The sequence below is a fragment of the Rosa rugosa genome, chromosome 2, assembly GCF_958449725.1.
Source record: "Rosa rugosa chromosome 2, drRosRugo1.1, whole genome shotgun sequence".
NCBI classification, from domain to species: domain Eukaryota; kingdom Viridiplantae; phylum Streptophyta; class Magnoliopsida; order Rosales; family Rosaceae; genus Rosa; species Rosa rugosa.
This window is the reverse complement of record NC_084821.1, coordinates 35,748,435-35,892,613: the sequence shown is the minus strand read 5'-3', so window position 1 is coordinate 35,892,613 and position 144,179 is coordinate 35,748,435. Positions and strand designations below refer to the sequence as shown.

The following is a 144,179-nucleotide window of genomic DNA, read 5'->3' as shown; positions in this document are numbered from 1 at the left end:
CCATGAGCAGCGCTCAGGAGAAGTCCCTAGTTCCCGCAAGACGAGAACCGCCACCAGCTCGTAAAGTCAATGTTTGGCAGAGAATATCTCACGAAGGAAGAAATAGGGAGCCTTCAATCTTTGACAGGCTGGGGGGCAAAGACAATCGGTCCGCAACTGTGCAGTGGAGGCCTAAGAAAGTTCAAAGTTTGGTGGTCGCTCTCCCAGAGGAAGTGCCAACGGCGAAACAAATTTCAGAGTCGTTGAACCAGGTTCCCATGGTACAGGAGCACGAACAAGCCAAGGCGGTAATCCCCGCAGAGGAATCATTGGTTGCTTTCATGGCTAAACAGTTCAACACCGAAATCTCAGCAGATGAACCCAAGCTCAATCTTGATGATGACATGGACGAGACAGAAATGGTGGATACCTCTTGCAATATGGTTTATGTGCTTCCTGCTAAGTATGCCTTACCAGTCGCTGCGCAGGAATGCGTAGAAGCTGACGCGATTGGAAAACAGCAGTTGCAGATCATTTCAGCCGCAACAACACCGGTGGAAAAAGTAGTGTTCCTTGAGACTAAAGATGCTAACAGCAAGGGTTTCTTCATGAGCTTCACAAGACCTATGCCCGCCTTGGTGCAACACATGCGACCTTTGTATATCACAGTGGAAATTAATGGGACTAAGGTCAGCAAGATAATGGTTGATACCGGCGCGGCTGTGAATGTCATTACTACAAGGACCATGCAGCTTTTAGGAATCAAGAAGGAGAAGATCCAGTCTACCTCTCTCACATTGAAGAACTTCGCGGGCACAGTAACCAAGACGTTAGGTTTACTGTTCCTAAAAATCAACGTGGGTCCCGCGGAAGGCGTTTATGCGTTCTTCGTTACGGATTGTTACGCGGCCTACAGTGCCATCCTGGGAAGAGATTGGATTCATCGGAGCTATTGTGTTCCATCAACACTCCACCAAGAGCTGATCCTGTGGAACAAGGTGACAGATAAGGCTGAGATAATTAAAGCAGACCCTCGCCCTTTCCCTGTTTCCGTGAATTACGTAGATGCTAGGTACTATTTTGAGCCAATTACTCCATTGCAAGTCAGTAACATCGACAATAAGGGCCGCCCCACAGGGGTGACGGCTTCCGAGTTGGCACAGTGGGGGCTCACGCTTGCAAAAAAAGACCTAGCGAGGCCCGGCCATGCTGTGCCCCACGCAATGGATAATTAATGGATTACGACCTTCCAGAGGAAGGGGTAGAGGCCTTCCACTCCTTGTACGACAAGTTATCTTCGTACTTAGTGGAGAAAGAGGCCTATGATCGAGTCGCAACATTAGAAGTGGTTAGCGAAGAAATATCTGGAGCTTTTTCATTAATAAAATCTTAGGGAAAGGAGCTTTTCATCTCAAGGACCTGGATGGAGATGTCCATCATAACCCTATCAATGGCAGATACTTGTTGCTATACACATGGCGAAACTACCACCAAGGAAGAGAAGGATCCTCATTCGCGATCAAAAGCAGTCTCTTTCGCATGGGGGGCACGCTAAAGTTTTGATTGCCTACAACCTGCCCAAGTTTTGCCAGATCCATGGGGGGCAATAAAGTTGGCAAAGGAAGCGTCAGTTCATGACAAAGGCAATTCAATAGTGGCATTCAAGCTTTAGAGCCTATTTAGAGGCCTATATGGAAACAGTCAAGCCAATACAAGTGGCTTTGGAGCAACAACATTATAAGAGGAGTGCTGATTCAAGACCTCTTTAGTCAAGACGAGGACCTTTGACTTCGAGGTCTGGGGGGGCAATGTTTGGACCCAAAATGAACATTTTGGCCTGACAAGGCGTGTCTTGGAGAAATTGAGCCAATGTCAGTGGCTCAAGCTATATATTGTCGACAAGCTCGAAATATATATTTAGAGGCTAAATAAAGCCTACTATGGAAGTATGACAAGTCAACTTTAGCATATTTTCCTACTTCGGCTAGGAAAAAACCGAGCTAGACAAGGAAGGAGGGGTGGCAGACTAACCAAATGAAATCGAAATGTGCTGAAACTTTCCAGATCCATTCTAGACAGCCCAAGGATAATTTCTTATGAAGAGTGCAAGAGCTTTTTTTGAGTGGAAGGCCTTCAAACAATCAGCCCAATTTTCTACAGAAGCAAAACTGGAAAACTCGACCTGTAAGAGGTCCAGCAGCATTTCCGGCCCAACCACATTGAAGAAAGCTCTGAAATTTGGTCAGCATGATCTAGATTCATAGTGGAACATTTTTTATGAAGACATCATGGCCAGAATTTGAATTTCTGATGGAGATATACATGAAGGAATAAAGGAGCCGAAAGTGCTTCCTTATCTCCCAAATTCATCATTCCTATTAGTGCTCCACCTCCATCTCCACCTCCCTTATCTCCCAAATTCATCATTCCTATTAGTGCTCCACCTACACCTCCACCTCCCTTATCTCCAATTAGTGCTCCACTTTCATTTGTTTAATGCCAAAGTAGTTGGCATGGTAGCCTATAAATAGAGGTTACATTGAAACACAATTCACACATTCACATTCAACAACAACATCTCTAAGATGATCTAAGTTCCCTCTCTTTCTCTTTCTCTTACCGGTGATCACACTCCTAGTCCTAGTCTTCTCAGAAGCCGACTTTCAGTGCCACCAAACCCTCTGTCAACGTGCTTCGGTCCTAGTCTCCTCGGGAGCCGACGATAGTGCCGCGACCACAACGGTTACAGAACCAGCCAAGCAAGGGTAACGCCCTAGCAACTCAGCCAAGCTAAAGTCACGCTTTAGCAAGATCTCAATACTTCCCGGTGATTTCGCTCTGCTCAATCTGCAATATTGAGTATCGACTTGTGAACAAGAAGAAACTTCAGCAAAGTCCTCACCACGAGGCACAAAGAATCCCACGACGAGGTTGGTGCTCTCCTCGTCTACAATCGCTTGAAAAGTAGTCAGGTCAAGGGACATCCCCGACGACCGCACCCGAACGGTGCTGGCACGCCCGCGCAGAAAAGAGACTGTTGACCAGCTGCAGCAAAATTGGAGCCAAACAAGGGTATGACCAATCATATAAGTTCCTTTCAATGAACTAGGAATCCTAATTGAAAGATGTGACTTAAGTTGACATTGATAAATCCACTGAATCTTACATCTTCCTCTAATAAAAAGTTGAAATTCAAAGCAAAATAAGGTGCTAAAATATAATAAACCTGGCAGGTTTTATCTCATTTCGGTTTGCTTTTGTTCGCAGTCTCTTGGGTTTATTCTAGTGTGAAGAAGCACACGTTCATTAATCTTAAATCCAAGTTATTCAAGAAAAATGGAGGGTTATTGTTGGAGCAGTATGTTGCTTCTCATGGACCTGCAGCTGCATGCACAAAATTTTCACGGTTGAGGAGCTTAAGATGGCTACGTTACTATTAGAAATTTCCCCATTCCACACTGATAGGAATTAGTCCCCTTTGTCCCAATACACACTAATAACAATGGCTAAAGGCATTTACCACTACGCAGCCACTAACGAGGGATCAGTCCCCTCTATTTCAAGTGCTATTAGGACAATCCACACTGATAAAACATCAATGGCATCCCAAAACCCAATGCAGCAAGATACCTTTTTATTTCCCACTATTACTGAATCCGTGTGTATTCTGAATGCCACCAATATCAGTGGCAAAATTGGGAGTATATATATATATATAAAAAAAAAGGGTATTTGACCCAAAGCACCAAAATTGGCCAAAATTATCCCTTACTCCAGCAACATATTTTTATTCCCACTAACCCAATTTGGTGTATAATGACAAATCTACCCTCATCCTAATTAAACAACTATATCAAATGCCACTCACTCTCATCTCTCTGATCTCTCTCACGATTTGGCTAGATCCACTCTCTCTCTATCTGCGGCAGCCATGGACGACAAGAAATCAACCGGTGATTTGTTCGATGTTGTGGTCAGCGTAGGCTTCACACTCTACCTCTGCCATATCAGATCCCTTGCCTCCGATCTCCCTCACTGTCGGATTGTGGACTTCTCACTCGTCTGCGCCTTAACCACCTTTGCCTTCGCGTCTTTCATGACGGTGTCGTATCTCAACCTCCACGTGCGTCTGTGGCTGCTGCGGTGACTGTTATGGTCTTCCGGATCTTTAAGCCTGGGGGACTTCCATAAGAAGCTTGGGGTTTCTGGATTTAGTTTAAAGAGAGAGCTTTTGGTAAATTGATGTGGTTTAATTGTTGTTAGTGGTATTAATCTGCTTATCTCTCTGTAATCGACCCGAAATGTCCCAGTCATTAAAAGGAGCAGCAGAACAAAACCTTAGCAGAAAAAAAAAAAAAAAAAAAAAAAAACACTATTTAGAGCATCTCCAACAGTAGGAATTATTTTGTAGTTAAATATAGCTAAAATTGTGAAATATAGCTATTGATTTAACAATGTTGCTCCAGCAGTAGTAGCTATTTATAAATAATATACTATATTTTATCCAATCACAAATTGACATGTGGACAAAAGAGGAGAGAGGAATATAACTTTTGCTTTAGCTATGCATGATTCTCTAGCTAAATATAGCTAGTCAATTTAGCTAAAGCTAAATTTAACTTGGCAATAGCTAGTTTGTTGGAGTTGAATTTTGCTTTAAAAATAGTTATATATAGCTAAAATTTGAATTTAACTAGTCTGTTGGAGATGCCCTTAGTACCAGTTAGATTGCACACTAATCTACAATTGCCTTTACTGAAGGATTTCTAAAATCAAAATCAAACTTTACATTAACCAGAGTAAAAAAAATGGAATGACTTGTACTATTATTACTGACTTGAACACTTAGTACCACTACTGAGTCAAATATAGGCCATGAATAGAGACATAACCCTTGTCCAATTTAGCTTTAGTAGCCCTGAAAAGAATGAAATAGGAAAGGGATAAGAAAATAACTGAGCAGTAACCAAGTTAGTGTTCCTACAAAACACAACCTTCAGGAACCCTTGAATGAGGTTGCTTGAGAACTGAATTTCAAATTACAGTCTTCCTTTCCCTCCCTTATTCAGTCTTTTCTAACAAAACTCCAACTATAAGAAAAAGAAGTAAAATTAACCAAAAATATCATCTCTAATTATGTTTAACCATATAACTTAAATGACATGACCAACATGGGAGGGCGATATTCACACGAGCTACAAAAGCATTCTTTGCACTAGCAGACCAATCCAATCAATCAAATGAGGTAATATTTCACTTTGTACCCATTAATAAGCAGGATGAGTAACATACAAACACAACACTAAACTTGATGACCTGCAACCTGAGACCAAATAGAGTCCTCCCAAAAGACCAAACCAGCAGCACGAGTGGTCCAGAAACAATCTAGAAACAATAACTGGTTTGGAAAAACACTACTTAAAAGAAAATAGAAGCAAACATTACAATCCAATTGATGCTGCTTTCTCCTCCAAAATTAAGTAAATCAAAACTTCAATTTACCCTAATCCGAAATCATACAACGTACAACCAGGTTTCTCAAAAACGCATAAATAAATTCAAGATCCGCAACATACAAGCTTAAAGACTGAAGCTTTAAAAACATAGAGACAAGATCAACAAGTTGGTGGAAACAGAAGCTAAAACCTAACTAATTTGCATACCAATGGAAGACGAAGAACCCGTGCAGGACTTGGACAAATTTGCTTTCGACTAATCGTCTTTCCACCGCCATCTCCACCGATCCATAAACGACTAGCTCTAAGCCGATCTCCACCGATCTTATCTGCTTAGAGCTGCTAGTTTATGGATCTGCGGGATAGGCTCTGGATCTATCAGATCGCCTCTCTTTTCTTTTCTTTTTTCTCTTCATTTCTGTAATACGCCTCTCTAAGAGCAACTCCAATAGCTTCCCCATATTTTGATTTTTCTCCACTTTAGGGAAAAAAAAGTCTCTTTTGCTCCAACAGATTCCCTAAAACTTTTCCTATTTTAGGGAAGGGAAATTTTTAAGAACAGTACATGAACTTAAGGCCACTCCGAATTTTGGTGCCCAACTTTTATATAACCCAAAATAAGTACATGAACTTTTAATCCCGACCCAGTTTTCATACATGCCATCACTAACACCGTTAACATCTATGCCACGTGGCATATTAATAAGGCATAGGTGTTAACGGTGTTAGTGACGGCATGTATGAAAACTGGGTCGGGATTAAAAGTTCATGTACTTATTTTGGGTTATATAAACGTTGGGCACCGAAATTCGGAGTGGCCTTAAGTTCATGTACTGTTCTTAAAATTCTCTCTTTAGGGAAAGTGAGGAAAGAGAAAACCAAATTCCCTATATTTACAGCAATCTCTAAAATTTTAAGGAAGAATATGGAGATTTTAGAGATTGTTGTAAAATAGGGAATCTGTTGGAGTTGGAGAAGAAAAAGATGCTAAAGCTTTAACTTTTGCTTCCTTATTATATAGAAATTATAGGGAAGCTGTTGGAGTTGCTCTAACCACCCCGACGCCCTATTTCTTCTAGGGCTGAGTAAGTGAGGAACACAATATCCTTTTTAAGGGAAAAATAAAATTAAAAAACACTAATTTTATTATGATATTAATACTATATCAAATAGGGACCCATGAGTTTATTACTTTATCTTCATATTTCACACTGTTTCAGTGGGTTTGAGGAATTAATTGAATTAAATATACAAAAGAGATATGTATTGTGTTTAATAGCCACGGTAAACAGTGAGACAACAAAATCTCCCATTGATAAATTGCAATGGTGTGATAGTATTCCAAACACCCACTGATCATTTATGGTCGCCAAAAAAACAGTGGCTAAGCAGGTGCTATTGGGGAAATTTCTAGTAGTATACCGAGAGCAATCACACTTTTAGTCAAGTGCTAGGAGCCAACTCAAGTACCTATGGAACAGTTAACAAAATACTTTCACCTGCAGACAATGTGATGGTCTTTGTAAAAGAAAAGGTATTAGTAGAGGAGGGCCAAATCGAGCGTCTTATAAATGATCGAGATTATCATCTTTGCCGAATCAACCACCAAAATGTGATCAAGTTCTTGGGCTGCTGTAAGTTGAAGTATTTGCTTTTAAGGTTTTTGTCCGGGACTTTGAAACCAAAGCCGAAGCTTAATGCAATAAAACTGATCCTAAGAAAATATATAGTAATAAAAGACTGTTAGTCACAAGATATAGGTAATTGTTTTAGAGAAACTGAAATTGAGAGAAATTTGCTGTGTATTCTCATTGATAATAGGGGCCTCTTTATATAGAGGATTACAATGCATAGAATCTCCATCATACAAGGAAAGTAATTGTACATTGAATAGGAATCTAGATCCTTCTAATTTAACCCTATTACCACTAGGTCAAGTAACCTAGAGTTTGGGCCAAACACAGAAAAGAGATTTCCTTAAACACTCCCCCTTGTATTGCCCAAACGCGGTGCTTCTCTCATTGCCTCTTTAAAAACCTTGCCGAGTAACAAAAACCCAGTGGGACAAAAATAACCTCGGTCGAAGGGGAAAAAGAGCACAACACACCCTTCACGTTTCGAGATGAACATGTAGACATCTCCCCCTGATGTCTGCGTCTCCCCCTGATGACTACGATCATGGGAGTTCAGATAATTTCCGCAAACGATGCATGTTTCTCGAAAGTGGAATTTAGGCAATGACTTAGTGAGCAAGCCTGCCACACTGTCCTCAGATTGAACCTAGTTCACTTTGATCTTGAGGAGAGTCTGTTGTTGCTGATTATCCTTGGTGTTGTCGCTTTTGATGTAGCATTGCTTCATTTGTGTAGGCTCATTTGTGGTAGACTTCAAACCACAACTTTTCGAACATGCGTAATTATGGATCCAATCCATATACATTCACGAATCTCTTCATGAAGAGCAATAGTCTATGCATGGTCCGAAGATATAGCGACTATGGTCTATTCTGTAGACCTCCAAGATATCGCAGTCTTTACCCATGGTGAACACTTAACCAGTTTAGGAATGACCTTTGTGTGGGTCAGAGAGATACCCAGCATCAGCAAAACCTTCCAAAACGCTAACTTCGTTTTGGGATGGGGAGAGGGGACGCTGGCCAGTGTTGGCGGCGTTCCTGGTGAGTGATGGGTCCGAATCCATCAGCTCTCTGTAGGGATAAAGCATGCCCATATCAATCGTACCTCTCAAGTCCGAAAGATATCTTTTACACCAATCCAATGGCATCGCGTTGGCGCACAGCTATACCTTAGCTAACAAGTTCACAACATATGAGATGTCCGGTCTTGTGCATTGGGATAAGTACAATAATGCGCCTATTGTACTAAGTAAGGCACTTCTGCCTCTAGCACATCTTCGTCATCATCCTTTCGACGAAGAGGATCCTTTTCAGGATCAAGACTACGGACGATCATGGGGGTGCTTGAAGGCTTGACCTTATCAAAATGCCTAAGCATCTATCGACACGATGCTCAAGTTCCAAACCGAGACATAATCTTGTTTTCCCAAAATCTTTCATCTCAAACTCGGATTTCAAATGTTCAGCGGTTTCCCTTAACTCTTTAAGGGCTTCCAATGAAGATCATGTCCAACATGAACCGCGATAGAATCCGAAACTTGTTATAGAAACGCGTGGGCATATCCCTTCCCAATAAAGTAGTCACTTTAGTGAGCGTTTCAATCTTATTGTAAACGCGCTCCGTGGTCTAGAGCCTCTTGATTTGGGTAAATGAAGTTCACCATGAACCTTCATGTATATTCCGTATCTAGATCCCCATAGAGATACGTAGTGACCACATTTGTAAGCTGCATGTTCAGTTATTCGGAAACTACCAAACTGACAAGGTAGTGGAGTGCAATGACATCCATTACGAGAGAATATGTCTCATCGTAGTCGATTCCAGGGCGTTTTGTGAGAAGCCTTGCGCCATAAGGCGAGATTGCCATCTCTTTTTCTCATCACGCTTTCTAACGAAGACCCGTTAATCAATAGGTTTTATGTTAGGAGGTGTTGGCATCACTGGCTCAAAATCTTCCTATTCGTTAGAGAATCCAACTTAACCTGGATCAGATCTTTCCATTTAGGCCAAATCTCTCTACGTTGGCATTCATTCATCAACGGAGCGTGGTTTGATATCATCTGACTCAACAAACTCATGCGCAACGAAATGCGCAACTACATCATCAATTATGATGGAGTTTCTATCCCACGTCGATCTCATGTACACTAGTGTAATTTTCATAGAGCTCTATATTCTCAGAAATAGGTTCTGACGTTGAAGCGTCCCCCAACGATAACCATAACCCGGAAGATACTCATGAGACGGATTTTGAGTGTCGATGATCAAAGGATTGGAATGTGCCAAAGTATCCTTCGAACCCACGGGCCTCCCAAGCATCCTAGCTGGGGCCATGACCTATAACGTTAGAGTGCCACTCTCTTTGGCGTTGGCGTCATGCCTACCGCCGTGTAGGGTGGCGCTACGTCCTCTCGTAGGGACGTACTTCCTTGCAGGCATATTTGCAGCAGATGTGTGATCTCGTCACTTTAGTAGGGATCGAGATGAGACATAGTGGGGACAGGCCACGACAATTCTTGTCGTTCCTGCTGAACATCTATGTTCTTATCTTCCCCTAACGACGGGAAGACTGTCTCATCAAAGTGACATCCGCAAATTTAGCGGTAAGGAGATCGCCATGCAAGGGCATTAAGTGGCGGACGATTGTTGGAGTCTCAAATCCAACTGAGTTGCTCATTCGTCTGTAAGGACCTATCATAGTACGCTGTGGCGACGCAATTGGCACATAAATAGCACACTCAAATATGTGTAAGTACGATACTTGTACCCAGTCACTAGCTGTAACGCAGAGGTAGATTGAGTGGCGGTGGGTCGTAGACGAATTAGCATAGCTGCATGTGATATTGTATCATCCCAAGCAAATATAAGGAGGTTGGTGCGCATTACCAACGTCCGGACTACTATTGTAGTCGTTTCCGCGAGACCATTTGGGAGTGTTCATGAGAATATGATGTCCCCCTAATGACGGGAAGATTGTCTCATCAAAGTGACAATCTGCAAGACATGCGGTAAAGAGATCGCCTAGCAAGGGCATTAAGTGGCGGACGATTGTTGGAATCTCAAATCCAACGTAAGTGCCCATTCGTCTATAAGGACCCGTCATAGAGCGCTGTCTCAAATCCAACGTAGTTGCCCATTCATCTGTAAGGACCCATCATAGAGCGTTGTGGCAGCGCAATTGGCACATAAATGGCACAGTCAAATATGCGTAAGTACGATACTTGTATCCAGTCACTAGCTGTAACGCAGAGGTAGATTGAGTGCGGTGGGTGGTAGACGAAGTAGCATAACTGCATGCGATATTGCATCACCCCAAGCTGATATAAAGAGATGGGTGAGCATTAACAATGTCCGGACTACCATCATAGTCGTTTCTGCGAGACCATTTAGGTGTGTTCATGGGAATATGATGTCCAACATCAGTCCCATTGCAATAACCATCGAAAGTCTTCGATGTAAACTCACTAGCATAGTCAAATCCAATTGACTGAATAGGATGATTCGGGGAGTGAGCCCGTTGTCATATGATGTGTGCTAGGAGTGTTTCATAAGCAGCATTACAAGTGGACAATGGCACAACACGTGACCAGCGTGTTTGCATGTCAACCAACATCATGAGATATTTAAACGTCCACAAGTTGGTTGAATCAGTCCAGAGAATCCCTACAGATTCTATGTAAGAACATAATGAGTATTTTCATATCCTTTGCATAGGGCGGTCTCAGTCCTAGTTTCCCTAAGGAACTGGCTTTGTAAAACGAGCGAGAGGCTTTAGAAGTAACCAATGAAGATTTTGGTTGGGCCTGAGCGTCTGAAACGCTATTTGAAGCAAAGTTGGTGATTGCATCATCACCTGAGGCTCCATCACCATGATGGACGCCATCCATGGCGTCATGGATAGGGACTATGCCAGCCCTAGGCTGGTGGTGGACGGAGGCGGTGCCCTAGGCAGCAGCGTCGGTCACACTTAATCCAGAAATCAACTTTTGATTCATGCTTTATTTCGCTCGATAGAAAAGATGTCCATGTGAAGTCTGTTGTAGACGGATCATCATATCATGACTAGGATGATCTATCGTGTCGTGACAAAGCCAATATGTGTCTAAATCCAAGAGACCTTCTCTCATAACTTTATTGGATTTAATAGCTCGAATAGTGACATAAAGTCCACCAAAGAGACACATAAACTTCTCTAAGATGCGCCTTTGTTCGCAATCATTAGAGGCATTGCAAAGGAACACATTTTCGTTCTCTACATGCGTTTTCGCATGGAATCCATTGGCAATTCATAGGTGCGATTTGCCCTAGGAGCGTAGAGAGTTTTTGCTACAGTAATCAAGGTGCCATTTGGCAGGGGGAACTTGGGCTATTCCATGTCCTTGATTTAATGATGACCCAGCCATCGTAGTCACAAAAGTAATATGCTCAGAATCAAAATTGAGTCATCATGAGAAGAACTCGAAATTTTATTCATAAGCCAACAGAGTTACATCATTGTCTCTTTGACCAAAGAAAATCTAATCCAAAATGCTAGCTAATGCAAAACAATGGTAGTCGTCTAACTTCTTTCGGTAATTCCAAAATAAATGTGACCAGGTGAGTAGAGAGATGTCGGTGGAGCAAGGCTCGCTTAAGTACCACTAATCTCAGAACCTTCCTAGACATCACACTTATTTTGGGTAAGCCTACTTTGAAGAAAGACTTAAACCATTGGCATTTACTACGAAGTATATGGCAATTGCCTATTACATCTCTTGGAAAAATAAAGACTTAAACAGAATTGGCGATCTATTGATCCCAGCCAGATTTGTAGTCTTCAACCCTTCACTCTAGATCATCTTCTTGATCTTCTTGTTCCATATAGTGAGCTTCTCTTGCTTCACAATATGCTTTGTAGGCGGTGACGATTTCTTCACGAGCTCTACAAATGTGTGCCCAATGATCAGACACTCCACATCGAGAACATACATCTCTTTGCTCAAACTCCATTGATTGAGGCACTTTGAAAGAGTCATTTAGATGGCTCTTAGTGTCGGTGGCTCCACCAACATGGCCAGAAGCGTTGCCTCCCTCTCTCTTTCCACGTTGACCTCTTCAGTTCTGTGTTCGCCTATATTGGCGGTTACCTTCCCAAGTAGAGCGATTATATGGACCAGAACGTCCAGAAGTATCCCTAAGGTTAGGGTTTCGCTCTTGGCGCCTTCTCTTAGGGGTGCGACTATAATTGGATTTTGGAATATGCTCTATTTTCACGGATCTCGAATTATAGTTCTTCACAAGGATGTTGTCATACTTTTCAACGACATTCATTGCTCCAATGAGCTCATGAAACCTTGTGATCCGTCCTACAGTAACTTCGATTCGATAGTTCTTAGCAACCATCAACGCAGAGACGGGGAAGGTAGAGAGAGTCTTCTCAATCAACATCGCATCTGTGATCTCTTTACCACAGAATTCCATTAAGGATTTAATGCGAAGTGCTTCCGAGTTATAGTCAAGAACTGACTTGAAATCACAGAAGCGAAGGCTATGCCATCTCACTTCTAGGTCAGGAAGCAAGGAGTCACGGACGTTGCCAAATCTTTCTTCGAGTGAGACCCACAGCCTTCTGGGGTCTTCTTCATTCATACACTCGTACTGGAGCGAATCATCCATATGACGAGTCATTATGATGATGGCTTTGGCCTTATTTGCCTCTAAGGCTGCTCTATTTGCTTCCAAAGCTTGAGCTTGCTCAACAGTTAGCACGTCCTGGCTAGGCTCGAGAATCATATCCAGGATTCCATCAGCCTTGAGATGCTGGCAGACATCACGAACCCACCTGTGATATCCAGAGTCAGTTGTTCCTAATGGAGCAAAGTCCAATTTGTTCAGGTTACTCATCCTGAAAGAGAACAAGAAATTAGGGTTAGTTTCGGAGCGAAATAGGCTACCACGAAAACATATAAAATTTCTGAGCGTAATCGCTTCCAAGAAATTAGGAATTTCCGAGAGTAGTCGCTTCCAAGAAATTCGATTCCAAGAGATATTGGATTAGATCGAAACAATGACGTAAGTTGTCGATCATAAATTCTCTACAAACTCTAAGTTTGGAGATCTCAACAAGCTCTAAGCTTGGAGTGAGCACGAACCCCCACAGTTCGGCTTAATTTGGTCTCCCCTATGATGAAGAAATGGGGGTAGAAGAAGGGAGGTTGCAAGTCCCCGAAAAGGAAGAGAAATTGAATTAAAAAACTCTAAAAAACGGGAACGTTTAGTAAAAAATACCTTGAAATAGGTCGCCGGAAAATTTTGACTCGAAAAAGTTGTCGGAAAAAGTCACCAGAAAATGGCCCGAAAAGTCGCCGGAAAGTGGCCCGAAAAGTCGCCGGAAGTTGGCCGGAAAAAGTCGTCGGCGGTCGTTGACCGAAGGGTTGACCGGGTAGCTGACGTGGCAGTGCGGCACTGACGTGGCGGAACGGAGCTGACGTGGCAGTGCAGGGATGACGTGGATGCTGACGTCAGCAGGCCTCTGGGCTTAGGTCAGTGGGCCGCGGCTTGGGCTCGCCTTGGGCTTGGCTAGGGCTGCCTCCTTCCTCTTCTTTTTTTTTCTTTCTCTTTTCTGCCGGTTTTCTGCAGAAGATTCAGTCGGCCGGTTCACTCACTTTTAGGCCGTTTTTTGTGCTTTTTCTTCAGGTTCCAGAATCTTCAGGTTGAGAGAGTTCTGCGGACGAAATTTGGTTAAAATTAGATGTCCAGAAGATGGTGAACCGGTGGAATATTTGCTGCGGGTTGTATCGAGCTTCCGGTGGCCGGTTCGGTAGGTTCCAGCCGGTTCTTGGGGTGGCGCCGCCGGTTCTCGACTCCTGGGATCGAGTGCTTCAAGGTGTGAGGTGGAGGCAGAAAAGGCTTCAAGGTTTTGTATTCGGATTCAAGGTTTTTAGCTTCTTGAATCAGGGTTTGGCTATTTGTTTCAGGGTTAGGGCTTCGTGCTGATAACGTGTTTTAGAGAAACTGAAATTGAGAGGAATTTGCTGTGTATTCTCATTGATAATAGGGGTCTCTTTATATAGAGGATTACAATGCATAGAATCTCAATCATACAAGGAAAGTAATCGTATATTGAATAGGAATCTAGATCATTCTAATTTAACCCTATTACTACTAGGTCAAGTAACCTAGAGTTTGGGCCAAACACAGAAAAGAGATTTCCTTAAACAGTAATGAATAAATATAAATAATTATCATAGGTAAAATCCAATAAGCATAAACTAACTCTGTCAATATGTTCAAACATATTCTCTTCCTTCAAATATTGATAAATGAGATTTTATGGTCCTCTTAACTGATAGAGCGTTTAAGAGTTCAGCCGACTATGTCCGTGGCATCGACACTCAAAGATTTATTTGTGGCGGTTTCCTCCAAACAAGTTTTCCGTATTCATTAAGTATTTTGAATCATAATGATTATATTGGGTAATATATATCCTGATATGTTGTTTAATCTGGTACTGATGGTCAAGTATTGTAAAACCTTCAGATAATTTCATATTATATTATAATTTCATATTAATTTCATATTATATGTTTCATATAATATATTATATATATATATATATATATATATATATATATATATATATATATATATATATACAGTCCTTTTCTGCTAAGGAGGTCTGTTCCTTAGCTAAGGAACGGATTTCCATATTTTGACCACTTTTCGATCACATATTCACATCTTAACTTTTCAGTTTTTAAGTCCTAATGTATAGATTACTTTTGCAAATTTTCAACCAAATTGATATCGTTAACAGTGGCGAAACTTGAAACTTGTCTTTGAGGGGGCCAAAAAAAAAAATGTAATATTTTTGTACAATAAAATTTTACTATAAAATCAAAGATAACGGAAATGAAAGTTGTACAATAAAATTTCACTTCTTTTTCTCATTTTTGAAGCCACGTATTAAGGTATATAGTAATATCTTCCTTTTACTATGCACCTCATTTAAATTTTTATACCATTTTATAAGATATATCAAGGCAATTTAAGGAATTTATTACAATTTTCCTTTCTAAATAGATATTTAGTGCTAATCTTCAATTTGAGGGGTTTGAGACTGACATTTATTGTGTAAATACTTGTCATTTATGAGAAATATATAAATCAACCAATAACATTGCAACATTTTTCAAAATATATTTTTTGGGGGGTATCTCTTTGTCCATTTAATTAGGGTTAATTATATATAAGTGCATCTTTGAATGTTTTTTTAGCTATAAGGCCACCAACTAATTTTTTCCCTCATAAGGCCACTAGATTAAAAATAGTGTTATATTTTGGATATAAAAACCAACATATTTACATAAATGCCACTAGAGTAAAAAATCAACAACCATTCTCTCTCCTCTCCGGCTGGTCTCCGGTCAACTTCCGGCGCCAAAAGCTACTGTAACTAACACCATAGTTGTAAAAAGCCCCTACCATAATTGTAAAAATCTATTACAATAGTTGTATAAAGCTACTGTCAATATTGTAATGCTACTGTCATTTTTCATATGGCTTCCGTTGAAGTTTCTTGTTGTCAAACTCTACCACACTACACTAACCATAAGCATTATTTTGCCACCTACAGCACCAAGCTTCATTTCAACATTTCTTGGTTGGCCGAATGATCTCTTGGTCAATGGAGGCTTGACTACTCAAATTCACATGATTTTCGGAATCAACCACCGCCAATGCATATGGGAAGAATTCTGCGAGAACCAAAAATACAACAAAATAAGCAATCTTTATCAATTAGAAAATAAAAAACAAGCAATCTAAAAGCTACTGATATAGAAACATAAAGCTACTATAACACATATAAAAACTACTAGACTAGTAATAAAAAGCTACGAACATATATACTGATGGCAACAAAACCAACTGATTATCCATATTGATAGTGTAACACAAATCTCAAACAAGAAGGGCTAGAGATACAAAATCTCGACAAAAGAAAATTGAGTTTCTCTACAAAATCTTGATTTTCAATTTGATAAAAGCTACTGGAATCAGCGTTCAAAGATACTAACATAAGCATAGATAGCTACTATCATTGTGTTGGAAAGTCATTTTAACAGTTATAGAAAACTACTGACATAGAGAATGTGGCACGCAGCTTGTTCACAAAATCTTGAATCTTAGTTGCACTCAGTATCATGTGTTCCTGTCAATTAAATCAAGAGCCATTGACAATTCAAATTGTTTGTGTAATGCAATCTTCTAAATTGTTAATAATCATTTCAAAATGCACAATATGTGAATCGAATCAGAGATGAAGAGTGATACTCACAGCGGGAAAACAACCAGGTCAGGAATGTTAACTGCTTTGTAAAAGATGTTTTGTGGTCTGCCATGGTTATACCTTTCCTCATAATCCATCGTCATGTTATCCTATTCAATCAAACACTATCCCAATTATCACTAAAACCCATACAACTAAAACAGGTAAATTATAGAATAGAATAGAATGCCAAAGTGGATAAGTCCAATACCTTACGAACACTCTTCAATTCAATAATAAGTTCCTGTGGGAGCCATTGACTAGCGAGCACTACCTTCTCTTGTAATATAATAATCACAATCAAAAATTGTTCATGCTATGCAAATCAAGAAATTCATAAACATAACCAGAAGAACATCAATTTGAACACTCAAATCATCGATATATACATATACACAAATTGATGCTAGCAAAGTTATAATCGGATTGCTTACCTTCAAATCAGCTCCTGCACAAAATCAAACAATTTTAAAACTCAACTTTCCAATTCATGCTCCAATTTCAAATTACAGAATAGAAAAAAGCATATAGGAATCCATTTCTGAAGTACCTTCACCAGAAGATTTTGAGCGACAGAGGTAGGAGACCTGGAAAATCGGAAGATATTGGTAGCAAATCGGAAGGTACCTAGTTGGTTCAGATCCACCGCGTTCTTGATCTCGATGATGTCCCTGGCCTCGAGCCTCTTGGCGAATTAGAGTGGAGCAGCACCATCACGCCAGCACCACGAAGATCCGTGATCGATGAAAGTGGTAGATAGAGAGCACCGCGCCGGTCGTCTCCGGAATTGGAGGTGCAAACCAAGATGTGATATGTGATTGAGGAGAGAGAGGGACCGAGAGAGCGTGGAGGTGCAGACCAAGATGTGATCTGTGATCGAGGAGAGAGAGCGTCGTGCTGGTGGTCGCCGGAATCGGAGGCAGAGATCGAGGAGAGAGAGAGAGAGACTGTGATCGAGGGGGGAGAGAGTGAGATGGATTTGTGGATGGTGCGCCGGAGGAGAGAGAGAGATCGAGAATAATTGGAACTGAAAATTAAATGGTAGACAGGTGAGGGTAAAATAGGTATAGCATAAAAAGTAGCTGATGGTTTTGGGCCCCAAAGTGGCTTTATGTGTACAAAACAATTTAGGTGGCCTTATGACTAATATAAGTCTCAAAGTAACACTTCTTTGTAATTTTCTAATTTAATTAAGACATGTTACTTAAAACTCCCACATGCTTTAACTGGGGGTGGATTCAGTTGAAACCCGACCCCAAAATCTATCAACCGTCTACCGACCGACCTAGGTCAGTTTCCAAATTCTGAAATCGGAACCCTACCGCCACCGTCAGTTACCGATAGATCGGTATACCGAGATATCGGCATGAATCGGTACTGATTTTGAGGCTTTCGGTGAAATCGATTAACATACAAATGTGATGAGTATAGTGAATACCCAGTACTGGCTTCTGGCTTAGAAACAAATTAAGCTGTAATCATGACATTAATTTGTGAAAGAACAACCATTTCAATCCCATTTTAATATTTGCACGAATAGAATGCCAGAAGAATCCCATCACCTTCCATGCTAGTTAGATGAGAAAGATATTAAAATCATAAGGAATTATATAGAAAGTACAAGGAATAGGTCTTCTCTACCTGCATATGATTAGAGATTATACAGATGCAGATGTGATGATAGAATTTCTGCAAATCTGATGATGGAGATGAGGGAGACAAACTAAAGAAAAATGGAAGGAGAGGAATGAAAAAGAAGATCAAATGAGGAGGATGAATGTGGATGGGTACTACAACGTACTCCTTATTGTCGTTTTTCGACACTGCTGTGGAAGAAGGTTTCATTAGTCCAAATGCGCGTCACATAATTGTTTCTGCCCCTACAGCAGCCAAAGAGACAAGAGTTGATGAAGAAAATGGAGGTAACTAGAAAGCTTCTTCCATATATATTTTTCCATGCTACTGGAACTCGTTTTTAGACTCAGACGCTCCAAATGAGTGTATCATAAATGTGTAATACTCAGTTTGAGTGTTAGAAGCTAAATAAATTTGGTGTTGGAACTGATAGTAAATTTTTTTGGTCTTGGATATTTTTCGATTTAGGAAGATGTCCCGCGCCATGAGAGAGTTGCTTCAAGGAAATGGAGCAGTTGGGCTACTCCCCAATGTGTGATATTTCAAGGTGAACAAACCCATGGGCACAAAAGAGATGTTCATGGCCTTCATTGGTGAAAGGAACTAATTTTAGATAATGAAATGAACCTTCTTGAAATGGGATTTCAATTACTGCATTACCCTTTCGATCTGTTACTGTAAGTTGAAAAGAAAAAAATTGATCCTCAGCAAATTAAGTAGCTTGTTTATTTACTCTCTTCATCAAATGAACTTGGTTAGTACGTAGTTTATTTTATTTTTCATTTTAATTTCAAAATTGAATTTTATTGTAAAATTGAAAGTTCATTTCATTATCATCCCTTATCTTGGGTCTTGCCAATGACTGAAAGTTCGGTTCATGGTTTTTGATGGCTAGCTCCATAGCTAAGAACAGAGATTAGCCCCATTTAACTAGCTATGTAGGCAAAGCAATAACCATCCCAAATTTGCATCAAGTTTATAAAGGTAGTAGGAAACATGACTTCAATTAATAATGAACGTTTGTGGTGTTGTGTAGTAGCCACATTCAAATAAGATTAGAGAGCCAGGTGAAATTCCAAGTGTCATGTCCATTTGGGCTCGCCATGTACTAAGAAACCAGCCAAAAAACCCAGCAGCAACAATTCTTCAAGTTGAAAAGCTTTTTGTCTCATAACGATCGATCCTGATGCAGAAGAAACCAATAAGGAAAAAGAGCAGTACATAGCAACTAGGTGAACCGAAGCTATGTACTAGAAAATTTTCGAGTAATAATGCCAACATGAAAACGTCATAGCAACTATTAAAATCAAAAGAAGCTGCAATGTACACACCAAAATTACTTTTCCTGTATCCTTGGCAAAACAGCAACATAGAATTGATCCTTGAGAATAAAATAGAAAAGCTCAATATATGCAACATAGAACTGATTCTGTACTCTCAAATTATTTTCCATGTAGTAAAAACAGAGGATCAGTGATAAACACGACATTGATCCCTTATTACATCAATTAAGTACTATCTTTTCGATGACCAGACTTGACAGTTTCAAGTCTACCTCACAGTTTCAAATATTCGAGTCCACACACCCCATCGATCAACCCTTTAATGTAGTGGCCCCGCATGTAATCTGTCACAGTTGTTCCAACGTATATTGGGGGATTTTCTTCTGATGTCAACTCCTTGATCGGCTCATAGAGCCTCCCTGCAGAATTTTCTAGTGGAACATGCCTGAAAAAACAACCCACCGAAACTCTTGGACCTTCCTTCTTGGCAAGTACTCTATGAATTCCGCTTCTGTATTTATTGTTTGAGATTAGTGCACCAACACGTATAGCCATTGTTAAAAGAAATTGCAGAACAGCTCTTCGCAATTGAAAAGGCAATACAATAAACAATGAATATGTACGGGAAATTCTACAGTACCTGATGTATGTTATTTGACATTGTGGTAAATAGAGTTATTTTTTGGGTAATATTAGTTCTATTAGAGGTAATTACTCCACATACGATATTTTTACCTCTAATAGAACTAATATTACCCAAAAAATAACTCTATTTACCACAATGTCAAATCTATAAATGAGTGTATCACATACATCAGGTACTGTAGAATTTCCCGTACATATTCGGATCCGGCTCCTCTAAAGTTAGATTGTGTGAATTTATGTGAATTTCTTAAAATCACATTCATCTGTTTAATCTAATGGTAAATAAATGGCCATGTCAACTAATACACAACGTTCAGAAGGTTTGAAACAAAAAAAAAACCTAATTTGCATAAGTTGACTTGGCCACTGTTTTACCGTTGGATTAGACGGATGAATGTGATTTTAAGAAATTCACATAAATTCACACAATCTAACTTTAGAGGAGCCGAATCCGATGAACAAATTGTTGTCGATGTGGTAATTTGGTTCAATTATATGTAAATGTGTAAAACAAATGTGATAACTTTGTTGTCAATGTTGTAAATTTGGTTCAAGTAAATTGTAATTTTGGTTCAATTAGATATAAATGAGTGTATGATAAACATCTAAGTACTATAGACAACCCCGAATATGTACAATACAATATTGCTTGCCTACAACTAATCTCCAATATTCACCACGATAGCGCCGGGCATAGGAAGGACATCAATCCACTGGTTTTGATACAAAAGCTGGAGTGCGTTGACATTGTCTTGAAGTAGCATGCTAAGAAAAGCAACATCTGTGTGTTTGCCACCGCCAATAGTCAATTGAGGCTCAGGGCATGATGGATACTAATGACCAGCAATAAGATGTCCCTTTGCACAGTCCAAGCCTATAAGGTGGTCAGGTTTCAGCCCAAGTCCCTCTGATAGCAACTCAAACAAGGTGACACCTAATTTGTGACCATATTTAGAGTACTCCATGGTTTTGTCTCTGCAAAATTTTAACTTTTCACAAATCATTATCTTATATGAAATAATAATCATTATAATGTAGAAAAAAAGGGTCAAATGATAATCATTATTTTATGATAGAAGTAAATTAACGGTAGAAAACTCATAGGATTTCATGTTTGTACGTATTGTAACCATGTATATAAAAATCCCACATGAGCCGTAGAGGGAGAGACTAAATTCCTGATGGCTTATATAAAAATCCCAACACAGTACCAAATTCTATTTGGTACATATACCTGCAAACCTCAGGCAAATCCTGAGGATTCACAGGCTCAGAACTCATGTCACAAATGAAAGAGTCCCTCCATTGTAGAGAACTTGATATACCCAAATTATAGCTACCAACAAACCTGGCCTTCCTCTTGGGGTCCGTACTATAATACTCAGCTTTCACTTCCTTGGGGAGCTCATGAAACCCACGTATGGCCTGCAGCATCTCCTCTAATACTTTCTTAGGTATCCCATGGTTCACCACCTGGAACAACCCCACACTCTCAGCAGCCCGCCGGACTCCATCAATCACCTCTGCATGCCTGCTCATGCCAATGGCGGCGTTAGCGAGGTCCACCACTGGAATAAGTAGAAAAAAAGAATTCGATATGTTTGGAATGCTTCAATATTATTCCTCTCCAAAATAGGAGGTTTATAAAGAGATACAAGAGTAATCCTAATAGGAAAAAATCTCCTACAACTATACAGAATACGTAATCTACATGTACAAGGAAAGTAAATATTTACAGAATATTCTACACTCCCCCTCAAGTTGGTGCATAGATGTCGATCATGCCCAACTTGTCAATTGAGTTGTCAAACACTTTCCTTGACACTCCTTTTGTAAGAACATCTGCTAACTGATCTTCTGTATACATGAAAGGGAAACGGATAATCTTCCTATCCAGGTTTTCCTTAATGAAATGTCTATCTACTTCCACATGCTTAGTCTGATCATGTTATACAGGATTACGAGCAATTTCGATAGCAGATGTGCTATCACAATGCAAGTTCATAGGCTTCTTGAGTTTAAAACTCAAATTTTTCAACACATTACGAATCCACAACATCTCACAAACTCCATGTGCCATACCTCGAAACTCAGCTTCAGCACTTGACCTAGCAACAACCTTCTGTTTCTTGCTGCGCTAAGTCACGAGGTTTCCTCCAACAAATGTAAAATACCCAGATATGGATCGTCTGTCCGTCTTATCACCAGCCGAATCTGCATCCGTGTACCCCACAACTTCCAACTCATCATTTTTTTCAAACAACAAACCTCTTCCAGGTGCCATCTTAAGGTATCTCAGAATGCGATAGACTGCATTCATATGCTCTTCACTGGGACAATGCATAAACTGACTAACCACACTCACAGCATAAGCAATATCAGGTCTAGTATGAGAAAGATAAATAAGCCTCCCTACTAGGCGTTGGTACCTTCCTTTATCCGTTGGAAATTGATCCGGATAGATGGCTAGGTTGTGGTTCATCTCGATCGGTGTCTCAATAGGGTTGCAATCAAGCATCCCGGTCTCAGCTAACAAGTCAAGTACATACTTACGTTGGGACAAAGAAATCCCCTTCTTAGACCTTGCAACTTCAATTCCAAGAAAGTACTTCAACTGCCCAAGGTCCTTCATCTCACTTAGAAAGATACTTCTGTAGGGCCACCATCTCTTTTAGATCATCCCCTGTGACAATCATATTATCAACATATACTATCAGTGCGGTAATCTTACCCTGATTAATCTTGATGAACAAGGTATGATCCGAGTTTCTTTGTCTATATCCGAACACCCTCATAGACTTGGAGAACCTTCCAAACCAAGCTCTTGGAGACTGCTTCAAACCATACAGAGACTTCTTCAACTTATAAACCTTGCCAGTATCGCAAGGCATATTTTTGACTCCTGGCGGCATGTCCATATACACTTCTTCCTCCAAGTTTCCATTGAGGAAAGCATTCTTCACATCAAACTGATGTAGAGGCCAATCTTTAGTTGCTGCAAGTGAAATCAAGATTCGAACAGTATTGATCTTTGCTACGGTGGCAAACGTCTCTTCATAATCAATTCCATAACGCTAGGTGTATCCTTTGGCAACTAATCTTGCTTTGTACCTGTCAATGCTCCCATCAGCTTTAAGTTTCACAGTAAACACCCATTGACATCCAATAGTCTTCTTTCCAGTAGGCATAGTCACAATATCCCAAGTCGAGTTTTTCTGCAAAGCCTCTAGTTCTTCATTCATCGCTTGAGTCCACTTAGGATCCGCCAAAGCAGCCTATACACTACTAGGAATAGATACAGTGGATAATTGATCAACAACAAGTGCATGTGACCCAGACAACCTATTGTTAGACATGTAATTAGCTATAGGATACTTAGCTTTGGTTTTGATGTCCGGTTCATATTGTTTCTTAGGAATACCCTTGGTAACCCTTTGTGATTTCCTAGGCCCAATATTATCTACCCCAGATGATTCATTCGAAATTAAAGGTACCTGAGGAGGGAAATTCGCAGCGGATTCTTCAGTTGACGATGTAGAGATGGGAAAAAACTCTGACAGATTAGAACTTTGAATTATATTCTCTTCATTGGGTGTATCACAATTGGGCTGGTCAATGAGTAATTCGTCTTTGCCAAAAAAAAAAAAAAATGAGTAATTCGTCAGCTTGTGACATTTCATACATTCTAGGAAGCATTGAAACGTCGTTGTCACTTTCCTGGTGCTTGCATTGGTCATGACGTAGGCTGCATGTGTTATGGTAAGTCTCGTAAGCTGAGGACCCCATTGGTCCACCACCAATTGAATCAATGTTCCAGATTCGTCCTTTTCTCTTTCTTTCTTCCTTTGCCCTTTTTCTCTTTCTTCTCCTTTTTCCTTGTTTCCAACGTCAGACACTCTTTGTTCTCTTTCTTTTTCTTCTCCTTTTTCTCTTTCTTCTCCTTTTTCCTTGTCTCCAACGTCAGACCCTCCTTTTTCTCTTCCTTCTCCTTTTTCTCTTTCTTTCTTGTTTCCAACGTTAGACTCTCCTTTTTCTTTTCCTTTCTCTTTTTGGTTGTCTACTGATGCTGGAGAATTCCCAACTCCAAATCTCTCTTCCAAGGCTTCTAATTCTTCAAAATCAAATAAATCCCGAGGATTTCCTTCACAACCTCTCTCCCCCTGAAGGGGAGACTCTGAAACTCCCCCTAAATAATAGGGCTTAAATTCACGAAAAGCAACATCAAGAGAGATATGTATGGTGCCAGTAAGAGGATCATAACACCGATAACCCTTCTAAAATTCAGCATAACCACCAAATATACACTTACGGGCACGAGGATCAAGCTTGTTGCGTTAAGGCTTGGGAATATGAACATAGGCTACGCATCCAAACACACGAGGTTCCAAGTTAGGCAACGACGGAAGTGAAAGAAGTTTCTGAAGCTGCTGCTCAGGGTTTTGAAATTCAATCACCCAAGAAGGAGTGTGATTAATGAGGTAGGCAGTGGACTTCACAGCTTCCCCCCAATATTCACGAGGTACATGCATGCCAACCAAGGAGGCACGGACAACTTCAAGCAATTGCCGATTCTTTCTTTCTGCCAACCCATTCTGCAGAGGAGTGTATGAATTTGAAGTTTGATGTTGAATTCCATGAGATTGCATAAACTCTTGCATAGGGCCATTAACATATTCTCCGCCATTGTCAGATTGAAAAACTCGAATAGCCTGTTGGTACTGTGTAGACACCATTTTGTGAAAAACTTTGAACATGGAACACACATCACTCTTGTTCTTTAACAAAGACACCCAAGTCATACGAGTACAATCATCAATAAAAGTAACATAATATCGGGCTCTAGAAAGAGATGGGATTTTGGCAGGACCCCAGACATCAGAATGAATCTTCATAAATGGAATGAGACTTTTATTAAGACTAGGTGAATACGAAATTCTATGACTCTTAGCCAGTTCACATACATCACAACGAAAATCTGAATCACTAACAACCAAAAACAAATGAGGTTGTAGTTTTTAAAGATAACTGAAAGATAGATGACCCAAACAACGATGCCACAGCTACACTGTTTCCTTAGCATTCTCTACTCCATTGACCTGATTCACTTGTCCTAACAACTGTTGCTCTCCACTTTCTGTCAGATCCAAGTAGTAGAGTTTCCCCTTTCTAACACCATAACCAAGAATCCGCCGAGTCAGAATGTCCTGAAACACACAGAAAGAGGGATAAAAGGTCACAACACATGTTAGTGCTAGAATAATTTGGCCAACAGATAGGAGATTATATGCCAATGAATGAACAACCAACACAGAATCAAGGGTTAATGTGTCAGATAGGGTAACAGAGCCTTCTCCGGTAACCGGAGTTGGAGTACCGTCAGCAGTAGAAACAATATTTTGAGAGGAAGGTTTCATACTTTTTAAGAGACTAGGATCATTAGTCATATGGTCAGATGCACCTGTATCAATTATCCAAGAACTATTCATAGATACCTTACCCTTCATACCTGACTGTGCTACATTAGCGGAGGCACTAGATGGTTGCTTTTCCTCTGTAGTAGCCACAACAACTTTTCCAAGGTTCTTTCATGGTTTCTTGGTGAAATCCCACCAATCAGGATAGCTAATCACTTCATAGCACCTTTGCTTGCTATGACCCAAATCTCCACAAACTAGACACTTTGTATTTGCATATGGATTTTCTTTACCCGGAGGGCGGCGCTGTGTTGAGAAACCTGAGGAAGGGCCCTGTTTGCTTTGGACAGCCATGGAAGAGGACTCAGAGGCGTATCCCATTGCCTGCCTCTCAGAATGCACCTTTCAGAAATAGGCATAACTTTGCTCCAAGTTGAATTTTGGGTCTTTGCTCAGAATCTCACCACGGACTTGATCATACTTTGAATCGAGTCCACTAAGGAACATGTGAACTCGCATTCGTGACATGGCAGTGGTCTCTTGAACAACGGCAGCCACTGTGTTATTTTGGGAGGCCATACGCTGATCAATCTCCTGAAACATTCCCACCAACTCATTGTAGTAGGTAGGAAGAGTCCGACCGTTCTGTTTCGCTCCATAGCACTTCTTGTTTAATTCAAAAATTCTGGTTTTATCAAAATCATCATAAAAAGTCTTCTCAACAGTTTCCCAAACATCTTTGGCTGTTGGGAGTCGGATATATACCGATTCATGAGTGATGGCTCCATGGAATCAATGAGCCAACTCTTCACTTTTTCATTGTCTGTGGCCCAAACCTCAAATTCAGGAGAGTTCTCATCTGGTGCAGCTCTGGCTCCAGTGAGGTAGCCGACCTTTCCTCGTGCTCCAATCCTCATCTTCATAAGAGGTGCCCATATGGTATAATTGGATTCATTCAAAGCAACGCCGGTTGGAAACGCCGAGTTATCTTGAGCGGTGGTATGATAATGGTTGATGATTGGAGGCATATTGTGGAGTGCAAGGGTGGCTGGGTTGTCCATTGAGCATAAAGCAAAAAACAAGGCAGCAGGTCTTGTCAGCTAGGTCTTGTCGGCTAGACTTAATAAACAATTGCAGAAGGTCTTGTCAGCTTGTAGGCTAGACTTTTGTAAGCTAGTCTAAATCAAACAGCAGGCTAGGCTTGATTAACAAAGATGGTTGAATAGGCTTAATTAACCAAGATGGTTGACTAGGCTTAATTAACAAAGGTGTGCGGCAGTTTCAATGCAATGATGATGACTTCCAAGAATTCAACACGGTGATGATGACTTCCGAGAATTATTTTGAACTTCAGTGCTTTGTGATGTTTTTCGGTATTCGGGTTTCGAGTTTCAAAAAAAGAATACAGTGCAAGTTCAAAGGATTGAACCTGCTCTGATACCAAGTAGAAAATAAGAATTCGATATGTTTGGAATACTTCAATATTATTCCTCTCCAAAATAGGAGGTTTATAAAGAGATACAAGAGTAATCCTAATAGGAAAAAATCTCCTACAACTATATAGAATACGTAATCTACATGTACAAGGAAAGTAAATATTTACAGAATATTCTAGAGAATACTGAATTCGGTTTGGGTTACTTGGTAGTGATCTATTGGCTGGTGGACAAAAAATTGTGGGATTTTCGTGATTCCTGCATCGACGATCCCTTTCACACCAGCTTTGGATTCGTGAAAGGCCTACAACTCTTTGAAAAGAAGCTCTTGGTTGCTTGAATTCCCGGCCAACATTTTGTAGTATCTGTGTCTGTACTCAAATTTGGGTAAGCTATACTCTAGAGGGGATAAGAGTGAAATGATGGCCAAAGCCAGCGTGCAATTATATTGCATCATGCACTATTGATCAAGTGCCCAAAAAGGAATGAGAAGTAAGCCAACAGTGCCAATTGCTAGCTCTTAATTTGATCTATAAATGATTAATTTGTTCTTATGTGTATTGTGTTTGTGTTACTTAATTAACCATGCATTATGATATACCGATACAAGGTATGTATAAGTGCGCCCCAAAAAGGAATGACAAGTGAGCCACCAGCTAACTCTATATTCTATAAATGGTTTGATTTTCTGCGTATATGCATTGTGTTTATGAAAATTAGTTTCATGTGAGGGTAAGAAGTGAGCCACCACCCCACGTACTCTGTATTTGCTTTAGTCTGAAAATTAATTCCATATAAGGATCAGAAGTGAGCCACCACCGCACGTACTCTAGCTATATTCGCTCTAGTCTCTGCTTATATGCGTTGCGGTATGAAAATGTGGAAAAGCCATCCAACTCGTGCAGCAATACCATCTATGACTGTTAAAGTGTGGGCGGAAGGAGACTCCAAATTACTTATTGATTGTCTAAAGTGTGGATAACATTTATAATTATAAATATATCATTTTTGCCTACTCATAGTTGGTTGCGTGATCAAAGCAAGCTACTTGCTCGCTTTCTACTTCTTGTTCGACAGGGATCACCACTTCGGTGTCAAATGACATGCAGAAGGGGGACTCGCCGTTGGCTTTAGTGGGTGTTGTCCTGATAGCCCACAAGACTTTAGGTAATTACTCTGCCCAAAGGCCTTTGGCGTCGTCCAGTCTCTTTTTCAAGTTCTGCTTGATTATCTTGTTGACTGCTTCGACTTGGCCGTTTGTTTGGGGATGGGCAGGTGAGGCGTATCAGATATTGGTGCCGTACTGGCCCACGAATTCTCTCAGTGTATCGTTATCAAACTGCATGCCGTTGTCGGTGATGATCGTTTCAAGGATTCCGAACAGGCAGAAGATGTTTTTCCATAGGAAATTGATGACCTTGGGGACTGTGATGGTGGCGAGGGCCTCAGCCTCTACCCATTTTGTGTTATAGTCCACAACGATGATGACAAATTTCAACTGTCCCGGGGCTGTGGGAAACTTACCGATGAAGTCCAGTCCTCACTGGCAGTATGCCCAAGGGGCGATGACGAATGAGAGTGGCACCGACGGTGCGATAGGAGAGTTGGCGAATTTGTGGCATTTGAGGAAAGCGTTGGTGATGCGCTTTGCATCTTCTTCGATTGTGGGCCAGTAATATCCTGTACGAAGTGCTTTGAATGCCAAGTTTCTGGCTCCTGCATGGTTACCACAGATTCCGCTGTGTAGCGATAGAAGTACTCGCAGTCCTTCCTCAAGAGAGATGCATTTTAGGAAAGGGAATGACCTGCATTTCCTGTACAATTTGCCTTTGCGGATTGTGTATAGTGTCGCCCTCTTGCGGAGCCTGGTGGCGACAGCCTTGTGAGTTGGCTCAACACCTTTCGAGAGATAGTCAATGAATGGGTCCATCCATGAAGGTAGTCTTTGGTTCTCTGTAGTGAATATTTCTGAGAAGGGTCTATCGATACTTGGCTTGTCCAAGACTTCCATCTTGAGGTTTCCGATATTTGTGCTGGGTGGCTATGTTGCCAGTCTAGCGAAAGCATCTGCTTTGGTGTTCTATGCTCGTGGGATCAGGGCGATCATGTGGGAGGTGAGGCACTGCTTGAGTAGAGCTTAGGTGAGGGATTGGTAATGAGATAAATGGGGTTCCTTGGCCTAGAAATGGCCATCGACCTGATTTACAACGAGTTGAGAGTCGCTGAAGATTTTCAGGTCTTTCACTTCGAGTTCTTTTGCCAATTTGATGCCGGCTATCAGTGCTTTATACTCGGCTATGTTGTTTGAAGCTTTGAACATGCACTTTAGTGCGTATTCATATGTGTGTCCCTCTGGGCCAGTCAGTACAACTTCTGCTCCGCTGCCAATTACACCCAACTTGCTCGAACAACCCAACTTGCTCGATCATGTCCAACATGTTTTACTTAAGCCCCAAGTTCGCAAACGCTTCATACTATGTCACCGGGACTACTCCCACAAAACTACTTTGGACACCCATTACACTTGCCACTATCTATTGTGCGTATTAATGACCATAAGATCCACATATACAACTATCAATATTTTACATGTTCATACACATTAATGGAATATTGAATTCTTCTACCATTTGTTGCTCACTACAAATCGAATTGTTTTCGCATTCCATTAATACGAGCGGTAACCAATACAACAAGCATTCTACATATGCGCGTTTTTTGGTCTCATTGTGCAGGATTAAACGAGTCCCTTCTTGCTTACGGAGTTCGGGGACTTGTAGGGGCTCCGTGCCGCCCGGTTACTTATGCTTGGTAACTTCATGTTTATAACTCCCCAACCAAGAAGCTCCTCTTACTTGGGGACTTCGGGGACTTGTACATACCTCCAACAATATGGAGTATTTACTACATCACCAAGCATAAGTAACACCCACTTAGGGACACCCACGAGACATGGCAAGGCCCAACCGCGACATCCATCTTGTAGCCCTATGTTCAAGCTACGCAACGGTATCCAGAAGTCGCAAATCTGTCGCCGGGAAGCCACCTTTCCGGCCTTGCAAAGTTGCCCTCACAAACTAGGCTTTCTACACTAGAATAGTTATCTTTGCTTGTCCCACATCGAAAACCATGTAAAGGAAGAGCACTCCTTCACCTATAAAAGGAATGCCTCCTCCCACTTAAACACCATTCCATTACAACAAACTTTGTAATCTTGTTAGGCCGCAAGGCTCGACACACACTAGTACAACATTCAAGTGGACGTAGTTTCCCGCTAAGGCGGGAGGTGAACCACTATACTTCGCTTGTGTCACTCTCTCTCTCTCTAAAAGCTAACTAGAGACCCCTCGGTCACTAACGTTAACAATTTTCAAGCCCACACAATCCATGTCCTAACAAATCAACCGCTGAGGCAGGTAATGCAAAACCCCGAACACTCTGGACGCCTCAGCAAGTGGGCCATCGAGCTCAGCGAGTTCGACATTGACTACAAACCAAGAACCGCCATGAAGGGGCAGGCGGTGGCAGACTTCATTGCTGAGCTCACCGAGCGATAGGCGGAGCCCGGTACAGAAATGGTAACCGCTGAGGAGCCAGCCCCCCAACTGTCAGACTGGAACCTGCACGTGGACGGCTCCGCTTGTGCAAAGGCCAGCGGTGCCGGAGTCATCCTGATAGGGCCCGGGGGACTGAACGTGGAATACGCGTTAAAATTCAACTTCAAAGCCTCCAACAACATGGCGGAATATGAAGCGCTCATCGCCGGCCTACTCCTTGCCATTGACTCAGGGGCTGACAGCGTCAACATATTCAGCGACTCCCAGTTAGTCGTCAACCAAGTCAACGACAGTTTCCAGGCCAAAGACCAACAGTTGGCGGCATACTTGGGCTACGTCAAGACTCTCCTCAAAAAATTCAAATTCCACACCATCACACAGATCCCCAAGGAAAGGAACGCTAAGGCTGATTCGCTGGCAAGACTAGCAACCGCGCAACCACACCAAAGTCCAGCGGACACAAGGGTGGAGTGCCTTGACAAGCCAAGCATCACAAAAACCCTAGCGGAGATCTTCAACATTGAAGTCAGTCCCAACTGGATGGACGAGATAATCGAATACAAACACAATGGGACATTGCCAGAGGACAAGGTCGAAGCACGACAGCTCAAGGGGAGAGCAACCCCCTACAACATCAAGAATGGCAAGCTTTATCGCCAGGGGTTCACCCACCCCAACCTCCGGTGTCTAACCCCAGAGGAGGAAAGGGTCGTTCTGGCAATGATACACGGCGGGGAGTGTGGCAACCACTCGGGCCCCAGATCTTTGGCCAATCGCACAATGCGACAAGGCTACTTCTGGCCTACACTCGGCGACGACGCTAGGAGGATATCAAGATCCTGCCACAAATGTCAACAATTTGCTGATCTCCCACATGCCCCAGTGGAACCACTGTCGATCATCATTGGCCCATGGATTCACTCCACGTGGGGCCTAGACTTGATGGGAAAATTCCAAACTGCCAAGGGCCAGTTCAAATATATCATCGTCGCCATCGATTACAATAGCAAGTGGATAGAGGCAGAGCCACTGACGGCAATAACTACCACCAAGGTAACTCACTTCCTCTGGAAGAACATCTATTGCCGCTATGGTGTCCCCCACACAATCATCACAGACAAAGACACACAGTTCAACAACAAGGAACTCATATCTTTCACCGCTAACCTGGGCACCAAGATGAGTTTTGCATATGTCGCTCACCCCCAAACCAACTGCCAGGTCGAAGCAGCAAACAAGATAATCAAGAAGCTACTGAAAGAGAAACTCGACGACGCCAAGGGTTTATGGGCGGAGAAACTTCCGGAAGTTCTGTGGGCCATCAGGACTACCCCAACTTCCGCCACTGGTGAAACGCCATTTTGCATGATGTTTGGAACTGAGGTCGTCCTACCTATTGAGGTAACGCAACCTACCGCTAGGGTCGAAGGCTATTGCCCAGAAACCAACAGCGAGGGCGTCAATCTTGACAGGGACCTCTTAGAAGAGAGACGACACAAGGCCCGTCTGCACAATTTGCAAAACAAACAGCGGGTGTCGCGTTTCTACAACGCCAGGGTCAAAGCTAGGAACCTCCAATTGGGGGACTGGGTAATGAAGGAAGTCATTCCACCGCCACCGGCACTCCGCCCAACTTGGGAAGGTCCATACAAACTTGTGGAAGTCGCTAGCCCCGGCACCTTCTACCTAATGGACAATGATGGTGTCACAATGACCCACCCTTGGAATACCGAACACCTTCGGTATTACTACAAATAGTCATACCGCTACCCAAGAGCATCTTGACTTAGCTAAATTTTTGTTCAATATTTAGCTAAGGGAAGCTACCCAACGGGTACAACCCCGCTTTTGTAACACGCTGATCTGTTAGCTATCAATGAAACGAGGAATTATTCAAACCATTGTCGCCCACTTCCAGCACAAGAATTAACTGGCAACGCCAACAACATTCGGCGGACCACGTCCGCTACATCGTGCACCTGGGAACAATTTTAATTCCTTTAATGTTTCATTGATTAACAGAAGCACAAGTCAAAACTCTGGCGGTATAGCAACATGCAAACAACACAACATCAAACACTTAGAAAATGCAAACACAAAAGACAAGCTACATATATGGAGGATCGGGACTCCCCGCCCAAAAAATACTGTCAAATATACAAGTCTCAGCGTCACAAAGCAAAAACAAGAAAGGAAACAAAAATCTTCAGCGGCACCACATCAGGCCATGACACTTCATCATTGTCGGGTAGCATCAGCGGCAGCCTCACAGTCAGGCGGCTGTTGTTGCTCGGATTGACGGTTCATCTGGTCAGACCCACGAGCAGTAGGACTCAGCGTGATGATGGTACCATCCGCTCGAGTGTGGGAAGCCAGAAAGTTAGCACGGGAAACCTCAGACTGAGTGAGAGGTGGCGTCTGCTAAGAGTCGTCCACCGGACGCATACCGCTATCTCCTCTACCCGAGCGGGCACCCTCAGCCTGAGTAGGAACCACACCCTTCGCAGGCGGTGCATTCTGACCTGGCGGCCCGGCAGACTGGGACGCCTTGACCCAGTCGATGACGCCCTTTTGGTTCAGCAGTTCCACATTGGCAAGTGCACTGGCCTTTGCCGCCTCAGTCAGTGCCTTCTTATATTCCGCCGACTGCTTAAACACCTCCACAGCGGCAGTCGCTGCACGTTGCCCTTCAGCTCCAAGGTGAGCAACTTCGCCCTCCATCCTCTTCATCTCAGTGGCTTTGGCGGCAGACTCCCGCTGAAGGATCTCAACCTTTTTATCCTTAGCCGCTACCCGGTCCTTCAGCAAGACTATATCTTGCTCTAGCTTGGAGACGTGATCATTTTGCTCCAGGTCCCGCTCAACGGCGACGGCCAGCTTGCCACAGGCATCCGCAGCATCGCAGTCTGCCTTGGTCAGGCGCCGCTCCACATCCGCCAACCTGTCCTTGGCCTCCCCCAGCTCCCTCTGAAGACCCTTGGTCTCCTCCCTGAGCTGCCACTCAACTCGGGGCTGTTTCGACGCCGCCAGTAACATCTCATGCAGCCCAACCGAGAGATGTCCAAAGGCCGAGCTGAAGGGCGACTGATCAATGGCGGTCGAACGCACAATCCCTTCCAGGCCGCCAAACCCGAGCCGCTCACGGAGATGGTAAAGAAATTCCCGCTCATGGTCGGTCAAGAACTCTGCATACGCGGCAAACGAGTCCAGGTCGCTCGCTTGCGCATCCCCATCGGCAACCACGGGCACCGCGAGCGGAGCCTGTTTTGCCCTCTTCTGCTGGCGAACCCCGATAGTCTCCGCCTCGTCCTCCTCCTCCCCATCGGAGTCATTTTGGCGACGCCTCCTTTGAAGCACCGCCCGTGTGGATCCCGCCACACCAACCCTTGATCCCTTCTGCGGCGCCAGCTCTGCAACGGTGACCGTTTCCGCCGGCTGAGCCACTTTCTCCTTTTGCGGCCCACGCCGGTTAGCGGGCACTCTCTCTCTGTGCTGTACAGTTGCAGCAAGGGTCTTACTCCCGCCGTCAGCCCTGGTCAGCGCCATTTCCGGCCTGAACGACGGGCAGACCATCGGCACCAAGGTGAGAGTGGTGCGGCATCGGCAGCAACACAGGTACCTCAGACTGGCTTAGCACCAGCGTCGCCGGATCAACGACGGTCTTTTAGGCCGCCAGCCCAGTGGCGTATATGGTCTCCAGGAAATTGTTGACCTCGGCGCGATCCATGGAGTTCTTAAACGCCTCACGGCTCGATTTGTTGCCCGGCGGAGAGTCTGCGAAACAACAACGACTTAGCTCAAAAAAAAAAAAAAGTAACTAAAACACGTCAGCGGAAGACACTTACCGAGGGCTCGTGTCAACTGTTGATCAGCCAACAGTTCCCACTCCGTCAATAGACGAAAGTCTAGTAGGTTGCGGTTCTGCCAACAGCCTCGAATTCTGGCCACGCGGCACTCTTCCTCACGCGTTAGATTATAACGCAGACCCGCTACTGATACGCTCAAAGCAAGCGCATAATTTAACCCTGAAAACATCGTTAGTAGTATAAGCAAATAGGGATCGTTCTATTCCGGGGATTGAGGGTACACCTGTCATTGTCAAACAATTAAACAATTAAAATTAAAACAAAGTATAATATTCACACATATACATCACTATTTACGAATTCAAAGGGGAGTTTTTTTGGTTTTGGTTTTCGAAAAATAAACTAAGTTAAGAAAACAAATAAAACATAAGTAAACGAATGGAATGAGAAAACAAAGATCAAAACCGAAAATCATGATTAAAATCGATTCAAACTCTAACATTGTTCATCAAAGTCATGCAAGAGGAGTTGATCATGTGAAACGTTAAAAGCAAACAATTTCCCATATTTTACTTTTCAATGCTAATTAATCTAAGTGAAAGCACAAAGACTAATCCTATCAAACATGCATTCAAGCCCTAGAAAGCTAGTCAATCATAACATGTTCAACGCAATAAGCATCTAGAAAGGCTATCAACTCAAGTGTGCAACTTAGTATGAAAAAGTCCACCTAATTGCAATTCTCTTTGATTAAATCCGATTTTTGCACAAAACCTTTACTACTTTTCGATTTAAGAACACAAAACCAAAAAGTTGATTCATGTTCTTAAATTTGTAGCACCAATCATATAAAAACCCTAAAAGTTTCGAACCATTTAAGATTAAAATACAAAAGATATCTATCATGCAAATTTAATCAAACACTCACACAAAAGCAACAATGAATCGCAATATATGAATCTGAAAATTCTCAATTAATCATAAAAATTCCAGAAATAATACTTTGTTCAAACATATATGTCAACTAGTTCATAACCAACGAAATTCAAAGCAAAGGTTACAAAGGAGAATTGGATTACACCGTGGATGAAGATGAGATGGATGATTCACGTTGTGGATTCTTGAAACTCGAAAGCAAGCTTCAAGGATGGCTATGGATGGAAGTGCTCACGGCTTCTCTTCTTCTTCTTTGGCCTTGCTTGAACTCATGGAGATGACTAAACTTGAAACTAGAGGATGGAAAGGAAAATGGAAAGGAAATGGAGAGACAAAGAAGATGGATTAATGGATGAAGGAATGTGTTTAGAGTGAGAGGAGAAGGTGTTTATATAGGGAAGAAAAAGAAGAGTGAAATGATAAATGGAAGAAAAATAATGAAAGTGGTTTGTAAAATATGGAAAAGATGGAGTAATGATGAAATGAAAGCAAGGCATGAATGTGCAGAAGTATGGAAGTGATGATGATCTTTTGGAGCAGAAAAATATATCCAAGGAAAAAGAGAAAAGCATCTAGCTTTCTTCATGTGGGTAGGAAACATGAACATGTGAATATTGAGCTGTTTTTAGGTCAATTTCTGCCCCTTTATTCCTTCAATTATTTCTCCAACAGGAATTCAGTTTTGGCTCTTGACTTCTTCATATGAAATGATCTACCATGAGTGTAGATCATTTTGGTAGAATTTCAGAATTTATTTTCATGTCTTTGGGCCAGAATCTCTGCTGGACTCCTTACGGGTCCAGTTTTTCAGTTTTGCTTCTGCAGGAAATTGGGCTGACTGTTTGAAGGCCTTCCACTCAATTCTAGCTCTGGCACTCTTCATAAGAAATGATCCTTAGGATGTCTAGAATGGATCTGGAAATTTTCAGCTCATTTGGAGTTCATTTGGTCAGGCGCCCGCTCCTTCTTCCTTGCTTGGCTTGGTTTCTCCTAGCCGGAGTAGGAAAATGTGTAAAATTGACCTTTTAGTACATTTCCATTTTTCTCCATCATTTATAGGTAATTATGGACCTAATTCTCATTTCATCATCATCTACTCCAATGTACCTAAGAAAATAGAAATTGAGTTAAAAATCGATTCGTTAAGGAATTAACTAAGCAAAATGTGAGGAATTAACTATTAAAATACCACTTTAAAATGCTCCTATCAGCTACACAAAAAAAAAAAAAAAGGGTCATTACAACAGAAGGAATTAGTGCAATCAAAACCAACACTGAGCAGCGGAGGCCAGCGACAACCTCGGATAGGTTGGAATTCCAACTTAATCCTCGCTGTCGGCTCCCCCTCATTCTGTCCCGCTTGATATTCCCATCTGGCGGTGGCAACGCAGAAGGTCCCCCGCCAAGGTGACATTGAATCCCTCAAATTCTCGACCAATTTGGGAGCCCCCTGACGACGAGTCAAACTCACCTGCCCACTGCAGCCTTGGCGCCTCACATATATTAATTCATAGAAGTGAAGCACCTCAGCCACGGTGGGACCCTCACAGCCAGACAACCGCCACAGCGAGTTAAGCGCCATCAGCAATCGCCACATGTTAGGGCAAACTTGCCTAAAGGCGAGGCCAAATTCACAAACCAAGATCTAGAGGTTTGGCAGTAGCGGCAATGTCACTCCCTGGCGGAAGATCTCCTCGTGCACAGCGGCATGCCTCGCTGGCAGGAACGACGCACTCTCATCCTTCAGCGGCGGTCGCAGCTTCGCTACGCCTGGCAGGCGGAACACCCGCTTCATACGGTTGACAGCGGCCATCGTCATCGGCCCGCCCGGCTCGTCAACCATTATCCCATCATCGAGAACCCAGGCTGACTCAACTTCTTCCCCGCCAGTTTCTCTCACCCCATCAACGGAGCCACTAGCGGCGCTATTGCTCGCCAGCCGTTCCTCCAGCCTTTTACGAGCAGCGACATCTTCTCTTGCCCGAAAACTCTCAGGGCGACCAACACGACCCATGGCAACCTCCCAGGGTATGGTCTGTAGTGGCACAATGTCTAGCGGTTCGGACGGTGAGGTTCTTGCAGGGGCAGACGGACGCAACGAGTCAATAAACACCCTATCCGCCGTGTTGAGCGACTAGTCAGACCCGGAATCCTCACCGCTCAAGATATCTACGACGCTAGCCATCCCAAAACCCTAAAACCCAAATCAGTCAGTTCGCACAAGATCTAGGCTACCCCTTCATCACTTGCATCCAAGAACAATAGCCCAGAAAAAGCCAAAACAAAAGCAAGTAACACCTAGATACTCAACCCAGATTCGACCATCTAGCAAATCCCTAAACCCCAACCCCCTATCAAACACCAAGGCCCATCCTCCAAAGCTCCCTCTACACCCTCAACACACACCAGAGCAGAACAAGCAGCACCCCAAAATCGAAAACCCAGAAACTGACAGAAACAAAAAAAAAAACAAAAAACACAGAAATCCAATGGAACAGAGATGCGATTCGGGATACCAACCTCAAAAGGCGAAAGCTTTGGTGCGATCGAAGGCGTTCGTCCTCACTTCAGGAGATCTTCACACTTTGCAGATCGGCAACTTTGCAGAATCATAACAATCTCCTTCTCGGAATGCAGGGCGAGACTGGAAGACGACGATACTAGGTAAAAGGTACAAAGTATCAAACTTCCAGTCTTCCCTCTCTTTTATGTCAACATCAAACTAATATAGACCGTCCGCTGAAAAACAACATCATACCACAACCGTACACGTGCCCCACAAACGCACTTACTCTCCGGATTAAGAAACGGAGTCTCCGCTAGGTGCAACACCGCTAGCGGAACTTCTCTATTTCCATCTTGCAAGCGAGATAGTCTCCGCTAAGCGCAACACCCCTAGCGGAACTTCTCTCTTTCCATCTTGCAAGCGAGATAGTCTCCGCTAAGCGCAACACCGCTAGCGGAACTTCTCTCCTTCCATCTTGCAAGCGAGATAGTCTCCGCTAAGCGCAACACCGCTAGCGGAACTTCTCTATGTCCATCTTGCAAGCGAGATAGTCTCCGCTAAGCGCAACACCGCTAGCGGAACTTCTCTCTCTCCATCTTACAAGCGAGATAGTCTCCGCTAAGCGCAACACCGCTATCGGAACTTCTCTCTTTCCATCTTACAAGCGAGATAGTCTTCGCTAAGCGCAGCACCGCTAGCGGAACTTCTCTCTTTCCATCTTGCAAGCGAGATAGTCTCCGCTAAGCGCAACTCGGCTAGCGGAACTTCTCCCTCGTCACCGCTGACCGCAACAACATTCGCCAGGCTACCGCCAGGCAGGCCCTCGCAACACTGCAGGCCACTTATCTTCAGCGGAGGAAATTCCGCCAACGGCGATTCCTGAGGCCACGCCTCACTGTGACAACGACCGCAACGCGGCGTTGTAGTCAAAACATGGTCCTCCGGGACAGGCAGGGGGATACGTCAACACAGTCCTCGACGGCCCTGATCAGGCATGTTGACCCCCGCCACTTGGGTATCAAAGATTGGGTTCGCTACCCAACACCCTCTGCTCAGCGCAGCTCCCCTCAACAAACAATACACCGGCCAAACAGAGGTCTATCTTAGCAGGGGAGTGGGGGACTCCCTAGGGGGCCTAGAAGGGGCCCACCCGAAAGAGTTTAAAGCGTTTTTACAGTAAGTCCATGGTTGACAACGCACTGGCAGAAGCAACGCTTCGAACCGCTAGGCAACTCCCCAACCAAGATTGCCCTCCTTGACTGGGGACTTGGGGGACTTGTACTTACATAGCCATTTGCAAGCATAATTAGCTATAATGAGCCACGCTCATGCTACCGCCAGCGGTACCAACTCCCGCCAAGGGAGTGATCTACGGGAACACAGCCAGGCAGGCTACCGCCCGAGCCCCGGCTTACCCCCAGATCACCGCCGACGCGCTGTGCCAAGACGTACAACATCAGAAGCTCCAAAGCTGGGGACTGAAGCACATCAGTCCCACATAGAAAACATGAAGAAGATCAGCTCCTTCTTCACCTATAAAAGGTTCTCTCTTCTCTCCTCATTAATTACGCATTTAATATTTACCTACTGTTACTTTGTCAACATAAATACATTGACTAACTTAGGCATCGGAGAAGTGAAGACCGCCCAACGCGGTCTCCCTCTAACGCCCTTTGTATTTTGCTTGACAGGTAGCGGAAGCTCTGATAACATCACAAGTACCGGTCCGCCCATCGGACCAGCGTTAACAAAGGTTTAGCTACCGCTGAACTTTAAACATTAACACATACTTCCTTGACGAACCCGATATCTTGGAGCTTTTTGACCTCTGCTTGGATGTCTTTGTATTTTTCTTCTGTGAAAGCCCTTCTTTTCTCTCTGATAGGTGGAGCGTCTGGTGAGATGGTGATTGAGTTTGTGGGTGAGTAGATATGGTGAGATGACAGGCATGTTGGTGTATGACCACACGAATACTTCCTGTCTAGACTTAAGGAATGCGGTTAGCTCTGCTTGGAAGCTTGGGTCCGTTTTGGAACCTATTTTGACCTTTCTTTCTGGCAATGTGTCGGATATGGAGACCGATATCAAGTTTTCCAAGGCATCTGGCCTTAGGAGCTTGAGCTTCCTTTTATCTTCCTTCTTCTTGCTGTGTGAGTCGTTGTCCTCTTGGGTCTCGGGGCCCTCCCTTGGGTCATCGGGCTTGTCGAATGGGGAAGGAAGGTCCGTGGCCAGGAGTACCTCATGTCTGCCACGCCCTCTCGGGACGGTCAGGGAGTTGCACTGTCTCGCTATCTCTTGGTCAGCTCTGATTATGAGGGTACCCCCGGGAGTGGGTGTCTTCATCATCAGCATGTGTCCTGCTAGAAAGCATTGGAGTCCCCAGATAGCTTCTCGCCCGAGAATGACGTTGTAGGATGAGGGGTAGTCGACAACGATGAAGTGCGTTGTCATTGTGGCGATAGTGTTGCCTCCGCCGAGTGTTATGCTCAAGTTGTCCGACCCCATGCAAGGGTTGTGTGATTTCCCCTGCAAAGCTGATCAAGGGCTCGTGATCCTGGGTGAATTCTTTTTCTCTCGATTCAGGTCTTCGTAGTAACTGCTGAACATGACGCTAACCGCGACGCCACTGTCGACCAGGACCCTGTGGCATCGATAGTGGTCGATAACCATAGTGATCAAGAAGGGGTCATTGTGGTGCTTTCTTATGGTGTCTTTCTGGAGATTGAAAGCAATCTAGTCCCAATCCACTTGTGGAGTGTGGCATCCATGACTGAGTCCCAGTATTTCTTGCCCCCGGGGGCATTGGCGCTTTGGTAGGTGAAGAGTCTCGGCGCTAGGGGCGCCATCATGTATGGTTAATATCTGTCCATAGACCTCGATGTCATTGGCTCCCGTTGCGGGAGTGCGATACTGTAGAAGCTTACCTTTTTGGATGAGGTGTTTGATGGCATTCTTTAGCTCCCAACAAATGTTGGTGGGATGGCCGGCTTCCTCATGGTTGATGCAGTACTTACCGTTGTCTCGCGGCTTCTCTTGTCCGGGTCTACACTTTGGTGGGCGTGGGATGATATCTTTGTGGTTGTTCCAGATGTCCTCATAAGAGGTGGTGAGTGTGGTATATATCTCGTATCTGGGTGCATCATACTTTGGAGTTGTCTTGTATCGGTTGCTGCTATATGGTGCGTCGCGGTATCAGCTGCTTGACGAAGTGTGCTTGGCTTTCTCGGGGCTTTTGCTATATTGCTTGTCTCTCTTATCTCTATAAGCGGGCCTCTCCCTTGGTGCTCTTTCATTTTGTTGAGTGGTTTGTCCCTGTTGGCATCCCTGCACCTACTGTCGGTGCTCCCATTGGGGTTATTAAGTTGGGGTACATTAACAGGATTTGTATTGGCACTCGTGTCGCGACCGAAAGTATCGTACTTGGCCTGAGCAAAGGTGGTGGCAGCATCGAGTAAGTCATCATATGTTGCGAGAGGGTTGGTGTTAATTTGAAGCCAGAAGTATCCTGGTTGGAGAGCTTGCTTGAATGCTAATGCCGCTAGGGCAGGGTCGAGAGAGCGACATTGCGTATCCTGCTTCTGCAACCTTCGAACAAGGTCTCTCAAGCACTCATTGGGCCTCTGTTTGAGTCGGAATAGGTGGGGCGTTTTGCGATAACTACTGTCGCATAAGATGAACCGCCGGAGGAACTTGTCCCCGAGTTCCTGGAAGCTATCAATGGAGTTGGTGGGCAAGTTGAGGAACCAAGGTAAGGCCTCGTCCGTTAAAGTTTCCTCAAATGCATGGCAGGCCATTGCGTTAGTGTATCGCGTCCCATGTAGCAAGGACTGGAATACCTCTTGGTGATGGTATGGGTCTCGCGTGCCATTGTATTTCTAGATTTTGAAAGGCTTTGCTTCCTGTGGGCGTTTTTCGGTCTGTATTCGAGGTGTGAATGGTCCCATTTTTCCTTGGAATCCTGCCGTTATCAGCTGCCAGCCAGATCTGCTCTCTGCATTCTCGATTCGTGCATGTAGGGCAGTGATAGTCTCACTCATTTGGATTATCAGTCGTGTGTTGGGATCAGGTGGGGGCACAGTGGCGGTAGCCATAGTTGTGTTGGTGCCTGATGTGCCTACCATGTCGAGTACGGGTTGAGATGGTAGTGCTGTACCTAGCTGGTTGGGGAAGAAGGGTGAGTTTAGGTATACTATCTGTGGCCCTGTGCCCATGCTCCCTGGTATAGGACCCGCGAGACTTCCAGAAGTTTCTGATGATGGTGGGATGAAGGTGCCAGCTAGGCCAGTATTCGAATCTGTGGTTAGGACGGCCCCAGTATATTGACGCAGTCGATGGTAGGTATCGGGATCTCCTGTTGGCGGGTCCTATCGAGTGCTTCATTATTCGGGACTCTTAGTTGGAGTGCATCGTGAAGAATGCGATTCTGATTGGCCATGTTTTCCATGTCCCTACAGGCTACCACAACCGTCGTGCGCTTAGTCTCTGCATGTGCGCATGATTCCATGAGGTAGCGCATTGCGATCTCAAGTGCGGTGGTGGCGTCGGTCGTCATGACCGAGGGTGTTTCGTTGTTTGGGCTGAGGAATTCGAGCGTGCGCTGAACCTTGCGGGCCGCTCCTTCGTGGGACTGATCGTCGTCGTAGGTATCGGGGGTGCTGGTAGCAATTGGTAGAGTGCGCTGTCTTGCCAGCAAGGATCCGAGGGGACTCCTTCTAGTGCCAAATGTTTAAGTTGTATGAGGGATGTCTAGTCCAGCCGAATCACAAGATGTCTTGTTCTGCCACTAATGCTATCAGTCTCGTTTATCTGTAAAACAAACAAAGGTCAGAGGGAAGACCGGGTGTGCTGGCCTTCGACGCTCCGATGCCTAAGTTAGTATCATTATAAGATAAATATAATGGAAAGCGATAGTAAACAGTTACCTTTTTTGGGTGTTAGAGATGATCCTTATGTAATGAGTTTGGAGGAGCATGGTTTAAAATTTCTTGCCAAGGAGAAGATGCGGGTTCGATTCCCGCTATCCGCCCAGGATAATGGGTGGTCAGAGCCCAATGCTCCTCCCACTACTTGGGAGCTTACGGTTTCATGTTCTATTTCACTCCCCGATGGGGATTCTTTTCACCCTTCTCTCACATTAAGTGTGGGACGATTTGGCTCCCGATACCGCCCCTGAGGGGTATCGGGATCCCTGGCTGGGAGTTCCCTTGTTGCCCTTTGATAGCTAGATGAGCCTTGTGCTTCCGGTACTTGTGCCTAAGAGGTATATATATATACCAACATGTCCAACCTGAACCTTTCATGTTCATAAGATAAATCACGATTGTGATGGCCTTAATGATTTTCAATTTGGTTGAAAATTTAAAAAAATGATTTATTCATGAAGATCTAAACTTATAACGTTAGATTTATCAAAATGTGATTGAAAAGTGAGTCTCACAATTATTAATTAAAAAATCCTCATGAATATCTTATTTTAAAAGTTTTCATTAGAGCCTTTTCGTATTAATCGATATATAGATATATATGGATAATGATGGAGAACGTCTTCCATGCTCCAAGCATGAGATGCTCGGACTTTTAGGCCCACTCACGTGAGTTTCACGTGTCTTCAGTTAAAATTGAAAAAGAAATGGGAAAGGCTCAGCCTGTTCCCGGTTTCACTCTCCGAGAAAGAATGAGGAGAAATTAATCTGGGAGCTGAGAGGAACTGTGGATATCCATTCCCTTAATCGAAGGTGCCGGAATGCTTGCGACGAAAATATGTGTGTGCGAACAAGAGCGCCAAGGGCCCAAGGCTCCCAGTTAGTTCGTCCCTTCAACCAACCTGTAGGTATACTGCTCCCCTTCAATACGATTCTACTTTACACAAACACCATCATACCTGCCATTTCCAAACTAAGCAGAAACACTTCAGTTTAATTCTTGTTTTGTCCAAAAAACAAACTCGGCTACTCTTTGATAATGCCTAGGTTTGTACCCCACTGCCCAAGTCGTGGAATTAACTTGACCAAGCACCGATTAGTGTTCTAGGACGAGGATCATCATCGGATATGAACCCAGAAAAGCCGTCGGCGACAACAGCCTCGTCGGCATCCGAAACCAACCAAAACCCGATTGATCCAAACTTGATCCAATTCGAAAAATAATTATAGCACGACGTAGACTACGACAAGAGGAGTATTTTCCATATGCAGTTCAATACGTCGCCAGAGCCGCGGAAAAAAGCCCAAGAATCACCGGAGAACCTGAAGTTTTCCGGCTTCGATTCTTCTTCCTCATCTGACCTATGGATGATCCAATACCACCAGGAGGTCGACGATGAAGAAAGGAGTCCAATGGCACCGGTTCTCTGCTGTTTCGTCGCCGGATAAAGACGTTCCAGCGGGGTCGTCTTCTCGGGTCGTCGGATCGCCAAAACGGATCACGTCTTCTGAGATTTTCGGAAGAGTTCTGGATCGTGTGATCTGTGATCTGATCAGGCCTTTATATAGTTCTCATTTAAATGATTTTTGACGGCTCTGATGATGCAGTGGTTAATTCAAAAGCCCAGATTGCACTGCAGTAATTATTTTTATTTAAAACAAAATTTCTATAATTCCTAAATTTCGGAAATTCATAATAAATAGCTAGGTGATCCAAATAATTTTCTGAAAATTCTCACGAACTTTTCGTGTCACGTACTTAATTATAGGACCTTAAATTGAGGATTCCACCCTGTGAAAAGTTTCAAAAAATATTCCCAAGCATCTTATTAATTTATGAGATCGGAACATAATTTCTGAATGATCTGAACTTAGCTTGATAAATTCTTCTGGAAAAATTGTAGGCTAATTTAGAACTGACAATGTTAGTGATGTGGCCAAGGCACAATGTAGGTGTGGGTTGTTCATAGTTCGAACTTCCTCGTTCCCATTTTTGTTTTTTTGTTAATTAATTAATTAATTTTTTGTTCCATTTTTTTTATTTTGTTACTTCAAATTTTGTTGGTTGCCCAAAAAAAAATTTGGTTACTGTTTAAACATAACATGACATAAAAATAAATAGAAAAAATTGAAAATGAATTGTTAATTAATTTTTTTAACGGATGTTGACATGTTCATTATTTTTGTTCTAACCAACAAGGTGGAAGAAATTGAATTTGTTAAAATCGACCGTTGGATGTTATCATGACAAGAACAAATGGTAATGGTCAAAATTTCAGCTATTTTTCATCGTCATTTGTGTCTCGATCTACTAGGTCAACCATAAACCCTAAATACCATATAAAACTAATATGTTCATAACCGCTCGTTCCCAACTTCTTTTTTTGACCTGTCAGCTCTCACACTCTCGTGTGTATGAACTATATCAAAAAATGTAAAAATTTCGGGAAGTTTATCTTATCATGATGCAGCTCCCCTTAGGGAAGTATAAGCATATAAAGGGTTGACCGCTTTGTTTGATATAGAAATAACGGCGGATTAGATTAATTTTTTTACAGAGTACCTATTAATACGCTACAAATAGATGGGTAATGTCAAATTTATCAGTTTTCAATTTCGATTTTTTGGATCACACAAAATCCTTATATGTCTGCTAATATGGTCCAACTTGTTTATTAGTTGCATCTAAAATATACCTACCATGAGCAACAATGTGTATGAAATAGACTTTATTAAAATCAACCATTGGATGTTATCATGATAAGAATAAATGATTGTAGTCAAAATTTCAGCTATTTTTGTCGTTGTTTGGGTCTTGATCTAGTAGGTCAACACTAAACCTTAAATACAACATAAAACTAATATGCTCATAACCGCTCACTCGTAACTTATTTTTTTGATTTGTCAACTCTCACGCTCTCGTGGGTAGGAGTTGTATCAACTAATGCAAAAATTTAGAGAATTTTATCTCTTCAAGTGTCGGCTCCCCTTAGGGAAATAGAAGCTTTTAAAGGGTTGACCGATTTATTTCATGCTGAAATGACGACCGATCGGGTCAATGTTTTTACACAATACCTATCAATATGCTATAAATAGATGAGTAATGTCAAATTTATCAATTTTCAATTTTTATTTTTTGGATCACACAAAATTCTTATGTCTACTAATGTGGTACAACTAGTTTATTAGTTGTAATGAAAAGTATACCTTCCATGAGCAACAATGTGTATGAAATAGACTTTATCAAAATCGACAGTTGGATGTTATCATGAAAAGTAGAAATGGTGATGTTCAAAATTTCAGCTATTTTCGTCATCGTTTAGGTCTCAATCTAGTAGGTCAACACTAAACCTCAAATACCACATAAAACTAATATGCTCATAACCGCTCACTCGTAACTTATTTTTTTGATCTGTCAGCTCTCATGCTCTCGTGGGTAGGAGTTGTATCAACTAATGTAAAAATTTAGAGAATTTTATCTCTTCAAGGGTTGGCTCCCCTTAGAGAACTAGAAGCTTTTAAAGGGTTGACCGGTTTATTTCATGTTGAAATGACGACCGATTGGGTTAATTTTTTTACACAATACCTATCAATATGCTATAAATAGATGAGTAATGTCAAATTTATCAATTTTCAATTTTTATTTTTTGGATAGCACAAAATTCTTATATGTCTACTAATGTGGTATAACTAGCTTATTAGTTGTAATGAAAAGTGTACCTTTCATGAGCAACAATGTGTATGAAATAGACTTTATCAAAATCGACCGTTGGATGTTATCATGATAAGAAGAAATTGTGATGTTCAAAATTTCAGCTATTTTCGTCGTCGTTTGGGTCTCGATCTAGTAGGTAAACACTAAACCTTAAATACCACATAAAACTAATATGCTCATAACCGCTCACTCTTAACTTATTTTTTTGATCTGTTAGCTCTCACACTCTCGTGGGTAGGAGTTGTATCAACTAATGTAAAAATTTAGAGAATTTTATCTCTTCAAGGGTCGGCTCCTCTTAGGGAAGTAGAAGTTTTTAAAGGGTTGACCGGTTTATTTCATGTTGAAATGACGATCGATCGGGTTAATTTTTTTACACAATACCTATCAATATGCTATAAATAGATGAGTAATGTCAAATTTATCAATTTTCAATTTTTATTTTTTGGATCACACAAAATTCTTATATGTCTACTAATGTGGTGCAACTAGCTTATTAGTTATAATGAGAAGTATACCTTTCATGAGCAACAATGTGTATGAAATAGACTTTATCAAAATCGACCGTTGGATGTTATCATGATAATAATAAACAGTTGTGGTCAAAATTTCAGCTATTTTCGTCGTCGTGTAGCTCTCGATCTAGTAGGTCAACCCTAAACCCTAAATACCAAATAAAACTAATTTGCTCATAACTGCTCATTCGCAACTTATTTTTTTGATCTGTCAGCTCTCATACTCTCATGGGTATGAGGTATATCAAATAATGTAAAAATTTTGAAAAATTTATCTCCTTGCGGTTTAGCTCCCCTTAGGGAAGTATAGGTGTATATAAGGTTGACCGATTTATTTGATACGGAAATGACGACGGATCGAGTTAATTTTTTTACACAATACCTATTAATACGCTATAAATAGATGGGTAATGTCAAATTTATCGATTTTCAATTTCGATTATTTGGACTGCACAAAATCCATATATGTCTACTAATGTAGTCTTACTAGTTTATTAGTTAGTGTCAAAAAGTATACATTTTATGTGCAACAACACAGAGGAAATAGACTTTATCAAAATTGACCGTTGGATGTTATCACGATAATAATAAATGGTTGTGGTCAAAATTTCAGCTATTTTCGTCGTCATTTAGATCTCGATCTACTAGGTCAACTCTAAATCCTAAAAGCCACATAAAACTAATATGCTCATAACCGCTCATTCGCAACTTATTTTTTCGATATGTCAGCTCTTATACTCTCATGGGTATGAGGTATATCAAATAATGTAAAAATTTTGAAAAGTTTATATCCTTGCGGGTTAGCTCCTCTTAGGGAAGTATAGGTGTATATAAGGTTGACCGCTTTATTTGATATCGACATGACGGCGGATTTGGTTAATTTTTTTATACAATACCTATTAATATGCTATAAATAGATGAGTAGTGTCAAATTTATTGATTTCCAATTTTGATTATTTGGACTGCACAAAATCCTTATATGTCTACTAATGTAATCTAACTAATTTATTAGTTGTATCGAAAAGTAGACCTTCTATAAGCAACAATGTAGAGGAAATAGACTTTTTCAAAATCGACCGTTGGATGTTATCATGATAATAATAAATAGTCGTGGTCAAAATTTCAGCTATTTTAGTTGTCGTTTGGGTCTCAATCTACTAGGTTAACTCTAATTCCTAAAAGCTGCATAAAACTAATATGCTCATATAAAAATTTTGTGTGATCAAAAAATTATTGAAAATTGATATGACATTAGTAAATACATGAATAGTGTCAAATCTATCGATTACTTATTAAAATTAAAATACTTACTTATTTTAATCAAAATATATCTCCACCATTAAAATTAAAATGAGTATTTATTTTTTCTTATTATAAAAAGTAAAACTTTTAGTATAATTTAATTAATCTGTTTATTATAATTTTTTACACCGTTATAAAAAAAAAAAAAAAAAAAACCAAGTAAGTGCAGTCCACGTGATTCGAACCTTCGCAGCCAACACAACAGCTACGTTGCTTCACCACTATGCCAACCAATCTTACATCAATGCTTCTCTTCCATTGATATATAACTAATCAGATTCTTCTTCCACCTTCCTTTTCTGGGTTCTTCACATCTTCAAATCAAATCTCTGTAACTTGTAGATGCGGCTGGCCTCGTCTGGCCATGATTGAAAAGTGAGGCAAAACGCAGTAGTAAGAATCAAATAAACGGTTCCTCCTGTCGGACTCCCTTATTCATCGATAAAGAGAAATGGAGATAACCCCAAGCAATTCTGACTCTGGCGGAAGCCTCGAAGTTTACACCGTTTTGGATTCAATCAAAATTCACAACCAACAACTTGGTGAGTTCTAGAGTTCCTCTCGTTGTGGTTTACTTATTCGAAACTATGCAGCTAGTTAAAAAAGGAGGACTCATGCTGGTAGTTCAATTATTGTATGCATACCCATGGCTTGGCTTAGTTGAAATCTCTGAATTCACAATCAAATTACATTTTCTTGTCCCATACAGAAAGACCAAGGCAACTTGCAGCGGGGTTTAAATCCCATGACCCGAATTCAACCGATTCACCATACGTGCAGATTCAAATGCACCCAATTCAGTAAGAGAAAAGAAACTCACGCAAGAGGAATGCCATGCCTTCAGAATGTGATCATTTTGACTACATCAAACCCTCTCTCCCCCTCCTTTCTGAAACTGATCATCTTGGACTGGACAAAATCATCTATCTCTGCTATCCATCGAACAGATTACAGATCTGGGATTCTCGAAGATAAACTTTGTCGTCTGGTGTGAATGTCAGAAATCGAATAGGAGAGCAGGTCATCCGGTTAACAATTTAAGCCGTTAGATTTTAGACTTGATATCCAACGTTCCAAAATAAGCTGACGTGCCCAAGTATGGCAAGCTCGGAGCATGGAAGAATTTTCGATAATGATGTATCTACATAATCATGTATTTAGATATAAATATATAAAAACAATAGATAACTGTTCAAAAAGAAAAAAAATAAAAAAATAAAGGTAGATATTTTCATCACCGGACCCCGTATCAAAACTCACGTCCCTGGCAATGCCCGAAGGAACATCAAATGGGAAAAGAGGAGACATGGGGGTCTCCACGTGATGACCACCCCTCTTTCCAACTGTCCTCCTACTGTGTCTGCAAAGCGCAAACAAACAAAACCTCGACACGCAAAACTAGACAGAGCAAACAAAGCAAAGCACAAAACCCAAAACCCCAACCCAAAACAAGGAGATTCTGATTTGACCGAACTTCCAAGTCTCACTTAACCCGAAATTCCCCTTTCATTTCCTCCCAAGTGTCTCAAACTCAAACGGCATATACACAAAAGCAACCCACGAAATATCCAGAGGAACAGAGAGAGAAGATTCAACAGAGGAAACAGATGAGTGGGATTTCCAAGGAGGCTCAGCTTTCCATCGCTGCCTCTTCGATGTTTCCGGGGTTTAGGTTCTCACCGACCGACGAGGAATTGATTTCGTACTACCTTAAGAACAAGTTGGAGTACCCTGACAAGAGCGTGGAGGTCATTTCCGAAGTCGATATCTGCAACTTCGAGCCCTGGGACCTACCGGGTTTGTTTGTTAGATTTTAGTTCGTTTTGTTTTGACTCTCAGTTTTTGCTTTCAAGTTTTTGATTTGTTGATATGTTTGGGAATTGGGTTTTGTTTCTGTAGTCACTGTATGGATTTTTTTTTTTCTTCTTCTTTGCTCTGAGTGATGGATTTTGTTTTTTTAGTCGTATGGTGATGGATTTTGTTTGAACAATCATTTGGTTTGTTGAAATTGGAAATACATTTGTTTTTTTGTCTCTGTGTTGAGAGTTGATGCTGACAGCTTTGAGTTGAGTAAATGGCTATTTATAGGGAGTATGAAGGAGATTTTTAGTCTATTTGGAAGCCGATAAAGTCGAAAACTTTAGGAATATGAGCTGATGAGGAGAGAGCCAAATAGGGTCCTTGTAGTTGTATGGTTTCAGTGAAGGAGGTGATAGGAAGCATAATATTCATTTTGGACTGCCTAGTATAGTTAAGAAACCAATGAAATTGTTGAAATTCATGAATTAGTTAAGAAACTAATGAAATCTTTTGATTTAGGAAAATTCTATTTTGGAATCCCTTGGTTAGGATAATAATTTTTTGTGGATGAAGAAGGTTTGAAATATATGAATTATTTTTTGGTTCAAGTTATGCAACTCAAATTCAAAAACCAATGAAGGTCTATGTACTTGCAAGATGATTGTCATTCCTCCACCCAGTTTCCTCTAAAACAAACAGTCTCCACAGAATTGCACCTTAGCCCACAATTTGCCACCTATAGTATCTCAAAATGATCAGAGGTTCTCATTAGAGTAACTTGATATATTTATGTTTAGATCTATGAAATTTCAACCTCTAGGAGCAGTCTCTATGGTTTATACTTGTTAATGAAAATTTACAGTGCATTTATGTATCTGGTATACAAATGGTTCCCTCCTCTCTCTCTCTTCCGCCGAAGAGCTTTGACATTTCTTTTGTACATGAGAGATATTTCCTTTGGATCCAAAAGAAACATCATTATTATAATTATGGAGTGGCACAGTGGGTCCGTTTGTTTGTGAACAGACAATGCCTTATGGTGCAACTCCCTTTATTTTGTTGTGAGTTTTTGTGCGTGTATATATGTTTAAATTTTATCTGATGCGATTCCTATACTAGTCCAAGTCTCTTTGTAAAGAAATAATGTTATTGTTTGGCATGGGGTCTGATTGATACTGGTGTATTTGTAGCTAAATCTGTCATTCAATCGGAGAATGAGTGGTTCTTCTTTTCTCCGCGGGGTAGAAAGTACCCAAATGGTTCACAGAGCAGGAGGGCAACTGAATTTGGTTATTGGAAAGCCACAGGCAAAGAACGTAATGTAAAGTCAAGTTCTAATGTTGTCGGTACCAAGAGGACACTTGTGTTCCACATCGGACGTGCACCAAAAGGTGAAAGAACAGAATGGATTATGCATGAATACTGTATGCTGAATGATAAATCCCAGGTGATTAGCCCAAAATAAAATCTGTTAGTCATTTAGTTTTAACTATCAATGGATCTATATTTTTCTAGCAAATGGCAAATATAATAATACCATTTGCTACTGGGTTGGTGTTTGGTAACAGATAGTGACATGCTTGATGACTCTGCTTGCTGCATGTGTCCTATATTGAAAATAATTTCTTATTGCATCTGCACATTCATTAGTTTATTTGCAGGATGTTTCCTGGTTCTGGTCATTTATTCCTTAAGTATCTGCCTGCCTGATTTTGCAGGATTCTATGGTTGTTTGCCGCCTTAGGAAGAACAGTGAGTTCCATCTGAATGACACCACAAACCGAGGTTCCTCAAGTCAAAGTCCTTTATCAACTGTGCAGAATAGTGAAAATGCTATCTTCGAAGTTGGTATTGATCAAGGGGAGAAGGCAACTGAATGCCACTCAAAGAAATCTACTAGCAGTTATGATTCTCATTCTATTGAGCAAATTGATTCTGCATCTGACTCCTATCCGAAGCTGACACCAGAGGTAACACAGATGGAATCATCTCAGCACCAAAAGGTAGGATTGTTTCTGTCTCGGCATGTTGTTCTTTCTTTTTATTATAGTTTTTAAAATCTTATTTGATGACAACTTACAAAGTCTAGTCTGATTCTATATAACAATGTACATTACACATATAGTGACTATCTATGTAATATTTGGTTGATGTACTTTGTATTACATTAGTAAGCATAATGGAGCATGTCTCTATAGATGAATTAGTAAGTGAAGACCTTGGTAGTGTGAGGTGGCTACGTCGTGTCACACTATTCGCCCGGCCAGTAGGCGGGCGGCGTGTCCCTCCAACCTAAAATATACTTATATTGGTTTATAAGATTATTTGGTGCTAAATTATGAAAGAATGTTTCAAGTAAGAATCATGATGTCTTGTAGAATTGATTCATTAAATTATGTGGAGATATAGATAAAAGAAGAAATTAATTACTAAAATTAAAAGTAATTTTATTATATCTCACTTGTCCTGTCATTTCCCCTTGTTATTGAATCCATGTTATTTGCAATTTTGCAGGGTTCTTATGATGATGACTTCTTCGCTGAGATACTTAAAGATGATATAATCAATCTAGACGAATCTTCAGTCTCCGTTGCTGCTGACATCCCACCAGTGGTTGCAAATAATTCAGAAGCCCAACAACATTCGATGCAAGCTGTTGTGTCTCAAGCCATTCCTTTCCAAGGTACTGCAAATCGAAGAATCCGATTAAGAAGGCCAAAGTTAAAGTCTCGTGCGCAAGCATTAATAGAACGTACCAACTCAGAGCAGTCACCAAAAGGTTTAGCAAATAATCACGTGTTGATATATGTAATTTTGGTTTTTTTGGTATTGCTCGTTCTGTTTCTGTCAAATTTTTGTTTTTCTAATATTACTGGGTCTGTTTCTTTTTATGTTGGGAGGTTTCTGGCTAGTGAAAAACATCATAAATGACTGGATTAAGTCTGTATGTTTTTCGACACAATCGTTGTATAAAGTTTCGTCCACTAAATGTAAGTATTAGACTTCTAGTACTTGACCTGCTATAGACTATGTTGGTGTTTTAGAGGAACCATAAGATTATAAAGGAATACTACCTATGTATTGCCCATGGCACTGGCACTTGGGGTTCGAATATAATTCTATGTTTTGGACCCTGATTTGGAAGAAGAGAATTTTCAGTCTTACCTCAGTGAAAAGCTTGAGGTTAATTTTACTTATGAAAAGTTGGTTGGGGTTAATTTTACAGATAATTTAATTGTGTGTGTTTCTCTTCATCTGGTCGTACACACTCACCATCAGTCTATCTTGTACATCGTCTGGAAATATGAAACACGCATATCCAGTTCTATTTAAGCACGAAAGTGCCGCAAACTCCAAAATCCTACAATGAAATTTAGTGCAGCAGAAGTATAGAACCACTGGCCCTTTCTGAAAATGTCGATGCTTTGTCTGGATTGCAAAGGTGGTGGTAAAGTTTTGTTACAAAGCATTTTGTCGGAGCTTCCCAAATCTGCCTTTTTTGACCTATGCTCACTAAATTTGGGGCCGATCCCTCCTCAGTTGTCGTAAACTCGTCCCTCCAACTCCATTGGAAAGTAGACATGCAGGGATTTTCAACAATATAAAGCACGTTCCATAATTCCAACCGAGTCAAAGGATATGGCCTTCCAAATTCAATAGACCTGCAAGGCAAGATTCCAGATTGACCTCTGGCTACTCAAATAGCAACATCTCAAGTTACAGGTGCCCAATGAAGTTGATTTCAGTTGGAAATCAAACTAGACACTTCCATCTTTGCATCCATGTAAACTTATCTCCCAAAAATGTGCTGCTCCAAAAGCAGCTGATCTTCAAGAAGCAGAGCACTTCCCCTGTTTTCTGTCCAATTTGACCTTCCTCCAGTCCTGCGAACATATCTCACTCATTTGGAAAGATTTTTACACTCTGCCAAGTCCTTTGAATTTTGAAAGCTAGACATCTCGTGTTTTTGAAGAATGGCTTCCACATTACTTCCTTCAAAAAATGATCCTTAGATGTGAAGTTAGCTTTCTCTTTTTCCTCAACTTTCTCCAAGTTTCACACTGCTCATTCTCCTTCCGTGGTAGAAACTAAAAAACCACTTGGCCAAATAACCGTGTTTGCTATTAAAAATAAGCTTTGGGGTGCAGTTGCTATTTCTAATCAATCATTTAAGTTTATTTGAGGAATGGAGTTGTTGGGATTTTGCTACTAATGTAGATATATTATTGCTGGTACTAGTTGGGTGCCCTTTTCAAGAACTCTTCAAATGGGCTTACTGATGGTGGAGTGATATATTGATGTTTCATGGAGGTGGTACAAAATCAGAGATATTAAAGTGTCTGGACTGTGGAGCTTTTTGAGCGGTTATGTTTTTACGTTGGAGCTCAATTGATGAAAAACTATTGGAGATGGATGCTCAGGGTAAAACCTGTTTTGTTTAGTGAAATATGCAGTGATAAAGGAAGCGAAGACTTTATTTTCACTTCTTCTCCGCAGTTATATGTACATATTGCCTCTAGAAAATATATTCAAGCAATGCATATTTTTGTTAGGATCGCACTTTTGTTTCCATCATGACAAGTTAGGATAGAGGAAGAAACACAATGGTTTTTCCAATGTACTTATATCTGTTGTAAATATCTCAATTGCTTATTGTTATGCAATTTTCTTCTCAACATAAAAATAAAATAAAACAAAATTAAAAAACGCATGTCATGCATTGAATTTTTCCGTTCCCAACCATTTTGCCCTTCCATCTTGTTATCTAAGCAAACCAACTTATTTGAATCTCAAATCAGATCTATCATGCCAACTAAAGAACCAAATGAGCTCGCTCTGATTCTTTAACTTCTTTTCAAGGCTGAGCTTATCGATTTGATGAGTTTGGAGATTGTTATTTGTCACTGACATTGTTTGATGAGCTCGCTCTTTGCAACCTCTCGCTTGCAATCCTCTTCACTCATCTACTTTCATCGTTGTTTTTCCTCAAATCTCTGAGCTTAATTTCATTTATGTAACTAACCTCATCATTTCAATTTTTCCATCGTTGCTAGTAACAATTCCAAGTTCCACATTACTTGTCAATCATGAACAACAGTCAGAGGGTAGACTGGGGTTGCCGGCATACGACTCTCCGATGCTTAAGTTAGATACATGTAAGAATTGACAAAGTAGGAGTAGGAAGAGAGTAGTCGCTTACGTTGAATGAGAGGAGACTCATGTATATATAGGGTTCGGTTTGGGCTTGTCACCCTTTCTTTTTCCTTGTGGGCCTAAATGTGGCTTATCAAAGTTGAAAATGTGAGGTTAGTATATGTGTTAGGCTTTGGGACTACCTCATAAAGTTAGAACCCGAGCTTCTTCCGGTGACCAGTTGGCCGTGTTCTTCCGATGTTTGTGCTCACCATGCACATGATATAAACAAGTCTCTCAATTCACCGGTCAAGAACTCTCTTGGGTGGGGAGTTTGTCTAAGTAGAAACATCGGGAGTACAAGGTAGATGGCCATTGAGAGGCTCTCTACCGGGATGACCAGTCCCCTAAGTCCTCAAGTAAGGGAGGTCTGGATCGGGTCCCACTAGGCAGGGCATCATGTGTGCTGCTTATGAAGTTGTTGTTCTAGGTGAGTTAGAGTGATTGATGTAGGGAGGTGAAGGTGTCGCCCAGAGGTGAGGAAGGCAGCGAGACCTGGAAGTTGAACCCAAAGCGTGATGAGGTGATGGCTGTCAGGGAAGTGTCAGTGACGAGATCAACCCGGCGGGTCCAGGTAATGTTGGAACTCCATAATTCAGCCAAGAGTGTCTACCCAGAGTGATCTCCTACTCTGATTAGAAACTGGGACGAAGAAGATGATGAACCAAGGTCAGTGGTATCAAGCGAGATTGACTGAAGGTGCTGTGTACGAGTTGCTCTTGGCATCGCCAAGCAATGCGATGGTTGGGGTTGACCCACTGGAGGTCCTTAAACATGATGGTGGCAATGGTGAGCCACAGAGGTGATCAGAATTTGTCAAACAAGGAGAAACAAAAACTAGGATCCAATTTCTCTCTCCTCGAGCTCTCTCTCATACACGAACCCAGAACTTTGATGCTTGCAAAATGGGATTAATCAGAGAGAAGGGGGAGCTCTTGACGGCATTTGTGCCAGAGATGGATGCACGAAGTGGAAGAAAGTCAAGTGCCCAGATGAGATTTGGGTGTCCAAATCGATCAATTTTGGGTACCCTTGTTGTCGGCGCGTGAGCGTTGCTACCAGCCGTCGCCAAACAATGTGAAGGTCAGGCTGGACTCGTCTGAGGCTGCCAGGCCGGTGAGCACAATGGTGGTGGAGGTGAGTCGCAATGGTGCCAAGAGACCAGTGATGGAGGAGAGAGAGAAACCCAGATCTACTTTCCCTTTCCTCGAGCTTTTTGTAAACTCAAACCCAGAATATGAAACTAGATTGGTTTTGATGTTGGGTTGAGATAGGTGTGAAGGGAATGAATTCCAGACCATTGAAATGAAGTTATTGCAGTAGCAACGAAGAGATGAAGTTGTTGCTGAGCTCGGAGAGAAATTTCTAGCGAGCTGTGAGGGTGTTTGCTACTGAGGGCCTCTCTTCAAGCGCCAAAAGTTTCTGCGGAATTCGAAGGGAAATTGAGAATCATGGGAGGAGGCTACCATCTTCAAGCTCCATTACCTTTCAATCATTAACAAAGGTCAGAGGGTAGACCGAGGTTGCCGGCCTACCCGTTGCTTAATTTAGATATTTGTAAGAATGTTGACAAAGTAGGAATAGGGATAGAGTAGTTGCTTACCTTGAATGAGAGGAGAGTCATGTATATATAGTGTTAGGTTTGGGCTTGTCACCCTTTCTTTTCGTATTTGGGCCTAAATGCGGCCTATCAAAATTGGGAATGTGAGGGTAGTATATGTGTTGGACTTTGGGCCTACCTCGTAAAGTTAGTACCCAAGCTTCTTCCGGTGGCCAATTGGCCGCCATGTTCTTATGGTGTTCACCATGCACATGGTATAAACACTTAAAAAAAAAAAAAACAAAAAAAACAACAACAACAACATTGGCAGTAGTTTTTTTATATTATTAGCAGTAGCTTTATACAACCTTGACAATAGTTTTTTTTTTTTTTTTTTTACAATATTGGTAATAACTTGCTATTTTGCTATTGAATTATGCGATAATTTTGATACTGTTATGTAGTTTTTAGATTTTGAACTTATTTACTATATTTTTGAGAATTATACTGGATATTGTAATGTTCCTTGATTTGTAGTAGCATTTTGATCTTAGCTTTATCATTAACATTTCTAAAATTCTAATTGATTGATTTTCAAGATATGATACATTGTCTTACGGTGCACTGATTGTTCTTTGTAACTATGGTTATTCACTCACAATATAACATCGATATAACTACCATTTAACAATATTAATTTAGATTTTATCATTCTCAATACTTTTTTTTTCTTTGAAGTAAAATGAGGTCATCCCTTTATTGAAATTAAAAGATTACAATGGTTCGATGCAAAAATGCATCAATAACAAGAAAATAAACAATACGAAAGGAAAATATGCAAAATATTGCATCTGAAATACAAGGAAATATGAAAAAGGCAAGAGCAACAACATCGAAACGCATAGCTGAGTTTACACTACGGATTGCAGTCGTGTAGTGAATTGAGTAGTCGGTGTTTTGACTACCCATGCAAATCCAACACACAAACTGACAAAAGTCAATTCGGCGGAGAACCGAGGGAAATCTTCCACCTAAAGATCGAAGCCGGCCAAGGTTGTCAGAACATGGCCATGGTGGCAGATGATATTTCATCAACAGATAGCAAAGACTTAGGTCCCGAATCCAATACCAATAATGCACAGGAGCCCCAAACCATTCTAACAAATGACAATAAACAACCCAACAAAAGTAGTGGGTTGCAGTCCAAGCCCAAATCCCACTTAGATCCCAGATCCGGATCTATTTGTAAATCCCACCTGGATCCCAGATCTGGATCCCTTCTGATGCTGACAACAGACGAACTGAGGCTGACGGCCACAACACCGTGGAAACGGACCACTAGACCGGCAATAACAACACCAGGAATTCTCAAACCGCCATCACCACCACCGAGAGGATCCATACCAATATCAATACCCAAATCCCTCAATCCCTAACAATCTCCACCATGAGCCGCCCTCCAATCAAACCCAACGACCGGAGTAGTGTACGCGCATCACTGTCCCGCCGTCGGAATCCACATGTCTTTTGTCGATAACCAAAGAAAAGCACCACTGAAGGAAGACGCCGATGCCCAATCCCGGGACGAGATCTCCTTCGACAAACTTCCTTGAATTGGTAAACGACCGCCGCCGCTAAGCACACTACCACCACCACTTTGGAGAGTGACGAGAATAAGAAGGAACAAGTCAGAACCCGTGAATGACTCCATGAGTTGGAGCATGTACATGGATGGCGAAACTTAAAGGGACGCCGTTTCCCAAACCCTAGCAAAGCTAGGTCACATTAAGTTATATGTTATATGGATTAAATACTGTTTACTCCCTATACTTATAGGGTTTCATCGTTTCAGTCCCTGACCTTCGAATTTCACCTAAAAAGTCCCTGAACTCTTAATTTCCTCCCAATTGGTCCCTGCCGTCAAAATTTTCTGTTAAAGTTGCGGAAAATGTCTATTATGCCCTCACTTACTTTTTTTTTTTTTAATTTATTTTTCTCTGTTATATTTCTTTTTTTCATTTCACCTCTTGAAGGTCTGTGGATTGGAACCATCTTGATGAGGAGATGAACAGAAGGAGGTGAAAGAGCCGGAAGAAAAAGAGGTAAAAAAAAAAAAAGAGGAAGAGAAATATATATATTTTTAAAGTAAATGAGGGTATAATAGACTTTTTAGAGGAAGATAACGGAGTTTTTGACGGATGCTTGACGGTAGGGACCAATTGGGAGGAAATTGGGAGTTCAGGGACTTTTTAGGTGAAATTCAAATGTCAAGGACTAAAACGATGAAACCCTATAAGTATAGGGAGTAAGCAGTATTTAATCCATGTTATATCATTCTAATCAATATAACATGGACAATAACCTGGATAATAAAATTCTTGTTCAAGTAAATCCACAATATGTGTCTAATCCAAACTCTAGGTTACTTGACCTAGTTGTAATAAGGTTTTGAATTAGAGATATTCTCGGAGATATTCATAGATATCCGATTAATTGTACGATCATCTTTCCTTGTACAACTCTGATTTTATGTCTTGTAATCCTCTATATAAAGAGGCCCCTATTATCAATGAAAGCACGATTCAATTCTCTCCCAATTCAGTTTTCCTTAAACACGTTATCAGCACGACGTCCTAACCCTAAAACCTAATAGCCAAAACCCTAAATCCGAATAGAAAACCTTGAAAACCTTTCGGTCCCCGCCGTACACCTTGAAGACCTCCACCCCAAGAGTCCAGAACCGGCCGGAAAACCATCGAACCGGCCACAAGAATAAATAAGAGCTTCCCTGCCCGGTTCACACCTTTCTAGTCCACCTCTTACTGTCATCCTTAACCAACGACTGCGTTTCAACCCCAGAATCCAGGAACCGGAAAAACTTTCCCCAGAACTGGCCTAAAAATACGTGAACCGGCCACCTGACTGCTCTGCAACTTGAACCGGTAGAGAGAAGAAGAGAAAAAAAAAAAGGGAAGAGCCAAGCCGCAACCGCAGCCTAAGTCACTGACGTCATCTCAGCCACGTCAGCTACACTGCGTCATCACGCCATGTCAGCGTCAGCAAGCCACGTCAGCAGATTTGTGCCACGTCAGCAACTCCGGCGACAGGTCACTGCCGGCGACTTTTCCGGTCAGTTTTCTGGCGACTTTTCCTACCATTTTCCTGCCAAATTTTCCGGCGACCTATTTCGAGGTATTTTTTACTAAAAGTTCCCGTTTTTGAGTTTTTATTCAATTTCTTTTCTTTTTCTCGGGGACTTGCAAACTCCCTTCTTCTACCTCACTTTCTTCATCATAGGGTAGACCTAATTAAGCCGAACTGTGAGGGTTTGTGCTCACTCCACGCTTGGAGCTTGTAGAGTCCTCCAAACTTAGAGTTTGTTGAGAAGAAACAATCGACCACAAACATCATTGTTTCGATCTAATCCAACCCCTCTTGGAATCTAATTTCTTGGAAGCGACTACGCTCAGAAATTTTATATGTTTTTGTGGTAGCTTTTCCACTCCGAAACTAACCCTTTTTCTTGTTCTCTTTCAGGATGAGTAACCTGAACAAATTGGACTTTGCTCCATTGGGAACAACTGGCTCTGGATATCACAGGTGGGTTCGTGATGTCCGGCAGCATCTCAAGGCCGATGGAATCCTGGATACGATTCTCAAGCCTAGCCAGGACGTGTTAACTGTTGAGCTCAAGCTTTGGAAGCAAATAGAGCAGCCTTAGAGGCAAATAAGGTGAAAGACATCATCCTAATGACTCGTCATATGGAGGATTCGCTCCAGTATTAGTGTATGAATGAAGAAGACCCCAGAAGGCTGTGGGTCTCACTCGAAGAAAGATTTGGTAACGTCCGTGAGTCCATGCTTCCTGACCTAGAAGTGAGATGACATAACCTCCGCTTCTGTGATTTTAAGTAAGCTCTTGACTACCACTCGGAGGCACTTCGCATTAAATCCTTAATGTAATTCTGTGGTTAAGAGATCACAGATGCGATGTTGATTGAGAAGACTCTCTCTACCTTCCCCGTCTCTGCATTGATGGTTGCTAAGAACTATTGAATCGATGTTACTGCAGGACGGATCACAAGGTTTTATGAGCTCATTGGAGCTATGAATGTCGCTGAAAAGCATGACAACATCCTTGTGAAGAACTATAATTCGAGATCCGTGGAAACAGAGCATATTCTGAAATCCAATTATAGTTGCGCCCCTACGAGAGGGCGCCAAGAGTGAAACCCTAATCTTAGGGATACTTCTGGACGTCTTGGTCCATATAATCGCTCTATTTGGGAAGGTAACCGCCAAAACAGGCGAACAGGGAACCGAAGAGGTCAACGTAGAAAGAGAGAGGGAGGCAACGCCTCTGGCCATGTTGGTGGTGCCACCAACACTAAGAGCCATCTAAATGACTCTTTTAAAGCGCCTCAATCAATGGAGTCTTAGCAAAAAGATGAATGTTCTCGATGTGGAGTATCCAATCATTGGGCACACCTTTGTAGAGCTCGTGAAGAAATAGTCACCGCCTACAAAGCATATTGTGAAGCAAAAGAAGCTCACTATGTGGAACAAGAAGATCAAGAAGCTGATCTAGAGTGAAGGGTTGAAGACTACAAATCTGGCTGGGATCAATAGATCGCCAATTCTGTTTAAGTCTTTATTTTTCCAAGAGATGTAATAGGCAATTGCCATATAATTTGTAGTAAATGTCATTGGTTTAGTTTATCTTCACATAGGCTCATCCAAAATGAGTATGATGTCTAGGAAGGTTTTGAGATAAGTGGTACTTAGGCGAGCTTTGCTCCACCGACATCTCGCTACTCACCTGGTCATATTTATTTTGGAGTTACCGAAAGAAGTCAAACTGTTACGTCTCGTATCTCAATTTACCGGTTTACTAGTCATTTGGACGGTAAACGGCAAATACATTCACTTTTTACTTTGTATCGATACTTTTAGTGGCCCTAAATGTTGACTTTTTTTTTTGGATCAAAATTTGAGAAAATATTCTTCTGGAAAGTTGTAGAGGATGTTAAACCGAGTCCGTGCATATGTGGTACATAAAAATCGGAGGTTTTATGCTAAAGTTATGGATGAAATTTGCAAAGTTACTGTTCATGGTAAATTTCTATATAAATGGAAAGTTATTGTGGTAGGTTTCCATTTCCGGAAACCTACCCACTCGGTAACTCTCTCTCTCTGTCTCTCCCCGGTTTCATTTTCTTGGTTTTTCCGGCATATCTTCCGATTCCGGCCACCTGACGGCGTGCCACCGGTCATTCTAGGACCACCTCTTCCTCCCGCACACGCCTATAGTGGTGATTCACTGCGATTTGGCTGGAAAACTGCATATCGAAGCCAAATCTGATCACTGTAGCAGTTGGCTTCAACCGCCGATTTCTCCCGATTCCGGCCACCATCTTCGACGATTCCAGACATTCTGGAAAGCCCATCCTCCACTGGTGAATCCCTCCAAGTTTCATGACTCAATTTGAAGTGTGGAAGGAGAATCGACGATTTGAAGGAGTTACTGTGCAAATTTACAGATTTCCGATCAAGCTCCAATTTTCGGCAATTCAAGGTATTTCTGGGCTTTGTTGTAGTTGAGAAAGATGTTTGAAATGTTAAGATGATGTTGTTGCTGGAATTTGGTGACCCGGTTTGGAGGTGGCAGGCGGCACGTGGGCTCCACGTGCCGCCACTGTGGGTGGCGCGTGGAGGCGTGTAGGGCAGGTTTTTGGCTTCGGTTTTTAGCTAGTTAAATCCTATATTTGATGTAGAGCTTATATATGTGAATTTAGAAGATTAGAGAAGTTTTTAATCAATTATGAATTTTTGAAAATTTAGAATTTCGGTTATCGATTTACGAGAATCCGACCGTCTGATTTCTCTCGAATCTGCCCTAGAACTTGTAAATTAATGAAATGGTGTTAGTGGTAAAGTTTAGGTTGAATCGGAGAAGGAAATGGAGATGTTGACTTAAGAGGATTGATTTTAGAATCGTATTTAATTGCTGAATTGTTATTCACGGAATATAATTGTGTACAGGGCGCTATACCGAGTTACTGCTCGATGAAGAAACCTGTATGAGTGGTCGCCTAAATAGTACTGTGAGTGGAATTTTTTTTTAAATAATGATGCATGCAATTATTTTCCCGAAATGATGATTGATTTATTTATTTATTTATCATTTTATTTATCAAGCATAATATTTTGCTTTGGATTATAATTTTGGAATTGTTTTCCATATGAATTTCGGATATGAAATTGTTATGCTCTGATTTGGATTTATGAATTGTTTCGGTAATATGAATTGATTTTCGGAGATTAATTATGATTTATCTCGATTTTGATTTGGGAAATGGATTTGTGATACTATTTTTGGACGTTGAGCTTTCGATGTTTATCTCCGATAGAAGATTATTATTTGAAATTATGATTTATATGATTTTCGATGAATTATTTTCCAAAGTGATTTACGGAATTTAACATTATATTTTTATTTGTCGATTTTGAGATTCTGAGATATTATCGGAGATGAGATTTTCACTGGAATTATAGTTATTGATTATCTCTTGCCTATTTTGTTATGAATTTGGGAATATTTTGGCGTGCGGGGCCACGTTATTGGAATATACTTATTTTTTCTCGTGAGAAATTGGGGAAACTTTATGGATTTATGGATTTACTGGTTTTCGATTATTTTCTTCACCATATTGGGGTCGTTCTATAGTGTCTCCTCCTCACTTACTTTGTGTTTGTGAGTGGCAGTCGAGGTGATTTATTCTCCTCCTCACATGAGTGGTAGTTGAGGTTATTAGTTCTCCTCCTCACACAATCTATGTGTGAGTGGCAGTCGAGGGTAGAGCCTAAGGGGCTCCTTTACCCGTATGGTGATATTTCTTCCCCATATCCTATTATTACTTGACTAGCGGGGCTAGTCCGATTTCTCTTAACCAGCGGGGCTGGTACGTTTTCATGAGTTTTTGAGTTTAAAGAAATACGTTTTATAAACGTTGCATGCATTGAGGTTTTATAAATTTAAATAAGTGGGAAAGTATTCAAGTTTGCTTCATTTAAATTATCTTGATTTTTTTTTTGTCCACTCACACTAACGTGTTTTTCAATACTTTTCCCCTGGGCCCTTCAGTTTCAAATGCCCAGTTTGCAGGCTAGATTAGTTGAGGTCGGGTGTACATGGAGTTGAGGCATAGTTGTCACTGCTTCCGCATTGTTGGATTTATTGATCCTTTACCCTCTTTACTTTTTTATTCTATTACACCTTTTGTTTTAGAATTGCTCTGATAACCGTGGAATTAATGTTATTAAGTTGAGATTTGTGTAGTGTGAATTGGAAAATGTCGTGATTTGGGGAGCAGGGTGGCTCTAGGAGTATAAGGAAGGATGGTTTAGAAGCGTAAATGTCTTTCTACAGGTTTTGGGTAGTCCATTTTTAGGGGAAGTTCTGCCAAGTTTTTGGTAGAATTTCTTCTAAGGTGGGCCCCGCAGGGCCACTTCGGATTTCAGGGTGAAATCCGGGGCGGGTCCTGTCACAAACGACTACCTTTGTTTTGCATTAGCTAGCATTTGGATTAGATTCTCTTAATGGTTAAGAGACAATGATGTACTCTGTTGGCTTATGAATAAAATTTCGAGTTCTTTTCATCATGACTCCATTTTGATTCTAAGCATATTTCTTTGTGACTACGATGGCTGGGCCATCAGTATTAATTCAAGGACATGGAATAGCCCAAGTTCCCCTTGCCAAATGGCACCTTGATTACTGTCACAGAAACTCTCTACGCTCCTAGGGCAAATCGCACCTATGAATAGTCAACGGATTCCATTCGAAAACGTATGTAGAGAACGGAAATGAGTTCATTTGCAATGCCTTTAATTAACGATTGCGAACAAAGGCGCATCTTAGAGAAGTTTATGTGTCTCTCTAGTGGACTCTATGTCAATGTGTCTCTCTAGTGAACTCTATGTCACTATTCAAGCTATTAAATCCAATAAAGTTATGCGAGAAGATCTCTTGGATTTGGACACATATTGGCTTTGTCACGACATGATAGGTCATCCTGGTCATGATATGATGATCCGTCTACTAAAGACTTCACACAGACATCCATTCTCTTGAGCGAAACGAAGCATGAATCAAAAATTGATTCCTTGACTAAGTGTGACCGCCGCCGCTGCCCTTGGCACTGCCGCCATCCACCACCAGCCTAGGGCTGGCACAATCCTTATCCATGAAGCCATGGATGGTATCCATCATGGTGATGGCACCCTAGGTGATGCTGAAATCACCAACTTTGCTTCAAATAGCGTTTCAGACGCTCAGGCCCAACCTCAATCCTCATTGGTTGCTTCTAAAGCCTCTCGCTCGTTTACAAAGCCTGTTCCTTAGGGAAATTAGGACTGAGACCATCCTATGCAAAGGATATGAAAATACTCATTCTATTCTTACATAAAGTCCGTGGGGATTCTGTGGACTAATTCAACCAACTTGCAGACGTTTAAATATCTCATAATGTTGGTTGACACGCAAACACGCGGGTCACGTGTTATGCCATTGTCCACCTGTAAATGCTGCTTATGCTACACTCCTAGCACATATCATATGACAACGGGCTCACTCCCCGGATCATCATATTCAGTCAATTGGATTTGACATTGCTAGAGAGTTTACATCGAAGTCTTTCAATGGTTATTGCACTGGGACTGATGTTGGACATCATATTCCCATGTAAATACCTAAATGGTCTCGCAGAAACGACTATGATGGTAGTCCGGACATTAGTAATGCGCACCAATCTCCTTATATCCGCTTGGGGTGATGCAATATCGCATGCAGCTATGTTAATTCGTCTACGACCCACAGCCACTCAATCTACCTCTGCGTTACAGCTAGTAACTGGGTACAAGTATCGTACTTACGCATATTTGAGTGTGTCATTTATGTGTCAATTGCGCCGCCCTAGCGCTCTATGATGGGTCCTTACAAACGAATGGGCAACTACGTTGGATTTGAGACTCCAACAATCATCTTCCACATAATGCCCTTGCAAGGCGATCTCCTTACCGCTAGATTTGCGGGTTGTCACTTTGATGAGACAGTCTTCCCGTCGTTAGGGGGAGATAAGAACACGGATGTTCAGCAAGAATTACAGGAATTGTCGTGGCCTGTCCCCACTATGTCTCATCTTGATCCCTGTTAAAGTGACGAGATCACACATCTGCTGCAAATATGCCTGTAAGGAAGGACGTCCCTACGAGAGGACGTAGCGCCACCCTACATGGAGGTAGGCATGGCCCCAACGCCAAAGAGAGTAGCACTCTGGCGTTATAGGCCATGGCCCCAGCTAGGATGCGTGGGAGGCCAGTGGGTTTGAATGATACTTTGGCACAACTCAATCCTTGGATCATTGAAACTCAAAATTCGTCTCATGAGAATCTTCCAGATTATGGTTACCATTGGGGGACGCCTCAACGTCAGAACCTATTCCTGAGAATATAGATCTCTATGAAAATTACACTAGTGTACATGAGACGTGGGATAGAAACTCCATCATAATTGATGATGTAATCGCACATGAGGTTGTTGAGTCCGATGATATCAAACTACGCTCCGTTGATGAATGAATGCCAACGTAGAGAAATTTGGCCTAAATGGAAAGATGCGATCCAGGTTAAGTTGGATTCTCTAACGAAGAGGAAGGTTTTTGAGCTAGTGATGCCAATACCTCCTAACATAAAACTTGTTGACTAATGGGTCTTCGTTAGAAAGCGTGATGAGAAAAAGATATGGCAATCTCGTCTTATGGCGCAAGGCTTCTCACAAAACGCCCTAGAATCGACTACGATGAGATATATTCTCTCGTAATGGATGTCATTGCACTCCACTACCCTGTCAGTTTGGTAGTTTCCGAATAACTGATCATACAGCTTACAAATGTGGTCACTATGTATCTCTATGGGGATCTAGATATGGAATATACATGAAGGTTCATGGTGAACTTCATTTACCCAAGTCAAGTGGCTCTAGACCACGGAGCGCGTTCACAATAAGGTTGAAACGCTCACTAAAGTGACTACTTGATTGGGAAGGGATATGCCCGCGCGTTTCTATAACAATTTTCAAATTCTATCGCGTTTCATGTTGGACATGATCTTCATTGGAAGCCCTTAAAGAGTTAAGGAAAACCGTTGAACACTTGAAATCCGATTTTGAGATGAAGGATTTTGGGAGAACACGATTATGTCTCAGTTTGGAACTTGAGCATCGTGTTGATAGATGCTTAGGCATTTTGACAAGGTCAAGCCTTCAAGCACCCCCATGATCGTCCGTAGTCTTGATCCTAAAAATGATCCTCTTCGTCCGAAGGATGATGACGAAAATGTGCTAGAGGCAAAAGTGCCCTACTTAAGTACAATAGGCTCATTATTGTACTTAGCTCAATGCACAAGACCGGACATCTCATTTGCAGTGAACTTGTTAGCTAAGGTATAGCTCTGCGCCAACGTGACGCCATTGGATTGGTGTAAAAGATATCTTTCGGTACTTGAGATGTACGATTGATATGGGCTTGTTCTATCCCTACAGAGAGACGATGGATTCGGACCCATCACACACCTGGAACGTCGCTAACACTGGCCTGCGTCCTCTATCCCCATCCCAAAACAACATGTGTTTTGGAAGGTTTTGCTGATGTTAGGTATCTCTCTGACCCACACAAAGGTCATTCCCAAACTGGTTAAGTGTTCACCATGGGTAAAGACTGTGATATCTTGGAGGTCTACATAACAGACCCTAGTCACTATATCTTTGAACCATGCAAAGATTGTTGCTCTTCATGATGTAGTTCGTGAATGTATATGGATTGGATCCATAATTATGCATGTTCGAACAATTGTGATTTGAAGTCTACCACAGATGAGCCTATGAGCATTTAGAATAATGCTGCTTTTTTTGAACAAATGAAGCAAGGTTACATCAAAAGTGACAACACTAAGGATAATCAGCAACAACAGACTCTCCTCAAGATCAAAGTGAACTAGGTTCGATCTGAGGACAGTATGGCAGACTTACTCACTAAGTCATTTCCTAAATTCCACTTTCGAGAAACATGTTGGTAGCATCATTTGTGGAAGTTATCCGAACTCCCATGACCGTAGTCATCTGGGGGAGATGCCGACATCAGGGGGAGATGTCTACATGTATGGTCTCGAAACATGAAGGGTGTGTTGTGCTCTTTTTCCCCTTCAACAGAGGTTATTTTTGTCCCACAGGGTTTTTGTTACTCGGCAAGGTTTTTAATGAGGCAACGAGAGGAGCACCACGTTTGGACGACACAAGGGGGAGTGTTCAAGTAAATCCAGAATATGTGTCTAGCCCAAACTCTAGGTTACTTGACCTAGTTGTAATAGAGTTTTGAATTAGAGATATTCTCAGAGATATTCATAGATATCCGATTAATTGTACGATTATCTTTCCTTGTACAACTCTGATTCTATGTTTTGTAATCCTCTATATAAAGAGGCCCCTTATTATCAATGAAAGCACGACTCAATTCTCTCCTAATTTCAGTTTTCCCCCTTAAACAATTCTCAATACAACAATGAAAATAGACAGTAATTTCCATCTCATAGCTGAAAACAAAACAAAACATACATTTTTATGTCATTTGCAAATAGGTCCAATAAGCAACAATTTGAAATATGTCAACAACAATAAAGGCTACTAGCAATACTCAAGAAAGCTATTATCAACACTTCAAAAAAGCAACTGGAAATACTCAGAAGAAATAAAACAAGATTAATTTTCAACTAAAACCTCTTCCTTATCCTTGTTCTTTTCTTTTCGCTTTATGCAATTTTGTGTCTTCTATTGGGCCATACATGAACTCCTTGTCTTGGATACCTTTCTTTTAGTTTGTTTGATCCGATCGACCATTAAAGTTCTTTTTATTGCTGGATCCTTCCCTTTATTCTTCTCTACAACTGGTTGATGTTTACTTTATTAATTTCATCAACAAAAATGAATTGTACCCTTTTATTTCTCGTTGATGGTTTGGTATATATTCTTCTTTTTCTTTGCAATGTCTAACATCTTCTTCTTGAGTAGCAACAATACGCTATGAATCTGTTCTCATTACTGTTTTCTTCATTCGAGTTCACTTTATAATATGTTCTTCTTCCTCGATCGTCTTCAATGGCATCTTCCTTTTGCCCCTTTTTTTATGCATACTAATTTTTTTCCATCTCTTCACCATTATTGTCAATGACCAATAAAACTACTACTATCAGAGTGCCATATTAGATCATCTTTAGCATACTCTCTATTTTCGCTCCTTAATTAATTTGGAGAACATGTTTAGCTTTTTATCTATTTTAGCAGCTGCATCAGACTCCTAAATGGCTCTCAATTATAACTTTTAGCTATCTCACTCCTAAATATAGAGAGTGAGATGAGTCTCTCTATAATTTAAAATATTCATTTTGTGTTATTTTATGTAATTTATAAATACATTTAAAATATTTAATTTTCATTTAAAAATCAATAAAAATTCAAAACTAGCTAAAATATAATAGAGAGAACTGATGCAGACGTATTTTAAAAGTGACTAGTCAAAATAACTTTATAGCTACTTTAGCTAAAATTTAACTAAAATATAGCTAGGATTGTTAAAGATACTCTAAAGCAACTGTCAGATAACCATAAAACTATTGAGTCATAATTATAAAAAGCTCTTGCTAAACACCCAAGTTGATAAGCATTATATGAGCTCCAATGAACACACAAATCACGAGATATACTACTCCCAAATTAAACAAAAATTATTGTCATGGAAAACAAAAGCTAATGCCAAGCAAGAAATCTATTGCAAAAAATGCTTCCCAAACTAAGTTGTACATTTTGCTGAACACAAAATCTACCGTTAAAAATCATGAGGATTCTTCTAATTTCCAAATAAGCATAAAGCAATAACAAACATTCTAAACGCTCTACCAAACCCAAAAGCAACTACCACGCAAAGAATATACCATCAATGACCAACAAGATAATCAAATAGCTATTGAGGCAAAACTATGAAGCTCTTTGTAAACTGGCAAGGTGGTAAGCATTCAGAGAGAGAGAGAGAGAGATTACAAAATGACCTAAAAAAGGGAGAAAATTAGATATAAATTCAATTTTCTAAAGAGGTATTGGAAAAAAATCCATACATATCTCTTATCAATCTACACTCAATCCATATAAGCAAACCTTCCTTGTAGAGTGTTGATGTATAATTAATATTTTTTCATGTTGTCCTATATGCCTGATCAAGGGTAGTGAAAAGTAATATGAAATTTTAGCATCTACTCATTGAACAAGTAACCAATAAATGACATAGGTATGTGGTATTTAAAACTATATACCTTTTGATAAGGTATTGAAAAAAACTCATAGCATAAAACAACTTACCTCATAGCCAGGATATTAAATAACATACCTCTAGAACAGGTAACTAATAAATGACATAGGTATGAGGGATCTAAAACTTTATACCTTTTGACAAGGTACTGAAAAAAAACTCATGGCATAAAACAACCTATCTCATAGGCATGAACGTCGCTAAATGTCATACATTTAGAATAGGTAACCAATGAAACTCATAGCATAAAAAAATAAAAAATATAAGCAGTAGACATTAAAGTTTTCAAACTTGAAAGTCATACCAACTACATATATATATATTTTTTAATCGTCACCTGAAAGTCAAGTGTTTTGCCAAACTCCTCAAGTTAGCATGGGTATAATAGACACGGTATAAACGTATAGTCGAACAAACCTCTATGGTAGGTATATGCAACTAACAAACCATTATACGAACTAAATTCTTAATAACATTTCATCGATTACATTAAGTGCACTACAAAAACAAAAAAGTAAAAAACATAAAATAGGTAACCAATGAAACCCATAGCATAAAAAATAAAAAACCAGTAGGTATTAAAGTTTTAGAACTTGAAAGTCATACCTACTACATTTACTATATACTAAATGTCCTATACTGTTAATAAGTACTGTTCATTTACTATATACTAAATCTCCTATACTGTTCATAAGCACTATTCATTTCACTGTTCATACCAGCAGTGGAATGACGGTTTTGCCCTTGAGGTTTACCTCAATTATCTATATATCTCCTCTATTAATAAAGGTCTGTTTACTGTAGCTTTTGATACTTTTTTTTTATATTTTTTTTAAAGTTCCCAGATTGCCATGCTAGAACAATTACAAAATCATCGCATGAGGGTTAAAGCTGTAAAATACCAAAAAAATGTAAACTTCCTAAATTGCCCATGATAGAAAAATGAAAAACCATCAAGGAGGGTTAATACTGTAAAATAACAATGACAAATACCAACAAAACTTTGAACTTCTTAAATTGCCAATGATAGAGATATCAAAAATAAGAGAAATTTTAAATACACACCCCAAACTACTTAATACACATCCCTATTATTTAGATTTCAAATATGATTTTATAGATAAATTTAAATGACCAAAATAGACATCTATGTATTAGAAGAAAAATAATAATAATCATATCTTCCTTCTATACATGGCATCCTCATTTAAAACAAGAATAAAGTTAGAAACCATCTAATTTAAATTTTTCTTAAATAAATTGTAATTAAATGGGGTGAGAAACTATATAATTTAGAATTTCGAAATCAATGGCATTAAATGTTTTTAAAACATATCACTTTACTCCCACTTTTCAGTTCAATTTTTTTTTTAAAAAAAAATTATGATTAGTCAGTTTATTATCTTTTTTTTTTTTTTTGAATCAAAGTAATCATCTTCATTCATCTCAAGCCAGAATGGCACGGATACATACCTTCCCTTGCCAACTCAAGGGCAAGTTTAGGACGTGGTATGCTAGCACCACTCATTAGACAACCAGTGCTCACTTATTTAAAGCGAGCCTAAATACTATGTAAATAGCATAGTAATTAGGCAAAGTACAGAAAATAAAGAAACTGAAATTTTCTCCTTTCCCATAAACAGTTGGGCTCAGAGGTTTGGAAGACTCTAGTACCGCATGCATCGGACATAAACAGTGTTGTTTGATCAAACCACCAGGATCCCAAATACGAAACCCAAGAGAATTAGGATCCCCTATTCTGGTCCACAAAAGGACCCTAATCCAAGGAATAGTTTCAAAAATTTGGGACACCCAAAATTCCCAAACTGAATTGGGTTTCAGAGTTGATTTGGGCCATCCATCTGATCTGGGCCACCAAAGTGATATGGGTCGCCCGATTGATTTGGGCACCCAAGCTAGATTAGGCCAGCAATTGGTGGGTCTCCCAATTGATCTGGGCACCCCTTGTTCTGCACCAAACCCCTTCATGGCTCCTGCCACCGCCGTCCCTTGTACACTGTCATCAACTACACCTGCCACAGCCTGCGCACCGACACAAACGCCCATCAGGACTCTCACCTTCCTCCACTGAGTATGGTAAGTACATCCTGGCCTGGAGCGAAGTTGCCTGGTAGCCATACAGCGTGCCTCCACCCTTGCAGACCGGACCACCACCGCACCTGCAGATCGGATCGCTGCCACCTCTTCCGGGTTGACCCCAAATCCAAACATCGCATGCATTGCAATCCATGGATGTCGATCGCTATAGGTTTTAAGCCTTGCTCTTCGTGGTCGGATCCGACCAAAAACAGTAGATGTTGCTGCTAACGCATCCCGCGCCATCTCCACCAAGGCCGCCTCCCTAATTCCAGTCCGCCCTCTCCGCCAATACTGAGAAGCCAGAAGTTCATTTTTGATCACTTGAGTCCGACAGAGGGGTTGACTTAATTGGGAATTCATCGAAGCAAATCCGAATTGGAGGGCGGTTGATAGGCCATAGAGTGTGGAGAGAAAACCTCCACTTAGAGGACGGGCCGACATCGGCCGCCATGGGAGAGAAACCAAGCCGAGGCGGCTAGGGTTTTTCATATTTAGAAGAGAGGCCGGTAGAATATTAATGATTACTGATACCAGGGAAACTACGTCAGTTTATTATCTATTATAATACATCACAAGTATAAAACTTTGTATTAGACATCACAAGTCTTATTGGGGGAGGTTGGGTTGGAGGCTGTGAAAATTAGTTAGCTTCAGTGTTTGTATTAGTACTGGGTGAAGAAGAAGAAGAAGAAGAAGAAGGGGGAGAGAGAGTCTTAGAGAGACGAGACGTGGAGGAAGAGAAGAATAAGGGACAGAAAAAAGAAAAGAAAAAAGATAAGCTAAAAATTGTAAGCCATTCGATTCATTATAGCCACGTGTCAAAATCTAATGAAAAGCTTAGGTAAGTTAGGAGGGTAAGGTGCTTAGGAGAGAAAACACTAGAAAAAACACTTTGCACGCACAACGTGCATACAAGAAGGCTATATGTCAAAAGTACTTCAAGAAAAGCCGGATAACCCCAAGATTCACAAAAAGCTGGGACAATCATTGCATTCCCTATTTTCTGTAACCAGTCTGAATGTATGTATTGCCGATGAGACAATAATAATTTATAACCAATGTAAAAAAATATATTTGCAAGTTTGTATTACTTTATAATTTTTCATCAAAAATAATCTCGCTACAATGCGTTCTACAACTAGATGTAACTATATTAATTAACTATAAATCCCGCAGCATCGCGTGGGGCTGCTTTCTAGTACTTTCTATTAATCGTCATAATTTACCCAACTCCTCAAGTTAGCATAGGTATAATAGGTATGGTATAGACGTATAGTCGAACAAACCTTTATGGTAGGTATGCAACTAATAAAAGCTATTGTTCAAACTAAATTCTTAGTAACATTTCATAGAATACATTGAGTACACCACACAAAAAAAGTAAACAACATAAACATAAACACTATTCTCCACAATCTTAACCACATAAACTATTACCATCAATAATAAGACTAAATAACTTAACTATGCGATAGAAGGTTTGTGAACCCAAAATGCAAAAGTCTGTCTTCATATTTAGTTCATTTAAAGGAACAATCAACCCATTTGAATTTAAAAAAATAGACCAAATTGCAGATTCTAGCAATATTGATAACAATATTAAAGTTAGGATTACAAAACCTACAATTAAAATAATAATGCAAAGAGATTTAATCATAAAATACATAACATTATTTTTTTTGGCAACATGTAGATTAACGTATGTTAATAAATTTTCCTTCAGTGGCAAATTCTGTAATTTTAAGGGGAAAAAGGTTGTATTATTTATCTTACATGAAATTTTTTGAGTGTAAATTGAAAAGAAATAATGGATAGGTTTTACCTAATTTACCTAACATTGCTTTTAAAAATCGGGCTTATAATGAATTGCCCCAAAGAATGGCATTATGGTGTAAAGTGATGCATGTCTATATAGTATATCAGAGTTCAAGGAGGCCTCCGAATTTCTTGGAGTGACCTCGGTTTACGAAACCTAAGTTTCGTGTTGCTGGCAGTGGTGAAGCTTGGCTCCCCAGACCAGGCAAGGTTCCGGCGCGCTCTCGGGCGCGACGATGGTGTGGTGACGGTGCGGAGATTGGTCTGGATCGTGTCTGGTTCGGCGGTGGCAGATTGGTTCCGATTTTGTTCCAATCGAGGTTCTCTAGGTTGGTGTGGATCGGGATCTGAGCATTCAATCGTGGCGGTTTCCGGTGTAGGGCTCGGCGGTTTCTGGGCATAGCACAGCGGCAGATCCTGAGCGTGTGTTGCTTGGACGGGTCGGGTCCGGCAAGAACAGCTTCCAGTGGGTCTGATTGCCGGCTTGGAGCAGAGAGGCAACGGACCCAGGACGGGGATGTAGTGTTGGAGAGGTCGGCCGTCAGAAAACTTGGCGACGGCAGTGACGGGGCAGAAGCTGAGACGGGCTGCTGCTCACCTTACTCAGATTTGGGCCTAGGCTTAAATTTGAGTTGTTGGGCTCTATGTTATGGGCCAGTAGGGAGGGTGCCTTGCCACCCTTATTTGTCACTTAGTGATGAATGTCCTAGCCTGAGATGTGGACCTTCTTGGGCTTTCAGGGCGAATTATGGTCCAGGACCAATCGTTTAGGATCAAGACTGCTATGGGAGTTGGTAATTATCTGAGATAAGATTGGTGTTCATTTTCAAGCGGCTTATGGATAAGGAATTGCTTCTATTTGTTTGCTAGGAAGTGGCTTTCTGTTGGTACCGCAATTGCGCGCCTGGCTAATGGGGATGCTAGTCAATAATGTTGCCCTAGAAGACACAGAGTTGTTCTTTGTTTATGGGTTCACTTATAAAGCGGACTCAAAATTGACTTGTAATGAGTTTACATTGCTTAGGTAGGAGCGTGGTTGTTACCCCGCCATTTTTCTGTCTTGAAGTGTATGTTAGACTCTGGCTTTTTGGCTGGTCATCTAATGATATGAACCTTTACTTCAAAAAAAAAAAAAAAACACGGCATTATGTGTTCATATTTTAAGTTCTCATTTGGTTTTAGTCTGTATCCTCTAATTTTATTATGTTTCCCAATATACAATGGTGTTCACCTTATCAATAATTAAATAAGAAAATAATGTAAAACTAACTTTAAATTTACATCTTAGAATGATTGAACATTTCTCAAAAAAAAAAAAAAAATTGATTGAACATAATTTGTTCAGTCAATTACTAACTGTTTGTGTGGTTTTGTTAATACCATTGAGATTTTTGTTAAAACAGAAAGAGCCTGTCTTTCTCGCGATGACATGTCAATGCTGACTTTTCTCTCTTATTTTAATGCTCTTTATTGATAATAAAATGCCAGAGTTGAATAAATAGCGTACCAATTGTATGGTTGCATTTGCGCTCAAACTTTGCGCTCAAACAAAAACAAAAGCATAAAACAAGAAAAACAGAAAGCTTTCGTCTCCGACCCAACAACTTCAGAGCCTTCAACTCCAGAGGCCGATCAGTTGTGTTGCACTGTAAGTCATCTCTTTTTGTTTCCATCATGGATTTGCTCATCTTCTCTACTACTCTCAACTTGTGGGATTCCCGAAAAAAGGTCAAATCATAGCTTGGCCTGATTCAATTGTTTGTATTGGATTGGATTGTATAGGTTGAGACAGAGCCGAATTGAAATCTTTTGCTTTGAACATGAATAATAAGATAGACGGAATGATTAGATTTTAGAGTTTGTGGGAGGTTGTTATGGTGTGTGGTTTAACTGTGAATTTGGTTTGTTTGGTGGCTAAGAAATTAAGGAACATGGAAAACGTTGTAAATTCCTTCTCTTTATTCTAGTAGATGATGTCTGTCAGTAGAAGGTGCTTTATATTTCAATGAGGTTCCATTGAGATAAGTTTTGACAATAAGATAAAGCACAAGGAAGAAAGTATTCTCTAGAAGCAAAATTCCTAAAGATGACAAACAGAAATTATATTCAATCTACAGGACCTAGAAAAGTTTTCATTACAGTTCAATTTATGTCGAGAGATTGGGATATAAAATTATATTCTCAAGTTTGATCCTTTTGTTTTGTATTTTATTCTTTTCCAAGGTTAGAAGCCTAAACAGCATAAGGTTTGGGATATAAAATATGTGCTAAATCAGTCTCCTCACAAAATGAAGATTCTTGTGAAGAGATATGTTGAATGTCAAGCCTGGTTTCTGATGCTTATTCTTCTTGGTTTTTATTGTGAATGGGTTTTGTATGCATATGAATGATGCCAGGAGCCGTACTACTTGTAGCTTTTGATTCTCATTGTCTCTTCACAGATTTAATTGAAGCAACAACTTGTGCCTGACCTTGAGCAAGTTTAGGTCTCTCTCAACAGCCGAATCAGATCTCAAAGATGGAGGAGGCTATTGATAGAGAAGGTAATAAATCTCTTTCTTATTCTACTTATTCTTTTATCTTCAGAACATTTTTGTTACCTCAGGAATTTATGTGTCTTTTGTGTAAATTCTTTCTTGAGTTCAGGAGGAATGCATATTTAATAGTTTTGTTTTGTTTTCTTGTGTTCCTTTTATATATGCACTATTATCTAAGCTATATACTATTACCATGCTAGGTTTATACTTCAAATGAAAGTTATATGTCTTATTCGCAGTTAGTTGTCACTGTAAAATTTGCAATTTGGCACTATCTTAGTGAACTGCAAGCATGTAATTTTTTTTTTTCCTGAATTGGCCCCACCCTCGAGCAAAATAGAAACCTACAATGTATTTGACCTTTGCTATCATGTAACCACTGAGCCATGTGTGGTTCTTTCCCAAATCTATTACTTTGTCGGTAGACAAAGCAGGACAACTTAGTTTCTGTAGTATCAAGTATCAACTTAGTTTCTCAGCTTATAACATCTTTGAGAATAGGATTATGATTGCAGTGACAAGTGAAACATATATCTGGTTGACTCCGAAGAAGATGAGAGTCTATTAAAGTAGGGGAATTCAGGCCTTTCCCCTTGATGATAAGTTTATAAGGCCTTTCTTGGGAAGTTCATGTGGAGAATTTAAGACCTTGCTTAAAAGATCTTGGAAAAAAATTATTAATTGAAAGAAATTATAACACATGGTTTGGGAAGTTGTTGTGGACATATCCTTTGGAAGCAGATTCCTTGTGGATAGAGTGATAAGGAGTAAGTGGAGTTGATGTTAATGGTTGGGATGCTAGACCCTGATGAGGGTTTCAAGTTGAAGTAGGTGGAAAGAAATTTAACATAAAATCTCTGTTTTGGAGCTCTTCAAGTTGGTGGGGGTGATGGGTACAATGTGAGATTTTGGGAGGACAAGTGTCGGTGACAGAACCTCTGAATACGTGTTTCGCAGTTATACTCCAGCAAGTACATTGACAAGATTTCAAGGTTTATAGATTGTACAGTGTTTTCTTATAGCTAGAACTTCAGATTTAGAAGGACTCTTAATGATTTGGAGATGGAGAGTTTCCATCTCTGTCATTAAAGCTAGAAGGTGAACCCTGGTTCCTTCTAGGGGGATGATAGGGGATATGAGTTCTCATTTATTCTGTTAAATGTTAATCAGATTTGGAATGCAAAGGTTCCTTCTAAGGTTTAGATGCTCACTTGTTCAATATTCAGAAATGAAGACCATGCCTTTACCGTTGTCCTCACAAGGCAAGGGGATAGAGTGTTACAGATCTGGTCTAGGTTTTTCAAGTGTGCCGATGTTAGTTGGGTCATTCAAAGAGTGTTATGTTGTTAAGCATAAGTTTAAGGGTTTATAAAGATGAAAGAAAGCCAAAACCCTTTCTGGTTGAAGAAATGTTGGCAGTAAGTCATTGTAGAATTCTGGTGAAATTTTAAGATGAAGATATTTGGGGATGGGGGTGGAACAGCTCTGGATCAATTTAGTTTTTGGTCAGCTTTGTGGGCATCAGTCATTGTAGAATTCAAAAATTATTGCTTATCAACTTTATTGTTAGATTGGAAAGCTGCAGTAAGTTGATAAAGAATTGTTACCTTGAAAGTCTTTTTTTTATTAATAATAGTAATGTTCTTGTGCTGTGAAAGTGTACTTCCTCTCCTCTAGTTCATTGTAGTGTTGTTTTTAGTGATAAAACTTCAATTTCTTTTCAAAAAAAAAAAAAAAGAATAAAAGAAAAAAAGAAAAAAGAAGAAGAAGAAAACAAGACTGAAAGTTGTGTGATGAAGATATTTGGGGATGGGGGTGGAACAGCTCTGGATCAATTTAGTTTTTGGTCAGCTTTGTGAGCATCAGTCATTGTAGAATTCAAAAATTATTGCTTATCAACTTTATTGTTAGATTGGAAAGCTGCAGTAAGTTGATAAAGAATTGTTACCTTGAAAGTCTTTTTTTATAAATAATAGTAATGTTCTTGTGCTGTGAAAGTGTACTTCCTCTCCTCTAGTTCATTGTAGTGTTGTTTTTAGTGATAAAACTTCAATTTCTTGTCAAAAAAAAAAAAAAAGAATAAAAGAAAAAAGAAGAAGAGGAAAACAAGACTGAAAGTTGCGTTCCTATAATGATTTCAACATTTCTCTTATTGAGTTGGTTGGTTGATGTTGTTAAGTGTGAACTATAGCTTCGTCTGAAAAGATGATGTGTAGAAGCGCATACATCATTTGGACATAAAGCTTTTCTAGTCCATGGATTGTCTAACACCATATTGCAGATGTAGTTGCAGCAGGTTTTGGGTTGAAACTCCCCATCCCCATTCTCCATTTATTTGTTGATTTGTAAGGTACATGGTAGTGTTGTATATGTTTACATTTGTCTGCCATATGCAGGATGAGGCTGCATGTGAGGGAAATTATTGATTTGATATACATTGTTTGTGTATTCCGTAATAACTTAAGGTTTTGGTGTTCAATGATCTTACAAGACGTAAGGGTAACTGTGAAATATTTTTTGCTATGAAGCGGGATTTTCAACTGTAGAAAATTAATTTATGTGGAAGGCAGTAGGGATCGAATTCTTAGAGTCGTATCTACTTTGGTTTGAGTCAACCTGTAGGAGTACCTATGCAGTGTCCGAGTGTGTAATCACATTTGTTCCATAAACAAAGTCCCCGAAGTGTATTGCAATGTTCCTATGGTTAATTTGGACACTGTTAATGTTAAGAGAATTGTAGTCGAGAATGATGCAAACATGTAGATGCTTATACAAGAACACCATTTGAAGGATCCAGAGGAAAAAAAAGAGAGGCAATATTTACTGGAAAGGCTAAATATCTTGCACTGTTTTTTTTCTTCTCTATTTCTTTGGTTGTTCACATATATACATGTATTCTCTTTTTCTGCAGCTTTCAAGTCATGAGCTGCTTAGCCAAAAGAGGTTGCAGGAATGGAAACCCAGAAGCAGTTTCAAATCAACCTCGGTAATCTCATGCCCTTTGACCCTCATCATCAATTCCCCTCCACTACATCCTCCAGGAAAGACTTGCTGCCTAATACTTGTTTCTGATTACATTTGACATTCTGTTAATTGTCATGATTAAACACCAACTGAATTTCAAAATCCTCCAAAGAATAAAGAGTTCTGGGAAGTTCAGGCCCGAGTGTTGTTCCCCAACAAAGAGAAAGAAGAGCATAGAAGTAATGGCACCCCAAGTGAGGTTGCAAGGTGTTGATGATAAATTGCAGAAGCTTCTGGATACTAACATGGATGAAGCTCCAGCCAGAAGGAGAGTTCGTGAAGCTTTTAAGGACATTCAGCTTAATATTGATCATATATTATTCAAGACACCAACTGATGGACTGAAAATAAAAGAGTCATACGAAGTGAACTCCAGGGGATTGGAGATCTTCTCCAAGAGTTGGCTTCCAGAGACATCTCAGCCCAAAGCAATACTGTGTTACTGTCATGGTTACGGAGATACTTGCACATTTTTCTTTGAAGGAATTGCAAGGAAGTTGGCTTCATATGGATATGGAGTTTTTGCAATGGACTACCCTGGTTTTGGTCTTTCGGAAGGTCTTCATTGCTATATTCCTAGCTTTGAAAGGCTCGTAGATGATGTCATTGAGCATTTCTCTAAAGTCAAAGAGCAACCTGAGTTCAATGCTCTCCCAAGCTTTCTCTTCGGGCAGTCCATGGGCGGAGCTGTAGCTCTTAAGATTCACCTAAAACAACCTAGTGGATGGAATGGTGCTATCCTAGTTGCACCTATGTGCAGAATTGCAGATGACATTTCCCCGCCGTGGCTACTAGCACAAGTCCTAATTGGTGTTGCTAAATTCCTTCCAAAGCAGAAGTTGGTTCCACAAAAGAATCTGGCTGAGGCAGCCTTTAAAGACTTGAAGAAACGGGAAATGACGGCCTATAATGTTGTTGCTTACAAGGATAAGCCACGCCTGCAGACTGCTGTAGAAATGCTCCGGACAACTCAAGAGATAGAAAGTCGATTAGAAGAAGTCTCTCTTCCATTATTAATCCTTCATGGAGAAGCTGATATTGTGACCGATCCATCTGTGAGTAAGGCGCTTTATGAGAAAGCAAGCAGTTCCGACAAGAAGCTAATCCTTTACGAGGATGCATATCATTCCCTTCTGGAAGGTGAGCCGGATGAAATGATAGTTCAGGTTTTCAATGACATCATATCATGGCTCAACGAACACATCACAAAATTTACAGCCAGATAATCTTACTATTCACGCAATTAATTTTCTTTTTCATTATTACATTATTTTTTTCTAATGAAAGAAATAGAGCATTGATTGTATCTATCTTGTCTTGAACAAATTTTGCACTGAATAGCTGGATTATTGTGTTACTTCAGAGTTCAGACCCCCAATTGGCAATCTAATAAGATATATGTTGCTTTTGATTTATATTCGATTGAGCAAATAGATTATGTATCAGATTCCTATAAAATAAAAATAAAAAATATAAAACTGACAACAAAGGTTACACAAAGATTCTGGATCTTTTTTGTCCCGCATATGCTTCTGTTTTTCTATTTTCTTTTTTCTGCAATCTCATCTGTTGAAAAGCCTCATTTGAAGTGCTTGCTTTTTATTTGACCAAAAGAATGTACTTGATTTTGAGTAACCTAGATATGTGCTTGAAGTGTCAAATGTGCATGATCTTTATTGTGATAACAAAGCAGCTGATGATATTGCTCATAATCTAGTTTAGCGTATGCTTATCAAAAAAAAAATCTAGTTTAGCGTATGGAGGTAGACAAACATTTCGGTAGGAAAAGTACTTGATGTGAAGATACTGCAATGCTACACTTGCCAAAGCCATTTTTAATTAGATTTTCCATACTCGCTAGGTAAGTTGAACATTTGAGATTTGTATGCTCTAACTTGATGGAAAAATTAAGTAATTTGAATTCTTCAAACAATAGTATTCCTCTTTAGGATTAAATTCTGCATACTACGTATACTTTGTACTTTCAAGGGTTTATCAGTTCAGTTCATGCACCTCTAATTTAATCAGAAAAGTCCTGACACTCTCTAATTTCATCAAATCGATCAATTCCGTCAATTTTCTCTGTTAAAGTACTGACGTGGAGCCTCTTCACAAGGGAAATTTCCAAAATACCCATACAAGTATAAACACAAACTCTCCTTCTTCTCATTCCTTCCCTCGTTCAATTCTCAACTAGCTGCCCAAGATCGATCCGATTCATTCAGTCCATGCACATAATAATGGATCCGAACCCATCCAGCTTCCCCATCCTCTCTTATGTCATGGACCGCCTTTCCACCGTAGGATCCAAGTTCGCCATCGACGACGTCTCCGACCTCGAGTCCATTCATATCGACGATGGCCAGGGAAAATTCCCAACATCAGAATCAAGTTTTTTCTTTCTTTCTATTTTCTAGCTTTTGGGTTTCTGTTCAGTGAGAACTCGAGGAGAGAGAAACTAGATCTGGGTTTCTCTCTCTCCTCCGCCAGTGGGTATCCAGGCATAACCCCGCATCACCTCCACCACCATCGTGCTCAGCGGCCTCCGACGATCCACGTGTAGCCTCTTCGTCGTCGGGCGGTGGTCGAAAGTAACCCACGCGTCGTGCCGTAAGCACCCATAAATCTTCTCTGGGCACCCACGACCCCTGCTTTCTTCTCCGATACATGACCCATCTCAGCAACTTTCTACTATTCAATTAGGATCCTGGTCATAAATGAAGTCCTTTGGGTTGGTTAGTGGGCCAGCATCGCCTATCAGTAACTATATATATCTGAATTGCGTTCCCTACCGATCAATCAATTCGAACCAGAAGCAATGGCGAATGACAAGTCGGTCATGGCATTCATCAGAGCCGCTCACCCATCTTTCCGCAACGAAAATGACAAGGTTTTGAGTATTTGGGGGTTTTGTAGAGGAAGTGGGTATTGAGAAATGGAACGAGCTGGAGAACGAGTACGCGTTCGTGCATTTGAACCCAGAAAAGGGTTCGAAGAAGGTTCTGGTGAAGTGTCTTGTGATTGATGGAACATTGAGCGTAGATGCTCTGGCTGAGGGGGCTTCTCAGAACGTTCACTGTGAATTCAAGTAGGTTTTTGCTCTGATTCTGTGTTTGTTTGAGGGCAGTAATTACTCATCACAGTTTAACTGTTTAAGAACTTGGATATCACTCTCTGTTAGTGAGAGTGATATGGAAGTTGGTGGCTTGGGTGAGACCCTGATCATGATAAACCCTCGTTTTCACTCTCATAGTCTATGGGTATTTTGGGATTTTTCCCTGTGAGAAGGGTCCCACAAAACTACTCAGCTGGCCACGTCAGCACCTTAACAGAGAAAATTGACGGAATAGTGACGAAATGGATTGATTTGATGAAATTGGAGAGTGCGAGGACTTTTCTGATTAAATTAGAAGTGTAGGGACTGATCTAATGAACCCTTAAAAGTACAGGGTAGTAAGCAGAATTTAATCCTCCTCTTTATTACTCTACAAACATTCAAAACTTTCATATGGTGTGGATTTTCAAAGTTTTCCTTTCGTAATTATCATAGACCATCGCAAGCCCAGTCAACCTAATAATCCGCCTAAGCCGATCCCTTCACAACAAAAAATTGTTAATCCTCTTATTCTTTTACCTGCTACTTCACTAGGTCACCATTTCTTTTGTCCGGATCTAGAAAAAGGTTGTATGAAATAATAAAAGGATTTTGACCATTTACCCTAATTCTAGGGACTTTTTTTCCCCCTTACACCACCAACTTATTTTTTTTCTCACTTACCATAAAGACTCTAATAAGGTCTTCCCTAACACCCAATTAAGTTTTTTTTTTGTTTATTTGTTAGACTACTTTCCCCTCACTTCTTTGTTACATAGAGAGAGAGAAACCATAGGAGACTTCATCGAAGGTCGTTGGAGACTACTTTGTTAGACTACTTTCCCCTCACTTCTTTGCCGGATTCAGATCACCGATCGTCAGACTTCTTTAAAAACCTAACTGGAGGTCGTTGGAAATCTCATAGGTCACCGGAGAGGTTTACTGCCTTACCAATAAACCTTTATTGCCCCCAATAGATCTTTATTGGGGGGGGGGGGCAATAAAAGTTTATGAAACCTCGCCAAAGGTCCCCAAAGAGGGTTGGAGATCTCATAGGGGGCCGGAGAGGTTTATTGCTGTGATGACTTGGATTTTCGTTATTTAATTCTTGCAATTAATAATGGAGCAGTTGTATGAATTATTGTTTGTATGCGTTATTCGTATGTTGTTTGTGAAATGGAATTATTTTCGGATGAATAATTATTTGGAAACACATCGTTTTAGGGAGCCCAAAGGTTGACTTTTTATACATTGTGTTTCTCCAAAAAAACAAAAACTACCTTCACGAAAGTCGTAGAGCGTGTCGATATGAGTTCGTGGACATGTGGCACGCGTAAATTGGAGTTTGTACCAGAAAGTTATGGTCAGCGGAAGTTTCTTCTAATTTTGGAAATTACTATAAATAGAATTTTTGAAATTGGAAATTCATAATTTGACATTTTCGGAAACTTGCCAAAAATAGAAACCCAAAATGCTTTGTTCTCTCTCCTCGAAACCCCAGGATCCGACAGTTCTCCGTCTGACCCAACTCGAATTTTCCAGCTGATTCCGGTGTTCTCCGGCCATGGCACCGACCCAGATCGACTCCTCTCCTCCGTCCGGTCCTCCATACAGTGGCCTCTAGTGCCGAGTTGCACCGAGCACGGCAGTTCAAAGCGGTGAAGCTAGGCGGCGACGGACCTAGCGAGTTCTTCCGATTCCCGCGACGGCTGGACTTGAAACCGGTCGTGTTTTGCTCTTGGAAGCGTCCTCTTTTGATCCTTGGAGGTTTGGTTGATCGATTTTCAGTGTGGAGCTGCAACTATCGGTGAACAGTGATTTTTGGCTTGCGGCGGTGATCTGGGCCGATTTGGCTTGAACTCCAGGTATTAAAGTTGCTCCACTTGGTATTCTCTACATTCTGGATGATAGGAGCATAATTATGCGACGTTTATAACATTAATCTCTATACTTTGTTAGTTTAGTGTATTTTCTAGTTATTTACTTTGTTTATTTTTTTTTCTTTGTTTATTTGTTTTATAGGTATCTTGGAGGAAAGAAGAAGAAAAGAAGCAAAAGAGGGATTGAAAGGCCACATCATCAAATCTGCCTGTGCAGATCAGTCCACTTCGACAGATCACTGAGACCAGCTCACAACGATCCAGAGGATGATCTTTATATTGATGGAAAGCCTCGGATGTCTAGTGTCCAGATATTTTTACGGCTCGTCAATATCATTTTTTTTAGAAGAAGTTATGGCCGATTTAGTACAAGAATGTCAGGCTGCGAGTGAATCTGGGATTGGACGGGAATTTATATGTTTCGAGGCCCAAATCACACCGAGAAGCCCGAGGACAAGTTTGTGCTTCATATTCCAACTTAATATGGACAAATGGCATGATGTGAATGGTTGGAATAAGTCATCAAGTTCAAGAGCCAATAGGAAAAGTCCACCTAAGCACGTGAACCCTAATTCTTTTAGGTTTTGGATTTCCTACACAACAAGAAAGATGAAGGCAATCTCTAAGCATATAAAAGGGGATCCATAGGCAGCAGCTCTTTCTCTCTCTCTTCCTCCCCTTCTTTAGTTGGTTTTGTTTCTTCTATGTTTAACTAGTTTTTTATTAGTTAGGGGGCTGCTTGAAGCCCCTAGACATGAACTACAAGATGATTTGACTTTTGATTTTATTTTCTTTTAATTCAAGATGAGACTTTAGTTTACTACTTTTCCATTGATGAATGCTTGCTTGTATGCTTTGAGTGCATGCTTAGTATGCATGTTAGGATTCTACCGCTTTGATTGTTTGATGCCTGTGTCAATAGTTGGACTCCTCAAACCTTCTAGAGAAGCAATTGTTAGTTTTCACTATCAAGTAAACTAAGTGCTAGGTTTAGCAAGGCGCTAAGTTTATTGCAATGCCTAGTGATGTCTCAAACTCTTTGAGACCTTAATGATCTCTGCATGTTTAATCTAATAAGTGTACCTTTAGGTTGCATTGCTTGGGAATAGTCTAAGTGTAGAGCACTTCCTGCCTAGCGTATGAAGTAAGAAAGGGTAATAGGTTGTGTTCAAGCGTACCGAGCCAACCTGAGCATCTTCATCTAGATTAATTGAATTAAGATTGAACAAATTATCTTGTGTATGATTGTCGGGGGTGGATGCACCTTCCCTAGCTAGCTTTATTCTCATTGATTTCAAAACCCATCTCCAAATCTGTTTTTGTTACTTTCTGTCCTCTATATTTTCGTAATTATTTTATATAGTAAAAGATATCCAAAAATTACCAAGTTTTTTGTGCTGGAAGCACTGTGTGTCTAGTATGTCACTGTAAATTTTCGTATTTTTCTGACTAGTTTAGATAAGGTTTTTAATTAGATTTCTGACTGTTGTTCGCTAGGAACAGTGGTCACGTCTGTGACATTATTTTGAGTAGTTAGAACCTTAGTCTTCTGTGGGAAAGAACCTTGTTTACCCTTGCTACAATTGACAATCTTAAGTGTGAATAAGGAAAATCAATAGCTTATAAATTTACCTATCATTGGACGGCTGGATCGTGTTGGTTTTGAGTTTCGCACGGCGGCGTGTTCGGCCATGTCTGGAGCAGTTTCTTACTTCATTATCATCTACTCGTCCATACGAGCATTTTGATATATGATATGTAACTTTTGGAGATCGTTTGATAATGTTAGGGTTTTTCGTAAGTTTGAATTGTTCGGTTTTCAATCAGTGTGGATTCGACAGTTGGATCGACTTGTAGTTTTGACATATCATTTCTAGAAGTGTTCCGGAGACTTTGGGTGGTCTCGGATTAAGTTTTTCCTCGATTGGTGTTACTATTTTGGGTTTTAGTTTAAATGAGGGATTCGAACTTTAATCGCTTTGTGATTTGTGTACTGAATTGAGACCGTACTTTCCTTAGGTACTTAACAGAGTGCGTTCTGTAAGTTATCTAGTTGTATAAATACACAGCTGGAATTTCGAGGTGAGTAATCTCACAATGCTAATTTACGAACGGAGTTACCTTATCGTTTTGGGAGTTATTTATTTAATTGCAAACAATAGTTGATATTAGTGGCATTCCTGAGTGAATGACTACGTGTGTGTATATATATACGTGAAATATATATGTATTGTTGGATTTGTTGTGATGCAAACAATATTTGTGAGTGGGTTCATATTATTGTTTTTGGGTGTGACATTTCGGGGAATCTTTTATTTGATTTGGGTAACATTTTGGGTCCAGTGCGACTCGATTAATGTTCAAATCAAGGAGAAGTTGGAGTCACAAATCATCAAGGAGAAGTTGGAGTCACAAATCATTAACATGCCACATGTACTTACTGAAGATCAACTTGCAGATATCTTGACCAAAGCTGTTTCTGGAAAAATGTTCCACAACTCACTAGACAAATTAGGTATGCAAGACATCTACTCCCTAACTTGAGGGGAAGTGTTAAATGAGCTGCAGCACACCAACCTCGACAAAGTGCAGCCTTAAAGCAGCTTTATATTTGTCTTGACAAAGTTTTCCATACTACATTAATGCTATGACAAAGAAGTATATGTACACTTCTCAACTGTAATATTAGAAGGATAGTTATGGTAGCTACTCTATAAGAGAAGAATTGTAAATTAGTAAGAGTGTTCTTGAATATACATAAATACATTACCAGATTTGACATAGTATCAGAGCAGTTTTGCTCTTGAGACTGATACCCATACCCATATCCATATTCCGCCTACCAGAAATACCAAGAGAAGAACCCTGTTTCTTTTTCTTACCTAGTACCCAGAAACTCAGAAAGTAAATCCATAACAGTACCTAAACAATATCATACGCATTGGGTTAGCAACACGACTATTGTACAACCATTGATGCAGTGTATCGAATAATGAAAAAAAAAATCGACCGTGTTTGTTAACAACACAGAAAAAAAAGGTGCACCATGGATAAGAACTCAAAGTTACATGTGTTTTTCAAAGAAACCTATGTTACGTGAGCTGCAACACACCAATCTTGACAAAGGGCAGCCCTATAGCAGCTCTATATCCACCGATCTTGACAAAGTTGTCCATACCACATTGATGATGTGATGCCCTGGAAATTCGTATTTATTTTCCGAAGGTTTTCCGGAATTTAATTAGTGGTTATTGGACGATTTCGTGGCTCGTGGACGGAGCAGAAGTGTTTCGGACGAATTATTAGTCGAATAATATGACTTTAGGGGGGGCACAAAGGTTGACTTTTTATACGTTGGGTTTCTCCGAAAACTTCCTTCACGAAAGTTGTAGAGCGCGTCGATACGAGTTTGTGGATATGTGGATCAGGGAAATCGGAGTTCGTATGAGAAAGTTATGAGCGATTGAAATTTGGGGAAATTTCTATAAATATAAGAAAATCCGAGATTTTTTTCATAAATCCCAAAACTTCCGAAATTTCCATTTTCTTCCCCAGAATTCTCTCTGTTCTCTCTCCTCCGGCAACCCGACCCGAGGCGAAACCCGGCATCCCGACCCGACTGGATCTTTCATCTTCGGCCACTTCCGGCGACGGGACAAGTCAAGGAACACTCAGACTTGCCTCGCCGACTTCCCTGTGGTGGTGGGTTGATCGGTGCCTCACTGGAAGTAGTAGTTCGGAGCGCCCAAAGTTTATGCTTTCGAGATCCTACTGGTTTTCCGATCTCCGGCGACTTCCCGGCCTATCTCTTCACGGTTCTGGGATTGCCTCTTCCTGCTGATCATCCCCATATAGGCCTTGCATCACGTTTAGGGTGTAGGGCGCTAGATCAAGGTTTGACTTTTTCTATGGTCCTGATTCGATCTGGAATCTGATCAGACGCACGAGATTAATCCAACTTCCAAGCTTGATCTAGGGTGATCTAGACCGAATCTCACTTTGCTCCAGGTATGAAAGTGGCTCACCTCTTCATTTTGAACATGTTTATAGTTGGTGACTTTGGCATCGGAGGTGGTTGATCTGGCGTTGACCGCCGTGGTTGACCACAATCTGAACCACCGCTTGTGGCGGCGCGTGATGGCGCGTCTGGCCTTATTTTTTTGTTCTGTTTTCAGTTTATGCATCTACGCATCGCTACGGTCGTTTTGATATATTATAAGGTTATTTTGGAGAAAGTTGATGCATGTTAGGGTTTTAGGGTTTTCAATTCGTTTCTGTTTTCGATCGGTGAGGATTTGGCCGTCCGATCGACTTGTAGTTTTGATTTGTTGACCGTAGAGCTGTTCCGATGACTTTGTGTGGTCACGGATGAGGATCCAACCGTTGGATCGTCGTTTAAGTGTGTTTATTGAATCAATTGCTAAGTTAGGATCGTACTTTATCTCGGCTGTAAGAGAAGACGCAGCGGGATTTAGAGGTGAGTAAATCTCACGTGGTTCATTTACGAACGGATTTATTTATTACTCGTAATTACTTGTTTAATTGTTAAATCATTTTCGAAACAATTTATTTGTTTTAAAATATATGAACTTGATCGACAACGGTTCATAGGTAGGTGAAAACAATGTTTTGATATAAAATGATTTTCGAGTAGTTAATTTATAAAACTATAGTTGGTATTAGTGGTCATTCCTGCGTGAATGACTACGTATATATATATTTACGTGGAATATATATATGGATGGAGTGGCTTTGTGATATGTATATGTTTGATGGTTATATTGTTGAAATAGTGAATTGAAAATGTGTTGTGACATTGGTGAAGAAATGATTGAGAGTTGATTGGATTGTCATTTCAAGTATTTACTCTTCGTGGCAATACATTATATCATGGAATGGTTGATTATATTGTGTTGAAAGAGTAATCGAGTATTGGTGTAACATTTTGAGTCGTGTGGGATTTTTAAATGTTTTCGGATCTACAGATCTGGTGTCACAGTGGTGACTATTTTCGGATCTACGGATTTGGTGTCACAGTGGTGATTGAGGCAATTATATCGGGAACCACGCCTTTCGCCGGGTTAGTGGTTACGATCAGTTAGAGCTCTAGTCTGTCTGCCTTGTACTGCATGGGAGTGACGCGTTGGGTCACTTGAGGCCCATGAGTACACGTGTTTTTAAAAGAGAGTTCGGGTGGGTTCTTTCTTTTATTGTCCAAGAGGGACTTGATTTTCATATTATGGGTGAGTTGTGTTAATATGAGTTATATGCAGGGATTACCGCTTTTTGTATTGTTTGTTTTAATGTAAATTCCTGAACTAAACTCTATGCAGGGATTTATATGATTTCTATTGTTTGTTTTTAATGTGATCTCCTGAACTAAGTTTCCATGCAGGGATTACTATGAATTCTTTTGTTTGTTTTCATGTGATCTCCTGAACTAAGTTTCTATGCAGGGATTATTGATTTTGCTTAATTCTTATTGTGGGTACAGTTGTGGGTTGTGATCTGTAGTGATTGATAAATGAGTTGGGGTGGTATGATTTTGGCAACCGCGTTATGTTGAGGGAAATGAGTATGATTTCCTGATTGTGTCGTTGAGGCAAAGAAATAGTGATCTAATAGATTGTGGGGACGTAAAATGAATTGAGAGACAGAGCATGTGGGTTTTTAGTTGGGTTGAAATTGTTGAGCATGTTATTGATTAATTTGAACTTGAAGTTTTGTTGTGATAATTGCATATTGTTTTGTTAAGCTAAGATGGTGAAAGTATGTATTTTGTGGAATTAAATATTGTTGCTTTAATTATCTCACGAGCTGAGAAATTATAAGCATGAGTGACGTGAGTCACTTTATTTGAGTTTACTCATACGGGCTGAAAAGCTTACCGGGTTTGTTGTTTACATTCCCGATGCACTATTCTATGGTGTAGGGGTTATTGTGCAAGTTAGAATATCGGGTGATCGTTATCGAAGCTGAGGTGGACTTTCCGTCACGTGGGTGTAGAAGGGCGCTCACACTTGTAGTCTTCTGCTGTGTAGTGAGTTGATGAGAGTGGTTAGAGGTTGAATTGATATTCAGTTTAATTTGTAAACTATCTGTAATGTAATATGTGACTCTAAAGAACGAGTCGGTATTGACATTGTGAGGTCAGTTGTTTGTTGCTTAGTTTATTTGAAGATTTTTCTATGTTTGTTTTCTTGTGTTTGTTCTCGCGTTTCGGATTTGAATTTTCTTTATTCAAAATTCGGGGCGTGACAAATGCTTTGACAAAGATGTATATGTACACTTCCCAGCTGTAATATTGGTAGGATAGTTATGGTAGCGACCCTATAAGAGCAGAATTGTAAATCATTAAGAGTGTGCTTGAATATACTGAAATACATTACTAGAGTTGATAACCTAGCATATGGCATGTCCCCATGTGTCATTAATTTGAAACAATTGTTATATTAATAAATGACGGTCATGTGTACACTCGATCAAATTGTTATAGCAGAGAGCTTCCAAAAAATTGAGTACTAAACCATGATGAGTTTCCCGTTACTCTCGGCTGCTGCAAGAAGGTATACACTGTCCATATATACTAGTAGAATCCAACTAGCATAAACTATAATGGTGCCATTCAGATTAAATTTAACTATTTGTGGATTGATACGTAGGCTTGAAGGTAAGGTAGCAGTGATCACCGGTGAAGCCAGTGGCATCGGAGAATCCACCGCCAGACTCTTCTCCAGACACGGCGCTAAAGTCGTGATCGCTGACGTGCAAGATGACTTGGGCCAATCCGTTTGCAGAGACCTAAACCCTTCAACCACCACCTTCATCCATTGTGACGTGACGAATGAAAAAGACTTCGAAAACGCTGTGAACAGGGCCATCACCAAGTATGGAAAGCTAGACATTATGTTCAACAACGCTGGAATCAGCGACGTGGTCAACCCAAACATCCTCGACAACAACGAGGCCGATTTCGAGCAGGTCCTCGGAGTGAACTTGGTCGGTGTCTTCTTGGGGATCAAGCACGCGGCTCGGGCAATGATGGGAGCTCGAAAAGGGACTATTATCAACCTGGCTAGCGTTTGCTCGATCATAGGGGGTGGCGCGTCGCATGCGTACATGAGTTCGAAGCATGGAGTCGAGGGGCTCACGAAGAACACAGCGTTGGAGCTCGGAAAGTACGGAATACGTGTGAATTGTGTGTCGCCGTATTTGGTGGAGACGTCGCTGACTAAGAAATTCTTTAAGTTCGATGATGAAGGAGTGGGTGGTGCTTACTCCAACCTCAACGGGGCAGTGCCGAAGGCGGAAGATGTGGCAGAGGCTGTTCTATACTTGGGGAGTGATGAGTCCAAGTATGTTAGTGGGCATAATTTGATAGTAGATGGAGGCTACACTATTACCAACTCAAGGTTCTGTATGTTTGAGCAATCTTAATTCAACGTGAATGTTCCTAGTCCAAGTTCATGGGACAATTAAAGAATGGACATACAAGCTTGGATATGATGCTTAAAGTATGACTGAATCTCAAATAAAAGATTAATAATAAAGAGTATTAAAAATAATAACAAAGTGTACAAATCGAGCTCGAAAATTCACAGCTGCTCATCAGAAGGATCTCAAGGTTCTTGTGAAGTACTTTAGAGAGTCAACACTATTGTAGCACAAAGTACAATAAGGAGTATTAATTGATTTGGCTTGTATTTGGTGTAGATAAGTACAAAGTTAAATAATACTATCTAACACCGTTTTTCTTCTTGTTCAAACTCGCTAACTGATGTTATGCTGAGTACTGTGTTCTGGAATTTCTAAATAATACTTGCTTCCTCTCTTCGTTACTCTCGCTCACACAAAAATAGTCCTCGCCTCACTCATCGCTCCCTTCTTCCTTCCTCATCATTTCTTTCAGCACTCATGGCTCTCGAAAGGGATCGTAGGAAAATTTACTGAATCTAGCAGATTTATGAATTGGTTGACTTGATGCATATACTCTCGCAAGCGTACGAATCGTGTCAAGTAAGGGAAGTATTAAAACCTTGATTATCGTACCTCGGGGATTAGGTGTTGGACCTACCGAGGTAATTGGCGCTAGAATAACTTAAAAGCATACAATGAAAAATAAAAATAAAATAAAATAATATTCACAAGGCACAAAGCCTCGGCAATGCTCGGCTTAGCTCACACTAAGCTTAATCAAAGCCACTAACTTGTAGCTCAAATGAGTTATGCACAATTGAAGGTAGAATTTTGTTCGGGAGTTTTGAATTGGGAATTAACTAAATTAAATGCAAACTAAAATAAAAGCAACCAACTAATTATCAAGCAAGAAATTAAATTGGGATTTCAAATTAATGGGAACATAGGAGTGTCGAGTGATTCACACTAACTATCTTGCAAATATCGATGCCAATTTCACAAAGGGTAAAATCCTCAAATGGTACCCGAATTATCACCAAATGCACTTTTTAGTACCTATAAACTTTTAGAGAGTCTAGTGGTACCTACACTATTCCTCCGTTAGCCCCTATGGTACCTCCGTCCATTATTCCGTTAAAAATGCCTACGTGGCAGCCATGTGAGACTCATGTGAGTAAAATAACAAGGGTAAAATAGTATTTTCATTCATATATAGAATTATAGTATTATAATATATTGAAGGTCTATAATTAAAAAGTAATTTGACACATAAAAAATAAAAATAATACCCAATCCGTTCTTCCCTATTCTCGGGTTACTTGGGGTAATTAATTTAAGTATTTTGTTTGTGTTTAGTTATTTTTTATAAAAATTAATATATATTCATTTGGTCAACTAATGAGATAATTTTTTCTCAAACAATTAATAGGATTAACCAATGGAAGTAGTAAGTAAATGGTAAATGTAGATATTCACTAATTAAATTCAATTCTAGCTCTTTTTTTTTTTAAAACCAAGTTTAATTTAGTTTTATAAAAAAATTGTAAAAAAATAGGGTTTTTACAATTTTATCCCTACTTTAACGGAATAATTTACGGAAGTACTAAAAGGGTTAACGGAGAGATACTACAGGTACTACTAGACTTTCTGAAAATTTGTAGGTACCAAAAAGTGCATTTCGTAATTGTTTGGGTACCATTTGAGGATTTTACCCTTTCACAAATGCATGCATTTCCTATATGTGTTAAGTCCCGTATCTAGTACCGGTCAAGGCTACTAAACCAATTATCCTTTCGGTGTATTGATTATGCCGGTTAGAGCCACAATCAACTCTCTAACTTGGGCATTACGCCGGTCAAGGCCGCAATATCTAAAATTAGAGGCCTAGAGAGCAAGATAATAGAGACCCATGCAAGATTAGCTACAATTAAGCTAACTAATGGTTACCACATTTAAATCCTAGATGCCATAGACTAATTAGTTGTCAATTTATCAATCTAATCATCACAATTGCCCACAACATAATTTCAAAGGGTGACAAAGCCTAGAAACATGCTTCTAAGGACCAATAAATTCGGATTCAAAGCATACACAAAGGAAATTGCATTTATATCAATTAAAGCATCAACATTTATACAAGATGAGTTAGAGCTAGCTTCACAACCCTAACTCCCAAAATTGAACTACTCACTACCCCTTATCAAATACATCATCAAATACATAAGAAATTAAAAGAAATAATAGAGGAGAGAGGGAACACAAGCTACGCTCATAATTTGCTATAGGCAAATATGAACCCAACTTGAAATTAAGCTCCCACTCTTTACCAAAGTCAAAAATCCATTTGTGGTAATGAAGCCTTGATGATGTGAAGTGGAAGCCCCTTAATTGCTCCTCCAAATTTTGTGAGAAAATGATAAGAGATTTAAAAAATGGAGGAGAGGGAGTGGGGATGTGGGTTTAGGTGTGTTGCGGCTACTGCAGGTTTAAGGTTTAGGTATGAGAGTATGTTTAATTGTATCTCTGCCACGTGTCATCTTCTGAGTGGCTCAACTTAATTAAACAAATAATTGTTTAATTACTGCATGTCTCTGCACGTGATGATGCTTTGATGATTAAAGCTCTATTAATTAATTAATTATTATCTAATGATTTATTAATGAAAATAATAATTAATTAACATAAATTCTTCTTTTCTTCATTTCTTCATTTCTTCATTATTTGCTCCGATTTCTGACTTGATGCATAAACTCTCGCAAGCGTACGAATTGTGTCAAGTAAGGGAAGTATTTGGACCTTAATTTATCTTACCTCGGGGATTAGGTGTTGGACCTAACCGAGATAATTGGCTCTTGGACAACCCGAATGCATACAATAAAAATATAAAATAAAATTAAAAAACTATAAACAATCAAGGCACCAAGTCTTGGCAATGCTCGGCTTAGCTCACACCAAGCCTATTCAAAGCCACTACCTTGTAGCCTCAAGACGAATATATACAAATGAGTCGATGGATTTAATGATTGAGAGTTGATTTGAACTTAACAAAAAGTAATGAAATGTAAAGCGATTAATATAAATGCAAAGAAATTAATAAAGTTCTAAACAATATGAATGAGAATGTCAGGTACTAGGGAGGTTCCTTCACCCAAATCATATGTGTCGGAAGCTAATCTAATATAGATGCAAATTTCCTACTTCGGCGGTAGTCGTATCCAAGGCAGTTCAAGGCTCAAGGACCGAAATTCCCTTTCATTGTATTCCTACTCCGGTTCAAGGGTCGTAGGAACTCACTTGACATGTATTAGAACCGGTTCAAGGTCACTAAGTCACATCAAGAGGCCTAGAGATCGAAGAATTAGACCACTAAGCGACTCGCCCGCGCAATCACGCAACGGGTGTAAATCACCATGCTTATAACCCCTCGAATATGAAATTGAAGGTTTCTAGCTTAGGACTTAGAGGAGGTCAAACCCCTAACTCCGTCCTAGACATGCTCAAAATACACACCCTAGAGTTGACTAGGCTCCTAGACATGCATTTTAACCGACAAAAATCGATATAAGCATCCATCATATGAAAATTGCATCATTACATTAAAATAAGCATCTTTTACACAAGATTTGGACTAGGGTACACAACCCTAGCCCCCCCCCCCTCAATAAAACTACTCACTACCCATCATTAAACTATCATCAATATACATAATTTAAAGAGAAAAAAGTGAAGAGAAGTAGGGAGTAACAAGAACAAACCACAAATTGCTATAGAGCAATTATGGCTAGCCTTGATTTATAGCTCCCCACTTTTACCCAAATGTAATTGTGATAAAACTATTGATGCTTGGGCTTCCCCCTTTGAATTCTTGAGAAATTGATGAAGTTGGTGGTGGAGTAGTGAAAACTAATGAAAAGAAAAGAAGAAATAATAGCGGGTGTGGTGGTGTGGTTTTCGGTGAAGAGAAGAAAAGATGAGAAAAATTGAAGGTGTGCGGCTACAGTAGGTTAGAGCGGATGCAAGGGTGTGGACGTGAGGTATATATATCTATCTGTGTGTGTGGCTGGGATCATATTTGTGGCAGGGAGAGACGGGAAAAATGATTAGAAGTGGTTGAGGTGGCAGCATGTGAGTGGCCAAAGAGAGAAAATAAATTAAATGAACTAAATGAGAATTGAAAGAGGATCACGTCGCGTGCAGCCGTGCAGGTGGAGCAGCCCTTCTTTTGCATGATTAATTAGTCAATTAATCAACTAATTAAGCAGTCAATTAATCAACTAATTAAGCTGCACTTCTTCCTTTCTAATTTTTCTTCTTTCATTTTTTTTTCTTTTCTATCTCATCTTTTCAACAACCACAGCATATTTTCGCAAAGCACTAATATGGGTAGTGAGATTTCACATCTTCATCGAAGTTGACGATAGTTGATCAATGTTGATTTTTCGTCTTTTTGTTGGAAACTCCATTTTGCTCCAATTTTGAGGACATTTTATCTCGTTTCCACACCTCCGCTTATTACTTACAAAATAAATAAAAATGAATTAATTATATTATAATTGGCTCAAGGATTAGCTTATTTATAGTGTTTTAAATACAATTATATGCATATAAATGCGTGTAATCAATTTCACGCCAAATTATTTTGATATCCGTGACTCCGCTTATTTTCGATATCCGTGGTTCAGTTTTGTTACCAGTGAGTAATTGTGTTAACCAATTTGTTCTTGTATTTGCAGACTGATGCCATATTTTTAACAGCTTTCTTGTTCTGATGCAGTGGCTTAGGATGTGTCAAGTATAAGTACATATTATGATTATTTAAGGGGAAAATCTCACAAATAGTACCTGACCTATTGGCCACTAATAACTTTCGTACCTCAAGTTCAAACAATATCAGATTGGTACCTGAACTTCTAACCCCGACCCAATATCAGTACCTGGGAACAGTAAAATCGTTAACGGGGTTAATTTTTGAAGGGTAAATCTGTCATTTCACTGTTCATCATCTTCAAAACTCTCCCCTCTCTCTGCAATACCAGATTTCTTCTTCTTCTTCTTCATACCTCATCACCACTATCAACCAACCTTTCACTTCTTCAATAGCCACCGTCCCATCCACCACCAACTCCTCTCACCTTTCCTTTGGTCAATTTGGGTTTGTGTGTGTGAGGTATGAAGAAGATAATGAAAAATCTGGGTTTGCAGAGAGAGAGGGGAGAGTTTTGGAGATGATGAACAGTGAAATGACAGATTTACCCTTCAAAAATTAACTCTGTTAACGCTTGAAGTTAAGGTACTGTTTGTGAGTTTTTCCCTTATTTAAGTGGTAGATTGTCTGTCTTTACTTTTAAAGTTTGCATTTGGAAAATTGGATCTATTTTCTGCTCCACCGCTGTAGTATAGTTGTCTGGTTATGATTGTATGGCATCTATCATACAACATCATCATCTATAATTATTTCCTGGGCTAACCTGTAGTCATTGCTTGAGAGAAGGTTGCATTAGATTCTCTATTTTCTTCTGGATAATACTCATGCGTTAAGATCGGGAGAGTATTATGTGAAACAAACAAGAAGAAAAGGAAAAGAATAATGAAGATCTTAGGGTTGGAATAATACTACAATAGCATATACATTTATTATATATGGTGTTTGTTTTGTCATTGTCTCATCTCATTTAGGAAGATACAGTGTGTTCAGATGTTATCTGAGACGGTGAGACTAATTAAGTTGGATATTACAATGTGTAATCTAAAGAAATTCTGTTAATATAGCTTTTTTTTTTCTCTCTCTTGGGAAGTTCGTTTAAGCTTGTGAGCGGTTTGAAAAACTGTGATTCTTGAATCTGCATACAAATATTAATATATATGATTATCAATGTAGGCTTTGTGCTCAACTTTGAAGGATGATGGGGCGACCGTCGTCTCTTGAGGATGTGACAAGCAAGCTAAGATGTGGTCCTTGGCTACTAACCAATTAAATAATGAATGTTGCTCTGCATGATGCCCCCATTAGAGACATGGCTGGGATGCCCGAGTTGAACCTCTTAGTCACTAGGAGCTTGGACAAGACTGTAAAGTAAGTAATACATATAAATGTTTTGAAAATGTTATGAGCTTGAACCTATATGGCTGTCTTTCTAAAATGTTATGAGCTTGAACATTTTGGTCATTTAAAGCAGAAATATGGAGCTATTTGTTGTTTGCTAATGGCTTTCACAGCATTCTTTGTAGATGCAGTTGTATTCACGGTTGTATTGGCCATCATGTCTTTGCTTTCTAGTTTTCTTTGGCCTCATTGTAGTTGGAGGTGCCAACATGATTGAGAAGGCATGGCATGGTGATCTGGTCTTTCACAAGCATGTCTTGATCCCTTTAAGTCTCTGTGTTTTCGCTTTTATCCGCTAGCCTAGCTTGTAGTAGGTAAATCAGGGTTATTTTGCCTATTTTGTGAACTGTCACGGATAATGATTTTGGACAGAATACCTCAATATTCAAATTACTCTTGTCAAATGTGGATTGCATTTCATAGCCGCAGCTACATATTTTGTTGACATCATCCTCATCTAAAGAACATGATGTCTGTACATAAAGTTTAAATTAGTTATAACTATAAAAACTGATGTCCATTAAGAGAAATACATAAGTTTCAAAATGAAAATTGATGTCTCATTAATCACAGGAGATCGAATTACTATGTTGGAACCGATGTGCCACAAACTAGTGCACATCGTGTTTTAGATGGAGATTGATGTCTGGTATAAGTATTGTCATTGATGAAGACCAGAAAACCGATGTGTGAGTCAGTATCAGTCATTGTTTCTTAAATGAATAACGATGTTAAAATGCATAGTTGTGTTGTAGGATCTATATTTCTTTAAGCATTAAAGACAATAAAATGAGGGTTTAACAATATTTAAACATACAAGTTTGTTATCATTTAAACGTATTTACATCAATTTATAATGAGGAACCGATGTCTAAAACGATACTAGATATTGGCTAAAAACCGATGTCTGGATTTTCCGGACCTTCCTCATCACCCACTAAGACATCGGTCAGGATTCTTTTTCTCATCGGTTTTTGGCCGATGTCTGAGGGCATTTTTCTAGTAGTGACGTCATTGCTACTTTTTCTCCCTTATATTACCTGTGCACAGCGTCACCTCTGTTTTTTTTTTTTTTTTGAATCAATGAAAGAGCTTTATTAATAGAACTCAACTAAGTTGATTACAATCATGTAGAAGCACATCTCGAATATCTTCGGGTGCTTCTTCTAACCAAACAAAACCTTGCTCTGCCTCAAAACCTAAAGCAGCTAAGCGGTGAGCCACCGCATTACATGATCTAGGAGTGTGTTGAATTTTCACACCTTGCAGCCTTCTCCAACTTTGTTTTATATCATCAATTAAACCTCCATTGGCTAGTAACTCATATTGAGGGCTGGAAATTAAACTTCATTAATTGCTTCTAAGCATTCACTTTCAATTACAACATTATGTAATTGTAATGAGAAAAGAAGATCCATACCTTCTCTAATGGCCAACAGCTCACATTGCTTTGGTGAGGCCGCATGCTCAATGGGACGCATGAAAGCAGCTTTGAATTGTCCTACTGCATCTCGTATTACCCCACCAACTCCACCATGATTTGGTATAAAAGCTGCATCCACATTTAGCTTGAGTCTCCCTTCTTCTGCTGGTTTCCATTTTTGCCTTACAAGCTGTTTTGCTCTTCGTTCAATCCCTCTGGCCTGTTGAAACTCCTCCAGCCATGTGAAACTACCAAGTAGCAGATCTTGAGCAGGTTGAACTTGACCATTCCATAAAGCATTGTTTCGGTTTTTTCATAATGCCCAATTGAGCATTAGTAACCTTGCAAACACTTCCAGTTTAAGTTCTATTGCTCTTTCTAGCATCCACTCTTTGAAGTTGATTCTAGGAAGAAAGGTATGCTGCAGATTAAAGGGTGCTTGAGATAAGAGTTGCTTTGCATTAGGACACTTACATAATACATGTGAAACATCCTCAATGTGGTGATGACATAGTAAACAAATCATATCTCCAGTATAACCCTTAGTTAGCAAACGTTCTCTGGTCGATAAGAGGTTATTGCATGCCCTCCAATTGCAGATAAGAACCTTGCCTGGCACCTTGGCTTTCCATAGTCACTTCCACAGTTCTTTATAAGGATCACCATTCGAAGTGGAAGAAAGAAAATTCTACAGGACTTGTTCTCTAGCAATCCAATAGGCTGATTTCACAGAGTAGAATCCCTTCTTTTCCAAGCTCCAAATGAGTTTATCATGACATTCACGTCTACTAATAGGAATGCATAAAACTTTTTCAGCAATATATGGAGGAAAGAGAGACATTACCAAAGTTTGATTCCATTCTCGAGTGTCACCATCAATTAGCTCTTCTACCATGTTCAAAGTAGTATTGGCCAGTTTCTGTAATTGATATTGAGGGACAATTGGGATCCAACGATCACTCCATATATTTACCTGAGCTCCATTGCCTATCTTCCATTTTACACCTTCTCTCAAAACAGGTCTTCCAGTGAGAATACTTCTCCAAGAGAAAGATCGAAGGAGAATCTCCCAACTCCGCATCCCAGAAAGAGTTATATGGAAAGTACCGAGCCTTATAGACTTTAGCAATGAGTGATTGAGGATTTGAGCGATTAATCTCCAACCTTGCTTTGCAAGCATGGCTAGGTTGTAGGCGTAGAGATTCTTGAAGCCCATACCTCCTTCCTGTTTAGTCAAACACATTCTTTCTCAGCTCCTCCAGTGTATCTTCCTTTTATCATCTGTATCTCCCCAAAAAAATGAAGCACATAGTTTATGAATATCATCACAGAGACTTTTCGGTAACAAATAGCAATTCATGGCATACAATGGCATAGTTTATGCCACTACTTTGATTAAAATCTCCTTTCCTGCACAACTGAGAATTTTTGCCTTCCAGCTAATCAATTTCTTAGTTAGCTTTTCTTTGATGTACTCAAAAATTGCTGTTTTTGATCTTCCAACACGCAGTGGCAAACCTAGGTACCTGTCATGCTCATCTTCTCGTTTTACAGCCAACCTGTTTTGATGTGCCATCTCCACATTCCGGCTAAAGACAACACTGCTTTTCTACTAATTAACTTTCTGCCCAGACACTTTCTCATAGAAATCAAGGAGCTGCTTATACCTTACACATTCCGTTTCAGTAGTTGTTCCAAACAAGAAACTATCATCTGCAAAAAATAAGTGATGTAGAGTTGGAGCTTGAGGGCACATTTTGAGGCCTACAATATTGTTGTTTTGAACTGCTTGGTGATCAATGCAGACAACCCTTCAGTACATAAGATGAAAAGGTAAGGTGATAACGGGTCACCTTGCCTAATCCCCCTTGTAGGTACAATCTTTTCTGTAGGTTCTCCCTGTATAAGAAGAGAATAAGTGACTGAGTTTATGCAATTCATAATCGCGCTTACCCAATTAGAATGAAAACCCAATTTGATGAGCATTGCTTGGATAAATTGCCACTCCAGACGGTCATAGGCCTTGCTTATGTCCAACTTAAGGGAAAAGAAACCTATTTCTTGACTTCTAATTAAGTTTATGCATGAAGTGAGCCATTTCTGTAGCCACCAGAGTGTTATCTGAAATTAGCCGCCCTGGTACATATGCACTCTGCAAATGGCGAGATTATTTCAGGCAGATACTGCTTTAGTATGTTAGCTACTACTTTTGAAGTTATTCTGCAAATGACATTGCAGAGGGCTATAGGTCGAAAGTGAGCAGCTATCTTTGGAGACTTGATTTTTGGTATCAAGCATATATGGGTGAAGTTGACCTCCTTAGAAAGTTCCCCTTTTTCCAAAAAGTTCTTCACTACCAAACAGACATCCATACTAAAAATAGACCAATATTTTTGGAAAAAGAATAGTGACATACCATCTGGACCAGGGCTTTTCGACGGATGCATCTGAAAAAGAGCCGCTTTAATTTCCTCATCATCACTATAGGGTTTGAGCAGATTGGCATTTATCTCCTCAGTTACTTTTGTGGGTGTTGCATCAATAACAGTTCTGATGGCCTCACTGTTACAGCCCTCAGAAGTGAAAACATCCTGAAAATACAACATCAATAGTCTATGAATCTCTGCCGGTTTAGTTTGCCACTGCCCTTGCTCATCATTCAAACCTCTGATAGTATTTCTGCTCCTCCAATTGCTAGCTTTTCTATGAAAATAGGCTGAATTACGGTCTCCCTCCTTGAGCCAAGTTGCTCTTGATCTCTGCCTCCAATAATATTTCTCTTGTTGAGAAAGAAGTTGGCTGTACCTGACATGTAACCCCCTTTGTTCTTCATACTGCTCCGAGGAAAAAGGGAGCTTCATGAGATTGTTCAACTTTTCTTGGACCACACACATTTCAGTTTTTTGTTTGTCAAAATCAATTTGGTGTCATTGTAACAATTTTTGCCCTGTGGCCTTAATCTTGAAACTCAATTGCCGTAACACATTCCCTGTAGTAGGTTGCGCCCAGCCTTTTTGGATAATCTCCTTGCATTCTGAATTACCATGCCACATCTCTTCAAAACAAAACATTTTTGGAACTTTCCGATGCTGCAACTTCTCTGCACTAATTTCGATCAAAATAGGGCAATGATCGGAGTCACTGGGTTTGAGCGTGATAACTCTACTGTAGGAAAACTTACTTCTCCATTACGTGGTCTGGAAACTTCTTTCCAGCCTCTCTTTGGTGAATTTGTTGCTCCATGTAAATCTGCTGCCTATAAACCCCATGTCAATCAATCCACATGCTACCATAGTACTACGAAACTCACTCATTGGAGCAGACGCTCTTGGAACTCCCCCTGACTTATCTGCTTGAGACATAATCTCGTTGAAATCCCCAGCCATTAGCCAAGGGAGATAGCATGGTTCTGCTGCTAGGGAGCAGATAAGATCCCATGTTTTGCTTCTATCAGCCCGGGCAGCCCAGCCATATATGCCCGTAAATCTCCATTTTTCCATGCTATCAGATGTACCAATAATGGCATCAATGTGGTGTGCAGATGACGTTCTAATATCTGCATGTGTCGTGATTCCAGAGTAGAGCGACACCTTGTGATTCTCTCTGCTGTGGGAAACATATGTTGTCCTTGAATCCCAATTTCTTGGTGATGGAGTCAATCAAGGGTTTCGTGGATAGGGTTTCTGATAGGAAGATCAAACTGGGTTTACGCGCTCGGACGAGATCGATCAAAGCACGTTGTGTGTCAAGGTTAACCAAACCTCGACAGTTCCAAACTAGTATGCTACCCTATAGCATGATGGATGGGTGCTTCACGGAAGGAGCTTGACGGCGGCGCACAGAGACGTCGCTTTTTGCGGTCCAAATAACTATAGTAGAAATTGTCTGGTATCTCTTCTATGAAAGAATAAAAAAATAAAAATAAAAAAATGAACACCACAGTAAACCTGGATATGGATCTGGAAGTTCATCCCTCCCTAACCATTTGCAATTATGCTAAGAACTTTACATCCCAACTGCCAATACTTGAACAACAAAGTGAAGACGACTTGGTAAATTGGAAGATTTAAACATCCAAGTGATATAATTTGACCAGTGAGGTCATTCAATCTTGATTTTCTTCTTCTATAGTCAAGTTGATTTTGGTGCTTGGTTGTTGTTTTCTTAGATTTGGGGTTTGATTATTCCATTGGAATTGTCTAAATGATCAAAACCCAGTCCTCTAGGAAAACTTTTCCTACCTTCTTTTGGATGTTTACATCAATTCTATTCCTTCTTGTATGAATATCAGTTCTTCCCGATATAACAATAGACATGTAGGAATATAATTTTCTTCACTCGATCTAAAATGACAAAGTTCTTGTATTGATCCATTTAGATATCATATATTCATGGATAGTGCCCTGGATTTAAAGTTTAGACTCTGTGGTGCATGTTCATCATTTTTTTGTTCTTCATGAAAGAGATGATAGAGGTGTAGAGATAATAGAGTTTATGGGTGGTTTAACAGAGAAAAAGCAGCAATGACGTGGTCCAATTAGAATTGCCCGTCACATTTGCCAGGTGGAATGACGGGAGCATAGAAAAATTTCTCCTAGTCTTGGTCACTAAGTAAACTCCTTGACCAATGAGAAGGCGCCATGTCACCAAATAATTCACTTTCATCCAAACTTCCAAAATTCCTTAAAAATAGCTCGGGAATCCAAAAAATTCACCGAAAAATGTTGTGAACTCATGGCGACCTCTACTTTCTATTTCCAAGCTCAAAACTAAAATTTGACCAACTTCAAAATTCAGGATCTCACACATTAGTAACCTCTCAAATCATTTGTTAACTCAACAAAAAAACCTACTTAATACAATTCTTTTCTAAAAAAAGAAAGCAAATTGTCAACTCAATGACATTTCAAATCAATTGAAATCTCAATAACAACGTACATCACTCAAATCACTTTTTTTTTAAAAGGGGCTCAAATCACATTTCTTTTCTCTTAAAATAAGCATTTGTCACTTTAATGACGTTTCAAATTATTTGACATCCCAACCAACGATATCATGCTACATTAATGCTTTTACAAAGATTTATATGTACACTTCTCAACTGTAATATTGGTAGGATAGTTATGGTATCATCTCTATAAGAGTAGAACTGTAAATCATTAAGTGTGCTTGAATATATAGAAATACATTACCATATTTGACAACCTAGCAGAAGGCATGTCCCCACGTGTCCTTAATTTGAAACAATTGTTATATAAATCAGTGAGGGTCATGTGTACACTTGATCTAATTGTTATAGTAGAGTGTGCTTCCAAAAAACTGAGTACTAAACCATGGTGAGTTTTCCATTACTCTCGGCTGCTGCAAGAAGGTATACACTATCCATATATACTTCTAAAATCTAGCTAGTACAGACTATAATGGTGTGATTCAGATTAAATTTAACTGTTTGTGGATTGATACATAGGCTTGAAGGTAAGGTAGCAGTGATCACTGGCGGAGCCAGTGGCATCGGAGAATCCACCGCTAGACTCTTCTCTAGACACGGCGCTAAAGTTATGATCGCTGACGTGCAAGACGACTTGGGCCAATCCATTTGCAGAGACCTGAACCCTTCCTCCACCACCTTCATCCATTGCAATGTGATGAACGAAAAAGACGTCGAAAATGTAGTGAACACGGCCACCGCCAAGTATGGAAAACTAGACATTATGTTCAACAATGCCGGCATCAGCGACGTGGCCAAGCTAAACATCCTCGACAACAACAAGGATGATTTTGAGAAGGTCCTCAGAGTGAACGTGGTAGGTGTCTTCCTAGGGATCAAGCACGCGGCTCGAGTGATGATGGGAGCTCGAAAGGGGGCTATTATCAACATGGCTAGCGTTTGCTCGATTATAGGGGGCGGTGCATCGCATGCCTACACGAGTTCGAAGCATGGAGTTGAGGGGCTCACGAAGAACACAGCGGTAGAGCTCGGACAATACGGAATACGTGTGAATTGTGTATCGCCATATTTGGTGGAGACACCGTTGACCAAGGACTTCTTTAAGCATGACAATGAGGGAGTCGGTGGTGTTTACTCCAACCTCAAAGGGCCGGTGCTGAAGGCGGAAGATGTGGCGGAGGCTGTTCTTTACTTAGGGAGTGATGAGTCCAAGTATGTTAGTGGGCATAATTTGGTAGTAGATGGAGGCTACACTATTGTGAACGGCAGGTTCTGCATGTTTAAGCAATCTTAATTCAGCGGAAATATTCTTAGTCCAAGTTCATGGGACAATTAAAGAATGATATACATGCCTGTATATGATGCTTAAAGTATGACTAAATCTCAAATAGAAGATTAATAATAATGAGGATAAAAAATAATAACAAAGTGAACAAATCAAGCTTGAAAATTCACAACTGCTCATCAGAAGGATCTCAAGGTTCGTATGAAGTACTTTAGAGAGTTAACACTATTGTAGCACAAAGTACAATAAGGAGTATTAACTGATTTGGCTTGTGTTTGGTGTAGATAAGTATAAATGTGCTCAAACTGACGGAGTTTTCGGCAGTACAAATGTGCTTAAACAATCTCTTATGTGAGATAGCAACTGTTGTTAGCACCGCAGAACCTCAAACATTTGAAGCACTAGTCTCAAAAGTTAGCAATGTCAAAAGACAAGTCACTCGTAAAAAGTTTATGACACAGAGGGCATCCTTTAAAGACCATAGAGTTGACAACACAGATGAGTTGCTAGCAACCTTTGTCAAAACTGACACCAAGTCAAACAGAAGTAAAGGAAAAGAAGGGTCTAGAAAGCTCACTCTCAAAGAAAGAGAAGAAGTCAAGTACCCTTTCGATGATGCCGATGTCAAACGAATTTTCAGTGAGCTCATCAACGCGCAAGCTATTGAGCTTCCTGAACCAAAACGACAAAGTGATCCGGGTGGCGAGTTTGTGGTTGGCAGCAGAGATGGCAAGACTGACGCTGCAGACGGCAAGGTTTCTGGCGGTGGAGGTGTCGCTGGCTTCAGATCTATTGCTGCTGGCGGCTCGGGTCCATGGTGGCTAGGGTTTGTACTGGGTCATGGGCTTTTGGTTGGCTATTGGGCTAGGGAGCTCGATAGTTAGTTTTCTTTAATTTCTTTTTATTTTCTTTTCATTGTATTGTTAATAATGAAACGGAGCTCGGTAGGGGAGGTTTAGGGTCCATATGAGGCATTCTTTTGAGTACTGCTCTTCTCTCTCTCCCTACCGTTAGAGCGTGCTGTGTTTGTCAGTACAGAGTTATGTTTAGGTTCTCATTTTAACGGGGCTACACACGTGGCGGGTTCCTTTGTAACTTTGTTGGCCGAAGTAATGAAAGTGTTCACGTTTCTCCTAAAAAAAAACGACGAAGTGAAGTCAACAAAACAGATGACGCCAAATTTTGCCAGTACGAATGAATAGTAACTCATCCAACAAGGGATTGTTTTGTTCTGAAGGACATAATCCAAAGGATGGTCAATAACAAGGAAATTGAGGTGGAGACATCGTCAGCAAATTGAAATCCAAATTTGCCTCCGAAATTACTGGTCTCTCAAAAGGTGCTTAAAAAAAAAAAAGTCCTTCATGGGAACTGCGTATGGCTTGATCCCTTAAATGGGTACGTAGGCAGTCTATTCTCAAATTCTAGATCCAAGCACAAAATCTTCAAAATCACATTCTCTTCACCAACAAATTACGATGAAATGGCACCAAGCCTTGCACCTTTGAAGAACTCCTTGGATGTTGTCTCTTCTCTCTCTTTAGGGTTAGGGTTTTCTCTTTGTCTTCCCTGATAAAGAGGCGTCCATAGTGACAGAGTTCTTGTAAGTTGACTTATGTCCTGGTGTTTGTGTGGAATTGTCAAGGATTGGTCTCTGCTGTTTCATGCCTTGTGTTCAATGGAGGAGGTTGTTGGAAGTTTTGCTAGGAAGCTTGCGTTGTCGGATATAGAGGTGGAGGTAGTTATTCCTCCGATGGTGGTGGATGAGGGGCCACAGAGGTGGTTCTTGGTTTGTGAACTGCTAATGGCGAAGCCGTATATGGTGGAGTTTTTTATAAGTATGATGAAAAGCTTGTGGATCCCAAAGTTTGATCCGCCGGATTGATCTCGAATTACGGCAACACAGTTAGGCAGGAGTAATCGAGTGGTGTTCTCGTTTCAAAATGAAACAAATCTAAAGTGGGCTGTGAAAGGCTGCCCATGGTCCTTTGAGAAAGCCTTGGTAGCGGTTGCGATAACAGATGGTCGTGAGGATCCAGATAAGGTGTCTCTTAGAACCCAATTTTTCTGGATTCTTGTACGGGGTTTGCCTCCGGTGTATTTGGAGGATCGTAGAGTTGAGGTAACGAGACAATGTATTGGGGAGGCAATTGGTCAGTTCGTAAGAGCAAGGAGAGGTAATGGGGTGAGTTGCTTGGGAGAATTTCTAAGAATCAGGGTTGTGATCGATGTGCAAGCACCTCTGAAAAAATGGGTCAACTTTAGGCCGGCAGGTTAGCCAGAAAGCCGGAGATTTGAATTGGAGTATGAGTGTCTTCCACAGTTTTGCTTCTTCTGTTGTCTACTGTCACACACGGGGGCGAAGAGTTCACACAGGGAGAAGGGAGAATTGACTGAACCTGCTTATGACGCTCTTATGAATGCAGAGAGAAAGGAGGCTTAGTTGCTTGAGCAGTGGAGGTTGGAATCAAAGGGCCTAGGGAACGGCGATGGTGGCTATAGATTGGAATTGAACACGAGGAGGAAAATAGGCTGGATTATGACGGCACCTGATCTTCAGGTTTCCGGCCTTACTAGGAGTAGGGAAGAAAGGGATGCAGGTGCTCTTATGCCACTAACAGGAGACGGTATGGTAATGGAAGTGGACAAACCAAGTGGTACAGGATAGGAGAATGAACTCAGAATGAGAAAAAAGAGAAGAATGGAACTCCTGAGTGGCAGGAATCTGCTGGCTACGGCGGAGGGGGAAGGGTTAAGTGATCTACGAGATGTTCCAGTATTGGTGGCACCAGATTTGGAAGCTGCAGTAATGGAGTATTCAATTGGGGAATCTTCAGGCAAGAATGACGGTGTTGATTTCACTAAACTGGCAGAAGCTGGTCAGGATCCATGTTTGGCATTATTGCCTTCTGGGTCTAAGATTGATAGGGAAGGAGTTTCAAATGGCAAAGAGCGGGAAGCGGCGAAAGTTGACCTGGAGGTCCCTTTAAGTGGGAATGGGCTAGGCGAAACAAAGGATGGGCCAAGCCCAAAAGTTTACGAAAGGCATGGGCTAGCAGTGGGTTTGCAGCAAAATAACAAGGATCAGAAGGCCCGGGGCTCCTCTGGGCTTTCTAAAAGAACTCAAGATTCAGGTTCACAGCAGGATAGGAAAGTGAAGAGGGGTTATGCATGTACTGCGTAAGGTTGTTGTGGTGTCTACTTCTCCAAAGAAGAGTCAAGGGCGTACTCTTGAACATCCCTCTGTGATGGGTCCGGTCTCGACCCATCACGAGTCATGAATGTGTTGAGTTGGAACTGCCAAGGGATCGGGAACCCTTGGACAGTGAATGGACTTAATGGCCTGATTGCTCTAAATTCTCCCGATGTTATTTTTCTTTGCAAAACTAGATGTAAAGTTAAGGAGATGACAAGTGTGAAGGTTTAAATTGGTTTCCAAAACGCTTTTGCGGTGGCTTGCAAGACTGTTCGGAAACCAAATGGGAAGATTTCAAGATCAGGAGGGTTATGCTTGTTTTGGAAGGATGGGTTGGAGGTGGCACTTAGTACTTATTCTGATAATCATATTGATGTTTTGATGGGTAATGTCAATGACAGTAATCGATGGAGGTTTACGGGTTTGTATGGTTTTCCAAAAGTGGAACAAAGGCATCTTACTTGGGAACTAATTACCAAGTTAGGGCACAACAATTGCAGACCGTGGTTGCTTGGGAGAGACATCAATGAGATTCTTCATGGTAGCGAGAAGGAGGGCGGTCTCCCTCGTTGTCCGAGGCAAATGGAGGCGTTTGCAAGATGTGTGGATGGTTGTGGGTTGGTGGATATTGACTTTCTCGGCCCGTCCTTCACGTGGAGGGGTAAACGGGGAGGTGAGGTGATTAAGGTACGTCTTGATAGATTCTTGGCAAATAGAGAATGGATGGATATGTTCCCTGCAGCTCGAGTCACTCATCTTAGTCCATCAAAATCTGACCATCTTCTACTACTCATTGAGGTGCGTCAAACTTGGCCTAAGAAGAAGAGAAAAATGTAATACCCCGAAAATTCGTTATTAATTTCTTAGAATTTCTTTGAATTAATAAAGTGTCGTTAGTAGGATTTCATGGTTCGATGGTGGAGCGGAAATTATTTCGAACAATTATTTCACACGGAATGTTTCGATTCAATAGTTGACTTTTTGCACATTTCGATTTTGTGAAAACTTCCTTCACAAAAGTCATAGAGCGCGTCGATATGAGTTCGTGCATATGTGGAACGCAAAAATCGGAATTCGTATGAAGAAGTTATGGCCTTCGGAAAAATTTTCCATTTTGGGATATATAGGAAAAATCAGAAGAAAAATATCAGAAATTCAAGTTTCCAAATCCAGAAACATTTTCTCTCTCCTCTCTCCCGAGCCATTCTCGAGTAGCCGACTTCGACCGGCATTTTCTCTCTCGCCCGGCTACCAATTGACGAGCCACTTGTCCCTATCTCTTCGCCTCATTCCCATGCATCTACAACTCTGTGAAGTTTTACGACGCGAGTCGGCCCATGAACGACGTAGCAACTCTGGGAGGTTTGGCGGCGGCGCTGCAAATCACCTTGGTCGGAGTTGACTATTCCAGCCACCTTAGGTGAAATTTCTTGAGGGATTTTGTTGCCCAGAGGCTGGGGAAGGATTCTCCCAAGGTAGCTTGCAACGATTCAATCTGTGGAGCTCAGATTTTGAAGATTGGGAAACTAGGGTTCTTTCGGCCAAACGGCTTTGATTCAGACTTTGTGTTAGTTATGAAAGTTGTAATTGGAGTTGAGATGAAGGTCTTTTGTGTTGGAAGTTTTTTCAAATTTTGACTTTGGGTAGGCGGCGCCGCCGCCACTGTGGTGGTGTTTTCCGGCCAGCTTCGGCCACCCCAGGACAGTTTCTGTCCCTTTTTGTGTTCTTCATGTCGATACGATCTTTTCGACATATGATTCGTTAATTTTGATTATCGTATGATTAATTTGTGAATTTTCCGGTTTTCGATTGTTTCGGTTTTGATCTTTGAGGATCAAAGATCAAACCATCCGATCGACTTGTAGTTTTTTATATTGACCGTAGGAGTGTTCCGGAGACCTCGAGTGGTCTTGGATGAAGTTTCGCCTACATTGGCCGAACTTTCAGATTTTTAGTGTGTTTCGGGAGTTTCGGAATTAAATGGTTTTTGTTAATTCATGTGCTGAATCGAGGTTGTACTTGCTTTAGGTTATTGACAGTACGTCCGGTAATTTATCTTGGTTGTAAGAGAAGATGCAGCGGGATTTAGAGGTGAGATTTGTTGTAAGAGAAGACGCAGCGGGATTTAGAGGTGAGTAAATCTTATGTGGTTCATTTACGATTTCATTAACGAAATGATTTATTTATTACTCGGAATTACTTGTTTAATTGGTAAATCATTTTCGAAGCAAATTATTTGTTTTAAAATATATGAACTTGATCGACAACGGTTCATGTAAGTTAAAACAATGTTTTGATATAAAATAATTTTCGAGAAGTATAATTTGTAAAACTATAGTTGGTATTAGTGACATCCCTGAGTAGATGACTACGTGTGTATATATATATAGGGCTAAAGTCTGTTTAGTCCCTATATTATGTCTCTCTCATCGTTTCAGTCCCTGACATTCCAATTTAATCTGAAAAGTCCCTGAGGTCTCAATTTCCGTCTAATAGGTCCTTTCCGCGGGAAATTAGGAATTGGCCTTGGGTAAAATGTCCAATATACCCCTCAGTTATTTCTTTTTTATTTTTTTTCCTTTTTTTATTTTTCCTTTTTAATTTCTTTTTTTTCTTTTTACTTTTTCCTTTTTAATTTCATTTTTCCTTTTTTTATTTTTATTTTTTTCCTTTTTCCATTTTAATTTCTTTATTTTTTATTTTTTCTTTTTCCTTTTTAATTTCTTTTTTTTTTCTTTTTTTCCTTTTTAATTTCTTTTTTTCCTTTTTAATTTCTTTTTTTCCTTTTTCCTTTTTTCTTTTTTCTTTTTCATTTCTTTTTTCTTTTTCATTTCTTTTTTGCTTTTTAATTTCTTTTTTTCCTTTTTTATTTTTCCTTTTTAATTTCTTTTTTTCTTGTTCCTTTTTAATTTTTTTTTCCTTTTTAAGTTCTTTTTTCTTTTTCGTTTTGCCTACTTTCTACTTCCTCAACCCCCAATCCCATTCCGATCAAACTCCACAACCCATATGTTTCCCAATCAGCTCGGAAATTCGCCTCAAAACCACTCCCCTCTTGTTTTCACAGCCTACTTCTCTCTCTCCCACTCAAATCCCACTTTCTCTCTCCACATCAGGCCTCAATTTGGAAACTTTTCACTGAAAATTACCATTTTTTAACTTTTCACTGAAAACTACCATTTTTTCAAACTCTAAGGTTTTTGGGTCTTGCTCAAAATGGTGATTTGGATTTTGGGTTTGGTTGAAATGGTGGTTTTTGATGGCCAAGTTGACAAAAACCAGAAGTGAAGAAGAAGAATAGTGATGGAAAAGAAAAATGGTCGCTGGCGTGGAGAACAAGAATTGGGGTTTCGGGTCGATCTGGATTGGTTCGCCGACGTGGAGCTACTGTTGCAACAGAATACGATGGTCATTAAAAAGGAAAAAGAAAAAAGAAAAAAATAATAATAAATTAAAAAGGAAAAAAGAAAAATAAAAAAAGGAAAAAAGAAATTAAAAAGAAAAAAGAAAAAAGAAATTAAAATGGAAAAAGGAAAAAAATAAAATAAAAGGAAAAAGAAAAAAAAGAAATTAAAAAGGAAAAAGAAAAAAGAAACAAGAAAAAAAAAGAAATTTAAAAGGAAAAAGAAAAAAAAATTGAAATGGAAAAAGGAAAAAAAGAAAAATAAAAGGAAAAATAACAAAAAAAAGAAATTAAAAAGGAAAAAGAAAAAAGAAAAAAAAAAAAAGAAATTAAAATGGAAAAAGGAAAAAAATAAAAATAAAAAAAAGGAAAAATGAAATTAAAAAGGAAAAGAAAAAAAGGAAAAAAATAAATTAAAAAGAAAAAAAAAGAAAAAAGAAATAACTGAGGGGTATATTGGACATTTCACCTAAGGCCAATTCCTAATTTCCTGTGGAAATGACCTATTAGACGGAAATTGAGACCTTAGGGATTTTTCAGATTAAATTGGAATGTCAGGGACTGAAACGATGAGAGAGACATAGTACAAGGACTAAACAGACTTTAACCCATATATATATATATATATATATATATATATATATATATATATATTGGTGGAATTGAGTGTGTAGTTTACTATTGTTGTGCAATGTGATGTTGAGGAAAATATATGATTTTGGAAAGAAAAGATGGTTTTGTTGGCTTTGAGTTTTGAAACAAGTAGGTATGGTTTTGGTGATGGTTTGAGTTGAGAAACAATATTTGGAAAATGATTTCATTATTGTTTGAGGCTGTTGGAGATGAGGAAACAATATTATGTGACGACCTGTGTGGTGATCTGTGTGATGACCTGTGTGGTGATTGGCGTTATTTATGGATTTTTTTAGTAAATGTTTCTATTTATTTCTAGGGGCCGTGACCACTTACCCAATTTTAGCCTAAAAATTGCCCACTTACTCCACTAAGAGTTTTTTAACCCCATTTACCCAATCTAACAGTGTTTGACAGTATTGCCCTCATATTCTCTCTCTCTCGACTCCCCTTCCCCTCCCAGACTCTCTCTCTCTCTCTCTCTCTCTCTCTCTCTCTCTGTTCATTGCAGGAACTTCGCCGCCGAGACCCTCTGGTGAACTACTCAGCCACCAAGTCCGATTACGTCCTCTGCCACCTCTAAGTCCGATTACCTCCTCTTCTTGATCTTTCTCCGTCATCCCTCTGCCCCTCAATCTCAGATCGGTGATGTGCTGGATCGGTTGCCTTCGCCGTCGACCTCGAATGCATCTCCGATTTCGAGACAACCGAAATGCGATGAAGACGCAAGAAGAAGAGGATCGTCGCAATTGCAGCCTCTGCAAGTCCTGCAGTTCGGAATCAGGTTTTGTTCCGGCTCGGGACTCGCACCGGCGTCGTCTGTCCAAAGCTCACGATATGCTTTAACCCTGTATGCTTTGTATTATGTTAAATTTAGGTCAATAACCCTGTATGCTTTGTATTATTCCACTCAAATTCGATGCTTGTTTCTTTGGCCTTCATTTAAAGGCTCTATAACAGAACTTTTACCATTCTATTTTTGCATCATATTATTTATATGATATAGTGGTTAGTAGTGATGATACTTTGGTTGGTATAAATGGTTAAAAAATTTCAGTTCGTGTTCTTTATACTTCCAAAATTTTATTGATAGGTGGAGAATCAGGAAGGAGTCGCAAACTTTGATGATATCCTTGCAAATTCAGATGCATTCATGGTGGCACGAGGTGATCTTTGAATGGAAATTCCAATAGAAGAGATCTTTTTGGCTCAGAAAGTGATGATCTATAAGTGCAACATCTAAGGAAAACATGTTGTCACGACAATATACAAATGTTGGAACTAGTAGTTGTTGAATATGTCGATGAATTGTACAAGTTCTACAAACTTGAAGAGGTAATCCCTTATCCTTTTCCCCCTCCCCAGATCTTCCCTTTTAGGCTTCTTCTATTATACCTTTTCTTACACTTGAATATTACTTATGCAGGATAACTACCGAGTTAGAGATTACTTGGACATTGATCAAGTCTGGGTTGAATGGGCAAGCATGCTATCAAGTTTCAGATCACTAGTGTTGTATGTCTGTGGTAGATCAGTAGTTAGGAATCATTTTGTGCATATAGCTAGAACTCACTTTGGTGGCTGTAATGATTCATGATGATATTCAAATAAATAGACCAATTTTTCTGAAATTGTGTCGTGCAAATGCTCTTTCTAAGACAGAACTAAAAACCAATTAAAGTTGACATCCAAACCAACATCAGACTACAAAATTTAAGCAAATGTCTGTTGTCTGACATCACCATAAACCACAGATGAAGTAGACCAATTGTATTATTTATGCTAGTCAGACAACAGATAATTGTGGTTTTTAATTGAATCACACAATAGAAAGGCCCAAGAAAGTTCAAGCCTCTATATATTCAAACGACATAATTCTGTCTTATTACTCAAAATTAAACAATAGAACATTCTAATTTTTATGTTGTCCACAATTGATTCACACAACAGAAAAAATCCAAGATAGTTCAAATTTCCATATATTCAGACAACAGATTTCTGTCGTCCTAATGAAATATAAACGATAGAGTTTTATGAAAATATGTTGTGCAGAGTCTTTTATAACAACATATAACTGTCGTTTTGTTACATCTTTAACCTTAGAAAGTCATAATTCGGCATATCTCGACATAATCAGACAACATATTATTGGCCGGCCTATGTTGTTTGAGTGAAATATAGATCACGGGTAATATCTGTCGTCTGAAGGCCTAAGAGATATCAGGCTACTAGACAACAGAAATTTTCTGAATCAGACAACAGTCATCGGCTGTTGTCTGATGGGTTTATTGACATAGTGACGTCACTATCAATTCCTAGCCAAGTCACTATTAACCTCAAGTCACTGGCCAAGTTACGTACTGGCAATGTCACGGTCATGAATATGTCACTGTCAATCTCTGACTATGTCACTGGCCATGTCACAATCATAAACATGTCACTGTCAATTCCTGGCCAAGTCACTGACTATGTCACTGTCAATCTCTAACCAAGTCACTGTTAACTTAAAGTCACCGACAAAGTCACTGACCATGTCACTATCAATCCCTGGAAGTCACTATTGATCTTAAGTCAACGACAAAGTTACTGGCCAAGTCATTGTTAACCTAAAGTCACTGGCCATGTCACAGTTATGAGCACGTCATTGACCATGTCATTGTTAATCTGGCCAAGTCACTGTTAATCTCAAGTCACTGACAAAGTCACTAGCTATGTCACTAATAATCTCAAGTCAATGGCCATGTCATAGTTATGAACATGTCACTGACCATGTCACTGTCAATCCTTGCCCAAGTCATTGTTAACCTCAAGTCACTGACTATGTCACTGTCAATCTCTGACCAAGTCACTGTACCCTCAAGTCACTTACCATGTCACTGTGAATCCCTGGAAGTCACTATTAAACTCAAGTCACCGACAAAATCACTGATCATGTCGCTATCAATCCCTTGCCAATTCACTATTAACCTCAAATCACTGGCCATGTCACAATCATGAGCATGTCACTGACCATGTCACTGTCAATTTCTAATTAAGTCACTATCAATCCCTGGCCAAGTCACTATTAAACTCAAGTCATCGGTAAAGTCACTAACCATGTCACTATCAATCCTTGGTCAAGTCATTGTTAACCTCAAATCACTGGTCAAGTTACTGGGACATGTAAATTGTAAACTCCAGCTTACTAAATAAATTAGCTTTTTATATCTTTTTATGGTGTAACTGTTATGTTTAGTTTTTCCTTAATGAAACATTACTTTTATAGCACATTCAAATTTTAGGCATCTTCTTAATTCAGCAAGTCAATGTCACTGAATATGTCACTGTTAACCTTGAGTTACCGGCAAAGTCACTGGCCAAGTCCAGTCATTGTTCAGACCAAGTCTCTAGTTAGTGAGGTCACTTGCTAGTGAAGTCATTGGTCGGACCAAGTCCCTAGTTAATGAGGTCATTGGTCAAGCTATTGTTAACCTCAAGTCACTGGCTATGTCACTGGTCAGGTTACTGGCCATGTCACACTCATGAACAATGCCACTGTCAATCTCTGGCCAAGTCATTATTAACCTTAAGTCACCGACAAAGTTACTGACCATGTCACTGTCAATCCCTGACTAAGTCACTATTAACTTCAAGTCAATGGCAAAGCCATTGTTAACCTCAAGTCACCGGCAAAGTCATTGGCCATGTCATTGTCAATCCCTAGCCAGACCAAGTCCCTAGTTAATAAGGTCACTGGCCAAGTCATTGTTAATCTCAAGTCACTGGCCATGTCACAGTCATGAAAATGTCATTGTCAATTCCTGGCCAAGTCACTGTTAACCTCAAATCACTGTTAATTTCAAGTAACTGGCAAAGTCATTGTTAACCTTAAGTCACCGGCAAAGTCATTGACCAAGTTACTGGCCAAGTCACAGTCATGTTACTATCAATCCCTGGCCAAGTCACTAACCATGTCACAGTCAATTTCTGGCCAAGTCACTGGCCAATGAAGTCATTGACCAAGCCAAGTCCCTAATTAATGAGGTCACTGGTCAAGTCACCGTTAACTTCAAGTCACTGGCCATGCCACTGATTATGTAACTGAAGTCATTGACTAAGTCACTAACCAAGCCACTATCAATCACATGTCACTTGCTAGCTAAGTCATTGGCAAAGTCACTGTTATATCCACATCACTGTCAACCCCTGACCAAGTCATTGTTAATAATCTTAACAATTGTCTCATCACTATCTAATCATCAATTTCAACCACAAACACAAGCAAAATCCAAACTCCTTATAACATCCCAATATGTAGTAAGATGCCATTCCACTTCATCCTATTAGGAACACGCAGCGCAATTCCTTCAATGCTCTTATAGCAATACAAGTAGCTAGTTAACAGTTTAACACTTATCCAGATTTGATGGTTGTATAATTGACCCACATCAATTAACATACTTGCACTCAGTTCTCTGACTCCCATGAAGTAGAGGTCGTAATAGTTGCATTTATCGAACGCGTAGAGGAAACGTCGAAATAAATACTTTTTGAGGTGAAAAATTTTAAAATCATTTATCGAACTAGTCTGTCTAGAGTGATTATGATTCACCAATAAAGTATTTGACAGAAGAATTGCTCAATAGAGTGAGAGCATTTGATGGAACTTGGCTTACACTTAATTAGTGTAATTTTGCTCAATATTCTAAACGTCTTCTGCTATAAAAAGAAAGGGTCTTTGACCCAAAGCACCAAAATTGGCCAAAATGATCCCACTTAACCGAACAACAGATTTGTGTTTCCACTAACCCCATTTAAAATGAAATGACAATTTTGCCCTCAACCAAATTGATAAACTACAACAATTGTCACTCTCTCTCCTCCCTCTCTCTCCAGTACGCCGAAACTCTCTCTCCTCTCTCCTTCTCTCTCCAACACTCCGGAACTTTCTCTCCTCTCTCTCACACCGGAACTCTTTCTCCTCTCTCTCACGCCTGAACTCTCACTCCTCTCTCTCACATCGGAACTCTCTCTCTCTCTCTCCCTCCCCCTCTCCCTCTCCCTCACTCTCCCTTCTTCTTGTTTCAACCACTGAAACCTCATCGATTCCATGGCCTCCGTGTTGAAGAAGCTTAAGAAGGCTCTCACTTCGAAGCTGCGATCCGACTCCTCCTCCACCGTAACCTCCTCGCCTCGCCCCTCCGAAAACGGTGTCGCATGAGTTCTCCACAAAATCTTCTAGCTTCTCCCGCGAGGTCGATTTCGATTCCTTTGTAAATTTCTCAGTCCTATGTACATGATCTGATGATTTTTGTGTTCGCATTGTGGTTGTTTCCACGAAAAATCTTTATGTTTCATTTTCTTTTAGTTTTAGCTTTTTTTTTCTCTTTATTTATTTATTTATTTATTTATTTATTCATTTTTGGTAAAATGGGGGTAGAAGGCCTAGAAAAGAAAGATAAATGAAAATTTTTATTGGGAGGCAATAAAAGTCTATTGTGGGGCAATAAATATTTTGAATTGATGTAATCTCCTCCTTTTTTTTACTTAATCAAAGTTTTATTTGTCTAATTTTAAGGAGATTAGTTCTCATTCCAGCGACCGAAAAGACCGGCGGCCAGTGACCGGAGTCCCGCGAAGTCTCCTATGGCTTCTCTCTCTTCCATTTTATTCTCTCTCTATGTAACAAAGGGATAAGGGTAAAATAGTCTCAAAAATAAATAAAAAAACAACAAAAAACTTAAGGGAAAACCTTATTAGAGTCTTTATGGGTAAGGGGGAATTAAAAAAACTGAATGGAGTAAGTAGGATAAATGACCCTATAATTAGGGTAAATTGACAAAAACCCTAAATATAAATGAGCTGGAGATGACGAGATTGATTATATATAGTATAGTAGCTCAAGTTTGGGTAAATGAATATTTTTCTCTTAATTAATGCTTGGGACATGGTAAATTAAAAGTAAGAACACCAACAGTACTCCAAAGCAATTAGCAATAAGTAAATTGTGCAAAATATTGCAGCAACGATCTAGTCACCTTTTCTTTTGTCTAGGATCCAGAAAAAGGATGTAGGAACGAGTTTGTCTCGTGCCTTGAAAACTTAGAAGTGAATAGTACTAGTCGTACTAGATCACATGGTTTACAGTCAATTTTAAATAATTAGTGTTAAAGTTAGCATTAGTTGATGTGCATGGGTAGCAACACGACGGTACAACTTTTATAACAAACGTATCTTAGTAGCAAAAAAGGAGAAAAAAACACTGAGGATAAGAAATTAAAATGTGTGGTATGAGAAATACATGTATTAAACATGTGACATTGCACATGGCATGTCAACATTATGTGTTTCATCGAAGGATTGGACACATAGGCCATGTTTGGTAGAGTAGATCAGATTTGATTAGGATTTCAAATTGGATAAGACTAGACTAGATTAGATAGGAGATTCCGACTCCAAACTAATCTTGCATTTGTGTAATAAGATTGAGAACTGGATAAGATTTAAAAAAAAAAAAAAAAGCTAGGAACTCATCGAGAAATTTCCGAATGGCAAGAACAAGTTCGCTTGGAAACCCAATACCGGCGTCAAAATCAACGAAACCGAGGTGAGAAGCTGGTTCCGGCGGCTGTCAGACATCTAAATCTGGCATGTATAGATTAGATTAATACTATAGGTTGATGTTTTAAACATGTAAAAGTAGGAACACCCACTAACAAACTATTATCAATAACCGTTGCAAAATCTAATAACATCTAGAGATTTAATTTCTTTTCTTGTTCTTGTTCTTGTTCTTGTTCTTGTTATTGATGTTAATGTTAATGTTGTTAATTAATTTTTTTATTATTATTATTTTTTTAACATTGTATTTCAATTTCTCTGCTAGGTACCCATACAACTGTCAATACAGTACTAGATCACCTTTCACATCCATGGTTTAAAGTGAAATCAAAAGAATCAATTATTGTTGTAAAGAAAAGCATTAGGATAGCAAGACGACTATTGTACAAGCATTGATGCAGTGTATCAAATAATGAAAATAAAAGAAGTCGACCAATGTATTACGTACATGTATGTTAGCAACACAAAAAAAGAGAGAGAAAATTAGAAAAAAAAAACCCAAAAAATGAAGCTCCTATTAGGAAAAACTCATTCCTATATTTTCTTTTAATCTACACCCATTCACATAATTAAACGGGGCCTTGACCACTTGCCCAATTTGAACCTAAAAATTGCCCACTTACTCCACTAAGAGTTTTTTAGTCCCATTCACCCAATCTAACATGTACTGACAGTTTTAACCTTATTTAAATTACCTTCTCTCTCTTTCTCTCTCTCTCTCCCTCTCCCCGCATTCTAACCCAGACGATCGCCGTCTATATCTCTCTCTCTCCCCGCCTCCTCACACGTCCGCCTCCTCAACCAGACCCATCGTCGTCGAGCCCAAGGCCTCGTAGCTTCTATCACCGCCGGCTACCACCGGGGGTTTCTCGACCATCACTGCCGCCTACTACATCGTCAATCCAGTCTCCGAACAATCAAGTCCCAGATCTGGGACGGGCAGATCGGCGGCGACCTTCCTCCTGGCTCTCTTGGTAGCCTCGTTCACAACCAGATCGCCTGTAGCGCATGACATCCTCCTCGACGATATCCAAGGGAACGACGACGGCGGGGTCGACCCGGAGGGCGATCTGCCAGGTCAGCAGGGAGGAGAAGAGCGAGGAAGCCGAGGAAGGCTTCGGGCGACTCTGAAGGAGGAGGGAAGGTGAACAGGTCGGGCAGATCGGCGGCGACCTTCCTCCTGTCTCTCTTGGTAGCCACATTCACAACCATGGTAGATCTGAGAGCCTAGCTTCTGCAGATCGTGAAGCGAAGGTCGGTGCTTCTGGGGTTAATTAACTCCGGTCCGTACTCCTAAAAATCACATTACTGGGGGGCAATAATATGTGTATTGCGCCCCAATAAACCAACATAGTACACTACATTTCCACTCGTACAGGCACTACACCAAAAATGGTCTTTTACCGCCCACAATGTGCGCCGTAAAAGGGTATTTACTGCGTAAAAAAGCAGGCTGTAAATGCCCGAGCCGTAAAAGACATACCTCACTTACGGCACACTAAAATGCGCCGTTAAAGTGCATCCAAGAACGCCGTCAAAGTAATATCACAAATGTCACTCACATTATTTACGGCACATGCTGCACGCCGTAAAAGACTTTCTTTTTAAGGCGTATAATGCGTGCTGTAAAAGAGCTATTGAGATCCTATTTGCAGCGTTTTAAGGCGTACTTTGCACGCCGTAAATAAGGTTTCAAAAACAACAAAAAATTAATAAATTTTAGCTGTACCAATTTCACATTAGTATCACCACTGATCACTCATGCATCCATGACAAATTAAATGAATGAGAAACAATTTAATCAAATTTACAAAATGCATGACAATATTTGAAAATGTATAAGTAGCAGATTACATTACAATGAACTTCAACTCTACAACTAAACCCACATAATCTGAAAATATATACCAAATCATCTAGTTCTCTGTACTGCTCAATCACCTGATATACAAGGGCAACGACACTAGGAACTACCCCATGAGGAACTCGCAGATACTTAGTAGTATTTCCATGGATGTAGCACTCACGCATCCTCCAAAACCTGTCTCCATCCTACACAGTATTGGAACTACATGTATGAAAAAAATTCATGGAAAGAACTGTATCTAATATGGAGATCAATGCAAGGTGGCAAGATTCATCAGACGAACTGCAATAAATGATCTTAAGTTTGACTGAAATAGGAAGGAAACAAGAGATGTCCAGAAAGGCTAAAAGCCAACTAAAATGCATATCTATACTTTAAACCTGACCTAATCAAGGATATCAATGCAAGTAACAAAGATCGGAATTGGTCGAACTACCTTTTGATTACTGAAATTAGGAAGAAGAGCTGCTTCTTCTCTGAAATCAGATGGGAATGGATTCCCAGAGAAGCGAATTCTGTCGCTCATGCAGCGGCATCGCTTGCCATAAGGATGGTGGGTCTTCATAGATGGGCAAGCTTGCCACCACCTTCTTTGCTTTGGGTACTGAAGACGGACGGTCTTCCATGTCCTCCAATTGTAACAGCTTAGTTTGTTTCTTCCCCTTTCTGGGCTTTTTGTCCGATTTTTCACTCCGTTCCCTGTCTGTTATGATAGGTGGAGTTTGATCAATCCTAGTTTCTTTCTAGCTTCTTTATTTTGTTATCAGCTGGGTTGAGGCCCCCCTCTGGGCTCTCTTTGGGCTTGTCCCTTTAATGGATTTATCCGTTTCTCCAAAAAGAAAAAAAATACTTTAAACCTGAAATACTTATCAATTCATATAATCCAAGTGTGCCATGAACATTGTACATAAAGTAATTGCCAATATCAATTCCACTGAACCTGTTATTATTCATACGCATTATAAACATGACAAGACACATTATATTTCACCATTTTAATATATATCTACTATCCCTTTCATAATATTTTCCTCTTTTTTCACTCTTACTATTCGGCAATGAAAACATGCATTAGAATAAAGAAAATGACAACAAGAATAAAAATGTTGACATGGGAGAGAAAAGACTGGTAGCACAAAATATGTCTACACAAACAAACAAGTTCACAGCATGATTTGTATTCCCAATTAATGCAGTAAATTTGTAGAAGAGACCAAGCATGTTGAGAACATGAGACGAAATAAGAAACTGCATTGCATTAGGATCGTATCGTAGAGCACATGAGAACCAAGTTGATTAGGTTTCAAAACTAGAACGAGAGTAACCATCCTAACCATCCTCGTGTGGCCTATGTTTCAAGGATAATATGTGCCACAAGTATACTAACATGAGCAAAATATCGTTTTGTTTTTAAGATTTACCAAAGCTCATTTAATGGTTATTTGTGGGCTTCAAACTTGAGCTGCAATAGGAACTACTGGCCCTTCCAATATTCCGATCAAGATTATTCACAACTCACAAGCAACTTGACAGGTTACCCTTTTATTAAGTACTTCAGCAAGAATGAGGTCCTAAGTAGAATAGATTTTAGAATAGATTTAATACTTATAGATTGCAATTCATTTGTTTCAACGTGAAAAAAAAAAAAACAGAACATCTGTGTCACAAGTCTAGAAGTATAAACAGGTAACAATCAAACCGATGAAAGATGAAAGTGGAGTCATAACCGAAATGAACCTTGTAACTATAGCATGAGCACACACTGCGACAATTAGTAAGAAAAGAGGCAATTTGACAAATGATTCATACCTTTTGGATTATGTTACTTCCATTCACAGCAAATGATTGAGTCTAAAACCATACGAACCAAACAGACAAGTGGCAGAAGAAATCTTAGTCTGTATCACAATAAAACCATGATTTGACATTTTGGCCTAACACATATAAATTCAGAAACTAACTTTCAAAAACCACAATAAAAGCCACAATATTACATGCACTGCAGTAAGAGAAAAGAAAAAGAAAGAGAATACCTTGAAAGCAGTAGCTTTGCTCAATTACTAGGTTGATTTCAGCCTTTAAACAATGCTCTCCAAATAGGCTTCGACGACATCATCAAGATAGCCATAGCTCTCTGCATCTCTGACCAAAAAAAAAAAAACAGAAGTAAAATCTAGATTAGCTCTCCTCCCGTGAGATCATCATAGATTCATAGTGTAAGCTATTTGCAAAATTAACAGCAAAGATCCATTCCTTCCAACCAAAACTAACAGGAATATTAAAGACTTGCAACGACATGTCAACAACCTCGAAAAGTCGAAATAGATGCAGCATATCATTGATATCACCATGACAATAACAACTATCACTCATTTACTTTATTAGGATTAGAAATAAGCCTTCTTCTAAACCATTGTTCCTCACATCGAATTGGAAGGAAGAAGCCATACCAATTTCTTCCTTTCGTAAGCAAGTTCCAGTGTTCCACACTTCCACAGCAAAGCACATAAAAAAATCTTCAATCCACTGCTAAATGCCTAAAGCAAAACCCATGAAATTGAAATTGACATCAATTCTTAACCCTAAAACTTGCCTCAAATTGAACTGAATAAATAGAACAAAATTGAATCATACTTACATTCAATTGATTGATTGCCCAAATTGAAGAAGAAGAAGAGTAGAAGACAAACTGACTTCGATCTCTGAGAGAAGAAGAGAATATGAGACTGTCTGACTGTGAGAAACTGAGAAGGACTAAAGGAGTGAAGCTGCGAAGCAACGAAAGGAACGCAGCAGAGAGACGATCGTGGTCGGGACTCGGGGTTTGGGAGTTGGGACGCCCAAGCCTATACCCATAAGACAAAGAAGAAGAAGAAGTATACAGAGAGAGACCCAGAATGGGATTTGATTCCCCGAATCGAAACACACTCCAACTGAAGTCCCACTAAAGCTAAGAACAATCAAGATTGATCAAAATAACAGTCAAACCAACAAACTAGGCAAACCAAGCAGACAAGAAACCTTCCCACAATTGAAAAACCCTAAATAGATCAAGCAGAAGATGAAAACTGAAACAAAAAGTGAAAAAAATTGTACCTTGATTTGGCCAGAGAAAAAAACCAATGAGCAAGACAAGGCCATAGTTCTCAACTTTCTCCAAAAGGGTTTCAGAAACTTCAAGACCCTGAAACCGGTGGCCCCAATCTCCGAGAGCGGCAATCACTTCAATGTTCTTTAATTCGTAGCTCAATCGATCCACGACATCTCGATGAGAGGAGCAGAGAACGTGGTGGTGGTGGGAGATACGCGGCCGGCCACTCGGCGGTGGAGCAAATCCAGTGAACGGCGACTTGGCGGTGGGAAGAGACGTGGAAGGAAGAGATGGCGAAAATTGAGGTCTGTGTCAGGGAGAGAGAAAAGTTTTTGTGTTATGAAATGAAAAAAATAAAAATGAAATGTGTAGAGGGAAAAGATGGAGGAAAATAAAAACTTTGGTGAAAATTTTTGCGCCTTTTACTTTTACGGCACACATCAATGCATGCCATAAAAGACCATATTAAAAAAGACATTAACAGCGCACTATTCTTGCACGTTGTAAAAGATAATACTATTACGGCGTGTATCTATGCATGCCATAAAAGACCAAATGAAAAATGACATTAACGGCGTGCATCTAAAAGACCATATCAGAAAGGGTATTAACGGCTTGCGTGAAAATGTGCCGTAAATGTGTGTCTATTACGACACGCATTAGATGCACGCCGTAAAAGACCATATCAGAAAGGGTATTAACAGCCTGCGTGAAAATGCGCCGTAAATGTGTGCCTATTACGGCACGCATTAATGCGCGCCGTAAAATGTGCGCGGTAAAAGAGTCATTTTCTTGTAGTGAGGTGTTAAATAGCATGTGAGTTTTAACATAAGCAAATGATTTAGGTGCCTATCATTTAGAAGTTCACAATTTGTACCTATCAATCAGGGAATAACTTAGGTGGAATGAAGCATAGCTAAAATTGCATAATTTTGTCTATCATTCAGGTGTTAAACGTCGTGTGGGTTTTAACATAAACAAATGATCTAGGTACCTATCATTCAGGGAGTTCACAATTTGTACCTAAAGAATCATTTAGGTACCGATAATTCTAGCTTTTGAATGTGGAGATTACATAACCTCCAACCCAGGTATTGATTTCAATTGCTGAAATCAAGAGTTGATTAATTCTGGGCGATGTCTTCGCGCAACCATTTCAAGAGTTGCATCTGCATAAAGTTTGGGGATGGTGGCAGCTTTAGTAATTCTTAACAACAATGGATTTTGATAATTCATCCTATTTAATAGTTTTTTTTTTAGATAAACCTAATTAATAGGTTTGGGTGTATATTAAAACAATCTTATAGATGGGTTTAATCTAAAAGGTGTGTGTGAATTTGGGTGTAGAATCAAATTCCTCTAAAAAACGTGCACCATGGATAAGAACTCAAACTTACATGTGTTGTTCAAGAAACCTAGCAGATGGCATGTCCCCCACGTATCTTTAATTAATTTGAAACAATTGTTATATAAATCAGTGAGGGTTGTGTGTACACTCGATCGAATTGTTATAGCAGAGAGAGCTTCCAAAAACTTGAGTACTAAACCTTGGCGAGTTACTCGTTACTCTCAGCTGCTGCAAGAAGGTATACACTATTCATATATGTGGATATATGTGATGACCTGGATTTTCATTATTTAATTCTTGCTATTAATAGTGGACCAGTTGTACGAATTATGAGTGTTATGCTTTATTCGTATGTTGTTTGTGGGGTGTACGATTTTCGGACGAATAATTATTCGAATTTCAGAGTTTTAGGGGCTGTACAAAGTTTGACTTTTTATACGTTGAGTTTCTTCAAAATCACGAAAGTCGTAGAGCACGTCGATACAAATTCGTCGATATGTAGAAAGTGAAAATCGGAGTTTCTATGTGAAAGTTATGGCCATTGGAAGTTTCAGATATTTTTGGAAACCACTATGAATAGAAATTTCTGTTTTCGGAAATTTACTATTTTCATTTTTTGGAAGCTTCCATTTTTGGAAAGCCAGAAACCTATTCTCTCTCCTAAAACGTGACCGACCCGACCTGTATCCGGGTTTCCGACCCGATCGGAATTCCATTTTCCGACAACTTGTACTGGTGGTAACTACCTAGATCATTTCACCTCTTCTTTCCGGTCCTCCCTGCGGTGGTCTCTAGCGGCAATTCTCACCCACGGCGACCCAGCAAGGCGGTGAAAATCGACAGCGGCTGGCCCAACTAGTTTTCTCGATTCCGGCGACGGCTGGAGGTGAAACCAATCTTTTTGAGCTCGTAGCGGCCTCATCTATCGATCCTTGGTGGTGGTTTCGATCAATTCTCAGTGTGGAGTTGCAACTCGAGGTGAACAGTAAATTCTAGCTTGTGGCAACGATCGGTGGTAATCTAAGCGGAGTTTGCTTGAACCCCAGGTATTAAAGTTGTTTTACTTGGTATTCTTGACATTTTGGACGGTTGGATTGTTGTGGTTTTGTGTTTGGCCGGCGGGGTGTGCCACCGCCTGTAGAGGCGTTTGGCGGCGATTTCCAGCCATATCAGGGTCAGTTTCTTTTTATATATCATCTATTCGTCAATACGAATGTTTTGATATATAATACGTAATTTTTTGGAGATCGTATGAAATTGTTAGGCTCGGTTTTCGATCCGTGAGGATCCGACCATTCGATCGACTTGTAGCTTTGGCATATCGATCGCAGGAGTGTTCCGAAGACTTTGGATGGTCTTGCATGAGGTTTTGCCTCGTTTGGCGTTACTTTCGGGTTGTAATTCGATTGGGGGATTCGAACTTTAATCACTTTGTGATTCGTGTACTGAATCGAGGTTGTATTTTCCATAGATGCTTGACAAAGTGCATTCTGTAAGTCATCTAGTTGTGTGAAGACGTAGCTGGAATATCGAGGTGAGTAATCTCACAATGTTCATTTACGAACGGGTTTACCTTATCGTTTTGGGAGTTATTTAGTTAACTGCAAACTATAGTTGGTATTAGAAGCATTCCTGAGCGAATGACTAAGTATATATATATATATATATATATATATATATATATATATATATATATTCATGTGAGTGTGATGTGTGGTGAAACAATATGCATGATTGTGTTCATATTATTGTTTGAATGCGACTTTTCGGGAAACAATATTGTGGAAAAAGATGTTTTCTATTGTTTGAAAAGTGTTAAGTTTGATGTTACATTTTTGAGTCAAGCGTGACTTATTTTAAGATTGGTTTTTGTACCAAGAGTCACAGATGGTGAGTAGGGAAGTAGAAATCTTTTATTAGATTTATGTAACATTTTTAGGTCGGGTGCAACTTATTCAAATGTTTGGTTCGAAGACTAGATGGGTCTGAAAATCATATGTCACAGATGGTGACCAAGGCAAGAAATTGGGAATCACGCCTTTAACCGGGTGAGTGGTTACGATCAGTTAGAGCTCTAGTCTGTCTGCCATTGTAGCTTATGGGGGTAACGATCGAGGTTGCTGGAGACTTATACGTGTGTAGTTAAAAGAGTCTCGAGAGTATTCATTCTTTTATTGTCCAGATGAGACTTGATTTGCTTATTGATTGTTGAGTTAGCAAATAATATGTTATCCCGGCGATGACTTATGTTGTCCCTTCGGTGGAGAGGACATGGAATGTTGGAAAAAATTATGGTTGTGTTGTTTCCTTAAGTTGATTGTTGTGACTTGTTGATTGATGTTCTTGAGTTACTCATACAGACTTTCAAAAGCTTACCAGTTTGTTGTGTGGCAACCTGGTACACTATTCGATGGTGTAGGGGTTAATCCTGCAGGTCAGGGTAATTGTGGCTGAAGTTGAGGTAGCTTGTTAGCAGCAGTACGGGTAGGAAGCAAAGTTTGTTGGCTTTGCTATTGTTATGACTTCCACTATGTATAAGCTCTGAGGAACATTTACGTTTATTTTGTTGTGGCAATTTAATTCGTAAACTTGTGTAATATATGACTCTGCGGAGAGAGTATATATTGACATTGTGGGTTCAGGGCATCAATATGTACTTGGGTTAAAAGGAAAAAGTTTTTCAGGTATTTTGTATTGATGGCTGAACCATCACACATGTACAATTATGAGATTATATATTAATTTTTAATTGTGTTTAAAAATCGGGGTATGACAAAACACTTCTAGAATCTAGCTAGTACAGACTATAATGGGGTGATTCAGATTAAATTTAATTGTTTGTGGATTGATACGTAGGCTTGAAGGTAAGGTAGCAGTGATTACCGGCGGAGCCAGTGGCATCGGAGAATCCATCACCAGACTCTTCTCCAGACACAGCACTAAAGTCGTGATCGTCAGCGTGCAAGACGACTTGGGCCAATCCGTTTCCAGAGACTTGAACCCTTCCTCCACGACCTTCGTCCATTGTGACGTGATGAACGAAAAAGATATCGAAAACGTCGTGAACACGGCCACGGCCAAGTATGAAAAGCTAGACATTATGTTCAACAACGCCGGCATCAGCGACGTGGTCAAGCCGAACATCCTCGACAACAACAAGCTAGGCCGATTTTGAGCAGGTCCTTAGAGTGAATCTGGTCGGTCTCTTCCTGAGAATCAAGCACGCGGCTTGGGTGATGATGGGAGCTCGAAAAGGGACTATTATCAACACGGCTAGCGTTTGCTCGATCATAAGGGGTGGCGCGTCTCATGCGTACACGAGTTTGAAGCATGGAGTCGTGGGGCTCACGAAGAACATGGCGGTGGAGCTCGGACAGTACGGAATACGTGTGAATTCTGTGTCACCGTATTTGGTGGAGACGTCGTTGAGCAAGAACTACTTTAAGCGTGACGATGAGGGCATCAATGGTGTTTACTCTAACCTTAAAGGGGCGGTGCTGAAGGTAGAAGATGTGGCGGAGGCTGTTCTTTACTTGGAGAGTGATGACTCCAAATATGTTAGTGGGCATAATTTGATAGTAGATGGAGGCTTGACAATAGAGTACCCAAGGTTCTGTATGTTTGAGCAATCTTAGTTCAACGGGAAATCGGGAATGTTCCTAGTCCAAGTTCATGGGACAATTAAAGAATGATATACGTGCTTGAATATGATGCTCGGAGTATGATAGGATCTCAATTAAAAGATTAAAAACAAAGAGGATGAAAAATAATAACAAGTATACAAATCAAGCTTGAAAATTCAGAGCTACTCGTCTGAAGGATCTCAAGGTTCTTATGAAGTACTTTAGAGAGTCAACACTATTGTAGCAGAGAGTACAATAAGGAGTATTGCTTTTTTCTTCAATCTCGCTAACTGGTGTTATGCGCTGAGTACTCCATTTTGGGATTTCTAAATAATACCAGCTTTCTCTCTTCGTCAGTCTCGCTCACACTAAATAATAAAGGAGTATGGTCTTTGCTTTCAAATTGAAGCAAATTTTGAATTTAATTTGGTTGATTTGGAGAATTGGGTATTGTATACAGTTGATGAATTGGGTATTAGTATGGATAATTCAAGGTCGGAATCTCAATCAATGTTGACTTTATTCATCTTGTTAGTCGGTGAATTTTTTGTATTGGAATTTCAAAAAAAGATGTTGATTCTAGGTTTTGAATTTTGGATTTTGTGAGTAGGTGGAAATGATGGAGGTGAAAAAAAAAATGCAAACACAAATAGAAACAGAAAGCTTTCGTCTCCGACCCAACAACATCGGAGCTTTCAACTCCAGAGGCCGATCAGTTCTGTTGCTATGTAAGTCGACCCTTTTTGTTTCTATTTTGGATTAGCTCATCTTCTCTACTACTCTCAACTTGTGGGATTCCCGAAAAAGGGTCAAATCATAGCTTAGTCTGTCTCAATTCTGTCCCCTCAACATAATTGGTCTGCAGAGATTAAAAAATGAAACAAAAGATTAAGAAAATATTTTTTTAATCTCTGTGAACCAATCATGTCGAGGGGACATAATTGTGATAGAATAATAGAGACAGCTAATTTCATCCCGGAATTGTATAGGTTGAGACAGAGCCTAATTGAAATCAGTTCAACTTCACTCAAGTGAAATTCTTTTCCTTTAAACCAGAATAATAAGATAGATAGAATGATTTGATTTTAGAGTTTGGAATATAAAATATTTGCTAAATCAGTCTCCTCACAAAATGAAGATTCTTGTAAAGAGATATGTTGAATGTCAAGCCTGGTTTCTGATGTTTATTCTACTTGGTTTTTATTGTGAATGGGTTTTGTATGCATGTGAATGATGCCAGGAGCCGTATTACTTGTAGCTTTTGACTCTCATTGTCTCTTTGCAGATTTAATTGAAGCAACAACTTGTGCCTGACCTTGAGCAAGTTCAAGTCTCTCTCAACACTCAACAGCCGAATCAGATCTCAAAGATGGAGGAGGCTATTGATAGAGAAGGTAATAAATCTCTTTCTTATTCTACTTATTATTTTATCTTCAGAGCATTTTCGTTACTTCAGGAATTTCTGTGTCTTTTGTGTAAATTCTTTCTTGAATTCAGGAGGAATGCATATTTAATACTTTTGTTTTGTTTTTTTTGTCTTCCTTTTTGTATATGCACTATTATCTGAGCTCTATACTATTACCATGCTAGGTTAATTTATACTTCAAATCAAAGTTTATATGTCTGATTGGCAGTTAGTTAATTGTCACTATAAAGTTTGCAATTTGGCACTATCTCAGTGAACTGCAAGCATGTAATTTTGTTTTTTTACTTAATTGGCCTCACACTCGAGCAAAATAGAAACCTACAACGTATTTGACCTTTGCTGTCATGTAACCACTGAGCCATGTGTGGTTCTTTCCCGAATCTATTACTTTGTTGGTAGACAAAGCAGGACAACTTAGTTTCTTTTGTATCAAGTATCAAATTAGTTTCTCAGCTTATAATGTCTTTGATAATAGGATTATGAATGCAGTGACAAGCAAAACATATATCTGGTTGGCTCCAAAGAAGATGAGAGTCTATGAAAGTAGGGGAATTCAGGCCTTTCCCCTTGATGACTAGTTTATAAGGCTTTCCTTGGGAAGTTCATGTGGAGAATTTAAAGACCTTGCTTGAAAGACCTTGGAAAAAATTTCTTAATTGAAAGAAATTATAACACCTGGCTTGGGAAGTTGTTGTGGAGATATCCTTTGGAAGCAGATTCCTTGTGGATAGAGTGATAAGGAGTAAGTTGATGTTAATGGTTGGGATGCTAGACCCTGATGAGGGTTTCAAGTTGAAGTAGGTGGAAAGAAATTTAACATAAATTCTCTCTTTTGGAGTGCTATTAGTTGGTGGGGGTGATGGGGACAATGTGAGATTTTGGGAGGACTAGTGTCAGCGACAGAAGCTCTGCATTCGTGTTTCCCAGTTATGCTCCAGCAAATACATTGACAAGATTTCAAGGTTTATAGATTGTACAGTGTTTTCTTATAGCTAGAACTTTGGATTTAGAAGGACTCTCAATGATTTGGAGATGGAGAGTTTCCATCTCTGCCATTAAAGCTAGAAGGTGCACCCTGTGTCCTTGTAGGGTGATGATAGGGACTTGGCATTTAGAGCAAGTCTTTTAACAGTTATCCTTGCAATAGATATGAGTTCTCATTTATTCTGTTAAATGTTGATCAGATTTGGAATGCAAAGGTTCCTCCTAAGGTTTAGATGCTCACTTGTTCAATATTCAGAAATGAAGACCATGCCTTTACCGTTGTCCTCACAAGGCAAGGGGATAAATTGTTACAGATCTGGTCTAGGTTTTTCAAGCGTGCCGATGTTAGTTGGGTCATTCAAAGAGTGTTATGTTGTTAAGCATAAGTTTAAGGGTTTAGAAAGATGAAACAAAGCCCAAACCCTCTCTGGTTGAAGAAATGTTGGCAGTAATTCTGGGTTATATAGATGGAGTGAAATTTAAGGATGAAGATATTTGGGGATGGGGGTGGAACAGCTCTTGATCAATTTAGTTTTTGGTCAGCTTTGTTGTCACGCCCCGAATTTTGAATAACAAATTCAAATCCAAAACATGAATTAATACAACTCACTTAAATACAACCTGAAATTTTTTATCAAAAACATCCACACCTCACATCACTCGATATTACATAAACCAAATCTCAAATTTGTTTATTACAGCACACTCTCACCAAAATATATTGTAAGGCTCAAATGAGCATAACTCACCTCACAATTACAATTGCTGTAAAACTAAAACAAATTCTCTAACCCGCACGATCACCGCCCTGATTCTCCTGACCTGTAGGATTACCCGCTACACAATTTGAATAGTGTACCGGGATTGCAACAACACCAAACCCGGTAAGCTTTTGACAGCTCGTATGAGTAAACAAGAATGAACTGTTTATTTATTAAATTACAATTCCTTTAACTCAAGTAAACAACCAACAATCTCAACATCCACCACGCAAACGTCAAAACAACTCACTGGAAACAACAAAGAATACATTCTTAAAATCCCATGACCTCTAGGTCACCTATGTGGTCTTTCCCACAACACGTTAGAGCTCTAACTACATCGTTACATCACCTTGGCCTAGATTTGGTAAACGACATATATCCGGGTTATTTAATAACCCTCGATCCTTGGACCCCTGTCCTCAGACCCCTACCTTCTTTACCTTCTATTCAACTCACAAGGTCAACATGATTATCACAAACATTCATCGGTCATCATTATCACAATAATCATGGCAATTTCAAAAACAATAACATATCATAACCAAGTTATCGCAATTCCACACACACCTCAATGTCACACCATTCCATATATAACCACGTAAATATATATATACGTAATTATCCGCTCAGGGATAATCACTAATACCAACTATAGTTCAAGCATAAAAATCGTGAAATTCATTTTGTATAATTAAAATCATTTTACTTACCTATGGACCGTAATTGATCAAGTCCATATGATTTAAAACAAATATTTATTTCAAAAATATTTGCACACAATTACGACAAAATAAAGTAATTAAATGTACTCGGTTCGTAATATGAACCACATGAGGTTTACTCACCTCACTACAACAATTATAGTCATTTCCAAGGGTGCGATTTGGTCGGAAAAGCCACTTTCTCCGTCGGAAAAAGCTATTTCCGACCGCTAGGTGCCCTCGGTGGTCCTCGGAAAAAATACCATCGGAAATAGTCTTTTTCCGACCAACCCTCGGAAAAAGATATATTTCCGACAGCCAGATGTGGTCGTAAATAATTTTTTGGTGGTCGGAAATTGTTACTCCTCATTGACGACAAATAGTATTTCCGACAAAAAATGTTTGTTGGAAATAATTCGTTGCTTGTAGGAAAAAATTGGCTGCTAGCCAATCCATTTTTTTCCAAGGACTTATTTCCGACGAATAGTAGTGGTCGGAAAAAACTATTTCCGATAAGAATATTTAATTCCGACGACTATTTGGCATCGAAAATGAATAAGTTTCGAGGGTCATATTTTCCTCGGAAATTGATATTTTCTGTCGGAAAAATATAATCTAATATTTCCGAGAATGATATTGTGGTCGGAAAAAGTGGTCGGAAATGTTTTTCCACAAGATTTATTCGTTGAAATTTGTCAGCAATTTTTTTTTTCCTCCCACTCAATTTAATTGTCAATTAACCTGATTGGAAGAGGTAGATGAATCAAAGAGACAATTAAATCTTCATAAAAAAAATTGCATTAGAAGAAACATAGTTAATCATTCATACATGTTCAAACAAAGATATAATCATTTCTTAAGCAAGGAAGCTAACAATATATCTAATAAAAGTCCTCATTAGAGTTTGCATCATATTCACCAGCAACATCTTCATCACCATCTTCATCAGTACCATCTTCATCATGATGTGCACTTGAATCTGTTGCAATATTGTCCTATTGTAAAAGAAAAACAAAGAAGTTAGAATGCAAAATAAGTAAGAGCTAAAACATGCAGTAAATAACATGAACAATAGAAACATATACAAATATTTGAAAGACAGAAATAGTACCACAGAATGTGAGTTTCTTGCTTTAGAATTGTCTGAGGTATTAGGCAGCAAACTTTGAACAATTTGAGTCAACTTGTCCAATTTATCTGTCAGAGATTCAACTTGGCCTTTCACTCTTTCATAATCTTCTTTTTGTTCCAAACATGTAGGCTTATTACAAGTTTGGTTAGGTGAAGTGTAATCTTTTAGTTTCACCCCAGCACCTAAACCAAGTACACGACCATGACTAGGCCCACCAATCACTTTCTGATATATTTCCCAATCATCAGCTTCACCAAACACCTCTTCCACTCTATTCTTTTTTTCAGTAAGATCATCCTTCAAATAAAATTATATAAATTTAATCATATGTAAACCATCACAATAATATATGAATAGAAAAAATTTGACTTACGAATCCAGTATAGAAACTTACATAAATTTCCCTAGCCTTGTCACTTTTCCAATGTTCTTCTTTTCCGTCATTTGCTTTACTTACATGGAACTTCCTCCAACACTCTATTGGGCTAGGTTCGACTCCATTTCGATCAAGCTATTAGATTAAATAATTAGAGAGTCATATATAGCATTCACTTCCAATTTATATAAATGTAATAGATTATTCAAATTAATAACCAAGATATATATTGAATCAATAACATAAAATAACAAACTCCAATGTTTCTATTTCTTACCTCCTCTTTGCGCCATTTTGTCATATATAGCAATCAATTACAGCAAAAGCATATGAACAATTATCATAGCTCTCTATTCCAAATCTTCGTCCTCATTTTGATTATCATGTGTGTAACCATGCTGAGCTTCTTCTTCTTGAGATGGTTCTCCTTCATTTGCAGGCATCTCAAAAACGTTTCTAGGTTTTGTTTCCACCACAACACTCCGCACCGAAAGAATTAATCAACAACGAATCCGACTTCACTTCACTCTGTACATATCCAAAAAAAAAAAATGTGTAAGAAATAGTCTGAGAAAACATACAAGCATTACCACTGAATCAATCCAATTCATTACTCTACACCAGCACATGTATTTGAGAAAATCAAGCTTTTTGAAATCTCTAGAATGCTTATTCATATATCATTGGATGGCAGATTAACCATAAGCATCACAATTACATATGGATATGGATATACGTATGGATATGGATTTTCTGGAGGTCTAAAACCCTAGACAGAAGAATCTTATATATGTATGGATATGGATTTTCTGGAGTTCAATCCAAAACCCTAGACAGAAGAAAATTCACCAAGATTTCGGTTCCGCAGAGATAAACTAGAACAAATTTAAAACTAAATTGATGTCATGGAGAGCTCCACGTACAGGTTAACTCCTTCCACATAAAAATAATTGAATGAGAGAGAGGCTGTAGTTGTGTTAATGGCGGATGGTCTTGTGAGCACTCTGCATACATCGAAAGAATTAGGGTTATCCCAATACAAGGAGAAAGGATTATGCCAACGATTTTGACATAATAGAAGTAGGTGAGCCCTCAAGAACAATTTAGACATATCAGTTGATTTATACAGTTCACTAAGAAAACTAATAGAGAGAAAGGAGAGATGGACAAACCTTTAATTGTCACCCAATCAATCAAGAAGCTTCTCAACTTTTCAATTCTTCATTGCCGTAGTGAGAGAGGAGGAAGAAAGATGAACTTTTAGGGTTTTGTTTCTCAGTGCGTAGCAAAGGAAGTTTTTTTTTTTAATTATTTAGACGAACTAAAAAGAAGGAGTCTTTCCCTTTTTTGGTGAGATAAGACTCCTTATTAGGGTATGTAAAAATGCACAGGCGGGAGAAAGGATAGGAGGGAAATTTTTTCCTCCCTAGGCGGGAAGTTCTTTTGTTTTTTGTTTTAATCAATTTTCATGGAACTTATATATAAATGCATATGTGTTGGTATGTCACACTATGTAGATCAACATCTTTATTCTAATATAAGATCGACCAATGAAGAATATTTCATAACATTCTTGATAAATAAATATGTACTTGCTAGCCTTTAAAAAAAAAAAAATGTACTCGCTAGTATTCAATTTTTTCTCGTCTAGATATTCTATATAATTGTATATGATCGATCAATGTCTACTGTATACGAATGCATATATGTGTGGAGGGACAGTCGTACTATATATGTAGTATGTATGTGATCGATAATGAATAGTACTATGTAACAGTATAGTGTGTGTGTGTGGACAAGCACACATGATCGATCGACAATGAATTGTGTGTGTGTGTAGAAGTCTTTCACTAACGGATATTTTTTTTGCCATTTTAAGAGATCTCTTGTGAGACCCAATTTTCGATTACATATATCGACATCTCCACTATTCAATTTTAGGTCTTCATGAGTAGATCACTTATACAAGTTTCCAGCACAATTGATGATTGTTAATGTAGTCATAATCATGATTTACTATTAAGGTTTAGGGTTTAGGGCGAAATCTCTCAGTTAGCATGATCGATCTCCTAAATATGCGGAATCTCCTAGTTAGCATCCCAGTTAGCACGAAATCTCCCAATTAGCATAATCGTGATTTACCATAGATGATCTCTTATCTACTTTCGCAACTAATAATATATTGGGTTAGGGCGGAACCTCCCAATTAACATGATCGATCGATCAAGTCTAGCTCTTATATAAATTCAAAACACGCACTTACGTACGTATCATGTATATATAACTATGAGACTTATAATATATATATATATATATATATATATATATATATATAAAATATGTATATATATATGTGTGTGTGTGTGCATATATATATATATACTATGAGATTTATCCGATCTTACCTTATAACCAATATATAATAAAATTGTTTTGTTTATATGCATCAATTCTAATCAACTAATAATATACTCATCAATTAACATGTGGAAAAATGGTCAAATTAATTTTGAAAGTTGGAGATCCTATGTTCAATTCTCCTCTTTGACATAATATTTTTATAAAAATAATACAATTTAGAGAAATATTTCCAAGGGTCACTAGCTGTCGGAAATATTTTGTTCATTACCGAGGGTACTTTGTTGCCCTCGAAATTAAGAAATCATTTCCGACAAAGTCAATTGCCTCTCGGAAATAGGTCTATCATTACCGACGACACAAAATCTTGTCGAAAATAATACTGGCACCAAAAGGTCCCGCCAATTTTTTTGTTTTTCCGACAAAATTGGAACTCTTTTCCTACAACATATTGTCCCTCGGAAATAAAATATATTTTGACAGAACATTTCCGACGACCATTTTTTGTGGTCGAAAAAGGAGCTTTTTTGCGAGGGCAACTCTGTGCTGTCGGAAATTTTCGTCGGAAATGATGACTTTTGTTGTAGTGCCTCTAATCCAGATGCGTCTTCTTAACAGCTCAAACAACGATTTCACGAATCGTCCGCCAAATCAATCTGCCGATCACCTAATTCAACAAGATCTTAACTTAGCCAACAACTCACAAACATACTTTACGACAATCCAACGGTCGGATCGAAATTAAATGATGATCCAACGGTCGGATCCTCACGGATCGCCTTTAGGATCATCCTCCAAAAACCATTACGAAGATCTGACGGTCGGATTTTCCTGTATCTTCCTTACTAACATCTCCGCTAATTTATACGAAAATCCAACGGTCGGATTCTCACGAATCGCCTTCCGAATCATCTTTTTACAATTTATACGAAGATCCAACGGTCGGATCTCCGCCCATGACCACACAAAGTCACTGGGACAGTCATACAATCAATGAATCTAAACTACAAGTCCATCGGATGGTCCGATCTTCACAGATCATGAATCGAACGATCGAAATCGATCGAAACGTAAAATTCATAACTTAATCATACTATATCCAAAAATTGCGTATAATATATCGACAAGATCGTATTGAAATATAGAATCTAAAAATGTATATAAACCATATTTTTGACCCCCGGAGGTGGCCGGAAATGGCCGCCGGAGTTAGTGGCAGAGCCGCCGCCGACCACCTCCAATGGTGTCGGGGTCGGGCTGCTCTTCTTCCTCTCATCATGCTTAACAACTTTCATAACTACCATGTAAGCTGAAAATGACCGGAAGTGGTTGAAATTACCTAAAACAGTCGAGGTGGCCGGAAAATTTCCATAATCAGGCCAAAATTTGCAGAATCCGGCAAGGCTTGATTTCGACGTCAAAACTTCAATTTCAGGCTTCGATCCCTTCTGTAGAGTTGTTAAGAAACTCAAGGCGAACTCACTGGTTCAAGAATCACTCGAAACGAAGCTCTATAGCTCGAGATATCCGAATCGATAGCTCCGGTTTTCATTCTTGGCGGGGTTGACTTGCAGCTGCTGCTACAGGCTGCGCCACCGTGAAAGTCTGCTTCTAGGAGCTTCAGGAGGTTGAGGCAAGCACGAGGATGAAGTTTGGCGAGGAGTGGTGACCGGTAACTTGAGATATCAAGCTTGGAACCAAAATGAGCTCAAAACGGAACCGTGTCCTCCTCCGCCACTGCCGGCCGTGTTGCGGTGCAAGGCTGCCACTGGAAGCTGCGCAAGGACGAGGCAAAAGCGTGGGATGTGGTCTGGTGCCTTGAGGTGGCCTGAGGTGGAAGAGATGAGTTGATGAAGATTTGCTCTGTTTTTGGTTTTGTTTCGGCCGAGAGAGAGAGAGAGCCTTTGCTTTGTTCTGTTGTCGGTCGAGCGAGAGGGAGAGAGAGAGATAATGATGCTTTCGGACGAGAGAGAGAGATAAATGATGGCATGGTCTGCTGCAATCATGAGATCCTCCCCACGAGGATCGTATTATTCCTCCAACGAGGTCGTACTGCAATCATGAGATCCTCCCTACGAGGATCGTATTATTCCTCTAACGAGGTTATTACAATCTACCCCCCATAAAGGAATTTTGTCCCGAAATTCAAGCACCTAATTCCACAAAGAGCTGTGGATACTTCACTCTCATGTCAGACTCTAACTCCCATGATGCATCACCCTCGTCATGATGACTCCACAACACCTTCACAAGATCAACCTCCTTCCTACAAAGCTTCTTCGTAGACCTATCTAAGATACGAACAGGTTCGACCACAAAGGTTACATCTGTGTTTACCTCAATCGTACCATGATCAATCACGTGAGACTCATCTCGAACGTACTTCCTGAGCATAGACACATGAAAGACGTTGTGCACACCCGACATGGTGACAGGCAAGGCAAGTCGATATGCCAAGTCTCCGACCCTTTGTAGAATCTCAAAAGGTCCAACATATCTTGGTGCCAACTTCCCCTTCTTACCAAATCTCACCACACCTTTCATAGGTAAGACTTTCAAGAACACGTAATCACCCGTCTCGAACTCAACTGGTCTTCTCTTCAAGTCTGCATAACTCTTCTGTCTACTTTGTGCTATTCGGATCCTGTCCCGAATAGTAGTGATCTTCTCTGTAGTCTCCAGAACAAGTACAGGACCAAAGAGTCCTTTCTCTCCTACTTCTGTCCAATAGATAGGAGTTCTACATGGCCTACCATAAAGAGCCTCATACGGGGCCATGCCGATGCTGGCATGATAACTGTTGTTGTAGGCAAACTCTACTAATGGTAGATGATCCGCCCAACTTCCCTTAAAGTCCAACACACAAGTTCTAAGCATATCCTCCATCACCTGATTCACTCTTTCAGTCTGCCCATCAGTCTGAGGATGAAATGCAGTGCTCATAGCTAACGATGTGCCAAATGCTTTATGGAATCTACGCCAGAATTCTGATGTGAAACGAGCATCCCGATCAGAAACAATAGTTACAGGCACACCATGAAGCTTCACTATATCATCCAGGTACAACTTACACAATGTATCACCTGAGTAAGTTTTCGCCACAGGGAGAAAGTGTGCTGACTTCGTCAATCGGTCAACAATTACCCAAATGGAGTCATAACCTTGTTTGGACCTGGGCAATCCAGTCACAAAGTCCATGGAGATATCTTCCCATTTCCATACAAGAATTGGTAAGGGTTTCAGCATCCCTGCGGGCCTCTGATGCTCTACCTTCACTCGCTGACATGTAAGACACTTTGACACATGTTCCGCCACATCCCTCTTCATTCCATACCACCAAAATTGTCTTCGTAGGTCCATATACATTTTAGTACCCCCTGGATGTATCGTGTATCGAGATCTATGAGCTTCCTGCATGACCTCTTCCTTGAGGTTATCAACACTTGGAACATACAATCTCCCTCGAAATCTCAACCCTCCATCTGTTCTAATAGCCCACTCAGAAGGGCCTTCCACATTAGGATTAGCAGTCATCTCCGCAATCCTTGCCTGGGCAAACTCATCAAGTGTCTGACCCTGAATGATCCTGGAAATCAAGGTGGACTGTAAGGTGATACTTTCGAGAAAGATTTCATGTCCAAATCTAGCGGGCATAAGATCAAACTTCGATGCAGCTTCCAACATGAGCCACTCCTGCACCATGAGCGATGCCATGATTACTTGGGGCTTCCTACTCAAAGCATCAGCCACTACATTGGCCTTTCCGGGATGATACTCCAAAGTGAAATCATAGTCTTTAATGAGCTCCATCCATCTCCTCTGCCTCATATTCAACTCCTTCTGGGAGAATAGGTACTTCAAACTCTTATGATCAGAAAAAAGTTCGAACTTCTCACCATATAGATAGTGCCTCCAAATCTTCAAGGCAAAAACTACTGCAGCTAGCTCTAGATCATGAGTAGGATAGTTCCGTTCATGCACCTTCAACTATCTAGAGCCGTATGCAACGACTTTACCATGTTGCATCAACACACATCCCAAACCTTGATATGACGCATCACTGTAAATAACTAAACCACCACCACTAGATGGAATAGTTAACACTGGAGCTGTAGTCAATCTTTTTTTCAGCTCATTGAAAGCCTTCTCACACTCATCCGTCCATACAAACTGAGTGTCCTTCCTTGTCAATTTGGTCAAAGCCGTAGCAATACCAGAAAACCCCTCAATGAAACGCCTGTAATACCCTGCCAATCCAAGGAAGCTACGGATGTCAGTAACAGTAGTAGGGCGGCTCCAACTCATCACTGCTTCAACCTTCGAAGGATCCACAGAAACTCCATCCTTTGAAACTACGTGACCAAGGAACTTGACTTCCTTCTGCCAAAAGTCGCACTTCTCAAACTTGGCAAACAATTTCTTCTCTCTCAGCGTTTGTAGGACAATCCACAAATGTTCCTCATGCTCATTAGACGACCTTGAATAAATCAAGATGTCATCCACAAACACTATAACAAATCTATCCAAGTAAGGACTGAACGTGCGGTTCATCAAGTCCATGAATGCTGCTGGTGCATTAGTTAGACCAAAAGGCATGACAAGGAACTCAAAATGCCCATACCTGGTCTTGAATGTCGTTTTTGGAATATCCTCATCCTTCACCCTTAGCTGGTGATATCCAGATCTCAAATCAATCTTTGAGAACACAGTAGCCTCTCTAAGTTGATCGAACAAGTCATCAATCCTAGGTAAAGGGTACCTGTTCTTGATGGTTACCTTGTTCAGCTGCCGATAATCCACACATAAACGAAGTGAATTATCCTTCTTCTTCACAAATAACACTGGTGCACCCCAAGGGGATACACTAGCCTGAATGAACCCTTGAGCCAGTAATCCATCAATCTGAACTTTCAACTCCTGAAGTTCAGCTGGAGCCATCCGATAGGGTGCTTTCGATATCGGGGTAGTACCTGATATCACATCAATGGAGAAGTCCATTACCCTTTTTGGAGGCAACCCTGGTATCTCCTTAAACACATCAGCATATTCTGAAACTACAGGAATCCCTGTAACCTCAGAAATACTACTCCCTGACTCAATATGAGCCAAAATCCCTGCCCTCATGGTAATGTCGGACTTCAGACAACGGTAATGAAACACTGGTTGTCCAGGAATATGGAAGGACACAATCATCCTAAAGCAGTCAATCAATGCATGGTTCGGGCTCAACCAATCCATACCCAAAATCACATCATATGTGTGATCCGGAATCACAATCAATGAGGCAGAGAACTCTCTACCACCTATCCCAATAGGGCAATCATTACAAAACATATCCAGCTCAAGAGATACACCCAGAGGTGATGTAACACATAATGATCTAGTAAGAGGCATGGCAATCAATCCCAACACATCCACTACTGAACTAGATATGAAAGAGTGGGAGGCTCCCGTATCAAACAATACTCTAGCAAGATAGTTATAAACAGATAAGGTACCTTCAACCCCAGTGCCTCTCTGACCGATTGCAAAGACTCTAGCTGGTACTGGAGGTAAGAGCCTTTGCTGGTTACCATGTCCTCCAACCCGAGGTTGAGTACAGTCCTTGGCAAAGTGTCCAGTCGGTCCGCATCGAAAGCATCACACAACCTTGGGTTTCGTGCACGCCCTGGCAAGATGGCCCAACTCCTTGCAGTTAAAACATCTCATAGGTGCTGTAGGTGCAGCTTGCCTGATAGGCGCAGCCTGAATAGGAGGAGTTGCTGCTGCCCTAACTGGGGCTTGGTGGTGATAGGTTATCCTAGCTGGAGCTTGTGGATGGAGTTGAGTCCGCCGTCGCTTCCACGACTCACCTCCATGATCCCTGGAACCACTGCTTCCTACAATTGCCTTCCCCTTTCCTAAGGATTCCCTCACAGCCCCTCGTTCACTTGCACGCATGCTGGTTGCCTGCTCATGGGCCATGGCACTAGCAAAGATCTCTTCCTTGGTGGCTAACCGAAGAGGATACACTATCTCCCTAATCCTGTACTAGCTTCAGTCCCCTCAAGAACTTCTTAGCCAAGGCTCGGGCATCCAACTGGGGAACGAACCTATATAATTAGGTGAACCGTGTTTCATACTCTCTCACAGTCATAGTCCCTTGTTCCAGAGCAATGAAATCTAACTCGATCTGCTCCCTCACTGCATCAGGGAAGTACATGTCCTGGAATAGTTCCACAAAACCATCCCAAGTCAGAGTAGCCATATTCACTGTATTCCGCTGACCAGCCCACCATATCCTGGCATCACCCTGAAGAAGATAAGCAACAATCTTCCACTTCTCAGTTTCGGTGCAAATCACCATCTCAAAACAGCTCATCATATTCTCAAGCCATTGATCAGCAGCCCAATGATCAACACCCCCCTCAAATGGGGTTGCACCTAACTGTTTGATCTCCTTAACCAGTTTGGCTAAGCGAACAGCATCCCCTACCTCCACAACAGGTGGAGTAGGCGGTGCGTCAAAAGAAGACTCTGCATCACTCTCATAAAGCTCCTCTACGGGACGGGTCCTTTCCCCCTAACACCAATTTTGCCTCCTCTTCTGCGCGCATTATGGCCTCGCTGTTTGTCCATTACCTAAGGTGCATAGTACGCTTGGTTAATATAAGTATAGTACTTAAACACATTATAAGTCAAATACAAGTCCATATTAACCAAGTCAATACTACAAGGGAAGCACTCAAGGTCCTAAAGCAACTCGATGTCCTAGACGACTCCTAACGCTCACACATACCCAATGACTTTGCCAATACCGAAGAGCACACGATGGGGATCCGCTGCAGACGGGCCATCACTCGGTAAGTATTGACATATCACCAAATATGTACCTTACGCTCTGATACCAAACTGTCACGCCCCGAATTTTGAATAACAAATTCAAATCCGAAACATGAATTAATACAACTCACTTAAATACAACCTGAAAATTTTTCTCAAAAACATCCACACCTCACATCACTCGATATTACATAAACCAAATCTCAAATTTGTTTATTACAGCACACTCTCACCAAA

The 144,179-nt window shown here is 40.1% G+C and overlaps 5 protein-coding genes, 1 long non-coding RNA gene and 2 pseudogenes across 6 annotated transcripts; 5 read left to right on the top strand and 3 right to left on the bottom strand.

Annotated features, from left to right (window-relative positions):
- Window positions 1–18,865: 18,865 nt before the first annotated feature.
- On the bottom strand, window positions 18,866–27,147 carry LOC133728023 (deacetoxyvindoline 4-hydroxylase-like; annotated as a pseudogene).
- Window positions 27,148–28,332: 1,185 nt separating this feature from the next.
- Window positions 28,333–28,803, bottom strand: LOC133730684 (uncharacterized). The gene has a single exon (XM_062158231.1). The coding sequence runs from the start codon at window positions 28,801–28,803 to the stop codon at window positions 28,333–28,335; it is 471 nt and encodes a 156-aa protein (XP_062014215.1).
- Window positions 28,804–49,352: 20,549 nt separating this feature from the next.
- LOC133733161 (NAC domain-containing protein 89-like) lies at window positions 49,353–52,862 on the top strand. The gene is made up of 4 exons (XM_062160771.1): window positions 49,353–49,848; window positions 51,042–51,298; window positions 51,570–51,854; window positions 52,366–52,862. The coding sequence occupies exons 1-4, from the start codon at window positions 49,659–49,661 to the stop codon at window positions 52,780–52,782; spliced, it is 1,149 nt and encodes a 382-aa protein (XP_062016755.1). The 5' UTR covers window positions 49,353–49,658; the 3' UTR covers window positions 52,783–52,862.
- Window positions 52,863–75,401: 22,539 nt separating this feature from the next.
- Window positions 75,402–80,887, top strand: LOC133732555 (caffeoylshikimate esterase). The gene is made up of 3 exons (XM_062160135.1): window positions 75,402–75,559; window positions 76,353–76,454; window positions 79,360–80,887. The coding sequence occupies exon 3, from the start codon at window positions 79,547–79,549 to the stop codon at window positions 80,696–80,698; it is 1,152 nt and encodes a 383-aa protein (XP_062016119.1). The 5' UTR covers window positions 75,402–75,559; window positions 76,353–76,454; window positions 79,360–79,546; the 3' UTR covers window positions 80,699–80,887.
- A 10,087-nt stretch (window positions 80,888–90,974) lies between these two features.
- LOC133728445 (borneol dehydrogenase, mitochondrial-like) lies at window positions 90,975–92,138 on the top strand. The gene is made up of 2 exons (XM_062155861.1): window positions 90,975–91,012; window positions 91,109–92,138. The coding sequence occupies exons 1-2, from the start codon at window positions 90,975–90,977 to the stop codon at window positions 91,881–91,883; spliced, it is 813 nt and encodes a 270-aa protein (XP_062011845.1). The 3' UTR covers window positions 91,884–92,138.
- Window positions 92,139–104,688: 12,550 nt separating this feature from the next.
- Window positions 104,689–105,630, top strand: LOC133734389 (borneol dehydrogenase, mitochondrial-like). Its single transcript, XM_062162029.1, has 2 exons — window positions 104,689–104,759; window positions 104,856–105,630. The coding sequence occupies exons 1-2, from the start codon at window positions 104,722–104,724 to the stop codon at window positions 105,628–105,630; spliced, it is 813 nt and encodes a 270-aa protein (XP_062018013.1). The 5' UTR covers window positions 104,689–104,721.
- Window positions 105,631–125,959: 20,329 nt separating this feature from the next.
- On the top strand, window positions 125,960–129,391 carry LOC133730683 (borneol dehydrogenase, mitochondrial-like; annotated as a pseudogene).
- Window positions 129,392–134,066: 4,675 nt separating this feature from the next.
- On the bottom strand, window positions 134,067–134,966 carry LOC133729642 (uncharacterized). Its single transcript, XR_009856440.1, has 3 exons — window positions 134,781–134,966; window positions 134,366–134,683; window positions 134,067–134,249 (listed from the first exon to the last, which is right to left on the bottom strand). It is a non-coding gene; the product is annotated as an uncharacterized LOC133729642 (long non-coding RNA).
- Between the last annotated feature and the right edge of the window lie 9,213 nt (window positions 134,967–144,179).

Excerpts from the sequence above, each read along its gene's own strand:
- LOC133730684 (XM_062158231.1), bottom strand. The coding sequence starts at position 28,803 with ATGGAAGTCTTGGACAAGCCAAGTATCGATAGACCCTTCTCAGAAATA.
- LOC133733161 (XM_062160771.1), top strand. The coding sequence starts at position 49,659 with ATGAGTGGGATTTCCAAGGAGGCTCAGCTTTCCATCGCTGCCTCTTCG. Across the intron at positions 51,299-51,569 it reads TGCTGAATGATAAATCCCAG|GATTCTATGGTTGTTTGCCG; the intron begins GTGATTAGCCCA and ends CTGATTTTGCAG. Across the intron at positions 51,855-52,365 it reads AATCATCTCAGCACCAAAAG|GGTTCTTATGATGATGACTT; the intron begins GTAGGATTGTTT and ends GCAATTTTGCAG.
- LOC133732555 (XM_062160135.1), top strand. The coding sequence starts at position 79,547 with ATGATTAAACACCAACTGAATTTCAAAATCCTCCAAAGAATAAAGAGT.
- LOC133728445 (XM_062155861.1), top strand. The coding sequence starts at position 90,975 with ATGATGAGTTTCCCGTTACTCTCGGCTGCTGCAAGAAG. Across the intron at positions 91,013-91,108 it reads CTCTCGGCTGCTGCAAGAAG|GCTTGAAGGTAAGGTAGCAG; the intron begins GTATACACTGTC and ends ATTGATACGTAG.
- LOC133734389 (XM_062162029.1), top strand. The coding sequence starts at position 104,722 with ATGGTGAGTTTTCCATTACTCTCGGCTGCTGCAAGAAG. Across the intron at positions 104,760-104,855 it reads CTCTCGGCTGCTGCAAGAAG|GCTTGAAGGTAAGGTAGCAG; the intron begins GTATACACTATC and ends ATTGATACATAG.